General features: G+C 45.8%; 1 protein-coding gene and 2 long non-coding RNA genes across 4 annotated transcripts in view; 1 reads left to right on the top strand and 2 right to left on the bottom strand.

The window, feature by feature from the left end:
• LOC126950705 (uncharacterized) overlaps positions 1-10,848 on the bottom strand; it is a 13,520-nt gene extending 2,672 nt beyond the window's left edge. Inside the window, exons 1-3 of the long non-coding RNA XR_007724265.1 lie at positions 10,790-10,848; positions 9,604-9,833; positions 5,415-5,579 (exon numbers count right to left, since the gene is read on the bottom strand). This is a non-coding gene — a long non-coding RNA (uncharacterized LOC126950705). The remainder of the gene's footprint in view (positions 1-5,414; positions 5,580-9,603; positions 9,834-10,789) is intronic.
• Positions 10,849-27,275: 16,427 nt separating this feature from the next.
• On the top strand, positions 27,276-143,030 carry BACE2 (beta-secretase 2). Of its 2 annotated transcripts, XM_050784568.1 has the most exons (9): positions 27,276-28,030; positions 87,824-87,912; positions 99,124-99,340; positions 102,963-103,091; positions 104,525-104,659; positions 107,163-107,264; positions 111,582-111,731; positions 118,379-118,547; positions 135,856-143,030. In XM_050784568.1, exons 1-9 carry the CDS (start codon positions 27,719-27,721, stop codon positions 136,107-136,109), a joined length of 1,557 nt encoding a protein of 518 aa, XP_050640525.1. In that variant the 5' UTR covers positions 27,276-27,718; the 3' UTR covers positions 136,110-143,030. The 2 variants fall into 2 exon arrangements, with proteins under 2 accessions (XP_050640525.1, XP_050640526.1); XM_050784569.1 differs by lacking the exon at positions 111,582-111,731.
• LOC126950704 (uncharacterized) lies at positions 40,937-47,541 on the bottom strand. Its single transcript, XR_007724264.1, has 2 exons — positions 42,513-47,541; positions 40,937-42,455 (listed from the first exon to the last, which is right to left on the bottom strand). It is a non-coding gene; the product is annotated as an uncharacterized LOC126950704 (long non-coding RNA).
• Positions 143,031-143,826: the final 796 nt, after the last annotated feature.

Below are 143,826 nucleotides of genomic sequence, written 5' to 3'. Positions count from 1 at the left end.
GACAGTGCATTTCCTCTTGTTGATCTATGAGGGAGGGATGACACGCCCAATTTACAAACTGAGGTCCCAAGAAGCCAAGAAATTTTACTCAAAGTCCCACAGTTAGGCAGAATTGCTCTAAGCTTATTTGACTTCCAAGTCCTTGTTCTTCCTGCAAGAATGTACTCTCTCAGCTGGAGGTCCAGCATCAAGGTGTGGGCAGGGCTGGTCCCTCCTGAGGCTTGGAGGGAGCACCAGCTCCTGGCCCCCCCAGCTTCTGGTGGTTGCTGGCAATCTCTGGTGTCCGTTGTCTTGTAGAGGCATCCTTCTGGCTCTGCCATCATCTTCACACGGTTTTCTCCGTATGTGTGCATGTGTGTACGTCTGTGTCTATATCCAGATTTCTTCTTTTTCCTAAGGACACCAGTCATAATTGATTAGGGGCCTACTCTACTGAGCATGATCTCATCTTAATTAACTATATCTGCAATTACCCTATCCTTAAATCAGGTCACATATGGAGATTCTAGGAATTAGGACTTTAACATGGATTTGGGGGGACACGATTCAATCCGTAACGATTCTTTTGTGTGTGTGCGTGTGCGTGTGTGTGTGTGTGAGACAGAGTCTCACTCTAGGCTGGAGTGCAGTGGTGTGATCTCGGCTCACTGCAACCTCCGCCTCCTGGGTTCAAGCAATTCTCCTGCCTCAGCCTCCCTAGTAGCTGGGATTACCGGCATGTGCCACCATGCCCAGCTAATTTTGGTATTTTTAGTAGAGATGGGGTTTCACTATGTCGGCCAGGATGGTCTCCATCTCTAGACCTTGTAATCCACCCGCCTAAGCCTCCCAAAGTGCTGGGATTACAGGCGTGAGCCACTTCGCCCAGCCCACAACAATTCTTAATCAACAGGTAAGGCACGTGTAAGTGAGGCATGAGTCCCAACTTCGTTATCTCATTCGAGGAACGAAGGAGCTGGGCTGCTGCTTCTCTTCTTTCATATGTGTTGCAAAGCAAGAAGCTTCATTTCCAACTAAAGCAGGACTCCCACCATCTCTCCTGGCTGGGAATGGAGCATCCAGACTTTTGCTGCAGCTGATCTGAGAATAAAAGTGATACTCCTGGACTATGAACTCCACCCCTTTCCCAGGAGAAAGCAAAATGGTGTGTTGAGTGGAGTGTCAGGGGCTCTTCAAGCCTTCAGGGGAATTTGGCCATGCCTTTCTCTTTAGAAGCCCAATGTTGGAAACTGGTAGAAGGGGTGTTCCCTGGGGGAAAGGAGTGAGCACCTGAGCACCGCACTGGGCCGTAGCCCTGCGCCTCCCTCACTGTGCCTTGTAAACCTCTGCAGGCTCCTGGAGCACACAAGGTGCCATTGCCTCCAAGAGCACGTGCATGCCTTGGGGAAAGCACTTCTAAGCACCCATCACATAGAATACGGCCACCTGCCCCTGGAAGCTCAAAGGGCCTCACTGGGTTCCCTCAGGGGTAGAAGGTGATGCTCAACAGATAGCAGCACCTGCCTCCCAGGGCTCCCCCACACCCCCCAGTAGGAAGAGGGGTCATGAAAGTGGGCTCCCATGGATGGCCCCCCAAGTGCCAAGCCCTGGGTGCCATGCCTATGCGGGACAGTGTATTTCCTCTTGTTTATCTGTGAGGGAAGGATGACATGCCCAGTTTACAGAAGAGGAAACTGAGGTCCCAAGAAGCCAAGAAATTTTGCTCAAAGTCCGAAAGCCAGACAGGATTGCTCTAAGCCTTATTTGACTTCCAAGTCCTTGTTCTTCCTATAGCGCCAACCTACCATGTATCATATGATGCTGAATGCATTTCCTCCTCCAGAGGTTGATCAAAACTAAATCAGGAAATCAGTGGTGCCTACAGAAACCGGTGTTTACGATTCACATCTTTCAAGGCAAGAATGGGAAGCAAATGCTTCTGGGGGATCGTGATGACATGGAGGTGAATTCCTCCAGCAACTGTGATTGTGGAGTTACTGCATGGTGAGATAAGTAAGGGAGGGCATCTGAGTTAAAAATAAACATTAAAAAATGCTCCCGAACACAGTTTGGAGATTGAAGGCATACAGGAAACTGGGACGCTGATCAAGCCCCAGTGGGACAGACTATTCCGAAGGAAGTCCCGAGGAGAAGCATGACTCCACCTGCCCCCTTCTGCCGGAGGAGGAGAGGCACCCTGGCAGCTTCACTCGTCCAGGCTGGATGGAGACATAAATGTTTCCTGCACCAAAGCATTCAGAGCTAGGTTAGCAAAGTACAGACAAGAAGAAAGGACAGCAGTCACAAAACTGATCTTTCTAGCTCTTCCTTAGATCTCAAAGTGAGCTCAGTAGCAACTGGGGTAAAGTACGCACTCCTACTTCAGCAAGGACGAATCATAAGATGACCCCATCCCATCACCGAGTCCCCTCATTTTCCGCTTTTCTCTCACTGGCTCCCCAATCCCAAGTGTACCTCTGCTTCAACATCCACCCCTCCTCGCTTCTGCCTTTAGCTCCTACCTGAGTGGATCCTGTCGGGCCTGTGAACCCCTCAGCCACAGGTGCTGTTTCTCCAGGGCCCTTCATGGGTTCCTGGGCTTTCCAGGGCTCCTCATGCCCTAAGCCTACTGAGGACAAGCCTCCAGGAGCTAACTGCAGACAGTGCTCCAGGCACTCCGGGTAGACAAGGTATTGTGGTCTCTGTCCAGTACCACAGGTCATGAGGCTGAGACAGTTTCACCAAGTTCAAGGACAGGCACTGATGATTTGCTTCGGTTACCCTGTGAGATTTAAATGACAGGTTCATGTGGCTACTCTCATTTTTTCCCTTCCCCTTCCCCTTCCCCTTTCCTTTCCTTTCCTTTCCAAGACAGGGGTTTGCTCTGTCACCCAGGCTGGAGTGCAGCAGTGCCATCTTGACTCATTGAAGCCCCTATCTCCTAGGCTCAGGTGATCCTCCCACCACAGCCTCCCAAGTAGCTGGGATTATAGGTGTGTACCACCAAGCCTGGCTACTTTTTTGTATTTTTCATAGAGCCAGGGTCTCACTATGTTGTCCAGGCTGGTCTCGAACTCCTGAACTCAAGCAATCCACCCACCTCAGGCTCACAAATTGCTGAGATTACAGGCATGAGCCACAGCTGAGTTTTTTTGTTTTCTTTTCTTTCTTTTTTTTTTTTGAGTCTCACTGTGTTGCTCAGGCTGAGTGCATTGGTGTAATCATGGCTCACTGTAGCCTTGACCTCCGGGGCTCAGGTGACCCTCCTGCCTCAGCCTTCTGAGTAGATGGGATTACAGGCATGTGCCACCATGCCTGGCTTTATTATTATTATTATTATTTATATAGATCTTGAACTCCTGGACTCAAGCAAACTACCCACCTCAGCCTCCCAAAGTGCTGGTATTACAGGTGCGAACCACCGTGCCCAGCTCCCATCCTCATTTATTCTGCAAATATGAGAAATTGTCCAGGAAGCCCTCCCTGCCTACTCATGAGGTGAGGCCAGATTCTGCCACCTGCAAGACCCACTCAGCTCTGTGCACAGTGCCACACCAGGCACACTGGAGCTGCCCAAGACTGTTGTCAGCCTATCTGCTTCCATGGAAGCAACCGGAGAGAAGAGTGAGAAATGAAAGTCAAAAAGTTGTGTGGTGAGGTGGGGTGGGGGATCCTTTCCTGCAGGACATGAGAAAACTGGATGGTGAATGGCAGCGTTTGAGGAGGACCATATGTAGGCACTTGTCTTTTTGTATCTATGTCAAAAAAAAAACGTAATTTTAAGAAAGAAATTGAGGTGTATCATTTTAAAAGTCAGAAACTTTCATCAAACTCTACCTCTGCTATCTACCAGGTATTTGCAACTCTGAACAAATTATTTCACTTATATAAACCTTTATTTCCTCCACCCATAAACTTGAGATAATAAGTCTTGTTTCCCTCACCTCAAAAGATTGCTGGATGAGCCTATTATATTGGGAATTAAATGTAGGTTTGGTTTTTTCTGGTGAAGTATAAAGCACTATAAAAATGCAGGGTATTTATTCTTGCCCTATGGTAAAGAGAAAATTAGAGTAATTAGTGCTATTATACTCATATTCTACTCCTAGCTTTTGTGAAAGATTTAGTGTAGATTATATAAACTCTTAAAAAGCTTTATTGTATATTGATCAACAAAATGTCTGTTTAAAATATGTGATTCCTGAGAAAGTAATATGTTTATTAAAACCAAATAAATGCATCCATTTATAAATGTAAAATACATTTTTACATAAATGTATAAAAGCATCCAAAGTCTACCATTTTCAAGGGACTATTGCAAGGATCCAAGGGCATCGTGAGGCTGGAAGCCTCCTTGAACTCTGAAAAGCAATTCACGTATTAGCTGTGGCTGCTATTATGATTAGTGCAAGCTGCAGGCAGCAGCATGGCCAGCCCTGAGTCCACCAGAGGGAGATGAATCACACCACCAGAGGCTCAGGGGAGAGATAGGCTGTGAAGGGACAGCGGGACAATTGCCGTGAAAGGGAGGACGATGGCAGAGAAGGGAGCAGATGGGCATGGGGTTGGGGGAGCCACAGGGACAGACAGCATGGAGGGACCCCAGCAGAGAGTGGCAGAGTGGCACTCAGAGAGACCCTCGCTGCCCGTAGTGGATACCGTTTCCCTCCCTCAAAAGACAAGGAGCACCCGAGCAGGGAAGGCGAGCCCCCAGGAGCACCCAGCCAAGCACTAGTCGGGAACTGGAACTAGCTGCTGAGGCTCCCGCTCTAGGGGCACTGACAAGCCATGAGGCTGTACATCCTAGGTATTTACCCACCTCACTTCCTGGTCTTCAAGACTGCAGCTGCCAAAACCTTGTCATCGTGCTATGAGTGTTTTCAAGGGATTCAGCTCTACTAGTTTAATGCAAAGACAGTGTCACATTTATATCCTGGAACCCATCCAGATGCTCCGGAGGCCAGAACACCCCGCCAGGAGAGGATAATGAAGCAGGTGACACCTACGAGGGTTGCAGGCCCAGCTGACAACCCCCAACCCCCAGCCTGAGTTGGCAATTTTTGGACATATTCCTCAGCTTGGGGGCAGAAGAGGCCGCTAGGGGCCCCCTGAGGTGCTGTTGTCTTCTGAAAGCTCCCTCGTTCTGGTTGTGCTGAGCAGGGAGGTCAAAGCCTCTTACTCCAAAAAGTCAGCAGATCATTAGTCTAATTAGCATAATAAAGCTGGCATTTTCACATGGCTCTGAGCCCAGAGTTAAAGTAGCCTACAGTTGTGCAGGGTGTGGACTGCACAATCCAAGGGTTCTCATTCCCATGGACTTGCTAGACATGGTACCCCCCACGGGCTGTTTAGTGTCCAACTTATTTAACCCCGAGCAGGGTCTGGAAGTTAGGGACCTACAGGCTCTGGTGGTGTAGGGAGGAAAATGGGCACACCTGCTGGTGAAGACTGCGGGAGGTCAGTGTTTAGGGAGGAAAGAAAATCAACAGGAACCGTTGAATACGGGTTTATTCCACTTTGTTCTCCAGGATTTTCATTCCTTGGCCACTTGCTTCCGGGAATTTATTCCCTTGTCTGAAAACACCATATCTCCGTTGTTCCTTGAAAACAAAGAACAGAAACATAAGAGAAATCCTTTCATTACCTGGTACAGGGCTACCCATGGACACAACAAGGGGCTTGTAGGAGCAAACAATGGGGGATTCATAGACCCCACTGAAAGAAATGTGCACAAGCAGGCGAACCAACCCACATCTTTTTCTGTTTGTTTGTTTGTTTTGCTTTTGCAATATTCTAGCCAGGAAAAAAGCAAGTTTGATTCACAGGAGGAAAAAGCAGTTGGAGACTTAACTTATGCAAACTGATGTGATATTTGCACCAATATTCTAAAAAGGAGCCCCGTGCATGCTGACCCCTGCCCACACAAGAAAGGAGGCCTAGAAAAAGTGACCATTCGCCATGAAACGGGCAAGGAGAGTTTCTAAGATGATACCTGGTTACAAACCAGCCCAAGCTTCACCTCAATGTTCTTTTCAACTGTTTCCACCGTTCTGAAGGTGGATGGCAGACAAAACCCTGGCCAGTCTCTGCAGCCATGTAGACAAAAACTACAGGCTCAAGCAAAAGGGCTGGTGCTCAGTGAGAACTGCCCAACTCTCCCCAGCTCTCCCAAACCCCCTTTGTCCATTAAGCAATTGGGAAGTGGAGAAAAATATTTGCAGACACAATGTGGTCTGAGGTTGATACATTCTTATCTAGGGTAGATTCATCTTGGATAAACAGACACTGTTCATTTTCCTCAGACACAAGGCATTTCATGCAGCTTCAATGACAGAGCTGCTGCTGCTCCAAATGGGGGTACGTGGAGAGGGACATGCAGAACAGTCACGTCCCCCCTTCTGCAAGCTAACTGGTGCTGCTTCTCAGAAAGGTTACCATCCCTGGGAGACACTGCAGCGTCCCCTGTGAAAAGCAACCTCACTCTCCCAACATGACTCCAAATGCTCAAAGACCGTGTGGGTGGATCAGGGCAGCCCCTCCCTGCCGCTGCTGCAGAGCGGAACGAGCTTCTCCTTCATTCTAAGATTCAACAACTACTCATTGAGCATTTAACCAGTTTCTGCCAGTAGCCAGTTGTGCCTCAGTTTCCTCATCTGTAAGGGGTGACAGTTGTTAGATCTGCCTTGCATGATGTTGCAAAGATTCAATGAGCTGATACTGTAGCTGCTTAGAGGAAGCCCAGTCAACATGGGGCTGTCACGGAGATTCAGTGAGCTGATACTGTAGCTGCTTAGAGGAAGCCCCACTCAACATGGGGCTGTGGTGAAGATTCAATGAACTGATACTCTAACTGCTTAGAAGAAGCCAGGTAAAGGTGGGGCTGTCATAGAGATTCAATGAGCTGATACTGTAGCTGCTTAGAAGAAGCCTGGTCAACATGGGGCTGTCATGGAGATTCAATGAGCTGATACTGTAGCTGCTTAGAGGAAGTCTGGCTCAACATGGGGCGCATGCACTGTCAGCCTCTATGACCACCTGCGGCGTCCAAAGGCCCTTGTGCCACAAGGTCAGAGCATGGGATGTCATGGGACAGAATTCCAAGGATTAATCTCCATTGCCCTCCATATGCTTTCCTTCATGGCATCCCAGTGGCTCCTCTTAGGAGGAAATGAGAAGCAAAGGCTACAGGTGCTCACATCGAGTGTTCTTGGAAAAGCTGTCGGCCTGAGCGCCAGGGAGATAATTCCAGATGTGGGCACCACTGGGATTGGTTTTCTCCTCCCTCCTGGTGGAGATGGAGAGCAGAGGATGCAGGTGGGGTGGTGGGGTGAGGACCAGGAGGACAGGGAGTGTTTGAGAAAAACCTGCCAGGGTTGATGAGCCCTCCCTCAGTCAAGTAGTCTTGGGGAAACTGAGTCAGTGTCCAGGGGTTCTGCTTCTGGCTGACTTCACGGGACCACCAGCCAAAAGCAGCCAGCCATAGTCTGTGTCTCAGAAAATGTCCAATGGCACTGGACGGTCACCCGCCCTCTAGAGCACAGGTCGGGGCTGGGGAACTTGACGAGCAGACTGGGACAGCTGGCGACCAGTCATACGCCTCAGGGGTAGCAGCGTGACACAGCACCTGTCCTGGAGGTGCTTGGGGCAGGACCAAGTGAAAGCCTGCGGGAGCACAGTGGGGCTGGTGTGAGAGCAGATGCAATGCGGTTTATGGCTAACGAGCCATCAAGAGATACTGATGTGTATGGGTGTGCTGTATATGTGTCTGTATGTGATAGTATGTGATGTGTTTGTGTGATATGTAGTGTGTATTGTGTGTGTAGCATTGCATGTGCAATGTGTGTGCCATGTGTGGTGTGCAAAGTGTGTGCCATATGTGTGGTGTGTGTGATGTGTGTGTGGTGTGTGGCATGTGTGTCCTGTGTGCTGTTTGCATGTGTGATGTGTGGTATGTAGTGTTGCGTGGTGAGGGAGTATATATGATGTGTGTGTGGTGTGCGATGTGAGTGTGTGATGTGTGGTGTGTAGTGTGGTGTGGTGGAGTGTATATGGTGTGTGTGGTGTGCGATGTGTGTGTCTGGATGTGTGATGTGTGGTGTGTAGTGTTGTGTGGTGAGGGAGTGTACATGGTGTGTGTGATGTGCAATGTGTGTGTGTGTGTTTCTGGGTGTATGATGTGTGGTGTGTAGTGTGTGGTGAGGGAGTATATGTGTGTGTGGTGTGCGATGTGTGCGTCTGAGTGTGTGATGTATGGTGTTTAGTGTGGTGTGGTGAGGGAGTGTATATAATGTGTGTGTAGTGTGCGATGTGTATCTGAGTGTGTGATGTGTGGTGTGTAGTGTGGTGTGGTGAGGGAGTCTATACGATATGTGTGTGGTGTGCAATGTGTGTGTCTGGGTATGTGACGTGTGGTGTGTAGTGTGGTATGGTGGAGTGTATATGGTGTGTGTGGTGTGTGATGTATGTATCTGGGTGTGTGATGTGTGGTATGTAGTGTCGCGTGGTGAGGGAGTATATATGATGTGTGTGTGGTGTGCAATGTGTGTGTCTGAGTGTGTGATGTGTGGTGTGTAGTGTTGTGTGGTGAGGGAGTATACATGATGTGTGTGTGGTGTGCAATGTGTGTGTGTGTTTCTGGGTGTGTGATGTGTGGTATGTAGTGGTGTGTGGTGAGGGAGTATATGTGTGTGTGGTGTGCGATGTGTGTGTCTGAGAGTGTGATGTGTGGTGTTTAGTGTGGTGTGGTGAGGGAGTGTATATGATGTGTGTGGTGTGCGATGTGTGTGTCTGAGAGTGTGATGTGTGGTGTGTAGTGTTGTGTGGTAAGGGAGTGTATATGATGTGTGTGTCTGAGCGTATGATGTGTGCTGTGTGGTATGGTATGGTGAGGGAGTGTATATGATGTGTGTGTCTGGGTGTGTGATGTGTGGTGTTTAGTGTGGTGTGGTGAGGGAGTGTATATGATGTGTGTGTCTGGGTGTGTGATGTGTGGTGTTTAGTGTGGTATGGTGAGGGAGTGTATATGATGTGTGTGTCTGAGTGTGTGATGTGTGATGTATGGTGTTTAGTGTGGTATGGTGAGGGAGTGTATATGATGTGTGTGTCTGAGTGTGTGATGTGTGGTGTTTAGTGTGGTGTGGTGAGGGAGTGTATATGATGTGTGTGTGGTGTGCGATGTGTGTGTCTGAGTGTGTGATGTGTGGTGTGTGGTGTGGTATGGTGAGGGAGTGTATATGATGTGTGTGTGGTGTGTGATGTGTGTGTCTGAGTGTGTGATGTGTGGTGTGTGGTGTGTGGTGTGGTATGGTGAGGGAGTGTATATGATGTGTGTGTCTGGGTGTGTGATGTGTGGTGTGCGATGTGTGTGTCTGAGAGTGTGATGTGTGGTGTGTAGTGTTGTGTGGTGAGGGAGTGTATATGATGTGTGTGTGATGTGTGCTTGTGTGTGTGGAGGTTGAATGTGTCTGCGTGTGTGTGTGTGATGGGGGAGAATGGGGTCTCTGGGCCTGGGGTGGTCAGGGAAGCCCTCCTGTGTGCACCAGGACCTGGTGAGGCTTCTCCAGCAGGAGGAGAAATGGAACCTGATATGAGCAGCTGCTGGGAAAAAAGCCCAAGACGACTTACAATGCATCTGTGGAGCACAAGTCAGGGCCTGGAAGAATGGAGGATGCCATTGCATGAGTAACTGAGCCTGAGAGCCCGTTTCCTCATTTGTCGGGTGGTCACAATGAAGATAGCTTTGGGCTGTTGTGGGTTAGGAGAACCTGACTGCTGTAGCTGTCACATCTGCTACCCAGAAGAGCTCCGAAGAGTTGCTGTTGAAGCCCCTGATGATACTGTTCATCCATCGTACCCTGCAATATCATTATTTTAATATTGTAAGCTATGAATGCAGTAAAATATTTTATTCAAGTATTGAAATCATCTAAGCTTCCTATTCCCTAGAGATGCACGAATAACAGAGCTCTGATGCTTAAGTTTGTATAGGATTTTACATTTTGCAAAATACTCTCAAATACAAAATCATCTCATGTCAGTTACTTTCCCCTGCCACTGCCAGTTAGTCTCTGGCTAGTGATGTAACCCTTTTGTACCCCAGATTCTTTATCTGTTAAAATGAGGTTGATAGGAGGGTTAGATGACTTAGTAAAGGTAAGGCGTTGGCATTTGTGTACAGTAAGTGCTCAATAAATGTTAGTCAGCAACAATAAATGTTGCTCTCTCTGGGTAAGTTCTCTGCTTTGCCTGAGATGCTTGGTCCTGGGGTTCCAGAGTCAGTCATCCTCATTGATAGAAGACAGACGTGAAAGTGGGCCTGAGAACATGCAAAGGACATAAAAAGGAAGAAAGGGGAGAGAAAGGGAGGGAGAGAAGGAGAGAAAGAAGGGAAGAGAGAAGGGAGAGAGAGAGATTGAGATTGAAGGCTAGCGAGGCCATGTGCAGAAAAGATAGCCAAGATCACCAAACCAGGCATGGCCCCATATACATGCAATTTCCATTTTCCTTTTCTGTTTTCTTTTCTGGCAGAATGTACAAGCATATGGAAGTCAAGACCTAAGCCCAGCATCTTCCTGTGTTCTCTCTGGCTGGAGTGACGATTGAAGATCATTTAACCTGAATGTCCACATTGAGATCTGCTCATACTAACAGCACTTTCAGAATTGTGTATATTAATAACCCAATTTTTTATAGATATGGTAGCACAAAATACTAAATATGAAAAGTAGGTGTATTAGTCTGTTCTCATGCTGCTGTAAGGACATATCCGAGACTGAGTAATTTATAAAGGAAGGAGGCTTAATTGACTCACAGTTATGCAGGACTAGGGAGGCCTCAGGAAACTTAGAAGGGGAAGCAAACACTTCCTTCTTCACATGGCGCAGCAAGGAGAAGAATGGGTGCTCAGAGAAGGGGAAGTCCCTGATAAAACCATCAGCTCTCGTGAGAACTCACTCATGAGAGTGAGAACAGGATGGGGGAAACTGCCCCCATGATTCAGTTTTCTCTACCTGGTCCTTCCCATGACACGTGGGGATTATGGGAACTATAATTCCAGATGAGATTTGGGTGGGGACACAGCCAGACCATATCGGTCGTGGGGATTATGGGAACTATAATTCCAGATGAGATTTGGGTGGGGACACAGCCAGACCATATCAGTAGGCATAGGAAGAAATAAGTGGACTTAAAAGAATTATGCCTTAGAAAAACAAAATACCCCGTGAATCAACTGGGTTTACATGAACAAATAAAAGAGGAGCTACACAAAATCCTATGTATTTAGTGACAAAAAGACAATGAAAAAAATTGTATTTTCAGTCTTCTGTCCCACATCAGAAGTTTTAGTGCCTGTTCATTTGAAAATGACTTTTTAAAACCCATGAAGTTATTTTTAATGGGAGTCTTATTTATTAAAGATGCTTCTTGCTATCTGCAGATCCCAAACAAGATTCTTCGGTGTCCTCAGCTTGTTCGTCTCCCTTTCCTTGGTAGACTTTTCTCTTGGTCTGTACTTGAAGTGCCTCCTGCCAAGTAGGAAATGAAGAGTCAGTCCATGTGCCGGGCTCAGGCCCTGCCGTTTTAGTGGCTTAATGGATGGCTTGGCACAACTAGGGAGCAATGGTATCTCCCACCCCTGAGATGGACACTGTTGCACTCAGAGTGACCAGCAGGGTGTGGGTTGACCCTAGTAGCACATTAAGCTCAGTTCAGAGTGGCAGGAACTTCAGCCACCAGGAGAATGTGCAAGGGCCACCCAAACTGTAGGACAAGCTAGGAATCCAGTAAAGAAGAGGTCCCTGGCAGTCCCTTTGGAATCCCTGTGACTCCTTCTTTCATTCATTCCTTCATTCATTCAACAAATAGGTGTTGAGCAATTGTGACATGCCAACTTCTGTTTTGGGCATTCAAGATACATCAGTAAACAAAACAGGCAAAGATTGATTGCTGCCTTCATGGAGCTTATGTGCTGGGGAGGGAGGTATGCAGGGAGACAGGGCACAGTGAGATCGTGAACGTCCACAGCAAACACAGTGAGTCATCCATTTGTGTGGTTTGTTATAAAATGATTACAGCTGTGGAAGGAAGGAAGAAGGGAAAGAGGAAGAGAGGGAGGGAGAGAGAAATAGAGAGAAAGAAGGGATGAAGGAGGGAAGAAAGGAAAGAGAAAGAAAGGAAGGAAGGAAGGAAGGAAAAAAAGAAAGAAAGAAAGAGAGGAAGGAAGGAAGGAGAAAAGAAAAGGAAAGGAAAGAAAGAAAAGAGGGAGGGGGAAAGGAAGAGAAGAAAGGGAAAGAAAGGAAAGGAAAAAAGGAAGGCAGGCAGGCAAACAGGCAGGTAGAAAGAAGGAAGGGAAAAAGGAAAGAAGAAAATCAAAACTACAGGGGACAGTAAGAGTCAGGGAGTGCCTGGGCCAAGGTAGGGGGAAGGGGCCTGGCTGTGACTGGAAACGGGAAGTGCCCTCTGGGCAAGGACTTGAGGAAGTGTGAGAGTGTTCCTCCTGGAGCTGTCTAGCGTGTAAGCTTCCAGGTAGAAGCAACTGACTGCAAGGAGGCCTTAAGGGTAGAGGCATGTGAGCATTCCCCAGAGTCACAGTGAGGCTGGAGGCCTGAGGGGCTGGAGCAGAACAGGTTGCAGTGGGAGAGCAAGGGGGCTTGTGGACCACAGAGGGCCTCAAGGACCACTGTAAGATGCAGTCCCATGAGAACCATTGCAGGCTTTTAAACAAAGGAGCGACACTCTGTGCCATATTTTAACAAGATCACTGGAGCCGCTGGGCAGAGAACAGACCATGAGGACAAGGGCAGAGGCCAGAGAACTGCTGGAGGTTGCAGCAGGTGAGGGAGGATGGGAGCTGGGGCCAGGTGGCCATGGAAAGGTGAGGAACGGTTGGTCAGTTTCTGGTAAAGGTTGAAGGTAGATCCAGCATGACTCCTGATGGCTGGATGTGTGGTGTGAGAAAAAGAGTCAAGGGTGTCTCCAAACTGTGGTCTGAACAGCAAGAGGGACAGATGGGCTATGTGGCTGAGGTGAGGAGGATGGCAGGTAGGAATGAGAGGGGATGACAGAGCAGGAATTCCATGTGGATGCTGTAGAATCTGAGATGGATGTGAGGAAACCCAGTGGACTATCAAACAGGCAGAGGGTAAAGAGTGGTGGGCATTCAGGAGAGGTCCGAGCTGGAACTAACACAGATGAGATACTTTGAGTCATGATTGAAATGTGGGTGAGATCCCCAGAGATCCCCAGAGATCAACAATGACGGGGCGCAGGAGAGAACCAGGGACTGCACCCTGGCATCTCCAGCACTAACAGGTGGAGGAGAAGAGGAGGAACCCATGAAAGAACCTGAGAAGGAGGGATTCAGAGGAAAGAGAAAAACCAAGAGAAAGACATTGCAGAAATCAAGAGAATGGAGTTTTGAGTGGTCAGCACTGCATCAAATATTGCCAAGGGTTCAGGTCAGATGGGGACTAGGGTTTGAAGATTATTCCAAGTTTTATTCAAGAACTAACATAAAATATTCCATTCTGGAGTTTGCAGCCAACTTTTTTTTTTTTTTTTTTTTTTGAGACAGTCTTGCTCTGTCGCCCAGGCTGGAGTGCAGTGGTGCGATCTCGGCTCACTACAACCTCTGCCTCCTGGGTTCAAACGATTCTCCTGCCTCAGCCTCCCGAGTAGCTGGGACTAGAGGTGCGCGGCACCATGCCCAGCTAATTTTTGTGTTTATAGTAGAGACAGGGTTTCACCATGTTGGCCAGGATGGTCTCGATATCTTGACCTCGTGATGCGCCTGCCTCGGCCTCTCAAAGTGCTGGGACTATAGGTGTGAGCCACCGCGCCCATCCCAAAGTCCTTCCTTGGGTTATGGAAGCTTATTCCCATCTTGGTTTCCATCAAGTTCGATGTCCAATGTGGTGGCAGCTGAGACTTGAGGATATGACCTTATGTGTTTACCTCTGAGCTTTGCGTACAAAATACCCCAGCTGAAGGTCCCTCACAGAGTTTGGAAAATGAAGACACTATGACCATCACATTCCCAAGCAGAAGGAAAGGCAAGTTCATGAGTCAAATCACCACATTCATAAACAGAAAGCCACCAGGCTTCAAGAAGAAATAAGGCAGGGTTGTTCCCATTTCATGGGACATTGTTACTGTTCTACTGTTCATCTCTATAAAGTACAGATACATTCAAGTATTTTTTTCAACGCAAATAAAAGTTCTTTTCTTAAATGAAAATAATCTAAAAATAGCGATAAAGCATAAAAGAAACGTGCTGCCCTCAAATTCTTCCTGATGTTATACCATGGATCTGTTTCTCCAGGGCTGGAATCCAGTGTTTCCACCCAGCAGGGGCAAATTCCTTCACTTCCCTGGGTGTCGACGGTCTCACTTGTAGGTTGGGGATAACACCCACAGTCCTTAAGAATTTTGAGATTAAGTGGTTTGTGGCTGGTAAACAGTAATGAGGATAACAGTGATTACCTGGCTTTAAACAAACTTCCGCAGGAGGGAAGTTTCTACCAAGGTTCCTTCCCTTGTCAGAAAGCTCCAAAGGCTGAATGGTGGGCGTCCCAGCTCCCAATTCCCCACCCTGAAAAAACCCTGGCGTGCCCACCCCGACTCTCCCAAGTGACTCCAAAGAGAATGTTACCCACAGGAAAGCAACTGGCTCCCAGATCTGTAGAAGGAGACCTTTCGACCTTTTCTCATCATCACGCAAGGGATTGAGGCTCTTTGCAGGATATGGATGACTCAAGGGAACTAATAGGAACAGTGTCGTTGTGTGGTTCCAGTCCCATGTCTGCAGTTCAAAAACGAATGGCTGCAATCGCATTGTGTACACAGGCCTACATCCTCTTCTCTGCTCTGGGGAGAATAATAAAGGCTTGTCAAGTGCTTTCTTCTCTACCCTGGAATCAGCCTCCACCCACCTGAAAGGGAGGGAAGAGGAGGAGCCCTAACCTTCCAGAAGAAAAAGCAAACAAATTCCACCCTCCAAACCCAACCCAACCCAGCCCTGGGAAGACAGGTTCCATTTGTGTGGCTCAGCACAGAGGGACACCACCCCAGCCTCCTCCGGTTTAAGTTTATGTAAAAAGAGTTTAAAAATATGTCTGAACCTATATTACATCACCATCAGGAATAGTAATTAGCATTAATTAAAATAATACCTAGTGACTAGGGCTTAAAACGTGCCAGCTTTATATAAGGTGATTGACATGTATTCCCACTTAATTTCACAAGTATCTGATGAACTGGGCTCTATCTCCCATTTAACAGAGGAAGAAGCCAAGGTGTGAAGAGTGGATATGGCGTGCTGGGGAGCACACAGCTGGCGAATCCTGAGTGACAATGCAATCCTTGGGGTGACCTCCCTTCCCCCTCCCTGTTAAGCCCTCTCCCACTCCCCACCCCCCACCTCTACTTCATCACACACCAGCCCCACCCACACCCAGGACAGATTCTTTTTCTCTTTTCCTTCCCCTTTCCCCCTCTCATTCTTACCCTGCTTCTCCAACTCAAAGAGTTAGTTGACAGCCGGGCATGGTGGCTCTCACCTGTAATGACCTCCTTTGGGAGGTCAAGGTAGGTGTACTGCCTGAGCTCCGGAGTTCGAGACCAGCCTGGGAAACATGGTGAAACCCCGTCTCTACTAAAATACAAAAAATTAGCCAGGCTTGGCAGCGTGCACTTGTAATTCCAGCTACTCAGGAGGCTGAGGCAGGAGAATGGCTTGAACCTGAGAAGCGGAGGTTGCAGTAAGCCAAGATTGTGCCACTGCACTCCAGCCTGAGCAACAGACCGAGACTCCATCTCCAAAGAAAAAAGAAAAAAAAAAAGGTTAGTTGAAATAATCTGAAGTATTCATTCTCAGTTGTTTTGTGGTTTTGTCATTTTAGATCACATCTTATTTCAAGATTCCTTTCTTAATAATTGCATCAAGCTTTTTCATCATATTACCAACAATAACTTAGATTCAATTTTGTGTTGCAGTCATGTGCTGCATAATGGCGTTTTGGTTAACACAATCCCCCTGCATATACCACTGTGGTTCCATAAGTTTATACTGATGCTAAAAAATTATATCACCTAGTGATATTATAGCCATCATAATGTCATAGCTCAATGTGTTACTCATGTGTCTGTGGTGATGCCAGTCATATAAAGGTATAGCACACACAGGGCCGGGCACAGTGGCTCATGCCTGTAATCCCAGCAATCTGGGAGCACTCTAGGTAGGCAGATCACCTGAGGTCAGGAGTTTGAGACCAGCCTGGAAAACACGGTGAAACCCTGTCTCTACTAAAAAAAAAAAAATTATCTATCTATCTATCTATCTATCTATCTATCTATCTATCTATCTAGGCTGGGCATGGTGGCGGGCAACTGTAATTCCAGCTACTCAGGAGGCTGAGGCAGGAGAATTGCTTGAACCTGGGAGGCGGAGTTTGCAGTGAGCCGAGATCATGCCACTGCACTATAGCCTGGGCGACAAAGTGAAACTCCATCTTAAAGAAGAAAAAAATAAAATTAAGGCCGGGCGCGGTGGCTCAAGCCTGTAATCCCAGCACTTTGGGAGGCCGAGACGGGCGAATCAGGAGGTCAGGAGATCGAGACCATCCTGGTTAACACGGTGAAACCTCGTCTCTACTAAAAATACAAAAAACTAGCTGGGCGAGGTGGTGGGCGCCTGTAGTCCCAGCTACTCGGGAGACTGAGGCAGGAGAATGGCGTAAACCTGGGAGGCAGAGCTTGCAGTGAGCTGAGATCCGGCCACTGTACTCCAACCTAGGCGGCAGAGCGAGACTCCGTCTCAAAAAAAAATAAAAAATTAAATTAAATTAAATTAAATTATAGTACAATTATATATAGCACGTAATACTTGGTAATAATAATAAACAACCATTTTGCTGTTTTATGGATTTGCTATACTTCTAATCATTATTTTAGAGTGAGTGTACTCCTTCCAATTATAAAAAAAGTTAACTGTAAACAGCCTCGTGCAGGTCCTCCAGGAGGTATCCGGAAGCAGGCGTTGTTATCACAGGAGACGTTATTGCCCTGAAGACCTTCCAGTGGGACAAGATGTGTAGGTGGAAGACAGTGACACTGAGAATCCTGACCCATGTAGGCTTAGGCTAATGTGTGTATGTGTCTTAGTCTTTAACGAAACCATTTACAAAGTAAATAAACAAAATAAAAAATTTTAAAAATGGAAAAAACTTTATAGAATTAGGATGTAAAGAAAATATTTCTGTACAGCTGTATAATGTTTGTATTTTAAGTTATGATTATAAAAGTCAAAGTTAATAATAAAGTGTATAAAGTATAAGTTATAGTCAACTAAAATTATTATTGAAGAAAATTTTTAAATATATTTAGTGTAACCTAAGTGTGTAGTGCTTATAATGTCTACAGTAGTGGATGGTAAAGTCCTAGGCCTTCACATTCATACCACTTACTCACTCACCCGGAGCAATGTCCAGTCCTGCAAGCTCCATCCATAGTAAACAGGTGTCCCATTTTTTATGTTCTATATTGTATTTTTACTGTATCTTTTCTATGTTTAGATATGTTTAGATACAAAAGTATTTACCATTATTTTGCAATTGTCTACAGTATTCAGTACAATCACATGTTGTACAGATTTATAGCGTAGGAGCAACAGTCCATACCATATGGCCTAGGTGTGTGGTAGGCTATGCCATCTAGGTGTGTGTGAGTATATTCCATGTTGTTCACACAATGATGAAATCTCCTGATGACATATTTCTCAGAATGTATTCCATTATTAAGCAATGCCTGACTGTACTTGTTTTCTGGTCACGTTATCCACAATTGTTCAGATTCATTTGTTTCACTTATATGATTGTTTCTCAGATAGTTCACCTTCTTTTTCTTAAATTCCTCCTTCTGATTCATTTTGTCCATTGGATTGATGTATTTTGTGAGTAAAAACACAGTAATCGCACATGGAAGGTAAACCATACTGTTTCTGCTTCCTCCCACAAGACAGATAGTTGGGATGGATACAGAATTCTGGAGTGTGTCACTTTCCCTGGGATCTGTTGCTCTACTGTTTGCTACCATTTACTCTTCTAGAGAGTCTCATGCAGCCGAACACACATTTAAACAATTTCTCTTTATCTTTTGAATTCTTAAGTGTCTTTTAAAATAACTCCCCAAGCATTTGGCAAGCATTGTTGATCTGATGTCTTCAGTTCAAGGAAAACTTCTTGTTCCTTTGATCTTTGTTTTACCTGCACCATTTCTGTTCTCTTTTCTTGGACTCCTGTGCCATGGAAGGAAAAGTCTCCTGGATCTCTTTTGATTCCTTTCATCATTTCCATCGCTTTGCTTTTTTGTTCAGAGGCTGCGACAATGCCTTAAATTACACTGAGCCAATACTTCACATCAGATTTTAGCTTAGTCCCTTCTGCCGTTTACTGCTTCCACTCAGTTTTTCTTTTATTCTCAAAAATTATACTTTTATCTCCAGTGATTATTTTTTTAGCTCCTATTGCTCTTTTTTTTTTTTTTTTTTTTAAGTAAAATCTCTTATTTCCTTGATAGAATAGCTTCTAAAATTTCCCTGAGAGGGGGAAACAGTAGAATGATTTGTTAGATTCTCCAGGGCCCTCTCAGCTCAGTGGCCCTCCCTCAGCTGCGGATCCCATGTGCTGGGGTCTTTTTACCATCTACACATATTGATATGTGCCAGCTAAGGTGGATGAATTTGGGCAGCTAGTGTGGGCTCTCTCTGCCCGTAGTTTAGTGGGAGTCTCTGGGAGACAGCGAAGGGAATGGAATTGTGGGCAAGGGCAGCGGGCATACTCCCCTTTGGGTGTGGTGCAGAGGTAGGACGGAGGCGGGCGAGATAAAGGCTGAGCTCCAATGTGCCGGGTGGCAGCTGCCACTGTGAGCCAGCTAAGTGGCTGTGGAAGGTCATTCTGCAGGCCAAGGCTGGATAGTCACCTTCTGTGGGGGACACTCTGGCGGAATTATTGAGGTTCTCTAATTAATTCTCCCACAACTGCCCCAGGTCCACCTTTCCTGACCCCCAACTCCACTTCTGGCCTCTGCACTGGTGAGATCTTAGGGCTTTCTCTGAGAGGGCACTGGAAAGTCCAGAGAAGCACGTGCAAGACCCAGCATGACAGCATTTCATGGCTGCCTGGGGCCCCTTTCCCCCACCTTTTACATCACAGCATCAGCATCGTAACTGCAGCACTGCCCTCTTCTCTTGGGGTTCCTGCTATCTGCTAAGGGCACTGCCAGGCCAGATGCCCCGAAGCACTTGGTCTAATTAAATTGATCTAATTTAAACAGGACCAGCCAGGGGTTCCGAAACTCTGCTGAGCATAAGAATCTCCCGGGGAGCGTGTGAACATACAGACGCCCAGCTGCGCCCTGCAGTCTGACTTGCACTTTCTCTTGCCCTTTCTTCCTTACTTTCCCCCTTCCCTCCCTCCTTCACTGTTTTACCTTTTTCCTCTGATCAACTCATAAATCTGCACAAAGGCCAATCTCCAAATGGTCCCTGTGAAAACACACACTTCTGCAGGCTTGAGCTTCAATTGGTCTTCCTCCAGATTTTTACCACAGAAGGGGAGAGATGAAGACTTTTAGAAAATGACCAAATAAACACAACACATTCATGAAACACTTGTGTTGCCAAAGGAGTCAGTCTGCTGTGGCCAGCAGCCCACTTCAGATTTTGCCACTCCAGGATTCCTCGTTCCTGCTTGCATTGGCATTACTACCAATTAATCACGATGATCTGAAAGCCACTGCGAACTCCAGAAGGATGCTGCATGTTCTAAAGACAATTCCATTCTCTCACCTAGGCTTCACCACTGCACAATTCATCCATGTTACCCAAAACCACTGGTACTCCAAAAGTACGGGGGGATACTTTAATAGATATAGAAATATATATTATATATTATATATATAGAAATACATATTATATATAGAAATATGTATCATGTATTATATATATAAACACTTAAAGAACTATACACCTAAAAAGGTGAAATTTGCTTATGTAAACCATGTCTCAATAAACATAAAAGAAAGAAAAGGGGCCAGATGCGGTGGCTCACACCTGTGATCCCAGCACTCTGGGAGGCCGAGGACGGCGGATCACGAGGTCAGGAGATCGAGACCATCCTAGCTAACACGGTGAAACACCGTCTCTACTAAAAATACAAAAAAACTAGCCTGGCGCGGTGGCGGGTGTCTGTAGTCCCAGCTACTCAGGAGGCTGAGGCAGGAGAATGGCGTGAACCTGGAAGCAGAGGTTGCAGTGAGCTGAGAACACACCACTGCACTCCAGCCTGGGTGACAGAGCGAGACTCCGTCTCAAAAAAGAAAAAAAAAAAAAAAAAGAAAGGAAATGGAAAGTGTCCTTGGTATGCTGGGAAAGGTGGAATAGTCCAGTTACAGAGTGGGAAACAGAGGGCATTCAAACCAAACCCAAGACATAAGAAGGAAGGCAGGCAGTCGACATAGGCACCCCAAAAGTCACAGGCTTAAAACCCTAGATGACACTGTCAGGAAAGGAAAACCAGTGTTTGCTGCGTGACTGCTATGTACCAAGTGTTGCCCAGTTTCACCAATTCTAATGATACTAAGATACATGCCTCGACCAAAAGAACCATCCTTTCTTGTACTACTAAAAGCACGCTACCATTAAACCGTGATACTTTATTATTATTTAGGATTTTTGTCTTGTAGGTATGAAGAAGGCTGGGCCCTATTTAGACATTCTTATATAAACATTAAATATAGGTGAAATCAATTGTTAAATCATTCCTAACATTTTCCACACTCAGGTTAACTCTTCTGAATCACGTTCAGACTTGGAATCATCAATATCCATGTTTTTCCATGCAATATCATCTTCTTTGCTGTCAGGTGGTGGAGAATTTTGTAAGAGTAGTATATGAGTTTCCTATACACTGCAGTCACAAATTATCACAACCTTCGTGGCTTAAAACAAAGCAAACCTTGTCTTCTACTTCTCCAGGTCAGAGGTCTGCTACAGGCTTCACTGGGCTGTCAAGGGGTCACAAGATTGCTTTGCTTTCTGGAGTCTGCTTCCTTGCTGTTGCCAGTTTCTCAAGCGGCCTGTGTTCCCTGGCTCATGGCCCCTGCCGCTGCTACAAAGCCAGCAGTGTTGCGTCTCTCTGACCCACCATTCTTCCACAGTCATCGCACCCTCTGGGCACGGCTGGAAAGGTTCTCTTATTTTAAGGATGCACTTGATTAGCTTGGGCTAGCATCTGGATTAACCAAACGAACCTCCCCATCTCAAAGCCCTTCCTTGAATCACATCTTCAAAGTTATTTTTGCCATGTAAGGTAACTTATTTTTTGGTTCTGGGGATTAGGGCAAAGGCATCCTTGGGGGACACTGTCCTCCTCACTACAAGCAGTTTCCTGTGGTCTCCAGAACACCCCCAGCTCCGACACCTTCCCGCAAACGTTTATGCTGGGGCTCTCTTGCCATCACCAGAAGCTGTCAACAGGAAGGTGTTAGACACCTTCTCAAATGATCCGTAGTCATTTGGTAACTAAAATGTCAGGAGAGATGGCTTCCCATCATGGCACCAGGAATTACAACAATATGTCGACCCTCCCATGCCATGGCTGTGGCATGGAGAACATAAGACGCTACAGTGGCATCTGCGTCCTGGCTTTGGAGTGGTTAAACTAGGAACAAACAGAATTGAGAGACTGTAGAATATGATTTCATCCTCACAGGAAGCCTACTACAGTGAGTCAACTAAGCCCTACAGACACACAACTTCAGGAGGGGCCATTCATGTTGAATCTATGAGAATATGCCCCGGGAGATGGCCAGTAGACATGGAAATAAGGAAACCAGAGCTCAGGGGGCAGAAAATTGCCTGGAACATGCCAATGGTCTAAGCAGAATCAGAAGTTGACACCAGCTCTTGGGGCTCAGAGCTTTTGAGCCTTCCATGGGGTATCTCTCCACGCTCATGAAAACAGCAGGGCTGACAGTAAACAGACATTTGGAAACCTCTATGATTTTAGCCACCCACCTCTCTAGGTAGAACCTTGCTGATGTAATATCATAGTAATGGGCCTTATTTACCCAACTGATATGCTCCTGAAAGCATGCACAGCTTTCTGTAAATGCGACTCTATTTTAAATACATGAGGAAAGGTTCTTTAAAGTAAGTCCGAGGGGAATCCCTACTTCCCTCTGTTCCCAAATGTATCTAAGCAGTCATTTGAAGAAGGCAACATGGGTTAGGGAAAAAAAAATTAGGCTTCTGAAGCTGACTGGGTTCATCATTTCCTCACTGTGATTTTAGACAAGTCATCAACTCTGTGTCTCTGCGTCCTCCTGTGATGCAGGTGCATGATGTCTACCTGGGAGTGCTGGAGAATAAGAGTCCCAGGATATGGTGGGAGCTCAATGTTCCTGTCTGTCAATTTCCTTTTATAAGGAAAATTTTCATCCCTACCATCCCTGCCTCCCACTGCTTGAGGAGCAAAATGAGGCAGGATTTGTGATATTGCTCTGAAAATTGAACAGCACCAGCACCATGCAAACAGAAGAGATTATGATGCAGATGGCTGTGTGTTGAGTGCTCCCATCACATGAGAGTCCTATGATGCTTCTTCCCTGTGCTGCAAGGGCTTCATCTCCTAAGCACTAAATGCTAAACTCCCCCTCCCACGCCCATCGCCACTGTCCTCACGGATCCTTGCAGCAGCTTCCCAATCGGTCTCCCTGTCTCCAGCCTCACCACCCCCAACTCTCCTCCACCTAGAAGCTAGAGTGGTGTTCCCAAAAAGGAAACGTATTTACAGTCAGTCTGTCTCCTGCCAAATTGTAATTTCTGATGGAAGGGGCTTTCTGGGTGTTATTCGCCCATGTGAGCCCGCCTCTAGCATGGAGCTTGGCACAGGGAGGGTTCAGCATATGTCTGTTAAGTGCCTGGTTATGGATGAAGCCTGTAGGGTTCTACTGGCCTATTGCACTTTATGTGTCCTGCCTGTGCATGTGGCATTCTGGAGCCCTCTCCAGCTGGGGCAGACCATGAGCTCCAGAAAGTTCACATCAAAGGGGTGGCCCTGGCTCCATGATGAAGAGTACAGGCTCTGAAATCAGACCCAGGGCTCTGAATACCATTCCCACCTCTCACCAATCAACTATCAATTCTGTGCCTCAGTTCCTCATCTGTAAAATGAGAAGAATAATGCCTGCTAATAGAATCATTATTTGTATTAAATAGCTGTGAATACTGCCTGAAATCCTTGCCAACCCACATTATTTTGAAACAAGTCTCATTTCATCCATAAATATGGCAGCATGTGTCTCCACTAGATACGCTCTCATACATGCAATACCACTATCACACCTAAAATATTAACAATAATTCCATAATATCATCCAACCAGTGTTCAAATTTCTCTAGTTGTCTCATAAACAACTTTGTCATTTTGTTCAAATCAGGACTGAATAAGGTCCATCTATTGCAATAGACTAATAGGGGTACTGGGATTCTTTTGTTGTATAGCAGGCGTTGGCAGACTTTCACTGAAAAGGGTTAAATAGCAAGTATTTTAGGAATTGTGGGCCATTCTGTCTTTGTTGCTGTGACTGAAATGAATGGGTATGGCTGTGTTTCAATAAAACTTTATTTATAAAAATGGGCAGTTGGCCAGATTTGGCCCCAAGAAGGCAGATTGCTAACCTGTGATGTACAGGCTTGTTCAGATTCAGGTTTTTGTTTTGTTTTGTTTGGTGATAACATGTTGGTATCATTGTGGATTTCCATCAGAAGGTTTAGAATGTCAGGGTGTTTCTCTCTCCCTCTCTCTCTACTATTATCAGCCAAGTACATTCGGTGTTCAGAACCATTAACTCTTTAAGGGAAGCAAAATGGCAACATTCTAATTCCATTGTCCCTTCATTTATTTGCTGCAATACTTTTACAAAGAGAAACTTGCCTTCATCTACTATTTGCTTATACTGGGGTATAGTTTGTACAGGAAAGTCAAGATAATAAATGCTTGATCCCTTTCCTTTCTTTGCCAGCTTTTAAAAATAATGAGTTGGGCTTCTTAGCATTCTTCAAAGATAATCAATGTACTTTTAAAAAGAACATTATGAGCAAATAGATTTCAACATAATTGAAGTGTTTTGAGGCATTGCAGTTACTGCCTTTAATGATGTTTAAATTGTCTGTTTTGCCCCAGCTTATGACAGGACCTCAGAAGTCTTTGATAACATCCTTGCTTTCTGGTGTGATGAGATATTCTAGGGTTATATTACTCAGTTTATAAAATCAGCCTTCTCCAAAAAGCCCTGGTTCTCTCGGGAGGGAAGTGATATTTAGTAACCCTAATTTGATACTAAGGATACTCACTGTTTCCAGAACTTTTCAGTAGTTATATCAAAGAATCATTTTTTTAAAAGGGCCTCAGAAATACAGAATTCAGAATACTGAAATTTCTGAATCAATTCAGGACCACAGCTGGGGCCTCTATGGGTAAGGTAAGTACATGGGAGGTGAGATCCCCGATGAGCAAAGCTGTTTGCGTCCCTCGGCCCAGCCCGATCAAACTTCTGGATGCCATCAAAGAGATCTGCTTAACCTAAGAATCATTGTTCTTTAAAAGAAAAACAAGTTCATTAATCAGTGGGGAGCCTTGGGACCAGGATATAAAGTTAATCAACGACAAGGGACTCCCTTCTATTAAAAGGACTATGTGCAAACAGGCATGCCTGGAGGAAGCCAAGGACCACGATCAAGGAAAACAAACGCCTTATGATTCATCTAACAGGCTTGGTCACAATTGCAGGTGTAAAAGGAACTCAGAGTTGGCAGTGAGAGACAACAAACATCAGTGGAACATGGGACAGTGACTCTTTCTGGCTGACCGCCACACCTTCCTACCAGGAATCCTCTATTAGTCATTTGGGTTGGAAGGTGAGATCCTTCCTCACCCTCCACTGTCCAGAGTCATGTTTAATGGTGATGTTTGTTCTTTCCAAGGAGAGGGGGCCCATCTCATTGCAGGGCTTTTGTTTTCCTGCGTGGACCCAGGAAGGCTGTGGCTGAAAGCGAAGGTGCTGAGAGGCTGTAAGGAGAAGGGAAGGAGGTGGAGGCTCTGGTGGAGTGAGGAAGAGCAGGGCAGTATCCCATGTCCACTGATGTTGGGGGTGAGGTCAGGAGGGTGGGTCTCACCTTCTCCTTTCTCTGCCCTGCATGGGTCACCAACCAACACAATGGGAAGGGGATTCTTGGGGTAGTGCTTTAAGGTGGATACAGGTTGATATGGTTTAAAAATCAATGCTATTCAGTGAGAGGGCTGCCATTTATCATTTCAGTTCCAACACCTGCAAAGTAAAATTATTGTCTCCCAAATCTACCCAGCACCATAGGCTTGCATATGGATCAAGTGCTCTAAGACCATTCATGAAAACAGAGACAACCAAGGAGACAGTCACCCAATGCTGTCCCTTCAGCTTGCATTATTCTCTGACAAGACAGCTCTGCCATCCATTGAAGCCCGTGTGCTCCTCTGTCCCTGGATCTTCATGCATCCTTTTCCCCCACAAACCCCAACCATCCCTCTTAAAATGAAAAGCTCAGGAATACTCACCCTAGACTGAGTCAGGAGTTTCAAGTACAAACCTTAATTAGACTTGATTTTTAAAAAATTTCCCTTGTGGCTTTTAATCATTAGCGAGAGCAAATGTCTCTAGTATTAAACTTATATGTCACATGGCCTCTTTATCAATGGCCCTAATACATTTTATGTGCTTTTCAGAAAGATTATATTCTTCCCAGAGCTGTCTGAATGTCTTTTTGAACCCCTCAAGACTGGACACCAAGGAGTATAAATAATTTTTCTTTTTTTTTTTAAATCACACTCCCTCTACAACCTTGAATCTGAAACGTGAATATATGAATAGAATGGCTCTGGAATAACTATGCAGATTTATGGAGAATATCAATTTAAGTTACATCACGGGATCCAGTTATGCTTTTCTTCCTGGAGCTGGGGATTTGTTAAAGTTGAGATACAGTTTGGGGAAGTGTGATTTATGATTAAAGTCATCTGAAAATCAATACAGTTGAAGATCTCTGACATAAGGGTCCCTTGCAGAGCTAGACGTGATTCTAAAATTGGGAACACAGGAATAAAAATCAAATCTTAAGTAGAAGTAGATGAAAATTGCAGTGATTCGGAGAAGCTTGGCTTCTAACTCCCCACTGTTTGAAGATGGGCTTGTTTGTTTTTTAAAACAGCCAACATAATTCAGCTGGAGGAGGATTTTCTATTCCTTGTTTCTGTAGAAATCGATGGACTTTAACTTTTAAAATTGTCCCCCCTGCCTTTAGTATCTAAAATAAAATAACCCTCGTTTTTTGCGTTACTGAACGCATTTCTGCGTCTTGGTGTCTATGGCTAAACAAGTATTAATCAGACAGTTCGCGAAGAGCTGGCTGGGGATAGGAGGGGAGGTGGGGGAGAAGGGCAGGAATCACAGCAGGGTGGACTCGTGGCCCTGATTTGGGATCCTGACAGCAACTTACTAGATGGCCTGAGGGCCCGGTGCCAGGGGAGAGAGCGGGTTCCAGCAGCATCTGACCTGCGTTAGGGACAGGGGCGCGGCGGAGGGGGCGGAGGGGCGCGGCAGAGGGGGCGGGGGTTGGGGGGAGGTGTCTGGGAGGAAGCCCAGGTTCGCAGCCAGCTGCGGGCAACGGAGGGAGTAAGTGGAGGGGCAATGAGGCTGGGGCCAGCCGCCAGCAGCAGCCACGCCCCCCACCTCCCCCGATTTTTTAGGGAAAATTATCCAAAGCTCTCGCATCCTCCTCTGCCTCCTTCCACCCTCCACCCTCCCTGCCTCCACTCAGACCTCTTTAAAACCACTCGGGGGCCGCCGGGGGATGAGGCCGGGGAACTGGCAGGACTCGGGGCGGGGGTTCAGGGGCAGCGCACGGGAAACGCCTCGAAAGCAGCGAGACCAGGCGACTGAAATGAGGCGGAGGCGCTTGGCGAGGGGAGGCGCAGGCTCGGAAAGGCGCGCGAGGCCCCAGGCTCCTTCCAGATCCACAGCTCTCCTTGCTGACCCCCGAGTCACCCCCAGCACCCCCCGCAGCTGCAGGGCGAATAGACCCCCGCGGACCCTCACGCGCGCCGGGCCGGGGCGCTAGTTCAGGCCCTCGCTGCCCCTTTAAGGGTTCTCGAAACTTTCCCCCCTGGTATCAGATGAGCCTCGTCACATCCGTTGGCCGCGGCCGCTGGGGCGCTTTCCGAGGAAATTCGGGACTCGAGTTTCCCGGGGAAGAGGCGCGGCCGGAGTCCGGCGAGGGTGGGCAGGGCAGGCGCAGGTGGACCCCGGCGGCCCCCGAGCCCCGCTGTGACCTTGTCCGCGGGGGAGGGGCTGGGCCGCTGCGGGGCAGCCGCGGCCGCCAGAGGGGGCAGCGGAGAAGAACTTGCTCAACTTGGAGGCGCGGGCTGGGGCGGCTCCGCGCCTCCGCGCCCGCCTCCCCGGCCTCCGCCTTCTCCCCTCCCGCGAGCCTCCTCCCCTGGGCCCTCCTCCCGTCCTTCCCGCTGCCGCCGGTCCCGGTGCGCGCCCATCCCTGCCCACAGCCCCGCGCGTCCGCCGAGTCGCTGAGCCGCGGCTGCCGGACGGGACGGGACGGGCTGGGCTGGGCGCGCCCCCGGGCCCCGCTGTGGGCATGGGCGCGCTGGCCCGGGCGCTGCTGCTGCCTCTGCTGGCCCAGTGGCTCCTGCGCGCCGCCCCGGAGCTGGCCCCCGCGCCCTTCACGCTGCCCCTCCGGGTGGCCGCGGCCACGAACCGCGTAGTTGCGCCCACCCCGGGACCCGGGACCCCCGCCGAGCGCCGCGCCGACGGCCTGGCGCTCGCCCTGGAGCCTGCCCTGGAGTCCGCCGCGGGCGCCGCCAACTTCTTGGCCATGGTGGACAACCTGCAGGGGGACTCTGGCCGCGGCTACTACCTGGAGATGCTGATTGGGACCCCCCCGCAGAAGGTAGGGCCCCCCGGCTGCTGCCGCGGGCTTTTCGGGCTCGTTGGGGGGAGGGGGCCGTCCAGAGACGCCTCCACGCGGCTTAGCGTCGCCCCCAAAGCAGCAGCTGTCCCCGCACAGAAGAGCGGGGAACGCAGAGGGGTTCGGGTGGGCCGGGGAGCGGGGGCGCTCGCTCTTGAGTCGTGGAGGACGGCGGGCCCCCCGGGGCGCACGGAGGGGTGTGCGCGAGTGTTTCAGAACTTGTGAGCTCCCCCTCCGCGGGGCTGGGTGGGAGAGGAGACCTGGAACTTGCCGCCTCCAATAACGTGATTTCCTTCTTGCGGGCGACACCTACTTCCAGCGGGAGACGGAACGGTGGGCCTTGGGCGACGGGCTATTATGGGGAAAATCACCTCGTGTTCATACTCTCCCGTCCCCCGCCCCCCACCATGCTGTCTCATTGCTAAAGAGGCTCGTGGCTGGCTTCCAAAGGCGCAGTACCCTTTAAAAAGGATTTATGCATGAGCTCAGCTAAAAGCAAGCCGGTTCAGAAGTGGCTTGCTTGCTGCTCTGAGGAAGGAGCAGCGTCTCCCCTGCGCCCGCTTTCCTTTCTCCGAGTTGGTTTGTCAGCTGTGTCCTCGCTTATCCGGCGGCCCTGCCCCTCTGCACGGAGCGATGCACGCACACGCGGGTGTGCGGAGAGTGTGAAATGTAGTCCAGCTACCGGAAAAAAATATGGGCTGAGTGAGGTCCGGGGACCAAGTGGTATCCCGATTACAACAGCTTTCTTTTTCTCTTACTCTGATGTTCATTTACTAACACTTTTTGTAGCAAGAAACAAATGTTCCCAAGCACAGTAATCAAAAAAAGAAAAAGAAAAAAAAAGTCCCAATTGCTCTGCTCCCCTCCTACTTTCAAACTATCTAATCCAAGTGGGATTTGAAGTCCTTTGCTCAATTGAATGCACTATTTGAGGATACTTTATTTTTATTTTTAACATTGTCATTTGGGTTTTAATTCAGCTATGATTCCGCCATAAATAGAACATACTCATGACTTTTGTATAATTCTCATTAAATTATTCAAGACTTTAAGAGGAAAGACATGCCATGCTAATTCTTTTAAAAAAGGAAACTGCCGAATAACTTCTGTAGTTGTTTAATTAGTTTAGGGGGAAAAAAAAACCTTCAAAAGCGTATTCAAACTTTGATTCGAGTTGCCTTTCATCTAAGTCATGGGAAGCCACGTGAGTGATCTTTGCCATCTCCAGGAGTGGATGGTTAGAGCGAGGGAAAGGGAATCCTCATCAGCTGAGGGAGCTTAACTTGGCCCTTAAGATGTGGTCTTGGTGCAGCCAACACGTGGGAACACGTGCCTGGTGCTGAGAACCTTGTAAATATCATAAGCTATTGAGGAAGAACCTCTTCTGTGACCTACAGAGAATCTTTTGGAACAGGCCTTGAAAGACTCCCCATTTGAGATGTGTGCTTTGATGCAAGGGAATTCTCTCTACTAAAAGTAAATTTGGGTGGTCTGAGGGCTATAATAAAAGAAGGCCTGAAACCCTCCCTCCGGAGGAAAGGGGAAAGGAAGAAGCCTGAAGAACGACTAAAAAATACTTAACTTTGGCAATCAAAAAAATAAAAAAGCTTTTATAAATAATAGCTTGCCTGTTAATTAATTCAATGACCTTTACTTTAAAATGATGAGGTTTAATTAATTTAATTAACAGAAATGTATTGAGTACCTAGGCTCTTGTCTTCACTATAGCCCAGGCAGTAGTTGGTTCAAGATTACTTCTCACATTAGCATGTTTCCAGGGAGGGCTGCTTCTACAGAGACAGATTTAATTTTTACAAGTGATGGGGAATGAAATATCCTGTACCTCCCTCCTGGCTTGATTTAGCGATAAGCTGCTTTATAGCAAAATCTTTCCAAATGCCTACGGTAAACTCAGGCTTTACTGACTACTGCATTAGGATTCAGTGCCAGCCTGTGTTGCCTTGAAATGTCTCTGACCACCAGCAGGGTGTCAGCAGCCAGCTAGAGGGGACAGCAGTGAGGTGACTTCTGAACCTGGAGTGAGCTTTCCTGCTCTATTAATGGCCAGGAGTCATGCATTTATTCTCTGCTGATTCTCTGAAGCCTAAAATAAAAATTGCTTAGGTGGAGAGAAAAATGGAATTGTAAATTCAAGCAATAAATAACCAAGAATTTTTCAAGAATTAAGTAATAGTCATAGACAATGTCTGAAAGCTCGGTACGGGACAAGCCCTGCGCTATGCGCTGTAGGTGTGCTTTCCCCAGAATCCCCACCCACCACCCACCACCCCTTGGTGTTCTTATATGCATTTGGGGATGGGAAAACTGAAGCTTGGAGAGACTGAACAACTTTCCAGGGCAACAGGACAAGAAAGAGGGAGGGCCAAAAATGGAAGCCAGGGAACTGAACTTCAGAAGCCAAGTTCTGAACCACCAGGCAGATAATGACTTCCTTCCCTTCATGCCTCCTGATCTCTTTGGTTTTGGCCTCAAACTACCCTTTCCAGCCAGAAAGCCCTGAACTTACACCCCAAGGTGTTAGGAACTTAATGTGTGACTGCAACTGGACCCTCTGGAACTGCCTGCTGTTCCCCCATCTCCTCCTTCCTTCAGTACTGCTGAATGAGCAACAGAATGAAGGGCTGGATCCAGGTGTGCATGGGAGAGGCCTTGAGAGGAGAGGTTCAACAGGAACCAGAGCTCTCCAGCTTCCCCTCTTCTATGGGAAAGTCAACTGTTGGAAGTGTGCTTGTTCCCAGAAGGCTTTAATCAGTAACTGGAGGTCCATTGTTTGCCCAGTGACTCTGTGAGGAGTCACAGGCATGTGCCCAGAAGCCCGCGTGAGAGCTGCAAGGCAAGGCCCGGGTGCTGGCAGGAAAGGCCACGTTGGCATGGAGATGACTGCCAGGTTTGTGGCTGATCCCATTATGTGGGTTCTTCCGAACTGTAGAACTTTCGAACAGTTCTTTGAACCAGCATCTGCTTGAACCATGCAATTTGGTCTTATTAATAATAATAACACTATTCTAAAGTGATTATAATTACAGCAATTTCCATTATTAAAAAAGAGACTTTCATGCGAACACAATAACTCCAGCTGAAGACAGGAAAAGGTGTGCAGCCATATACCTTGTAGTAGCTTCAAAAAAAGCCTTTGGGATTTTTTTTTCTGAAAGATTTTCTGTCATCTCCACTAAGATGGGTAAAGCAGACAGCAAAACTATTCTCATACCTGAACACTTGAATGTAAAGGGCCACCTAATTATTTTGACGAATCTTATTTTAATCATGGTGCGCTCACTTGATTATCAGCCTCGTCGTACACAATTATTTGGAAGACTTGCATTGAAAATATGGATCGAGCATATGGCAATAAGAGTTTGTGTTCTTCAGAAGAAGCCATCTAGGCTCCCCAAATGAAGCTGACTGTAGTTGAGGCTGAAAACAAGAAGGTAATCCCAGCAAGAAGAACTCTGATGGTGCCACCTGAAATGGTAAACTATTAAAAACAATGAGAAAAAACAATTACTGAGGATGAAAGAATAAGAAAGTCAAAGCCAGTTTGCCACTAGCTCCTTCGAGTGAGAAGTGGCAGCTCCTGGGCTTTAGAGAAAGAATTCATCAAAGACTGTATTACAGAGGACTGGGAAAGGTGAGCCAAGAAATCAGCTTGAAACAATAAGGAGGGACAGGAGTCCGAGAAATAGTTTATAAGATCAAGAGCTGACCTTAATTTCTTGCTGATGGAGTGTTGGGCACTCAAAGGGCATGTGAAGCCCTTTGCGTGGCTCACCTCGTTTCATCCTTGCAACATCCTGGAAAATGTGCACAATAATGTGACTTAATTTTCAGACGGGGTAACCGAGGCTTGGAGAGGCAGAGTAATTTGTCCAGGGCCACACTAGTGAAGGCAAAGCAGGGCGGAGCTGTCAATCTGGGTCTGCCTAGCTCAAAGTCTTTGCACTTCACTGCGGTTCCTCCTTAGGTGCAGTGTTTTAGTTATAGTAACATTTAAGAAGAACCATTTTCATGCTTCTGGAGATAATGTGGTTTGACAAGAAGCATCTTGGCCTGATTACAGGTCCTGAACACTGTAGGGTCACACCTGTGACCATGGGCAAGTGTGTAACCTCCCTCAGCTTCCCTTTCCTCAACTGTGGATAATCTTCTAATTTCTGCATTAATATCCTGGTCTCAAAACTATAGAAACTTGTTCTCACAATTCTGCAGGCCAGAGTTCAAAAAGCAAGGTGTCAGCAGAAACACTGTCCCTCTGGCGGCTCTGGGGGAGGATCCTTCCTTCTCTCTTCTTAGTGTCTGATGGCTGCTGGCATTTTTAGGCCCTTGGCCGCATCACTCCAATCTCTCCCCTCCTTGTAAGTTTCTGTGTCCAGATTCCTCTCTTATAAGGAGACCGTCATTAGATTAGGGCCTGCCCTCCTCTAACCTGACCTCATCTTTACTTGATCACATCTGCATAGACCCACTTTCTGAGTAAGGTCAAGTTCACAGGTACCGGAGTTACGTCTTCAGCATATCTTTTGGGGAACATGATTTAATCCACAACAAGTTCATTCTAAGTTTTTCATTCTATGGATTTTTTTTTCTTTGATTCTGCCTCACCTTTTAATTGTTAATAATTTCAACTTGGGATTCAAGTGTAATTTTTATCACAGGAAATAAACAAATGATGACTTTCGTGCTGTATTAATATGAAGCCTGTGGCAAGAAAGTGCCCTGGGGCTTAGGGTGGGAGAAGGAAGAGGGGAGGGTGTCTGCTTCCCTTCTGTACTTCTGTATTATTTTTCCTGCTGGAGAGTAGTTGCTTAAAAATTTAAAACATCAGGCCGGGCACGGTGGCTCATGCCTGTAATCCCAGCACTTTGGAAGGCTGAGGCGGGCGGATCACCTGAGGTCAGGAGTTTGAGACCAGCCTGGTCAACATGGTGAAACCCCGTCTCTACTAAAAATATGAAAATTAGCCGAGTGTGGTGACTTATGCCTGTAGTCCCATCCACTTGGGAGGCTGAGGCAGGAGAATTGCTTGAACCCGGGAGGCAGAGGTTGCAGTGAGCTGAGATCATGTCAGTGCACACCAGCCTGGGTGTCAGAACAAGATACATCTCGAAAAAAAGAGTTTAAAATGTCCCATGTCATGTTGCACTAATTCTAGAATTGCTGAAATTAATGTATAATATGAGAGAAATCTAATGTGTGCAAGATTAGATCAATGATATTTAAATACCTATTAGTAATAAACACTTACGTTGCTGGATGTAGAAAGCTTGAGTATTTTGTGTTTTAACGACGTTGTAAGGCAACCCCCTTATCAATCAGGATATATTTAATATGAAATAGGCGCTTCCCCCCATACTTCCCGTCATACTTATCCCTGATCTCCTTGTGTGATCTCCTTGTTGTAGGTAAGTTGGCTCCACCTCCTCTTGGCTGCCCATTTTTCCCTTTTCCTCCTGGAATGATCCCAAAAGGATAAAGCTAGCTGTTGTGATGAGCGGCTTTTTTTTGTTGTTGTTGTTGAGACCGAGTCTCGCTCTGCCGCCAGGCTGGAGTGCAGTGGCGCGATCTCAGCTCACTACAACCTCCGCCTCCTGGGTTCAAGCGATTCTCCTGCCTCAGCCTCCTAAGTAGCTGGGACTACAGGTGCATACCACCACACCCTGCTAATTTTTGTGCTTTTAGTAGAGATGGGGTTTCACCATGTTGGCCAGAATGGTCTTGATCTCTTGACCTCGTGATCCGCCCACCTTGCCTCCCAAAGTTCTGGGATTACAGGCCTGAGCCACCACGCCCGGCCAAGTGGCTATTCTTTGGTGGTGGTGGTACGTAGCTGCATCGCTCCCAGGGGTGGAGGAGGAGGAATTTAAAGGTGGGGTTTTTCTCCTTCTCCTGGTATCTGACAACATGCCTTGGGATTTATGTAACATCTCATTCATAGACTAGAGTAGGTCAAGCCTTTGGTCCCTGAATTCAGGGTCTGCCTATGCTGGAGCAGAGGTGGGGGGTTAGTGGGCTACTGACTCTTGCCCCACCCCCCCACTGGGTATAGCAGGAATGGGGTGGTGGTCCTGCCTGCTGGTGAGCGAGGCCCCTCTCTGGGTGACCTGAGGCTTCTATGACTGACTGTGGGCCTCTGCCTGTCCTTGGGTCCCTTGCTGTGTGTCACGGATCCCTCCTCCAGGTCACCCTGTTTGCCCGGCCTTGGTGAGACACTGGGGCTCATTGTATGTTAAGGTAACAGATACTACCTGGACAACAGGGCATACCTGTGAGGCAGGTGGGCAGCCTGGCATCCCTTCTATAACTTCCCTGGGTGTAAACATGTTTCTGATGGAACCTGAGGAAGAGAGTGTCACCTCTTCTGGGTGACTTTCCTGGCCTGGCTCCCCTTCATCCTCTCTTGGCCTAGGTGTACTATTTTGATATTTGACTATTGCTGCTCAATAAAAAAGTGGTCACTTTTTTGCTCTTAGAATTCTCAAAAGAAGAAAGAATACTCTGGGAGTGTTGACATTAACCCCATAAGGGAAGTGAAATGAGTGGGTTTGTTTTGTGCTAATGCTTGCTGTCCAGCACAGGTCCCGGGTGGGATGTTTTCAGATTTTTATTATATGGCAATTACATACCTGCACTTAGAAATACACAGCCTCAGTGCTGCCATTGCATGAAGACAAAGAGACTGTCTAAAGAGTAATGTGGCGATGCCGGAGGCAGCTCCATCATTCCAGGGAACCATAAAGGGAAGTGGGAATGCATACTCCATCCGTTTCACACTAGGCTGAAAGTGGCAGGGGGAGAATTTACACCTGTCCTGCTAAGGGCAGCGTCATTTTCCCACTGCAGAGTCCCAGCTTCTCCAAAGCCAGTGCTTGGGAAGTGACCTCGTTGGCAGCAGGCAGGAGACTGGTGCAGTGTGCCAGCTGTGCAAACCCCCGCCAGCAGCCAAAGACAATAACTTCTAAAGCAGCCCCTCAGGATTTCGCGCCATGGGGGTGGTGAGGGGTAGTAGGAGGTGGAAAGCATTGAATCAGAAAGTTTTCCAGGTACCAGCAATGCCAGGGTTAGTATGGTCTGGCTTACTTTTCAGGTGAGCACCTGTAGCTGGCAGGAAAGCGGCTTCTTGGTGGAGGTGGGCATGGATTCCAGAAGCCCTGGAGAGGCATCCAGAGCCCTTCCCATTACATTGTGCTGCTTCCTGGGGAAATTCCTAAGCTTTTTTCGAATGAGAAAAGCCACTGGCAAGTAGACAGAATTGTGTGGTTTGTGCAGTGATTGGAGAGCTAGGTGCTTTGGGTACTAGTCCCAGATCTGCTACTTGCCAAATGTTGGGTATTGGAGAGAAGTCATTTGACCTGTCTAAGCCTGTTTCCTCATCTGTAAATCAGGGAATTGGAACAAGTGACCTGAGATTCCTTCTAGAAGCTCTAACGGTCAATGGTATCATCTATTTCATTTGAGAGAATCTCCATAGCTCTAATTTTTTGCCCCTAGACCAATCTGCTTCAGCTTTGTGTCGGTGCATCACCTGGGGTTCTGTTAAAATGCAGAATTTGATTCAGTGGCTGGGAGCAGAGCTGAGGGTGGCCCTGCCAGCTCACAGGTCACACTTGGAGTCGTTGCTTCTTTCCCCAAACCAGCTGCCTATGGTTCCTGGAAAGACCAGGAATGCCTTGCAGAAGAGCCTAGAAATACAGATTCCCATATGCAGTCCAGACTTACTGGGTGAGACTCTCTGCACTAGGACCTGAGAATCTGCATTTTATTGTATCCCTTGAGTCTCTAAGCAGCCAGGCTGGCCCCAGCCATTGGACTCTATTTGGAGCCCACTGCAGAGGCCAGGTTCTCTGCTCAGCGGTTTCCTGTGCAGAAAGGCTGTGTTCTTTCATCTTCCTAAATACTGTTCCTAGGTTGTTTCCTTCTCTTTGCCCATCTAGAAAATCTCCATGTCAAACAGATTGTGTTCCAAAAGCTGCTTGTGTTGGGCAAGTGGAAAACATCAGTTTTCTCTAGGGATCTCATTCTGAGGTGGTACTGCTCAAAATCTTGGTGCTGAACGTGTGTTTTTGAGATTTCCAGTCTATCACAGGGCTGCAAGGTGCAAATATCAAGAAAAATAAATTATGAGAAAGACAAAGTGAAAAAGACATACAAAATACAAGTGTCATTCTTTTTATTCTTAGTTTGGACAGATATCCCATTCTCCTACACTGGTCCCAGTTTCTGAAGCTTCCTGTAATGATCAGTGGTTACCTTGCTGCCCACGTAACTGCAAACCCTTCTGTACAAAGTGTGCTTGCTCCAAGGCAGTGCAAAGTAGAAGTTGTTACAAATGGTTCCCGTAACAAATTTGTTTGGCGGCCTTTTCCCTTGAATGAGACAGTGGTTATTTTTGCTAAAGCAGAAAGGAAATGTGATACTATTGGGCTGTGTTTTGCTCTCTGGAGTAATCCTGCTTGGGGAAAATGGAGGCTTGTTCCAGAATGCAGAAATCCCATTAAATTAGGCAGTCTTGGGCTGGAGGACATCTGCCTGCATCCCCAGTGCCTCACAGCTCATATCTGTAAAGGCCACTTAGGTGGGACACCATCAAGACATTGAAAATCGGCAGAAAGAAGGCAGGAAGGGGAGGAGAGGATCGAACCTGTCAAAATAGATATTCGGAAAATCTGTGTTCTAAAATAAGGCAGCCCTTCCCTCACAGCACACTTATTCCTAATTTCAACAGGACTCTGAGCCTTGCCCCACAGCGTCGCAGCCTACAGCAAATTAGAAACTAGGGTGTGGGGGGCGATGTTATTCCACCAGTAACACCCTTGGGACACAAGGTGTTTGCCCTCCTACCTCTCTATCGCCTTCCCAATAAAGGGTCAAGATAAAACAGTGTGCATTTATAGTGTTGAGAGAGTTAAGTGAGCTGAGATGTATTAGAACCTTAGCCTTGCACAGCGTCAGCCGCATGGTAAGTGTTCCATAAATCTTCGTTTAGAAAAAGTGGCAAATTCCCGGCTGCTAGTAAACAAAGGAGGGAAGACAGACAAAACGGAACAGCAACAACAACAGAAACCCCGAGAACTAGATGCCTAACAATCTGAGTCTGTGTCTTGAAGGAATGTGCATCCTGTCCTCTGATTGCAAAGCCAGGCCTTCTGTGGCCCCACGACGCTGCCTCCTAGCCCTCCTAAGGGGGGTGGGAGTGGAGCTTTACCCCATGGTGGCAAACACCTGGCTCCATGGATCTCAAAGCGGGGTGATGGTGCCCCCCCCACCCGGGGGACATCTGGCATCCTCTGGAGACATTTTGAGTTCTCACAACTTAGAGGGTGCTACTGGCATCCTGTGGGTGGAGACTGGAAGTGCTGTTCAGCATTCTTTGCTGCACAGGGCAGCGCCCACAAGAAATAACAATCTGGTCCAAAATGGCAACCATGCCAAGACTGAGAAATCCTGGTTACTCGACACAGCAGGTCGACTGGCCTGGGAGTCACTGCCCAGAGAGGCAAAGGGGGAATGTCCAGTGGAAACAGCTGCCCTGAGCACACAGGGCACGCTGACACCTGCTGATTCCCCCCATCCTTAAGGTCCTGTCTTGTTTCTAACACCACGTGGATCTTCTTGCCAGATGCATTAAAGTGTGAGAAGAGTTAAAAATCACTTATAACTGGAGCGACTAGGGATTAAAGAGGAGAAAAAATTTGAACCCGACTCAAAGGATGAGCATGTTTTTCTTTCTTTCTTCAGCACATTGGCTGGGTGTGGTGGCTTCATGCCTGTAATCCCAGCACTTTGGAAGGCCAAGGTGGGAGGATTGCTTGAGGACAGGGGTTCAAGATCAGCCTAGGCAACACAGCAAGTCCCCATTTATACAATTCTTTTCTTTTTTAATTAGCCAGGCTTTGTGGTGCATGCCTGTAGTCCCAGCTACTCAGGAGGCTGAGGCAGGAGGATCACTGGAGCTCAGGAGTTCAAGGCTGCAATGAATTATGATTGTGCCACTGCACTCCAGCCTGTGCAACAGAGCAAGACCTTGCCTCAAAACATATTTATTAAGCACCTACTACATGTCAGGGCCTTGGTCTAAGCCCTGGTATGCAACAGTCAGCTAGACAAAGATAGTCTTGGCTTTTACAGAACCTCTCTTCTTGTAAGGAAGATAGATTGTTAAAGAAGTAAACAGACTTTTAGAGGAGTGCTGTGAGACAGTGCAATGTGGGAAGGGGTATGGGTAAAAGAATCCTGCTTTATAAGGGGGGTTGGGGACGAACTCTCTGAGGAGGTGCAGTTTGAACTGAGATTGGCATGAGGAGAAGGATTGAGCCTTGAGAAGTTAGGGAAAGCGTGTTCCAGCCTGCAGCCAGGCAGGTGACTTGAGGGTGTCCAGGGTGAGGGAGGGTGTCAGAGGGAGTGAGGGAGTCCAGGGTGAGGGAGGGTGTCAGAAGGAGTGAGGGAGTCCAGGGCGAGGGAGGGTGTCGGAGGGAGTGAGGGAGTCCAGGGTGAGGGAGGGTGTCGGAGGGAGTGAGGGAGTCCAGGGTGAGGGAGGGTGTCAGAGGGAGTGAGGGTGTCCAGGGTGAGTGAGGGTATCAGGGTGAGGACTGAAGGTGTCAGGGTGAGTGATGGTGTCAGGGTGAGGAGTAAGGGTGTCCAGGGTGAGGAGTGAGGGTGTCAGGGTGAGGAGTGAGGGTGTCCAGGGTCAGGGTGTCAGGGGGAGTGAGGGTGTCAGGGTGAGGAGTGAGAGTGTCCAGGGTGAGGAGTGAGGGTGTTGGGGGAGTGAGGGTGTCCAGAGTCAGGGTGTCAGGGGGAGTGAGGGTGTCAGGGTGAGGAGTGAGGGTGTCAGGGGTAGTGAAGGTGTCAGGGTGAGGAGGGAGGGTGTCAGGAGGAGTAAGGGTGTCAGGAGGAGTAAGGGTGTCAGGGTGAGGAGTGAGGATGTCCAGAGTGAGGAGTGAGGGTGTCAGGGGTGTGAGGGTGTCAGGGTGAGGGGGGAGGGTGTCGGGGGGAGTGAGGGTGTTCACAGTGAGGAGTGAGGGTGTCAGGGTGAGGAGTGAGGGTGTCAGGGTGAGTGAGGGTGTTGGGGGAGTGAAGGTGTCAGGGTGAGGAGTTAGGGTATTAGGGGGAGTGAGATTGTCAGGGGGAGTGAGGGTGTCAGTGGGAGCAGTGAGGGTGTCAGGGTGAGGAGTGAGGGTGTCAGTGGGAGCAGTGAGGGTGTAGGGGAGTGAAGGTGTCGGTGGGGTGTGAGGGTGTCGGGGAGTGAGGGTGTCTGGGGAAGTGAGGGTGTTGGGGTGAGGAGTGAGGGTGTCAGGGTGAGTGAGGGTGTTAGGGGGAGTGAAGGTGTCAGAGTGAGGTGTGAGAGTGTCAGGTGGAGTGAGGGTGTCAGGGTGACGAGTGAGGGTATTAGGGGGAATGAGATTTTCGGGGAGTGAGAGTGGGGAAGTGAGGGTGTCAGGGGGAGTAGTGAGGGTGTCAGTGGGAGAAGTGAGGGTGTCGGGGAGTGAAGGTGTCAGGGTGAGGTGTGAGGGTGTCAGGGTGAGGAGGGAGGGTGTTGGGGGAGTGAGGGTGTCAGGGTGAGGAGGGAGGGTGTTGGGGGAGTGAGGGTATCGGGGGAAGTGAGAGTGTCAGGGTGAGGAGTGAGGGTGTCAGGGGGATTGAGGGTGTCAGGATGAGGAGTGAGGGTGTCCGGGGGAGTGAGAGTGTCAGGGTGAGGAGTGAGGGTGTCAGGGGGAGTGAGGGTGTCGGGGAGTGAGAGTGTCAGGGTGAGGAGTGAAGGTGTCAGGGGGAGTGAGGGTGTCAGGGTAAGGAGTGAGGGTGTCAGGGGGAGTGAGGGTGTCGGGGAGTGAGTGTCAGGGTGAGGAGTGAAGGTGTCCGGGGGAGTGAGGGTATCAGGGTGAGGAGTGAGGGTGTCGGGGGAGTGAGGGTGTCGGGGGAGTGAGGGTGTCGGGGGAGTGAGGGTGTCAGGATGAGGATGAGGGTGTCGGCGGAGTGAGGGTGTCAGGGAGTGAGGGTGTCAGGGGGAGTGAGGGTGTCAGGGTGAGGTGTGAGGGTGTCAGGGGAGTGAGGGTATCAGGGTGAGGAGTGAGGGTGTCCGGGGGATTGAGGGTGTCAGGGGGAGTGAGGGTATCAGGGTGAGGAGTGAGGGTGTCGGGGAGTGAGAGTGTCAGGGTGAGGAGTGAAGGTGTCCGGGGGAGTGAGGGTATCAGGGTGAGGAGTGAGGGTATCGGGGGAGTGAGGGTGTCCCGGGGAGTGAGGGTGTCGGGGGAGTGAGGGTGTCAGGATGAGGATGAGGGTGTCGGGGGAGTGAGGGTGTCAGGGAGTGAGGGTGTCGGGGAGTGAGGGTGTCAGGGTGAGGTGTGAGGGTGTCAGGATGAGGTGTGAGGGTGTCAGGGGAGTGAGGGTATCAGGGTGAGGAGTGAGGGTGTCTGGGGGATTGAGGGTGTCGGGGGGAGTGAGGGTGTCAGGGTGAGGTGTGAGGGTGTCAGGGGAGTGAGGGTATCAGGGTGAGGAGTGAGGGTGTCCGGGGGATTGAGGGTGTCGGGGGGAGTGAGAGTGTCAGAGTGAGGAGTGAGGGTGTCGGGGAGTGAGGGTGTCAGGGTGAGGAGTGAAGGTGTCCCGGGGAGTGAGGGTGTCGGGGAGTGAGGGTGTCGGGGAGTGAGAGTGTCAGGGGGGAGTGAGGGTGTCAGGGTGAGGAGCGAGGGTGTCGGGGTGAGGAGTGAGGGTGTCGGGGATTGAGGGTGTCAGGGTGAGGAGTGAGGGTGTCACAGGGAGTGAGGGTGTCAGGATGAGGAGTGAGGGTGTCAGGGGGATTGAGGGTGTCAGGGCGAGTGCACATGTGTGGTGGGGAAGTGTTTGTAGTGCTTCAGGCGCAGCTCTTCTTTCATCTAGTTTAAAATTGTGCTCTGAGTTTAGATTTTAGTAGAACAAAGGCCTTACAAAGAATGTGAAAACATTATGCTACCTGCTTACAGGCAATTAAAAAGGAGAATCAAGCTGACAGTGCCCGGTGTGTGGTGGGTTGGAGAAGGCCCCAGAGACTATTGTGTTATTCAACAGTGTCCTGGGCTGGTTTCTCTGGAAATGGCCCTGAGGCATGGATGTAAGTGTGGCTAGCTTACTGGGAGATGATCCCAGTGATGCAAGACAGGCGAGCCCTAAGATTCAGGCATAGCCCAGGAGGGTTCTTGGCTTTGCCTAGAAAAGAACTCAAGGGCAAGCCAGTGGTGTTAGCAACTTTTATTGAAGTGGCCAGTCGCGCACAGCAGCAACAGAGGTGCTGCTCCTTGCAGAGCAGGGCTGCGCCATAGGCTGTGTGCCCAGAGTAGCAGCTCAGAGGCAGTTCTGCAGTCCTGTTTGTACCCACTTTTAATTATATGCAAATTAAGGGGCAGTTAATGCAGACATTTCCAGGGCCAGGGTGGTAACTTCTGGGTTGTCGGGTCGTTGCCATGGAAAGGGGCGGTAACTTCTGGGTGTTGCCAGAGCCACGGTGAACTGACTTGGCACAGGTGGGTGTGTCCTGTGGAAACTGGCATCTGCCCTGGACCTGTTTTAGCTAATGCTCAGTTTGGTCTGAGTGCCTGAGCCCCGCTTCCAGAGTTGAGTCCCACCTCCTACCTCATTCCCCCTTCAGAGATTAGATACTCCTCCTTAATCTTAAGGGGGTTGCCGAAGGGCGGAGATCTGTTTTCTGTAACTACTTCCTGCTGAGTTTATGGACGTAGGCCCTGCCTAGCAGTGGAGGAGTAAAAATCTCTGGATACCTGAACTAAGGGGCCCAGAGGCAGGACGATTTCATTCTCCGTGTCAGTGGACAGGATGGGCTGGAAGTCTTGTGCCAGCATTGTCTCTGGAACTGTGGTAATCTAGAATATACAAACTTTACTAAGAGGTTAAAGAAGCAAGGACCAAAAAATTGTAACAAGACAGTTGTCAAAGGTCCTAGAAGAGGCGAAAAATAGGTGAGACTTGGGAAGGCACTTTTGATGGTTGACCAGATATAGTTGGGGTCAGTGCCCTGATTATTTCTGTGTAACTAGCTAGCTTGCTTATAGAGCTTTTGAATGTTAACCTCAACCTGTCCAGAGTAAACATATGTGCAGCAGGTTTTATTAATAACTGCACAAGACTCTACCTTGTTCATCTAGTAAATTATCCAATGCTAGTCTGTTATCGACAACTACATTTGCCAGGTCTAAGGAACTCTTGAATTCTCTTTAATGCCTGACCTCCGTTGGTGGCTAAGGGTTCTAGGATTTGAGCCAAGTTCTTTAGCGTTAACTCATGGTAGGCAAAGCCACCCCAGGGTGCTGCTAGTCCTATTGGCGCCCTGATTCCTGCCAGAATTAATTGTATTGCTCACTTATTTCTGGTATTCTTGGGTCCCAGGGGTTACAGATTGTGACCCCTGGAGGGGCAAGAGTGGCTAACATTCATTCATGTCAGTTCCAAGTTTTTTAGATACAAGGGAAAGCTATTCCTTAAAGAAGAAGTGACTCCTTAGGGAGTTGGAGTGGTTATAGGGCGTGACTTCTTCCCATTCATGGTCACAAACAAAAATGAGCCCAGCTGGGGCACCAACAGAAGCCCTGCCGAGTGTGATGTTTACGCTTCGTTGCCAGGTTGAGTCTATAGAGATATTTTCCGCCTGTTCTCGTGGTGGTGGTTGAACAATCTTTGTTTTCTAGAAGAGGGTAATACTATCACCTTCCCAGATCAGGCAGTTGTTTTTCCTTTGTGTGTTCCTACCCAGGGGAAGGTACCATATATGGTCTTTTCACTTACAAATGGCATCTCATTTACCTCCCTGTGGTCTTGGAAACTTGGCAACTGGAGTTGGATCAGAGCACCGCAGAGACGCTTCCACTTTTGTGTCATTAATGCAAGAGTGGATGCAGAAGTTAGAGTTATGAGTGCACTGGAGATATACCGAACTTCCCGGATTCAGATAATAGTGGTCAGGGCAGGGAAACAGCAGAGTTCAGGTGGGATCCACTAAGTGGGGGAGAGTTCCACTTCACAAGTAGGGGTTTGGGTATTTTGGGATTGCTATGGTTAATTAGGAAGTCTGGGGACATGGTCCTGAGATTTTCCAGGTAGGTCAGAAGATGAAACTCTCTATCCTGGGGGTGTTGATGACAAATCTAGCAACTGTAAAGATGATTCTATGATACTACAATTTTTGAAATATTTACTGTAGAATTGTGTCCACCCTCCCCCTCCACATACACACTGGCTTAAGTTAATTAGAAGAGCAAACAGAATTAACAGTGGCATCATGGTATCTGATTGGGTCTTAGAGTGGCCTCTATATCCAACAAGCCCACAGGAGATGTTTCCCAGCAGGAGGTGGCTGGTTAAAGCCATAGAAAAGAAGTACTACAGTCCGGAAGAAGTGCAAGATTAACGCTCCTATTCCCATCTACAGCATTACATTACCTCTTCTGGCTGAGTGTTGATTATTTTAAATAGGTAGCAGAGGTCTTCCAAAGCTTTACTGATATTGGTTGTGGTTGCAGTGTCCTTCCTTTGTGCCTGTGACTCATAAGAAACAGGTTTAATCCTGGATCTGTGTGCCCAAGTAGGTGTCCCCTGAAGTTTAACAGCAGTGGGGGTACTTAACAATACCTGATAAGGGCCCTTCCATTTTGGTTGTAATTGATTCTTGGGGGATCCTTGTCTTTACCTTGTCTTTAAGGTTTTAGCAAGACTAATCTCCTGGTTGAACAGGAGAGCTATCTTTTCCTTTGTGGGGAAGGACAGTATTTTATTTTTATATTGGAGGACCTTTTGAACCTGTCCTAAATTCTAAAGGGGAGGTGGAATGTTCATATAGGTAATTACTACAAGCCAAGACCACAGCAGCTCAACACATAAAATCCATAGACAAATCAGTTTTACAACCCCATTTCCTAGCTTCTAGTTCTTGGCTTCCATACTGCTCAAAAAGACTTCAAGGGCCAGTGAGTGCCCGCCCACCTCCACATTCATCCACACTGTGCAGATGACTTACACAGACCATCTACAACGTGGTTGAATTTCCTAACATGTTCTATACTACCTCTTTCTTAAATAACCCGTTATTTTACTCTAGGATAGGAATTTACAAGATTTCTCCACATATAAAATTACTCTTTCTTTATGTCCTTCCTTGCAAAACAAACAAAAAATACATTTTCTATTCATAATGTTCTTTACATCTCTCTTTTCTACTCACTGGTTCACTTGTGTTTTGAACCTCCCATTTAATAACTTCTGGATTAGACAAAAAAATTTTTCTCGATAAAGAATACATTTCTTCAGCACATTTTATTTAAACCTAGGAAGGAAGAAATTGTGAACTTCGCACTAGACATTGTCATTCTATAGATGAGAACCATTCTACCTTTTTGATTTTAAACCACACATTAAGCATATCCCATTTATGTGTATTTAATTATTTCACTTTTAACTGTTTTATGTAGATCACCGAGAAGCAAGATACCATGCAAAGCTAGTCACCATTTAAAGCCATTTTAACCATTTTGAAGCCTATGAACATCAGTGACTTACCTAGGTAAAAATCCTAAAGTTAAATTTTAGAAGATACAAGATTCTCTTCAAACTAATAAGCTTTCACTAGTCTTATTTGTTGAATGAGAGTTCTTTTATCTAGAAGCCAATTTGATAGCACGCTAAACACAACACATATCACAATACATGTACATATACCCAGAAACGTATTAAATAAAACAACCTATACAAGACAACTGGGTTCGAGTTGTTTACAGAACTGGGACCCATCTACCTGGCCAAATTTTGTTTGTCCTGATAGGTATGGAAAACAGGAAGAGGCAGGACAGGGAATCCCATAGCATCAACTGAAAAGGGGAGGGAGCAAATTGCATTGCTCAAAAGGAGATTCTGGAGTTCCCAAGCCACTGGAGCACACACCCAGCAGTGGAAGTACCAAGGAAAAATGTTCAGGCAGCTGCTTATCTGCCACTATGGAAAGCTGTCCTCTGGGACAGTAAACAGCTCACTGGGGCTAGTAGAAGAAGGTTAGCTCTAGTATTGATGGAAGCTTTTTGTTGTTATTGTTCTCCCTCACCAGAGCAGTTAGGACATTCTCATTGCCAGGGGCCCTTTTGCTTATAGTATGCACAGTGAGTCTGGCCTAGGGTTCGCCAAGTCAGGGGCTCTTGTCCAGGCATCCCAGATGCCAATTTTGTAACATTTTCTCAAGATGAGTAACCCTGAGGGGGAAGGGGGCTTAACAATTGTACTTGTTGGCTATTTCTTTTTACTCCCATTTTGCCCTGTCCGTATTGTTGTAAACTTTAAAGGCTATATTTAAGCATTGTCTCGTAGGACTTGAAGGTCCTATTGTTGCTTTTTGTAGATTCCTCCTAATGTCAGGAGAAGATTAAATGATAAAATGTGTACCCAGGAGAGCTTGCCCTTTTGGAGTGTCTGGGTCTGCATTAGTATATTTCCTGAGTGCTTCAACGAAATGACCCTGAAACTGAGCAGGATTTTCATCTTTTCCCTGAGTTATTTCTTTCACCTTGTCATAATTGACTGGCTTAACCACACACTTTTTCCTCTCCTTTTTTTTTCCCACACAGCACAGCAAGCGGATGACAATATTTGTAAGTCATGGCAATTTAAAGAACATGGTCAACGTAACAAACTCTTGTATAAGCTTTTCTGGATTATCTGAAAACTGGCCAATTCTTTCCTTTTATAACGTCCAATTAGACACAGAAAATGGCATATGTACTCTTTGAGCGTTCCCTCATTTCCATCAGCTACTTCCCACAGCGGACACAGGCTTGACTTTAGGGGCTGATATGGGGCCGCACTCCTGGTGTACTGGTTGGGCTCATTTTCTTGGGCAGCGGACGGTATAGGCTAGGGCTAGTTGGATAAGGGGGAAAGGTGCCTGTTGATATTGGGGTGCAATCTTTCATAGAATTGGTGAGAACCCCCACTCAGGAATGGGGGACTGAAGAGACTCTGGGGAGGCTTGTAAACTTTCTATGGGGAGCAGCGAGCTGGGGCTCCCTCATGCATGGCATTCTAATGCCTGGGAGTAATGTGATCCAGTATAGAGCCATGAAAGTCTGTACATAAGGGATTTCTTCCCCTTTTCCTTCTCTTTTACAAAATAAGGCTAATCTTAAAATATCATTATAATATATAGAACCATGTTTAGGCCAGATATATTCGTCATCTAACTTGTATTTAACCCAAATGGTGTTGCAATACGAAATGAGTTTCTTTTTCTTTAAGCCAAATTTGAATTTGCTCCAATAGCTTAAAAGACACCCTAGTGGCGAGTCCCTTGGGATGCTCCTTGTCGTCCCCATGCCTAGTAAGGATCTCTACAGAGGGTTTTAAGTAGCCTAAGTTTAGCAAAAGCCTAGTTACTTTTCCCTCTTAAATTCCCGTGTTCTTTAAAGGTGTAAATATAGATAGCAAGGTGTTATGAAAATGGATTATGAGCTGCAAATGGGCAGTCGAATGTTGAGCCTCAATTCCATAGAGATCCAGAGTTGGGTGGAGAGAGGGGCTAAACAAATGGAGGAAGGGAAAGGGGTAAACAGCGTTGCCCAAGGGGAGACCTGAGAGGCTCTGACTTGCTGGAGAACCTATCCAGTAGTGGAGACACTGAAAAAACTATTGGACTGGCCACTTGTCTACCACTGTAGGTGGCTGACTGCCAGGCCAGGAGCCTGGGAGCTCCCAATTCCTTTGACCAAGAGCAGCTTAAGCAAGGGAGTTATAAGACAGTACACAGGAAGGAGCCTGCAACTGGCTATTAGGAAAATAATACTCCTAACTTCAGGGTGGAAAAAGACAAGATCAGTATTGGCCTAGTGAAAGGGGTATAACCCACAATCCTAGAGGAAATGTCAGTGCTAAAAATCCCAGAGCATCTGGAGGGTGGCCTATAACACCGATGCTGAGAACCCAAAATGCCTGTGTTTCAGCCAACGAGGATGCCCTCACCAAAGCAGCAGTGCACAGCAGTGCCAAAAACCCTGGGGCACCCAGGGGGCGGCCAACCTGGTGAACCCAAGACGAGGTTACAAAACATAGAACAACGTGACTCTGGTATCCCAGAGTCAACACAACAGGGGACCTCTCACAACCAAGTTTCCTGCCTTAAATGATTGCCCAAATACAGTTAACAGAAAGTCAAAAGCAAACATAAGACTCCAAACAAGACATACATATTAGGACTGAAAATGAAAGCGAAGTGGAGCAATAAAATGGAGTCAGAGGAGAAAGAACCAGGTAAAGGGGTGGCAAGGATGTGCTTCAAGGTACCTAAACTGTGGGGAACTGACCACTTAGCCAAAGGCTTTTATTTCCTAGCTTACCTGATATTATTGGTGGAGGTTGCAAAGGGGACACCCACCCATCCAACAGAAGACAAAATGGCGCCAACTGGTCTTCCACGTGGGACCCAGGTTCAGGTCTCTCCAGGTTCCCCAGCTTGGGGGTGCTCAGCTTCTGTGTAGGGGGCTGGCACAGGGACCAGTAACCCACCAAGCCTGCTGGTTGGAGCGGTGGGTCCCACACGAGGCAGCTGCACTATGGACACGTGGCTGTCCACTCAGTTTCACCATCTGCCAGGGAAAGATGATGGCTGTGAGAAGAGGCACTGGTTAGGGTTATAGCTCGGTAGTGTTGGCAGCTCTTTGTTGTTACTGCCTCAGTGTTACGGCTCTTACATCCTCAATCACAGACTGTTTCACCTTCTCTTGCTGTCTTGCCAACGGCTGTCTCTTGTCTCTCACCAATTGCTGCCTCTCTGTCTCCACTGTCTCGCCTCTCTGCCAATTGCCACCGTCTCTGCTGTCCTTGTCCCTTTGCTGGTTGCCAGATGATGCAGGACAGACAAGCCCCAAAATTGGGGCTCAGGCTGGGAGGGTTCTTGGATTTGCCCAAAAATTCAAGGGTGAGCTGGTGGTGTTAGGCAGCAGCTTTCCTGGAGGCAGCTGTGTACAGCAGCGCCAGAGATGCTGCTCCTTGCAGATCAGGGCTGCTCCATAGGCTGTGTGCCTTGAGTAGCAGCTCAGAGGCAGTTCTGCAGTCATATTTATACCTACCTTTAACTATATGCAAATCAATGGGTGGTTTATGCAGATACTTCTAGGATGAGGGTGGTAACTTTAGGACCATTCGGTCATTGCCATGGAAAGGTCTGGGTGTTGTCATGGAAACGGTAAACTGACATGGCATGCTGGTGGGTGTGTCCTATGGAAAACTGCATCTGCCCTGACCTGTTTTAGCTAGTTCTCAGTTTGGTCCTATGTCCAAGCCCTGCCTCTGGAATCAAGTCCCACCTCTTGCCTCACCAGGAGTTGCAGGTAAGAGTGTGTCATGGAGGAGGTTATAAATGTGGGCCACTGAGGCCCACTGCCCCCTGAGGAACTCTGAGAGGTGACATCAGATAGACTCAGCTGTGCTGACTAGGGGGCAAGGCAGGTGGGCCTTATCACCCCCTCCTGCCAACCATGGGCAGAGGGCAGCTCCCAGGGGGTCTACTCTTCAGGATTTCTGGCTCAATAGCTGGCCAAAGAAATCATTTGCAGAGAGTCATAGGTGCTTGCATTTAGAGGCTATAGAGTCAAGTGCCCAGGAAGGGTGTGGCCAGCAGTTTGCTGCAGCTACTGTGTGCCTAGAACAGCCACTGTATGCTACAACCATGACTGGCACACGTTAGGATGATATTTGAGGAATGAAAGATTGAATATGTTCTACCACTGTATTTGAGAGCATTATTTTGCCCCTGGCATCACAAAACAGAGTTTTAAAACTGTTCTTTAAAATCCTAACCTGCTAACAGGCTCTAGAATCTTAACTCATGAAAGCGTCTGTGAGTTTGGAGTGTGTCTGTCATTGCTGTGTAGTACTTTGAACTTTTACTGGAAGGTGAAGATGTGATGTGTGTAGATACTGAGCAAGAGAAAATGGGTGGGGGGGCAAAGGGTGATTGTGTCTGAGGTTATAAACAACCACAAAACCACCTTTGAGAATTGAGTGCTCCGAATGTAAGAGCTTGCAAACCCTTTAGAATGGTTGGGCTTTGTATCCTTGACTGTCAGCACAGCAAAGTTGCAAGCAAATGTTAAATTCCTGACCCGCTACCACTTAGATGTAATCCATCAGAAAGTTTACCAAAGTATAGCTCCCACAGCTTTTGTATACATAAGAATTTACTATGTAATAGTTCGGTTATATTCTGTATAACATCAGTTCTTAAGTACACACACATTTTAAAAGTATGTAATATTGTTATTATCCTTCCATTAGTCAATAGATGTACATTTTGGCTTAACCCTGTAGTCCAGGGGCAACTTCTATGATCCCTTCTTCTTGCTCTTTGCACCCAAATAGGAGAGAAGGCAGTGCCATTCAGGAAGGTCGGGCTGCAGGCACCTGTGGGCCGTATTGATAGAGGGCGGAATCACTCTGTGCCCAGCAGAACCCATGTCTTCCCCTCCATGTCTGAGCTGGTGCTTCACTTGGGGCCTGCTCATCTCTGTCTCCGTGGACATATGCCTCATTGCCTGGGTTTATGAACCATGAGGCTAAGTAAAGAATTGAAAACTCTCAATATTTGTGTTCAGGCCTAGGGAAAGGCAGGGTGTTCCATGGTTGGCAGGCCTATGCAAACCACCCCAGAGTCCAAGGAAGCCGAGTGGCCGAGGAAGAGGCCAAATCCAGTTTCTCAGAGAGAAATATTTAATAGGGACTTATGAATGGGAGCCATGCCTGTGTCTCAAGTGGTGGCGAGACGAGATGGTGGATTCCCACCCATCACCCCCCAGACCCAGGGCTTACATACTGTAAGGAAGGAATGTCTAGGGCAGTCATAGGAAAAGGCAAGAATCCTATGTGAATCTGCCTAAGGGCAGGATTGTCTGAGCTAAGGGCAGGATTTACCAATAAGTAGTTTCTCTTACATAAGGAACAATAGATAACAGAAACCTTAGAAGCCTTCCAGGAACTGGGGTCAATCAGAAGTCAACACGGTGGTGGGCATCCAAGGATGGAGTTGCTTTAGCCTCTACACAGGGGCCTGTTCAACCTCAACCTCAACCTTAAGCCTCATGCTCCAAGCCAGCATCAACAGGGTTCTTCCTGGGGCCATTGGGTTTTAGCACAGCCAATGCCACACTGGTTACTTGGTTCCTTAGCCCTGTAATTGTCTCAGAGGCCTGCCCAGAGGACTGATTGGAGGCCAGCAGTCTTGCTCCTGTGGCCAAACAGCATCTTCTTGTGTCCCTTAAGAGTTTTGAAGGTATTTTTACATTATCTTCTACCTGGATGCTGTTGATAAGTCTGATGCAATTGTAATTCCTGATTCTCTGTATATGAACTGTTTTCTTTCCCTCCGGAAACATGTGAAATATTCTCTATGTGGTATTTGGAAATTTCTTGTTGATTTGTCTTAGTCTGGGTCTTTAAAAAAAAAAATGCTGGGTACTTGGTGAATCTTTTCAGTCTAGAAACTCATAACGTTCACTTCTGAGAAGTTGTCTAGTAATTGCCTATTCTCTCTTATTGGACCTCCCATTGTTCAGATGCTGCACCTTCTAGTCTGGTCTCTCTGGTTCCCTTGTCAGTCTTTTTGGTTCTCCTCTCCATTTTCATTTCTGCCACCCATATTTTAGTTGTCAGGATCACTTTCTTTTTCTCTGAATGCTTCTCTTTTTGTTGTTGTTGTTGTTTGTTTTCACCTTATTCTTGTTTCAAAGTTGTACATCTTCTCATATTTCTCTGAGAAAATTATGATTTTGCTTAACATTTGCTTTCTGCTTCCTGCTTTTTATCCGTCTCCTCCAAGTTCCTTTTTTCGGTGTGTTTGTCATGGTCTTTGTGTCTCATGCTAGAGACTTTCCTCAACTATCATGATTATTGGCTGTCTCTTTGTATTTAAAAGAGAAGCATTAAAATTTGATTGGAAGTTAAGGACTGTATGGAGAACAAGGTATAGAAAATATTTTCATTGTTTTATTAGTCAGGGTTCTCTAAAGGAACAGAACTAATAGGAGATAAAGACAGAGATAGAGATATAGACATAGATATAGATAAAGGGGAGTTTTTTAAGGATTAACTTACACAATCACAAGGTCCCACAATAGGCTGTCTGCAAACTTGAGGAGCAAGGAGAGCCAGTCTGTGTCTCAAAACTGAAGAATTTGGAGTCCAATGTTCAAGGGCAGGAAGTGTCCAGCATGGGAGAAAGACGTAGGCTGGGAGGCTAGGCCAGTCTCTCCTTTTCACGTTTTTCTTCTGCTTTATATTCCCTGGCAGCTGATTAGATGGTGCCCTCCAGATTAAGGGTGGGTCTGCCTTCCCCAGCCCACTGCCTCAAATGTTAATCTCTTTTGAGAACACCCTGACAGACACACCCAGGATCAATACTTTGTATCCTTCAATCCAGTCAAGTTGACACTCAGTATTAACCATCACAAGTCCGCCCTTGTCAACTTGAACCCATGCACATCTCCTGAGATCATACATAATCTTCAAATAAAGACAATAATGAGGTCATAATTATGCCTAACATAATACAGCTATTCTTTGTACAACCTGAAACACACCAGTCCCCAACCCAAATACTATTACATAAAGTTAACAATACTTAAATGCTGATTTGAAGTCTATAAATCTTATGTCACATGCTAAAGGAAAAAGGAAATAAAATGAAGATATTTTCTTAGTACAAGTATAAACATGCACAAACATGTTTTTAACAAAACAAGGAAAAAATACTCATGACAATTACAGCCCTTGTTTCTGCAGCTGGTCACGTGGTTGTAGCCGGTATTGATGACTGCCTTCTTCTACTACCCATTCTGTATTCCCTTTGCCTTCAGGAAACACCTCAGCAGGTCGTGGTTTTTTTCCTGGTGGAATGACCCAAACCTTCATTCCTGAAGGATCTGGGCCATTTGTAGTCCTGCCTGGATTGGGCTGTTGTAGTTTCCCATTGGCCTTAATCACAGGGCATGGTAATACTAAGAGATGCCCTAATGGATCTCCTGTATTCCATGCATACTCTTCCTTACCTCCATTGTGGAGCAGTAGACTGATTTCATCTTGACAGTCCATGTCAGTCACCCCAGCCAACACTGTAAGTCCCTTCTTAGCTTGTTGACTTCAAGGTAGGAGGAGCCCAAAGTGTCCGGATGGGAATCTGAACTTCCAGTTTAATGGGATCGTTGTTGTGTCTCCTGGTGGCAGTGTTCCTCCCTCTGGAACTAAGACCTCTAGGCCAGCAGAACGTAATGTTGTGGGAACAGGAAGCAAAAGTTTTGCTACTTAATCACTAGGGGTGATGGTGAGTGGTGCCACTTCCACTTCCACACCTTGATTCCTGGACCCGTGAATCCTGGCTACGGGAGAAACAGGACCATATATTAGACGCTGATTCAGAGCATACACGGCCTTCTGGAGAACTTTGTCCCAGCCATGCAAAGTATTGTCACCTAGTTGGCATTGTAATCGTTACTTCAAAAGGCCATTCCAACATTCTGTCAATCCAGCTGCTTCAGGATGATGGGGAGAACATGGTAAGACCAGTGAATTCCACAAGCATGAGCTCACTGCCACACTTCTTTAGCCATAAAATGAGTGCCTTGGTCAGAGGCAATGCTGTGTGGAATACCATGATGGTGCATAAGGTATTCCATGAACCCACAGATGGTAGTCTTGGCAGAACCATTGCGTGCAGGATAGGCAAACCCATATCCGGAGTAAGTGTCTATTCCAGTGGGAACAAACCTCTGCCCTTTCCATGATGGAAGGGATCCAATATAATCAACCTGCCTCCAGGTAGCTGGCTGATCATCCCTAGAAATGGTCCCATATCAAGGACTCAGTGTTGGTCTCTGTTGCTGGCAAACTGGGCACTCAGCAGTGGCCGTAGCCAGGTCAGCCTTGGTGAGTAGAAGTCCATGTTGCTGAGCCCATGTGTAACCTCCATCCCTGCCACCATGGCCACTTTGTTCATGGGCCCATTAGGCAATGACAGGGGTGGCTGGGGAAAGAGGCTGAGTGGTGTCCACAGAATGGGTCATCCTGTTCACTTGATCATTAAAATTCTTCTCTGCTGAGGTCACCCGTTGGTGAGCACTCACATGGGATACAAATATCTTCACAATTTTTGACCACTCAGAGAGGTCCTTCCACATCCCTCTTCCCCAAATTTCTTTGTCACCAATTTTCCAATCATGCTTCTTCCAAGTCCCTGATGATCCAGCCAAACCATTGGCTACGGCCCATGAATCAGTATATAATTGCACATCTGGCCATTTCTCCTTCCATGCAAAGTGCACACCAGGTGCACTGCTTGAAGTTCTGCCCACTGGGAAGATTTCCCTTCACCGCTGTCCTTCATGGATGCTCTAGAAAGGGGCTGTAGTGCTGCAGCTGTCCATTTTCGGGTGGTGCCTGCATATCATGCAGAACCATCTGTGAACCAAGCCCTAGTCTTCTCTTCCTCTGTCAACAGATCATAGGGAACTCCCCGTGAGGCCATCAGTACAGGCTGAGGGAGAGAAGGCAGGGTGGCAGGAGTGGAGACCATGGGCATTTGAACCACTTCCTCATGTAATGTACTTGTGCCTTCAGGATCTGCTCGAGCCCGATCGCCTATTTACCACTTCCATTTGATGATGGAGTGCTGCTGTGCATGACCCACTTTATAGCTAGATGGGTCAGAAAGCACCCAGTTCATGATAGGCAGTTCAGGTCACATGGTGACTTGATGTCCCATAGTCAGACATTCAGTTTCCACCAAAGCCCAGTAACAGGCCAAGAGCTGTGTCTCAAAAGGAGAGTAGTTATCTGCAGAAGATGACAGGGCCTTGCTCCAATATTCTAGAGGCCTCCACTGTTATTCACCTATGGAGGCCTGCCAAAGGCTCCAGTCAGCATCCCTATCTGCCCCTGACACCTGAAGCACCATTGGATCTGCTGAGTCATATGGCCCAAGTGGCAGAGCAGCTTGCACGGCAGCCTGGACCTGTTGCAGATCCTTCTCCTGTTCTGGATCCCACTCAAAACTGGCAGTTTTTCAGGTCACTTGATAAATGGGCTGGAGCAATACACCCAAATGAGGAATGTGTTGCCTTCAAAATCCAAATAGGCCCACTAGGCATTGTACCTCTTTCTTGGTTGTAGGAGGGACCAAATGCAGCAACTTATCCTTCACCGTAGAAGGACTATCTTGACAAGCCCCATATCACTGGATCCCTAGAAATTATGCTGAGGTAGAAGGTTTATCTCCCATCCTCTGGTACATAAATGTCTCACCAACAAGTCCAATGTGTTTGCTACTTCCTGATCACTGGATCCAATCAGCACCATGTCATCAACGTAATGGACCAGTGTGATATCTCATGGAAACGAAAAGAGATCAAGGTCTCTCCGAATAAGATTATGACACAAAGCTGGAGAGTTGATATACCCCTGAGGTAGGACAGTAAAGATGTATTGCTGGCCTTGCCAGCAGAAGGCAAATTGCTTCTGCTGGGCCTTAAGGACAGGAATGAAGAGAAAGGCATTTGCCAGGTCAATGGCTGCCTACCAGGTACCAGGAGATGTGTTAATTTGCCCAAGCAATGAAACCATATCTAGTACAGCAGCTACAATTGGAGTCACCACTTGGTTAAGCTTACAGTAATCCACTGTCATTCTCCAAGATCCATCTGTCTTCTGCACAGGCCAAATGGGAGAGTTGAATGGGGATGTGGTGGGAATTACCACCCCTGTATCCTTCAGGTCCTTGATGGTGGCACTAATCTCTGCAGCCCCTCCAGGGATGTGACATGGTTTTTGATTTACTATTTTTCTAGGTAGAGGCAGCTCTAATGGCTTCCATTTGGCCTTTCTCACCATAATAGCCCTCACCCTACCAGTCAGGGAGCCAGTGTGGGGGTTCTGCCTGCTGCTAAGTATATCTGTGCCAGTTCTGCATTCTGGCACTGGGAAAATGACCACAGGATGAGTCCGGGGACCCACCAGACCGCTGTAAGTTGGACCTGAGCTAAAACTCCATTAATTCCTGACTTCCATAAACCCCTACTTTACTGGAGGACCACAGTGACATTTTGGGTCCCCTGGAATTAACGTCAGCTCAGAGCCAGTGTCTAGTCCCTGAAATGTCTGATCATCTTCCTTTCCCCAGGGCACAGTTACTCTGATAAAAGGCCGGAGGTCTCCTTGGGGAAGGATGGGAGAAAGATTCACTGCATAAATTGTCGGTAATGTAGTGGGATCCTTCCTCAAGGGGACCCGACCTCCCCTTCATTCAAAGGGTTCTGGGTCTGTAAACTGGCTCAAGTCTGGAAATTGATTGAAGGGCCATGATTCTCTGTTTTTATAATTCAAATTAGTCTTTTGTCCATTTGACCTAGAAGTTTTCTGCTTGTATAAATTAAGTAGGAATGCAGTCGGCTTCCTATCAATTTCACTTCTAGGAACACCATGATTAATTAACCAATGCCAGAGCTCTACACGAGTCAGATTATTCTGATTGCAGCTTTGCCTCTGCTGTCCATTGTGGTAGCTATGCCCACCTGACCTTATCATATCTAGTTTTTGAAACATGGCAAGGAAAACGATTCCATGTAACCTGACCATATCAGCTGGATGACTGAATAAAACACCTTCTCAGCTCGCTTTCCTCTGGCCTGAAGCTTTTCGCTGTAGCTGCTTTTGCAACAAAGGACACAGCTGCAGACAGTGAATCCTAAATGGAAGTTTCCTGGGGGACTCTAGGGAAAGCTTATATTTTCCTGATAAAACTGTCAAGTGTGGCCAAGATAATACTTCCCCCGTTTTCTGACTTTAATGAAAATACAAGGCCCTTAACAGAGATAGCTGACTTCTGACTTTGGGAGAGAGGTCAGGGAACAGCAGTGATGCCGATGCTGATGTTTTTGAGATATTGGTCTGATATCACTAGAGGCTTCCTTTACATATTTGAGCCATCCTAAATCTGTAATTTTCTCTTTACTTGTAGCCAAAAATATATTCCAAATGTTTCACCCTCATACTTTTTGAGAAAAAAAAAATAGTTTAATAATAATAAAGTAGCTTAAGGCAATTTCCCATTCTTTTCCTATCTTTAAAGGCAGCAAAGCATGGCAGGACACATCTGAAACTCTGTTTACTGTTGTCTTTGGTGATGTTATTGGCAGGCAGGGCACTTATTTCCAACAGGGAATAAGTGGACCCAGTTAAAGGGATCTCGACTCTGGTCATCAGGAATGGGTCAAGCCCTTCACCATGAGAAGAGCACCAAAGGGAGTTAATATGGGGTTGACCAGAGGTAGGCAGAGGAAGGCCTGTGGGCCAGATCTGGCCAGCTGCCTGTTTTTATAAATAAAGTTTTATTGGAACACAACCATGCTGGTTTGTTTCATATTTCCTGAGGCTGCTTTCACACTGCAATGGCAGAGGTGAGTGGTTGACACAGATACTGTCTCATCAAAGCCTACAGTATTTACTGTCTGGCCCTATACAGAAAAAGCTTGCTGATGTCTGGGTTAGACTGTCAGGTGGTAGAGACTAAGGAGGGAGTGATAAGTCCCCGGCTGGCTACCTGAGGTTTTATCTGTATCAGGAAGCTGCAGGTGGGCTATGTCCAGGCAGTGGCTCAGAAGAACGCTTGAAGTACCCAGAAGGGGAAGGGTTGGCACGTGGACACCAGCCATGCCCAGAGTGAACCGGCTGTGCAGTCAAATACAAAACTTCCCGTCCCTTACACCTCCATTCTCTATTTCAATTTTAGTGAAGTCAGCCACTCCTAGAGTGAACCAACTGTGCAGTCAAATACAAAACTTCCTGCCCCTCACACCTCCATTCTCCATGTTTCAATCCTGGTGAAGTCAGAGGCACAGTCATGAGCAAGGTGGGGAAACAGCAGTAAATCCAACCACAACACCTCTCTTCCCTGACTATAGACCGCCAAGCCTAAATCAGGCCCGTCACGTTGGATGCCAGATGGAAGCTTTGATATGAGATAGGACTGGACTCAAGATGCCTAAAATCAAATGTATGACCACAAAGCTATTTGGAAAATGTAGACTTTGTCCAATATTCCATTCAAGGGTGGAGAAGTATAACTTACATGGCTTGTTAGAAAGCAGTTGTATGGCAAGAGAGGGTTCTATTAAAATGTTATTCCATTATATAATTTCTATGGAGAGGAATTTGGAAATGGCTAGCAAAATTACATACTTTTATCCTTTGACTCAGAAATCCACTTCTGGGCTGGGCGCACTGGCTCATGCCTGTAATCCCAGTACTTTGGGTGGCCTAGGCGGGCGGATCACTTGAGGTCAGGAGTTTGAGACCAGCCTGGCCAACATGGTGAAACCCTGTCTCTACTAAAAAACAAAAACAACAAACAAAAAAATACAAAAATTAACCAGGCATGGTGGTAGACGCCGGTAGTCCCAGCTGCTTGGGAGGCTGAGTCATGAGAATCACTTGAACCTGGGAGGCGAGGTTGCAGTGAGCCCAGATTGTACCACTGCGCTCCAGCCTCCAACCTGGGTGACTGAGTGAGACTCTGTCTCAAAAAAAAAAAAAAAAAAAAAGAAAAAATCCACTTCTGAAAGTCTATACAAACATTCCACTGGGGAAAAATATGAAAAGCAATTCACAAGGCTGTTCACCATGGCACAACTGCCATAGCACATGATTAGAAATAACCCACATGTGCTTTGAAAGGGGACTCGTTGATTAAACTATGGTAAATCTACACCATCGAACATGATATAAATGATTGAGAATATCTTTAAATACTGTAAGTGAGAAAAGCAAGGTAGAGAAAAGAGGACGGATGTCTACCACTGTTCACCTAAGAAGGTGGCATATGGCACGTGGACGTATCTCTCCCAGGAAACTGCAAAACACAAAGGTCCCCAAAGTTAGAGGATGCAGGAAGAAATTAGAATGTCTGAATTTGTTTTGCCTAAAGCAATAAATAATTTGGCTTTAGTAAGTTGTGATAAACACAGGTAACCTCGTTTGGTCCACCCTCCAAGTGTCCTGGTCTTCACTGATGGTGACACACTGTGGAGGTCTGGGGCCTAGGGATCGCTGATTCTGCAGCTCAGTGAGCACAGCTGGTGCTCCCTCAATGTTCTTTTGCTCGCACCCTGCTGGTGGCTTCAGTTTCCAGGATTTGATTGGCATCAGTCTGGTTTGTCTTTTATATTATTTTATGAGACAGAGTCTCACTCTGTCACCCAGGCTGAGTGCCATGGTACAGTCACTGCTCACTGCAGCCTCAGCCTCTCAGACCCAAGCCATCCTCCCACCTCAGCCTCCCGAGTAGCTGGGACCACAGGTGCACACCACCATGCCCAGCTCATTTTTAATTTTTTGTAGTGATGGGGTCTCACTGTGTTGCCCAAGCTGGGCTCAAACTCCAGAGCTCAAGTGATCCTTCCAGCTTTGCCTCCCAAAGTGTTGTGATTACAGGCGTGAGATACCATGCCCAGCCAGTTACGTTTTTTGTTTTTTGTTTTTTTTTTTTTTAAAGAAAATAGAAACATGGTCTCTAAAGATTAGTTACATGTTTTTCTCAGTAAGTCACAGTTCCAGATTTGCTGACATTTATGGTGATAGCAAGTGGCTGGCAGTGGTATGGTACTTAGTAGATATTGAAAAAAATAAACACAGAGCAGGTCCCTTTAAGATGATATTTTAATGCTAAGTGAGAAGCGTAGAATCTCCTGTTATGGAGAAGTCTGTTGAGGATGATATCTGTAAATGTTTACATCATTATTTGATTTCTACTACCAAATGGATTTAAGTTTGCTACCTATAAAAACACCTTGTGGCCAGGCGCGGTGGCTCAAGCCTGTAATCCCAGCACTTTGGGAGGCCGTGGCGGGTGGATCATGAGGTCAGGAGATTGAGACCATCCTGGCTAACACAGTAAAATCCTGACACTACTACAAATACAAAAAACTAGCTGGGCGTGGTGACATGTGCCTGTAGTCCCAGCTACTTGGGAGGCTGAGGCAGGAGAATCGCTTAAACCCAGGAGGCAGAGGTTGCAGTGAGCCGAGATTACGCCACTGCACTCCAGCCTGGGTGAGACTCTGTCTCAAAAAAAAAAAAAAAAAAATTAAAAAATAACCACTTTTGAACCCTTAACTTGAAAACAGAATTTTCTATCTATGTAAAAATCTTGCTTGTGTTAAAAAAAAAAAAAAAAAAAAAAAAAAAGATAAGCAGTACTTTCCGGTTAGTTTGCTAGTGTTACTGATTGACATTAGGAAAGTTTGAAAGTTGACTATTCCTAATTTCCATTTTACAGATGAGGAAACTGAAGCACAGATCAGCTATATGGCTGAGGTAACCCCATTCATGAGGGCAGAGCCAGGATTTGAAAGCAGGTTGGCTGATCTCCCACTGTGTGCCTGAACCAGTGTACTAAGCTGCCTCTTGTGTGTTTTATAAATTTCAAAATGTATGTGATGTACAAAGGGAGGATATGCATAAGGGGTAGATATATACACACACAGAAGTTAAATACTCAGAAATATTTATTTTTATTTTTGAGACAGAGTCTCACTCTGTGGCCCAGGCTGGAGTGCAGTGGTGCAATCTCGGCTCACTGCAGCCTCTGCCTCCTGGGTTCAAGCAATTCTCATGCCTCAGCCTCCCGAGTAGCTGGGAATACAGGCATGTGTCACCACACCCGGCTGATTTTTGTATTGTTAGTAGAGGCAGGGTTTTGTCATGTTGGCCAAGATGGTCTCTAGCTCCCGGCCTGAAGTGATCCGCCCACCTTGGCCTCCCAAAGTGCTGAGATTACAGGCGTGAGCCACTGTGCCCAGCCCCCAAAATATATCTTTTTTGATGGGCTGGTTTATCCCCAAATTCTCAAAGTCACTTGTCACTGAGAATTCTGAAGCCTTGCAGGGAATGATGGGGCCAGTCTGATTCAAGAGAAATGGCCTGTTTCTGAGTTGAGTCACAGTGTATCTGGGTACTCAGGCTAGATCCTAGAACATCACAGATGCTCAGGAAGGAGGCATTCACCTGTCTGTTCCTGACAGGGCTTTCTGGCTGCCTGCTTCAATAAGCTCCTCTACCAAAGCAGTTCCAGATAGAATTGAACAATCTTTTTAAAGCATAAATATCAGCTTCCAACAGGGATCTCCATGCAATCTCTACTCTGCAGGTGGTGTATTTGACTCCTGTTTCCAGCTAGCTGGTGTGAACACACCCACTCGAGTTTTAGCACCGCCGCCTTTGTTTTGTTTTGTTTTGTTTTGTTTTGTTTGTTTTTAGTTTTAATGAGTACTGCTAGCAAAAACAGATGCCTTCTGGAGGTTCAACCAAATAACCATCATCCTTCTAGGCAACTTGGGTGATTTGTTGGTGGCTCTCTGTGTGCTCTCTATCTATCTATCTATCTATCTATCTATCTATCTATCTATCTATCTATCTATCTATGATACTTTAAGTTCTAGGGTACATGTGCACAACGTGCAGGTTTGTTACATATGTATACATGTGCCATGTTGGTGTGCTGCACCCATTAACTCGTCATTAAATTAGATATATCTCCTAATGCTATCCGTCACCCCAGCCCCCGACCCCACAACAGGCCTCGGTATGTGATGTTCCCCACCCTATGCTCAAGTGTTCTCATTGTTCAACTTCCACCTACGAGAACATGCCATGTTTGGTTTTCTGTCCTTGCGATAGTTTGCTCAGAATGATGGTTCACCACCTTCTTTTTCAACAGGAACCCTCTCAGAGGTCAAGGTGCTGCCCAGCATCTTCTCCTCTTTCCTTCTTGTGGTGCCGGGAGGAGCTGGCTGCCGGAATCCCTTCCTCATCTTCCTCCACCTGTGCCTTCCTACCCTCCCTCCCTGCCTCCTTCTGGAGGGGGCTCCAGGGAGGAGGGGAAGGCTAGCAAGGAGGAAGAACTGAGCTCTGCTGGCAGCTACTCAGGGGTCTGCAAGGTGCTGAGGATGCCGCTGGGGGTGGCAATGGGGTTCTGCCCAGCACCTGGACTGGAAGTGTCTTGTCTGGGTGCCCCAGTGAAAGTGGCACCACCCAATGTCCTCCCCCTGTGGTTGCCCAAGGAGTAGGGCATTTTCCTGGGGCAGCTTCCTTCTGTCCTGTGCCAGGGAGGCCAGCTTCCAAGAGTGGTTCAGGCTTCCTTTTCTTTTGGCTTCTAATTCAGCTCAGAAGGGCAAGAGAAAAGCCAGTACATGGATCCCACTCACCTTTCCTACTTGTTCTAGCCAGGCTTTGATTCCCTCCTCACCTCCAGCCTCTGAAAGCGGGGCCTCTCCAAGCCCTGCTTTCACTGGCAGACAAAGTGGTGTGCGCCCTACCCCCTCGGGCCAGGGGCAGGGATGGCTGCCATTGTTGCGGGTCTCTTATGCCCTGCTAACACCTCCACGAATAGCCCTTCCATCAAAACCTCTTCTGGGGAGCACTGGAGTAGAATTCTCTTTCTGGTTGGACTCTAATAAATACAGCTGGTGATCATTATTTCAGAATGAAACTTTGTTTAGTTTATGAGTCTGTCCAGATATTTTGATCATTTAAATACAGATTTTAGTTGACCTCGGTTTGTAGAGAATGGACTGGGCTGTAGAAACTTAGAAGTCAAGCGAATGTGGACTCCGCTATCTTCATTGCTATCTTCTATTACTATGGATGTTGGATTAGGTGCACCCATGAGGTCCTGGATTGAAACCCCATGTTCTGCAGGTCTCAGGGCCTCTTCCCTGCGCTGTGCTAGCCCGGCCCCCTGTGATGGACTGAATTGTGTCCCTCAAATTTATATGTTGAAGTCCAAACCTCCACTATTTCAAAATATGACTGTTTTTGTAGCTGGGGCCTTACAAGAGGTCACGAAGTTAGAATGTGGCCATGAGAGTGGGCCCTGATCCTGTCTGACAAGTGTCCTCATATAGGACATGCAGAGACACACCAGGGATGTGCACAGAGGGACCGCCATGTGAAGCAGCAGCAAGAGGAGCAAGAGGACGGTCATCTGCAAGCCAAGGGGGAGGCCACCTGCCCACACCTTGATCTGAGACTTCTGTCCTCCAGAACCATGAGAAGATATGTGTCTGTTGTTTAAGCTGCCCAGTCTGTGGTGCTTTGTTCTGGCAGCCTGCGCTGACTCACAAACCCACTTCTATCCTAGGCCCCTACTGGGTTCAGGCATGCACAGCCAGGCCAGCTCAGCCACTGTCCGCATTCACAGCCTCCTGCAGCTTCCACTGCTCAGGTATCCTGGTCCCAGCCTTCTTAGTTGGGCATTGCTCACCAGACCATTTTATGTGGGCAGGAATGAGGAGACAAGGAGGGCGTTCAGGGACACAGTTGCCTCTCTGCTGTCATACCCTACCTGCCTTATCCTCTGGACCATGCACAATGTTTATCATAGGAAGTTTTTTGTTCTTTGGGAAATGCATATTAATATAACAGATACATACTTAGTATCCACAGTGTCCCAGCAGCCCTACAGCTCTGATCATAGTAGAGGTGGTTTTAAGAGAAATGCATTAAATAGAGTTGAGTTTGTTTTTCACAAATCAAGACACATCCACTTGGGGCCAAGTTGTGACATTCAGGTGAACCTGAAAGTTATGGCTTCTTTTATAGCCAGTTATCCAAGGGCTGAGACCATCGAACTGCCTGCCTTCTGAGCACTCGAAGCAAAAAGGATTGGAATGTTTGATACAAAACCCAGCACTTAAAACCTATGAGGCTTTCAGCTGTGACTCTTACTGTCTCGCCTCCGTCTGGGAAGTTCATTGATCTTCAAAACCTGGCAGGCTCCTCGGGGGAGAGAAAATTTAAGATGGAGCAGTCAACTCAAATCCCTCTTCGGTCCAAGAGCCGAGAGGTGCAATGTGCAGCTAGTTAGGAACATACGAACATCCTCCCAAGGAGCTGCAAGACCCTTTTGTGTGTAAATCTAAATTCAGGAAATTATGTGGTGAAATGGGTTTTTTCAAAGTTTGCACTTAGGCCCTTTTCCAAAGAAAATCTGTGTTGACAGTGGAGGGAGAAAATGTTTGACGTTAATTGATGAGGGTTTTAAGCAGTAATCAGTATTTCCCAAACTAGCAAACCCAGCATGTTTTAGGGTCATTGTCAATGATAAAAATTAAAATTTGGTTGTTGCAAAACTTTGGTTGAATGCTAGCCACTGGAGGCCTGGTGTTAGATGAACAGAGCATATTGGGATGCTAAAAAATATTAAGTGCATATCCCATCTTTGTCTGATATTGGTTTTTATATAATTTCTGCTTTAGGACATTGTGAAATCATGTAAGACAGTTTTCAGTATAAATTATTTTCAAAAGTCTTTGTGCTAAATGATCAGGCATGACCGTAGTGAGTTGTTTGTTATTTGTTATGGTTAATGCTTAGTTGCCATGTGCAGAAATTGATGGTTAGATGTTTGATTAGGGGATTGTTGAAGGTGGTGTGAGGGCTGGATATTGACTCTAGATGAGTTTTTGAGATGCTACCATGATGAGGAAGGAGCAGGAAATCATATCACACGACCAATGCTTGGAGGATTTCAAGGGGGTGTACAGCCCACCCACCTCCACCGCAGAAGAGGGATGCCATGGGTCCTAGGCAGGAAACACTCTACACTCAGCAAGCTGCCAGCCAGGTAGAAGAGGGCGTTATTGCAGAGGACAGGCTGGGGTCTGCTGGCAAGCAGTAGGGGATGGGAAATAGCCAACTGGAAGTTTCCTGGGGACAGGCACCAAGTCCCTTTCACTAGCTGTTTATTTCAGGATAGGCCATCGCTCCTGGCCCTGGTCAGGTCCTCAACAAATACTGTGCAATTAAACTGAGAAAGGGAGAATGTGGTGAAAAATATGCCCTAAAACTCTAACAAGCGGCCAGGTGCGATGGCTCACGCCTAGTAATCCCAGCACGCTGGGAGGCCGAGGCAGGTGGATCACAAAGTCAGGAGATTGAGACCATCTTGGCTAACACAGTGAAACCCTATCTCTATAAAAATACAAAAAATTAGCCGGGCGTGGTGGCGGGCACCTGTAGTCCCAGCTACTTGGGAAGCTGAGGCAGGAGAATGGCGTGAACCCAGGAGGCAGAGCTTGCAGTAAGCCAAAATCATGCCACCGCACTCCAGCCTGGGCGACAGAGCGAGACTCCGACTCAAAAAAAAAAATTGTAACAAGCTAGGTCCTAAGGTAATGCACTTCCCATCACTGAGAAACCCAGCAGAAACTCTGTCACTTCTGTGTGCTGATAGACAGCAGTGCAGTCACTGGGAGATGGGACCAATTGGTGCTCCCCAGACCTGGCTGGTCAGCAGTTACCTGGGGACCTGGTTAAACATATAGATTCCAGGCAGCATTCTCTGGGCTGGAGATGTATATATATTTTTAAGTGTCTGAGGTGATTCCAGTGATCAGCCAGGACAAAATGATGACCCTGAAGATTTTCATGTTTCTTAATAAAATCTAGTGCAGTGACTGAGTTTGGTTATTGTTTTGGTGGAGAAGTTACTGTAATCCGCATATGACTGCAAGCATTTGACAAATCGGTATTTCATGGACACGTGATACTTGCCTGGTCCTGTTCTAGGCACCAAGCATCCAGTAGGTGCAACAGTCACCAAAAATCCTGCCTTCTTGGAGCTTACTCTTTCATGAAAGGGACAGGCAGGACAACATGTTGTAGGCAGGGTGATAGAGACTATGAAAGGAGGGGGATAGATGCTATGAAGAACATTACCACACTGGCAAAGGAGTGTCAGCGGTAGGGAAGTGTCACAAATTCATAATTATCATGGCCAGGGAAAGCATCTCCAGTGAGGGAGCTCTGGAGCAGAGACCTGAAAAAAGAGGGGTGGGAGAGCAAGGTGCATGGAGAAGGGTGTCCAGGCAGAAGGAAGAGCCAGCACGACGGCCCTGAGGAGGAGCTGTGCTCCTGTGCTGGAGGAACCCAAGGCAGCCTGTGGGGTGGAGCATGGAAGGTGAGCTGTGGGGAGGAAGGCTGGAGGAAGGAAGGGGAGTGCTGTTGATGAGAGTTGCCTGGCTGCGAGGGTGAATGAGGAGTGTGGTTTTGGAAACGCCAAATGGAGATGCCGTTCCTAACACCCATGGGCAGAGCACCTGCAGCAGCTGATCGTGCCGCTGGGCCCAGAGACACCTGGATTTGAGAGTGTGCTACGCAGAGGTGGCATTCATAGCCCTGATGGTACACATGCTCCCATGGACTGAGCCTAGGGAGAGGAGGTGAGGTCTCAGCACAGGCTCCGGGACACCCCAAAACTTAGAGGTGGGGGAGGTGAGGAAGAGTCAGTAAAGGGCCCCAAAGAGGAGGAGTCTGGTGAGGCAGGATACCGGGAGACCGACACGGGGCAGGGAAGAAAAGAGTTTTGTATTTTTATAGAGACAGGGTTTCACCGTGTTAGTCAAGATGGTCTCAATCTCCTGACCCTGTGATCCGCCCACCTCAGCAGGTCAGCTGTGGCTGGAGAGGACATTGCTACAGAGAGAAGAGCTGTTTTTTTTGCAGGGGGCGGGGGGGTGGTGGCCCCAAGGGAGAAAGGGAGGAGAGGATCTGGAGCCTGTGAGCTCATTCAGCTCTTTCAAGGGGATTTCCTGTGGAGGAGAACAGAGAGAGAGGGCTGTGGTTGGAGGACAATGTGGGGTGAAGAGTTTGCATTTTCTTTTTCTTTTTTTGAAATGGAGTCTCGCTCTGTCGCCCAGGCTGGAGTACAGTTGGATGATCTTGGACTGCAGCCTCTGCCTCCCAGGTTTGAGCAATTCTCTTGCCTCAGCCTCCCGAGTAGCTGGAATTATAGGCGCCTGCCACTATGCCTGGCTAACTTTTGAATTTTTTTTTTTTTTTTTTTTTTTTTTTGTAGAGAGGGGCTTTCAATATGTTGGCCAGGCTGGCCTTGAACTCCTGACCTCAGGTGATCTGGCCACCTCGGTCTCCCAAAATGCAGGGATTACAGGCATGAGCTACTGCGCCCGGCCAAGAGTTTGCATTTTCTTTCTCAAGATGGGAGATATAATGTCCCATGTGTAATAAGGGGGAGTGATCCTGGGAGATGGGGGAAAAACAGATGATGCAGAAGAGAGGGGCATGCTGTCCTGAGTGGGCACTGAGTGGGGTGGTCCTGTGCCCATGGAGAGGGGCTGGAGCTAGGACCATGGATAGTACCTGTCTCCACTGCTGCTCCAGCAAACATATTTCACACTCACATTCAAGGGCTCTCACACGTATGTTGAAGACTTTGCCAAGGTTAATATGTTGCAGTTTTTTCTCCAAGTCTTCTTCATTTTTCCTGTCTCTAGAATGTTCTGAAAGATTTCTTTATGACTTTTCTGTACCATAATTAAAGAAAACATCTGTATTTTGCTGGCAATAGAAGCCAAGGAGGGATGCATCTGTCATTTCTCTTCTGGGTTAGCATTCTTTCAAAATATCTGGTCACCATAAAAATGTAGAGGTCAGTCAATAGAGATTTAATGCTTTCTTGTGAGAAATTCCCTTGGAAGGCTTTAAGAAAGTCTTTTTAGAAGAGAATGATATCTTTGATCACCATATGCCTATTAAAATACTTTTTTTTTTTCTTGTGGGTTTAACATGGAAAAAAACATCAAAGCCTTATATGAGCCACATACAAATAGCCTGTTTCTTAAATGGCTGGCCTGAAATTAGCAAAGGGTAGCAAATTGAACACAATAGATTTTCTATGTTGCACATTCCAAGTTTGGGCTGATCAGATCCCATGCAAAAAGATTAATGTAAAACAAAGATGAAATTTTAGATTCTAAGAAGATTTCATTGTAAAGCTAGGGCATAGCATTCCACGTTCAGGTGAGTACTAGGATTTGTAGATTATCAGTCATTGTCATTAGCATACTCACATATAATTGTCATTGTTTCTAAGAAGTGTTTGCACCTTTTCAACACTTAGAAATTAAATCACATTTTCTGCTTTCAAAGCCCTTTAATCAATATTTTATAATGTATTTTCATAGATGAGATAAATTTGAGTTACCCCAATTATAAGATGGTTACTCCTTGCAATTATTCTAGATATGAAGATTCATTCTTCTAAAATGTGGTAGAATTGCAAGGCCATTCAGCAGGTCAGTTTTAAATACAATATGGTTATTATTCCATTATCTTTGCGTGTGATTGAAAATAACAGATTTTGCGATTGACAAAATTCATTTCCCCATTAGAAAATTTACCTTCCTACTTCTGTTGTGTCTTATATAGTATACTTATGCTGTTGCCTTGAAAAATATTATAATAAATAGAAGGGCTAATTTTTAAGCGTGTTGAGTGGCTGAGGAGAAATGAAATTTTGTGGGAATGAAATTCATGTGGGAAATCTCACATGAATTGTCTGTAGTTGCTTGTACTTCATCCCTCACCAGTCCAAAAGCCAATTCCACAGGAATTGAAAACTGTTACGAAAGAGAAGGCTGGTCTTCCATCTTAACATCGGGTCATGAATTCAATGGGGAATGCTGTATATTCTTCATCTCTATGACCCAGGCACATAGTAGCTGCTCACTTAATATTTATTCGAAATAAATATTTATTGAAAAAATGAATCTCCCCCAAAGAACTGAAAGCAGGGTCTTGAAGAGATATTCGCACACCTGTGTTCATAGCGGCATCATTCACAATAGCAAAAGGTGGAAACAACACAAGTGTCCGTGGACAGATGAACGGATAAACAAAATTCTGGTCTATACATATGTTTTAGTTTGGGCTGCCCTAACAAAGTACCCTAGACTGAGTGGCTTATAAATAATGTAAATGTATTTCTCTTAGTTCTGGAGACTGGAAACCCAAGATCCATGTGCCAGCATGGTCAGGGTCCAACGAGGGCCGCCTTCTGGGCTGCAGACTGCCTGCTTTTCATTGCATCTTCAGATGGCAGAAAGAGGGTGAGAGAGCTCCTCCATCCTTTTTATAAGGGCACTAATCCCATCCATGAGGTTCCATCCTCATGACCTAATCACCTCCCAAAGGCCACACTTCCTAATAGCACTACCTTGGGGATTAGGATTGCAATAAAAGGCAGGGGACACAAACAACCAGTTCCTAACAACATACAATGAAATATTATTCAGCCTTAAAAAGGAAGACAGTTCTGGCACATGCTATAACATGGATGAACCTTGAAGACCTTATGCTACGCGATACAAGACTGTTACAAAAGGACAAGCACTGGATGATTCCATTTATGTGAGGTCCCTGGAGAAGGCTGATTCATGGAGACAGAAACATTAAGGGTGGTGTCTGCAGGAATGGGGAGTGAGGAGTCGTTTAATGGGTAACGGTTTCAGTTTTGTAAAATGAAGTGAGTTCCTCACGTGGGTGATGATGATGGTTACACAACAATGTGAATGTACTTAATGCCATTGAACTTCACCTTTAAAAAGGGCTGAGATGGTCAATTTTAAGTTATGTGTATTTACCACATGTTAGAAAAAAATGAATGTTAATATCTAGAATAATTGCAAGGAGTAACCATCTTATAATTGCAGTAACTTGAAAGTCTTGCCTGATGCTGCAGCAGGTGTATATGCCTTAACTCTTTCTTTTTTTACATTTATTTGAAATTGTGACAAAATTTGAATGTTGGCAACCAGGGTAAAGTTAATGATGTTCCTTTTCTGTAAGTTCAGGTTTGAAGTGGCTCTTCAATTGCTGTCATCAACTCTTGAGCAAAAGAGAACATTTAGTGAAACTCCAGAAACATCTTGAGAACTAAGACATTACACCTTTGATAAGAATTTGATTACACTCCTTTAGAAAATGTGCAGAAAGAGCTAATTTTTAGGTAAAATGACATGTCCTAAAATTTTCGGAAATGCGTAATGGGTTCTTGGGGGTTCTTTGGGGGTGGCTTTAGTTGTCACTTGGGAACGGAAAAAGCTAACTAACCCTGTTAATAGAAATGTTATTCTACTTATCCCCCTCCCCAGCTATCATCAAAGTATGAAGGTCAAAGCTCTTTGTCCTTTTTAATAGTTTGTTTTCTTAAAAGTGGTTGAGTGTGAATTTTCTCTTGCATGGGGAAAGGATCATTGTTTTTATTGGCATCAGTGAATGCGCTCACACATGACTGTTTAAATATGTCTTCATTCCTTAGTCAGTGGGATTGCATCCTGCTGGAAGACAGATTGTGTAACCTCAGAGGCTTCCAGGGAAACTCCAGTCCCAGAGAGAGAGTGGGACAGTGGCATCCTCTATAGAGAAAGCACCCCTTGTTCTCTCTCTGCCTCCTCAACCCCGCCCCACTGATCTCCCTCCTGGTGCACACTGTATTCAGAAGGGCCGTTGGAGCAGAAGAAAACATCCAGCTCACCTGTCACTGAATATCCCCTGTTGCAAAGGAACACAGGCTCTCTGGCCTCCAGCCCACATCTGCGGAAGCTTGGTTGGAGTGAGGCTGCTTACGGCTGCTCCCCTTTCAGTCCACGTTTGGTTTCTGCATCCAAGAGGCAGAGCGAGAATCAGACCCTGGACAGTGGTGATCCCTGAAGGCAACCGAGTCATATGCAGTCTCTTGGCAAGCAGCCAGTACTCTCAGCTGGGACACCCTGTCTTCAGGCATGCTGCTCTGTGGCCCCGATTACAGTGGTGACATTGCCTGATTCTGGCCTTGGTTCTGCCTATCACTGGCCAGGCAGCCATGGACCAAGCTCATACCACTAGAGCCTTAGGAAGGGAGAGGGATGCAGGTAAAAGTCATTTCCCATCCACAGCCACCTAAGGAGGAACAGAGCCTTAGGACATTAAGTGGAACAAACCAAGTCACCACCCACATGTAACAATGTGACCAAGAGTGAGAAAACCCGCAGACACACCTCTAAGGGTGGCGGCCAACAGGATTAACTTCTCTTTCTCTTCCAAGTGACTGCTCTCCGCACACCTTGGACTCCACCAGAAGGGGATGTGGGCAGTGCACGCGGGACCTCACGGTGTCTTCTGCAGGGGCGAAAACAGTATTTAAAGCCCCTGTGACTGGGTGTGCCTGTGCCTTCTGGGGGTGGGAGAGGGCGTGAAATCCTATCAGCAGGGAAGTCCATCCTCATTGCTCCCCTCCACTCACCCGAGCCGGGCTGGGAAGAGAGGAGAGAGGACTTCAGAGGTGCCCAGGCTATTCCCAGGGTGAGGTCTATATGGTCCCCGTTTGTTCGGAGATGATAAGGCGTTCACCCGAGGGAGGAGCTGCCACTACCTCTGCGGGTTTCAGTGCCTCTCCCGTGTCCAGAAGGCTTCTGATTCTGATGCAGTGGGAGATGGGGGCAGGACGGCAGGAGTACAGGGTGAGGGTTTGCGGGCTCAGGGGCTGCTAAGGATGGGGGTGTTTTGTTTTAATTCCTGCCACTCCGCTCTGCCCTCTGCTCTCCATCTCTGCCTGGGTCACCCATCACTGAAAGATGTGAGTTGTACACCAAGGTGGCAACCAGAGGGAGAAAAACAACCCCTAGGGGTAGGGAAGGCAGGAGCTCAGTGGAGGCAGCACCTGGATCAGGAGAGCTGGGCAGCCAGGGGCAAAGCAACCACCTGCCAGGGCGGGATTAAAAAGCAGGCATCCTCACGACAGCCTAGGAGGCCCTTGGATTGGAGCATTCTCAACTGGAACGTTGCCTCTTGCAGCCACGTACAGGTGGTGCTGACACTCAGGCTGCTCCCAAACATTCTATCGTGCGGTTACGTCCACCCTGGGTCGCAGCCCATGTGCACCATGGAAGGACTGCTTAACACACCGCTGGGTCCCGGAGATTGTGCAGGCCACTGCTGGTCTGTGTCCAGACTAGCAGCAATGCAGAGATAAGGAATGCCAGTCTGGCAGATAATTTGATGCCTGCCTTGTTCTGCAGAGTGATGTATTTGAGAAACAGCCCTGTAACGAGAGAAAGCCGCACTACCCCTCTTTAAGTTCAAACACCACTGTGCCAGGCACTTTTCTAGAGGCAGGACAAGGTGCGAGGCTCAGAGCAACACTCTTTATTAGCCCAGTGTACAGACAAGGGGACTGAGGCTCAGAGAGGGTGGCAAACCTCAGATTCTGCCGCCAAGAAGAGGTTAAGCTGGGGTTAGAATCAGTCCAGCACACCCGGAAGTCACTATTCTTTCCTGTGTGGAGAAGACGCAGGTGTATCCTGGGACCATGGCTAGGAAATGAACGTGAAACTCGCATCCTGTGAATGTTATGAAAGGACGTAGTTCCCAATATCTTTAAGGGCGTTGACTGTGGGTTTGGGATGAAACCTCTCCCCTCTGTAGAAATATGTCCTTTACACTCGTCATAAGGGATGTGTGCTATTTGGAAAATTTCAAAAGTCAGGGAGGTCCCCCTCCCAGCTAACCACCTCATCACCCCAGGAACGAGGTTTCAGCTGCAGAGGTAGTGACAGCTCCCAGGTCCAGAAGAATTAGGAATTGGGGACCTGGATTTGAGTGATCTCTTAGGTTCTTTTTTGTTGTTGATTTTTTTTAGACGGAGTCTTGTTCTGTCGCCCAGGCTGGAGTGTAGTGGTACCATATCGGCTCACTGCAAGCTCCGCCTCCCAGGTTCACGCCACTCTCCTGCCTCAGCCTCTGGAGTATCTGGGACTACAGGCGCCCGCCACCACGCCTGGCTAATGTTTTGTATTTTTAGTGGAGACGGGGTTTCACCGTGTTAGCCAGGATGGTCTCGATCTCCTGACCTCGTGATCCGCCCACCTCGGCCTCCCAAAGTTTTGGGATTACAGGCATGAGCCACGGCTCCCGGCCTTCTCTTAGGTTCTTAAAACGGGCTTCCTACACCCTAAATACTGCTCCCTCAACTTCAACCTCCACAGTTGGTATCAACCTGCTGTCAACTAAAAGTAAACTCCTAAGCCCCCCACCAACTGAACAGACCTTCTTTTTGCCAAGGAGACCCCCCGCAAAAAACCCTTACAAACTTAGTTTTCAGCCATGATGGGACAGGAGATCAGATACACCGTGTTACACTTTCTCCCTTTTATGGTTTAGGCACAACAACTGACCAGTACTAATGTTAAAATAGAGAATAGAACAGACTGTGGCAACAAGATACCAACTTATAAGCAGCACCTCAGGCCACGCCAGGCAAGGGTTGAGCTGCGTACTCTACACTTGGAGAACGGATTCTGTTCTCATGCCACAGCGTCTTCTCTTTCTCCAGCAGCTAAACACACACCAGCCCCGAGATAAGCAAGATTCAAATGACTGCAGCTCATCCACCCACAGAGGCTGACTGACCCCGTTCCACAGCCATGGCCACAGCTCTGATTGGGCAGGAGACTGACTTCAGGAACCTCCTCCAGATAAGAGACCCCTGACTGTGGACTGGCTCTTGCTGGTTTGCAGAGGCTGCTCACTTCAGTGCCTTCCAGTCCCGAAAAGACATTTTTGACACTTAGGGCCTAATTGTGATACATTTAAATGTTAAGACTCCACCCCAGAATGAACACAGGAGGCATGTAACATGGATGTTCAATATGCATGCATCAGGACCACCTTCATGAATATTCATAGTTCCTCCTGCAACCTGCTGCATATGTATATTTAGCCAACCTATTCAGCATAGAGCTCCTTCCCCAACCCCTCCTCCTTCAAAGTGTCTATCTCTGGTCTTGCACAAAGGCACGCTTCCCAGACTGGAGGATGGCTGCCTTGCACCTTTATAAGAAGGTATTCTTTTCACCTTCCCAAATGTATAAATATTGTGTTGAGATTTTTTTTAAGTGAACACTGCTAAATGCTAAGCATTTGGTGGAAAACCACCACATTCCAGAATCAGGCAGCCAAGCCCATCCCCCCCACTCCCCTCCTCCCCGCCTGCCACCATCCACTTGGCAGTTGTGGTTTTCTCAAGAGTATCCACGTGTCTCTCAACATGTGTCTTTCTAGTAGGAGCCTGTGCAGCAATAGTGAAATGGCTCACACTCTCACACGTGCACACACAGCCGGAATAAATTGTATAATCAAGCTCCTCTTAGCTAAGTTCTGTAACATCTGTTTGTGTTAAGTGGTGCTCTTTGAAAATGATTTCCCCCTCCCTCCTTCATAAAAACAACCTTAATTTTAGATTGTGGAGAAATGGCGCATGGCAATTATTTTTGCTTTCTTCAACAAGATGTGTTTAAGTAAATGAGATTCATTTCTAGAACTGAAGCACTGAAAGAGCCTGATTAACAGAATCAGTGCCTACAATCATATGTAATAACTGTGGGCAAACAGCCCCGCGTGGCTGGGCTGCAGAGGCCACTGCTGCTGTGGGTTCGGCTTGCCGGCAGACTTCAGCAGATGGGCTGCTAATATAATTAGGAATCGTTGTGTTAAATGAGCCATTATTCAAATTATCTGCTAATTTTCCTATCTGTTAACCTGCTGAAAAAGAGAGAGTAATATCTGAGAAATCTCAGGCTGCTAATCACTAACTAGATGAATCACCCAGTTTTTCCCTTTAATGCAACATTTTACCTTATTGCAACAATTAGCAAATGGCTTTCTGTAGGGTTATTGCCCGATGCATCAACCGGAGATTAAGAAGGGACAGTGGGAGACGTCCACAGTCTGTTTAGGTTTCATCCAGGCGGCAGATTGGTGACTAGACCATGGCTTCTAGCCCAGGAGGCTCTTTGGCTTTCTCGACCACTGTTTTCTTGTTTATTTCATAGTCTCTGAGTTGAAGGATATTTGGCCTTTAGAAAGCTTCTCTTAGTCCATTTGGACTGCTATAACAAAATAACTTAGACTTGGTGGCTTATTGATGGCAGACATTTATTTCTTACAGTTTTGGAAGCTGGAAGTCCAAGACCCAGACACTGGCAGATTCAGGTCTAGTGAGGGCTTCGTGCTTCATAGAAACAGTGCCTTCTCTCTGTCTCCTTACATGGCAAAAGGGATGAGAGTGCACTCTCAGGTACTTCTGTAAGGGCACTAATCCTCTCTCTTAGGGCCCCACCCTCATGATCTAATTGCCTCCCAAAGGCCTTGCCTCCTAATATCAGTACATTGGGAATAAGGGTTCATCATACAAAGTTAGGGGTCAGGGCACAGACATTCAGACCACAGCAGAGCATAAGGTGAGGACTGTGTGAGTAAACTTCTCTCACTCTCCCTACCCTGAGACACTGGTAGGGGGCAGGGAAGTGAGGTAGGAAGGGAGAAGGAGGTCAGTACAGGGTGCACTCAGAGTGGGCTATTGCAGTGCACATCTGGGACTCAACCCCACCAAGGGCTTCTGGGGGATGGCACAGAGACTACTCCAAATTGTTTGCCTGGGGAGTAGGGGAGCAAGGGTTTGGACCCACCAGCTGTTTATTTTTGGTCGAGGACTGCTCCCAGGGGCATTCACTCTCTGGCACATCAGACCTAACTTGGACACTAGATAATCTCACTCCTGAGGTTACAAAAGCTGAAGTTAGTGCCCAAGGAATACGGGTAAGCCACCAGCAATCTCTGCTGTCTTCTTGCTTCTAGCTTTGCTTATACTTGGACATTTAAGAGACAAGTTTGTGGTTATTTATATAGCAGCTGGGAAGTTGACTAAGTTTAGCCTGCCCTAGCCACGTCTAGAAAATCTAAATTAATTCTTTGCACACATGATTTAGGAGTTTGGCCTGTTGAACTTTCTCCAGCTACTTCCAACTTCTTGGCAGATTTGTTGACCTAATTGGCTTTCTCTCTGCTCCCAGGTAGGGCTCATGGACGTGCATCCGCATCTTGAGGAACAAGTGATTAGTGAACTCCTATTAGTTGTAGGCACTGTGGGGACCCTCAAAAAGAGACTAAGAAGAAGACCTTTGTTCTTAAGGAATTTACAAGCTCATTGAGAGGAAAGATAGGCAACTGGGAAGAAATTAGAGAACAATAAAAGTCACGAGACAACCCTGGACACCAAAAATCAGGGCATGAGCTGTCTGAGAGGAGTAAATCAGAGCTGCAGCTGGGAGGCCTTCTGGGGAATGCAGGACTTAGCCTGGATCTCAAAGGTAACCGCCTGTGTACGGTTTATCATTTACTCTCAGCCAACGGGCAGAAAGGGTGACAGGTGGCTTCTACTTGCATCAAAACAAAATAAGGAATAGAAAACCTCACAAATCATGCCATTTTAAAAAATGAGTAAGCTGGCCGGGCGCAATGGTTCACACCTGTAATCGCAGCATTTTGGGAGGCTGAGGTGGGCAGATCATGAGGTCAGGAGTTAGAGAGCAGCCTGACCAACATGGTGAAACCCCGTCTCTACTAAAATACAAAAAAACTAGCCAGGCATAGTGGTGGGTGCCTGTAGTCCCAACTACTCGGGAGGCTGAGGCAGGAGAATGGCATGAACCTGGGAGGTGGAGGTTGCAGTGAGCTGAGATCGCGCTACTGCACTCCAGCCTGTAGACAGAGTGAGACTCCGTCTCGAAAAAAGAAAAGTAAGCTTTGTCCGGGCAGGGCCTGGCATGGGGAGAAAGTTTTGACTGTTTCCAAGAACAGTTCTAAAGGATTCTTCAGGAAGAATCCTTTAGAATCAAATTGCTCCAGAATCAGCCATTTTCCTTGTCCAGAGGTTTTAGTGCCACAGGATGCTGTGGACTGTGTGTCCCTGGTCACTAGGAGCTAAACTCAGTTTACTCAGTTTTCCCACCTTGCTGGCTAAAACTGCACGTGGAACTGGCGCTAGTGTTTATTTGCTCACTCGCCGTGAGCCAGCACTGTGAGAAGCATGTGTCACAGCATTTACTTCTCACAAGCACCCCACGAGAATGGTCATCGCCCCCTTTCCTAGAGGAGGGTGCAGAGACGCCTGGGGAGAGGAACCCACCCAGGCACCGGCACATGAGTGGTGGAGGGAGATTGGACTCCAAGCCCTGCGTGCATTCAGTCGTTCTGCTCAGTGAAGTGTGGACAGAATTTGTTTGACGGGAGGGTAGAATTGTTCTCAAAGGGCTTGTGACATAGCAGGAAGATGTTTGTTCACATTCAGGACATGTCTAGTTCCCACCCCCTGTGACGTGTGCGTAATGGTCATCCCTGTTTTATCATTATTTTGTAAAATCTGATTATGCAGTTTTGGGTGGGGTTGCTGGAACTGGGGCATATTGTCAAGGAAGTCTATGCCAAAGACGAACAGTTTCCATTGTGGGGGCATAGAATTTTCACACATCTTCTGGAATAGATCATCTAAACTCTTTTACTCTCAGATTTTCTGTATAATTGGTAGGTGCTCAAGAGATTTGTTTTAGAAATGAACAAGCCACCTTCCTTTTGCCTGGAATGTGTGTTTCTCCCACTTGCTCTTCACCGCATGAATGTCTCTCTAACCTTGACTTTCATTTATTCATTCAACAACTGTTTAGTGAGCACCTACTATGCTCCCAGGCACTGTCTGAGGTACTGGTGACAAAGAGATGAGCCATTTAAGGGCAGGTCCTGGTGGACAGGCCATTCTCCCTGCTGAACTCTGCACTCCGCAGGGGCCAGGACACAGGCACCATCATCTTTGCTACTCTCACCCCCTGCCCCGGGTTCAGTACATCGAGAACCCGCATCTGCCCTGCAAAGGCCCTTGAGGCCGCTGATGTTGGTGGCGGGGTTGGGGTAGTTAAAAGCCTACTGTCAGCTCTCATGGAGGGCACACTGTGCTGGGGGCTTTATCTGGAGAAGACAGACTCCTGTGTGACAGTGATGTGCCCAGCACAGGGGCACAGAAGCCTTGGGAACACCATGTAAAGTTAGAGGAAGAGGAATGGGGAGGGCAGAGATCAGAAGGAAGGACTGAGGGGGCAAACCAGGACGGTGCATTTCCAAAGCTTCACTGAGGGACTGGTCACTTGCGGCCAGCACTGCCTGCAGGCTGGACAGGTCAGGGGAGAGCTCGGAGGTGACCGTGGGCCTGGAGCATGGAGGTCATTGGTGAGCTTGGCCGACCGTGGAGAGCTGAGGCAGAAGCTCCATCTCTGCAGGTGGAGGAGAGAAAGGGAGAGAGGAATTGAGATGGGAAGTGGCCCACTGCTGGATGCTTGACTGTGAAGGGAGAAGGAACAGTAGCTGGACGGAGTGTGTTTTGGGTTTTGCCATTTTTAAGAAGGCGAGAAGAAATTAGCTACTCAGTTCCTGCAGTTCCACCTCCTTAGGTCTCTGGCAGCTTGGAACACAGACGGTTTTTAAGGGCAGGTCCTGGTGGACAGGCCGTTCTCCCTACTGGACTCTGTACTCCGCAGGGGCCAGGACACAGGCACCATCATCTTTGCTGCTCTCACCCCCCGCCCCAGGCTCAGCACAGCAAGGACCTGCATCTGCCCTGCAAAGGCCCTCGAGGCCGCTGATGTTGGCGGCAGGGTTGGAGTAGTTAAAAGCCAATAATTATCAGGGTAGAAGACTCCAGCTTCTGCTGGAAAACAGGTTTTTCTTAGTTGTGATTGTGTTCTGGAAAAACGGAATGTGAGTTCTATGGGAGGCTCCCTCGTATCAGGAAGGAAGCAGGGAACGGGGTGGGGACGTCAGGATCTCCCTGGGCCATTTCACATCTCCAAGGCATTCCTGTTTTCCTCAGTGGTAAAGCGGGGATCTGTCTATCGTATGAGCTTTTGAGTCTTTTTAAGTTATGCTTTGTTTGGAAGTTCAGAACATTCCCTGAATTTGAGAATATATATTTTCAATGACCTTTTATGTAGCTGGAGGGACACGGCCCAGGGCTAGGCTGGTGTGTGTGTGTGAACACATGCATACGTGCACATGAGGTTGAACCCGAAGAGGCAGGAAATAATTTTGGAAATTCCTAGAATAAAGGAAGGGGCAGATTAAATTGCTGGCATGTGGCGTGAGGTGAGGAACCTGGAAGGAACCCACAGCCTGAGTGTTTGAATTTTCCATTGTTTCAGAGTGCCTCGTGTGAAATTTATAGAGCAGGTGGCATTACTGTTTTTTATCTCTGTGGTTGAGGCTACTTGCAAAAGTGGGTAATGGTCTTGGCTAGAATTCAACACGAGAAAGATCCATTTCCAGTGTCACCACGTAGAAAATGGTGTTGGCTTCTGTGGGCCGCTCAGACACATGATGTGATACACAGTCCAGAGCGTTTACTGTCCCCTGGAGACTCATCGCTTGCCTGACTTTGTGGCTGCCTTGTTTATTTGGGGTCATTTCTATCAGATCATATACTCTAGGAACTACCATAGTGGTGACCAGCTTTGCCGAGCCATGACTCTGAGTTGAACCTTCTTGAAAACCAGCTTTTGCTGGAACTGCCACGAAAGATATGGTTGTGCTGAATGCCTGGGCAATGAGAAGAAATCACCTGTGTGAAAGAATGCAGTCTGCACGTTGGTCTGACTTTCTCTGCATTTGTGTTCCCTGCCTCTGCAGAGGGGAGTGACATCCCTGAGAGGCAGGACCAGGTCTGGGCATGTGAGAAAGAGCTCCGGTCACGAGACGATGCAGAGGTTGCGGAGGAACTTCAGGTGGAGGGAAGCAGGGTGAAATGTCTCCCCCTGTCACTAGGGCTGCTGTGTGGAGGGCACGTCTTGTTCCTGTCTTGGCTCTGTCTAGTTATGCTGTCACAGTCAGCATGGATGTACATTGCCAGCCTGGCTGGCCGGGTGTTGGGTCTCCTGGGCTGCTGAGTGCAGAGTTACCAGCGAGACCCAGAAACAGTTATGAAACGGCTTCCACGATGGACAGTGGGCACAGGGAGGAAGGCTGATCTTGTTCAGAAATCTGTAGCTGTTCTTTTTTTTTTTTTTCTTTGAGATGGAGTCTCGCTCTGTCGCCCAGGCTGCAGTGCAGTGGCATGATCTCAGCTCACTGCAAGCTCTGCCTCTCAAGCAATTCTCCTGCCTCAGCCTCCTGAGTAGCTGGGATTACAGGCGCGTGCCACCACACCAGGCTAATTTTTGTATTTTTAGTAGAGACGGGGTTTCACCATGTTGGTCAGGCTGGTCTCAAACTCTGATCTCGTGATCTGCCCGCCTTGACCTCCCAAAGTGCTGGGATTACAGGTGTGAGCCACTGCGCCCAGCCCAATCTATAGCTGTTCTTATCTGTGACTTTTAATGGCCAAGAAAACGTATTTCCTACTGTTGTACAATTAGTTATTTTTTTAGGGCGATTGATGTTTCTTGCCTAACATCCACACTGTCCTCTTCTCAAGGCCTAATATTCTCTGCTTTGCCTTGTAAAGGAATTATTTTTTGTGTTTTTTTCTGTCTCTCCTTTACCTCTTTACCCCTCTCCTTTCCCTGTTTACCCCCTTTTAGCCAAGCAACTTCAAAGTTCATCTCACCTCCAGCAAACATTTAAATCCCCAACACGGAGACAGTGGTGAAGACTCAGGGCCATGTGCCTTCCCTATGGCAGCTCATGGCAGCTTTGGCGAGGTATCTGCTGGTTGAGCCTTGGTGCTTTCCAGCCTGGGTGCTGGACACGTCGTACTTTGGAGCCCCCTCCCAGTGATAGTTTAGGTCCCGGGCCTTGCTCTTTTCACATCAGCCATAGAAGTGGCTTTTGCTCTTGTGATAATCCTAAGCTAGCTGCAAAGAAGATGTCACAGAGCCAGCTCTGCAGGCAGCGAGGAGGCCTGGAGGCTGGCATGCCTTGAAGATGGACAGAGCAAGTAGAGACCCGGCCAGCAGCAAGTGAGCAGGAAGCCTGGGGACATGCCTCCGTGACACAGCCTGAGGGCTGCCAGCCCCTACCAGAAACTGGGAGAGACAAGAAGGGCCCTCCCCTGGAGCTTCTGTGGGAAGTGCAGCCCTACCCACACCTGGATTTTGGACTTCTGGCCTCCACAACTGCAAGAAAATAAATGTATATTATCTCATGCCAACCAGTTCGTGGCTGTTTGTTAAGGCAGCCGTAGGAAATTAATGTAAAAGTGAGTCCCATTTTGCAGGAAACTTGAATCAGACCAACCAACGTTAAGATGTGTCAGTAAAACTATAGAATGATGGTTCTAATATGAACAATAAAACTATAGAACTTTGTGACTATGGAAAGAATTCTTCAGTATCCAAGGAGAAAACGTCACGTGAATGAGGAAAAATAAGACATGCTTTAGTTTTCTCCACAAATACTCACTTTTGAAAGACACTAGAGAAAAAATATATGTGTGTGTGTGTGTGTGTGTGTGTATAAAGTGTTAAGGAAAAAAAAATGTGACCCAAATGCATAAAACCCAGGCAGATCATTCTTCAAGTATAAAGGCCATGGAGAGGTGCTCACATGCGTGAAAGCCCTTGGGGAAGATGGTGTCCAACTTTGGATGGGGCCCATGGGAGGCTGAACAAAACCTAGCCATTGGAGAGCTGGGTGAAGTCAGGGACAGGAGGACTGGTAGGAAGGAGAGAACCTCTTGCCTTATAGAATGACTAAGCAACTGTGGGAAATATGGGTATCAAAAACAAATCTTGAAAATATATAAACAACAGTGTAACCTATGGAGAGGTTCGTGGGACTGAGATTCCTGGTGACACAGGTACATTCACCAACTCATCTTCCTTCATGGAAGGAAATTCTGACAGACAATAGATAAAAAATATTGGCAGGTAGGTAAAAAAGAAAGATGGTCATGCATTATGTAAAATTACAGAAAAGCATATCATGAAAGTAAAAATAATGTTATAATCCAGCACTTCTTCCCATTGCTCCCTCTCCTAGAGCACCCCGTGTCCTTTCCAAACCTCTTGATTTTTTTTGAGATGGAGTCTTGCTCTCTTGCTAGGCTCGAGTACAGTGGTGCCATCTCGGCTCACTGCAACCTCCACCTCCCAGCTTCAAGCGACTCTCCCGCCTCAGCCTCCCAAGTAGCTGGGATTACAGATGCGCACTACCACGCCTGGCTAATTTTTGTATTTTCGGTAGAGATGAGGTTTCACTGTGTTAGCCAGGTTGGTCTCTATCTCCTGACCTCATGATCTGCCCGCCTCGGCCTCCGAAAGTGCTGGGATTATAGTCCTGAGCCACCGCGCCTGGTCACATCTTGTTTTTTTTAGAAGTGTGCGGAGTGGGGATCCCACAAATACCATTCTAAGTTGCTAAATCAAGAGAAGAGGTTAAGAGATATCACATAAAGTTATAAAGAAAATGACTGAAATAATTTAAAAATAGACGTAAAGCTTGCAGATCACCAGAACAATTACTAAATACCAGAAATCTGTATAGTAAAGATGAAAAGAATAAAAGAAGAAACATTATAGCAGACAGTGTCACATAGGAAGAGATAGGATGAGGAAAAAGGTATATAACTGGATGCAAAATGATAAATTCATCTCTTAAAATAATTCAGTTTGGGGGAATGTTTAAAAGATGGTGCAGGGATTCTGACATGCCTGCCCCCTTTGAGAGTCAGGTTGTGGTGAGTTACTGATAGCTTTGTGGTTAGTATTTAAGAGCAGAAAGAGAGAGAACCCCGCCCTTCAGGAATATCCGGTTCAACCAGACTGACCTAGAGACGGATCTCCTTCACTTACTTTGACCTGTTACCGACAATTTGATACATACAAGAATTACTCAGCCTCCAACAATTTATCTCCTGTAAAATCCATGTAAATGCAGATTTGTTTGGCGTCCTCTAAGTGGAAAAATCGCACACTTCCCTCTGCTCTGACACCGCAGTGATCAACACAGAAGAATTCCGGGACCAAGTGTGTGGGGATTTCTCCACACACAAACAATTGATCAGTTCTGCAACAGACACCAGCTGCGTGTCCTCTAATTTAGCTCAGTTCCTACACTGTCTGCCTGGGGATGGCGTCGGACCCCAGAGTGAGGGCCCAGTCCCCCAAGACTGCCCCCAACTTCCATGCTAGTCGCGAGCTCCGGGTCATTGTCTGTGCTTCTGATCGATCGGCTACAAATGGAAGATTTCCAGGACCCTATCCTTGGTTTGATTAATTTGCTAGATTTGCTCACAGAACTCAGGAAAACACGTACACCGGTTTATTATAAAGGGCATTACAGAAGAGAGAGATGAAGAGATGTGTAGGGTGAGGTGTAGGGGGACGGTTTCAGAACTTCCGTGCCATCCCTGTACACGCCACCCTCCAGGAACCTCAGCTGTCTGGAAATTTAATGAACTGTGTTCTTTTGGGGTTTTGTGGAAGCTTCATTATGTAGACATGATTGATTAAGCCATTGGCCATTGGTGATCAGCTTAACCTTCAGCTCCTTCCCACTCCTGAAGGTTGGGGGCGGGGCTGAAAGTCCCAGTCCTCTAATCCTGCCTTGCTCTTTCCGGTGACCAGCCCCCATCCCGAAGCTACCTAGGGGCTGCCAGCCATCAGTCAACTCACAGCATACAAAAACACATCACTTTGGAGATCCCAGAGATTTTAGGAGTTGTATGCCAGGAAATGGGGATGGAATCAAATACGTATTTCACAATCTTTCATGCCCTTTTGTATGTTTATGAGAAATTAGGATTAAATCTAATCCAAATTGTGGCTTTGAAACTTGGGGGTGTTGAGCATCTAATATTCGGATGGAGAACCAGATAATAAATTATATAGAATAATATATATGTAAATATATTTTTGTATATGTGAGATTACATTCTATCTGAAATCTACCAAAACACCTCTGTAAAGGAGCAAGATCTTACATGTTTTCTAGGATCTGTGTATTTGTAAATAGAAATTGAGAATAGAGCATTCGTTTACTAAAACTAAGATGTTTAAAGTGACGTTTATAATCTCATTAGTTAGAGTGCCTTTGCTGGCTGGGTGTGGTGGCTCACGCCTGTAATCCCAGCATTTTGGGAGGCCAAGGTGGGTGGATCACTTGAGGTCAGGAGTTCAAGACCAGCCTGGGCAACATAGTGAGACTCCCTCTCAAAAAAAAAAGTATATTAAAAAAAAAAAAAAAAGCAGAGTGCCTTTGCCATTGTTTTAGATTCACTTCAAACCTTCATCCCCCAAATCTTTTTCTCTACCATTCCTACAAAGTTTTTGTGAACATGATCTTCATTGTTCGGGAGGGAATTCTCTAAAGTCACAAAGTAGATTTTCATTTGAGAAAACAGGGACGTCACCACAAGTTATAGCACTGCCCCTGGCAGATGCCCAGGATCGTCGTTCATTTCTCTCCACTATTTCCACGGCCTCCTGCAGGGGAAGGGGCATGATACTTAGTAGATTAGGGAAGTAGGAGCCTGACTTTGTTTTTGCCAACAGCTCGAAAACTGTGTGTGTGGAACCTACACACGGCTGGCGTGTGTGCACAGACTGCATTATCCTTGCTTGTTTATTTTTTTGGAATCTGTTATCTTTGTACCAAGGGCAAAATGAGTGTCTTTGATTTCACCTTTGAGAATAATTTCGTTGTTGATTCCACAAATGTGTGAGTGTCTTCTGTGTGCCTGGCCCTGTTGGAGGCATGCATGGCAGACAGAGCAGCAAACAGCAAAAATCCCTGTCAGAGGGAGGCAGCAGGAGCTGCCGGGACCCTGTGAATGGTATGATTGCTCATGGGGCCCAGGCGGTGGCTGAGTTGGTTACAAGCATGCGCTCGGAGTCTGACTCTGGGTTCCAGCCTCAGCTCTGCCACTTGCCCTTGTAGAGTTGGGGAGGTCAGCCTCTCTGCACCTCAGTGTTTCCATCTGTGACATGGAGTGATGACCGTGCTGCCCTTGGAGTGCTGTTATGAGGTTGAAAGAAACTAATGGATATAGGAAGTGCTGACAGCATTACCCAGCCCACTGCAGGCCGTGTTCAGTGTCTGCCATCACTGTTATGTGAGAGGCGTGGTGTTATGCCGGGGAAAGGGAATGGGAATGCACAGATCGGCAGGAGACTAGGAACAGCAGTTCTCCCAAAGGGCCGGCCAGGGTCAACTTCGCGGAGAAGGTGGTGTTGAAGGAAGCCTGGAAGGGAGCAATGGGCTGTGCCACGTGAACCTGGCTATCCTGGGGAGCAGCCCCCACCCCAGCAGGGTGGCCAGGGGGAAGGCCCTCCCTTTGGGGCACGTCTGGGGCATTCATGGAGTGGCCTGGTGGTCAGCGTGTCTTGGAGGAATGAGGTCAGGGTGTGGCGAGTGACTCGGCAGACCATGTGAGGACTTTGCCTGTTGCTCTGGGTGACATGAGAGCCGAGGGAGGTGGAGGGCTGGCTCCCTCTGACGTAACTGTAATAGGACTGTGGTGGCTGCTGGTTGGAAGTAGGCCTAGGAAGGAAGCAGGGACACCAACGAGGACAAGGAGGGGATGACAGTGGTGTGGACCCCCAGTCTCCTTGGAGGAGGTGAGGGGTGGGCAGGTGTGGGCCAGAACCTGAAGGCAGAGTCCTCAGGAACTCCTGGTGGCTGGATGTGGGGCGTGAGGGGAAGGAAGCCCTAGGGATCACCTCTGGCGTGGCCTGGCCAGACCTGATGGAGCTGCCGTCGACCAGGATGGCCAAGTCCATCAGAAGAGCAGGGGTAGGGGCAGCCGGAGCTCAGTTCGGTCTATGCCAGGCCTGAGATGATGTCCCATCTCAAGATGTTTCCTGGACCTGCTGTAACTAAGTACACAAACTGAGAGCTTAAAAACAACACAAATGGGCCAGGTGCAGTGGCTCGTGCCTGTAATCCCAGCGCTTTGGGAGGCCACGACGAGAGGATCACTTGAGCCCAGGAGTTCAAGACTAGCCTGGGCAACATAGTGAGACCCCTTCTACAAAAAATAAAAATAAATTAGCCAGGCATGGTGGTACACGCCTGTGGTCCCAGCTACTTTGGAGGCTGAGGTGAGAGGATCCCTTGAACCCGGGAGTTTGAGGCTGTAGTGAGTCATGGTTGTGCCACTGTACTCCAGCCTGGGCGACAGAGTGAGACACTGTCTGAAAAAAAAAAAAAAAAAAAAAGACCCAGGATTGTATTATTTCACAGTTCTAGAGGCAAGAAATCTGAAATCAAGGTGTTGGTGGGGCCATGCATCCTCTGAAACTCCAGGTGGAGCCATCCGTTCCTCTTCCAGCCCCTGGCCATGGTCCTCAGTCCTTGGTGTTCTTGTGTCACTCCCATCCCTATCTCTGCTGTCACTTGGCACCCCCCTGTGTGTCTGCTTTCCGTGCATTTTCCTCTGCCCAGAAGGACGCCTGTGATACTGGATTAGAGCTCACCCCCGTGGTCCTCACCTTCACTTGATTACCTCTGTGAAGACCTTTTTTCCAAATAAAGGCACATTCACAGGTGCAGGGATTAGGACTTCAGCATCTCTTTTTGGAAAACACATCTCAACCCATAAAAGATGACTATTAGCCAGCCAGGGGGAGGTGTTGAATAGGTAGAACCCAGAGCGCATGCGCAGGCCTGGGCTGAGATGTAAGCCTGGGGATCGTCGACACGCGGGTGGCATTTGAAGCCTCGAGACTCAGTGGGAACACCAAGGGTGTGAGTGGATGGATCCCAGAAGTGATTCCTGAGCTGAGCCCTGGGAAAGTTCACAGGTCGGGGAGATGAGAAGCACCCAACAGTGAAACTAATGTGAGGAGTCAGGGAAGGAGGAAGTCAGAAAAGTGTGGGGCCCAGGATCCAGAGTGAAGAATGTTTCCGGGAAGAGGGAGCGAGACTGAATCAGATCCTGCCGACAGGTCATCTCAGAGGCAAACGCTGGACCCAGCTAAACTGAGGTCCTTGGCAAAATTATTCTATAATTGTTGCTAAGATAATCCTAGGCAAAAACTTGCCTATTTTGCCTTTTCTTTTCTTTTTTTTTTTGAGATAGAGTATCATTCTGTCACCCAGGCTGGAATGAGGTGGTGCGATCTAGGCTCACTGCAAGCTCCGCCTCCTGGGTTCAAGCAATTCTCCTGCCTCAGCCTCCCGAGTAGCTGGGACTACAGGCATGTGCCACCACGTTTGGCTAATTTTTTGTATTTTGAATAGAGATGGGGTTTCACTATTTAGCCAGGATGGTCTCGGTCTCCTGACCTCGTGATCCGCCCGCCTCGGCCTCCCATAGTGCTGAGATTACAGGCGAGCCACTGCACCTGGCCTATTTTGATTTCTTTAGTCCATAGCTTTTTAAACTTGTTTTTCAACCTTTTGGGCTATATCTATGTGGCCTGTGTTTATTTCTAAAAGGTGTGTTCATTCTGTTATCTGGACTTGGGATAGATGCTGGGCATAAAATGATGAGTAACATACACACCTGCCCTGAGACATGGTTCACTGGGGAAGATGAGTGAGGCAACGGGATACAGGGCAACAGCCCAATAGCATTGGTCCCTAGGGGACTGCAGATTAAAACCACGGTGAGGTACCATTCCACACCCATTAGTATGGTTCACATTGAAAAGACCAACACCACCAAATTTGGGGGCGGATACAGAGTAAATACACCAAATGGCCCATGGATCCATCGCTCATGGGAATATAACCTGGTAGACCCACATTGCAGACCTGTTCAGCAGTTTTCTTTAAAACATTAAAAATGTGTCTAGTCAGCCGGGCGCGGTGGCTCATGCCTGTAATCCCTGCACTTTGGGAGGTCGAGGCAGGCAGATCACGAGGTCAGGAGATCGAGACCATCTTGGCTAACACGGTGAAACTCCGTCTCTACTAAAAATACAAAAAACTAGCCGGGCGTGGTGGCGGGCGCCTGTAGTCCCAGCTACTCAGGAGACTGAGGCAGGAGAATGGCGTGAACCTGGGAGGCGGAGCTTGCAGTGAGCCGAGATGGTGCTACTGTACTCCAGCCTGGGCGACAGAGTGAGACTCTGTCTCAAAAAAAAAAAAAAAAAAAGTATCTAGTCTATGATCCAAAAAGTTTCACTCCTAGGTATTTACCCAAGAGAAATGAAAATATATGTCTGCAGAAAGACCTATACAGTGTGTCCATAGCTGTCTTATTCATAGTAGCCTCAAACTGGACACAACTCAAGGGCACATCAAAAGCAGAGGCAAATTATCGTGTGTCCCTGCACAGTGAAGAGAAACAAAGGGCTGATGCAACATGAGGATGTCTCAGAGACAAGCTGCACTTAAGAAACCATGCTAAAAAACAAACACACAGAAACCCGCATCATGACATTTATAGAATGTTCAAGAACTGATGAAACCAGTCCACGGTCACAAAAGCCAGAAAGTGGTTGCTTCTGGGGACCAGAAGGGAAAGGGGCATAAAGGGACCTTTTGAGGTGAATAGAAATTTCTGCATCTTGGTTTGGGACACATGCCAGAACTCACCAGGCGAACATTTAAGATCTTGCATTTTTATTATACACAAACTATATCTCAACCTAAAAAACGATGCTTGTGACAGGTGTTCCCAGGTTCCGTGCAGGGAGGTGAGGGGCCACCACCTGCCATGAGGAGGCTGGGAGGCATCCTGGGGAGGGGAGGCCATGTTGGATCGGGGTTTCCAGGCGAGATTTGGAATAGCAAGGGGAGGGTGAGCCCAGTGGAGGGCTAAACCTGGCCAAAAGCCCGGAGATAAGAAAGAGCTCAGCCTTGGTTTCAAGCACCAACAGCCTAAAAAGGAAACCCAGTTATTTAACAGAATCCATTCTCTTTGAAGGCTCAGTGTGTATCTGAGACAAGACCATTTTCCCCTCTCCAGTGCAAGCTTCTTCATGGACTTTGTTCAGATTTCAATTTTATAATAGCTTTTTGTATTCCCCTCATCAGTATACTTTTTTTTGTTCCAACTGATGAATTATTCTTGGTACTTAGTTTTAAAAAAATTATTCAAGAGTATTGCCTTATTAAAATAACTTGATGCTTTCTTTTTTTCTTTCTCTCCTTGAAACATAAAAGCTACAGATTCTCGTTGACACTGGAAGCAGTAACTTTGCCGTGGCGGGAGCCCCGCACTCCTACATAGACACGTACTTTGACACAGAGAGGTAAGCGCTGGCCCCTTGGCTGGTGTGCTGGGCTGGGGTACTGCATGATCCACATGCTTCAAAATGCAGCGGAGCATAACAGCCAGAAAGCTGTTTCATTTTAAGGGGGATACTGATACGGATGTGTATGTACATGTGCGTGTACATACATGTGGACATGTGTATGCATATGTGCATGTTCATTCCATCCTCAAATTCACAGCAGGGGTCTCCTGATAGCCTTCACGCATTTACGTGAGATTCGTTTTCTAAAAATCCAAGTCAAACACAACTCCTGTAGTTATCCAAGTCACAGGGAGCTTGTGGCCCTTTGGTGGTTATTGCAGCAGCTTTAGTTCTGTAGTGGAGGTGGGCTGGAGCAGGGGACAGGTCTTGGGGGTCTGTGAGGCCACTCTGGCCAAGGGTGTGGGGTCGCTTCCTCGGCTGAAGGGATACACGGAAACCCCCCTTCACATAGTTCAGTAGGGGTTAAGGTGTGGTTCCTGGAAGCCGTTTCTGTGGGTTGGTTTGCAACACTCATTTGGAAGAGTGAGTTTTGTGAGCACAAAGTATTAAGGGCCAAGACTGAGGCTGCACATGAACAATTATGGGGTGGAGTTGAGAAAAAAAAGTGGAGCCAGATGGAGGTCTCTGGAATAGAACAAGTTCTGTCCATGCAGACTTCAGAGCAGCCCTGGGTGGGGTTTGGGGAGGCCCCCAGTGGCCTGTGGCAGCCTTCAGCTCTGCAGGAGCCCATGGGGTCTAGAGTCACCGCCCTCTGAACTGGAAGCTGCTCAAATGCTGTGCATGTTTTGATGTCACAACTATTTTTACGATCTTGAAATTTAAACTCAACAGACAGAACAGGTAAGCTGACGTGCTGGTTCGTTTTTTAGGGTCATGAATCATCGAGGGTCTCGGTAACTGTCATATTGGGTTTCCCTACTGTAAATTCTTTTCCTGACTTCCCTTTCTCACTTTCCTTATCCTTAGTGCTTTGTTCCAGGGAATAAAGGCCAGCTCTAGTTGGGGACAAAAGGAGGGGGAAGAATAGCTGAAGTCTTCTGAAAATGCCAGGCAATTTAATAAAGCGAGATGATTTGCCGTGTATGAAAGAAAGCATAGAGGAAACCCTGTATATCTATTCTACCTACGCCACATCCTGGGCTCCACTTTGGTGCCATAAATGACGGGGCCTCCTACCCGTATGGCTACAGCTGCATGCTGGGGAGAGGGCTATGGTGGCCAGTGCTCTGTGAGGCTTCAGAAAAATGTGGCTGGCCCCTCCCTCAAGGAACTGATAGCTTGGTTTATGGCTTCATGTGTTGGTAAGCTTCCTTCATTGATATTCCCGGATATAACACCTGCCTGTGATCAGTATGTGCCCAGCTGTTGCTATAACCACAAACGTGTGTAGAAGTAGTGGTGGTGTTTCTCTCTGTGTGTGCAGCAGAGGCTTGGTTTACGATGGCTTGTGCTGCCCCTTCCCACTCAGATCTGTGATTCATCCAAGTCCTCAGTCCCCAAACAGCCCTCACCTCCAACTGTTCATTCTGGACTACTTCATCATGGAACAGGACTTGGAGTTGGTCCAAACCTCTCATTTTGATTTCTGCAGCACAGGAGGTCGGGGAGACAGGGGACTTGCCCAAATTCAATCATTGAGACCAGCAGTCCCCAAACCTTCAGCCAACACCCGCTTTTTATAACAAGTGCTTTGTCATTCCCTGAAGTGACTGCAAAAGTCATATGACTTATCTACACACACAGCTCAAAGTGCCCTGACGTAATGTGGGGGGAATACAAGGGAAGTAATGTATAACCAGGTAATCAGAACCTCAATGCATGAACACCCTGGCTCCGTGGTGCTAGGAGATCATGCAATAGGTGGATGCTGGAGGTGAGTTAACATCACTGTGGACATGTACACCCAGTGTAGACTGATCAAGGCAGGCTGACTTAGACTCACCCACCCCAAGCTGCTCAGTTTGCTGTCTTAGTCTGTTGCGCTACTATAAAAGAATACCCAAGGCTGGGTAATTTACAAAGAACAAAGGTTTATTTGCCTCATGGTTCTGCAGGCTGTACAGGAAGCATGGCATCAGGATCTCATGCTGCTTCTAGTCATGGTGGAAAGCGAAGCAGAGCCAGTGTGCAGAGATCACATGGGAGAGAGGAAGCAAGGGTAGGGGAAGGACGTGCCAGGCTTTTTTTTTAACAATCAATCAGCCCTCCCTGGAACTAACAGAGTGAGACCTCAGTCATTATTATGGGCAAGGCACAAAGCCATTCTTGAGAGATCTGACCTCAGTACCTAAACACTTTCCACCAGGCCCCACTTCCTATACTGGGGATCAAATTTCAACATGAGAATTGGAGGGGACAGATATCCAAACTCTATCAGTTGCTGATATGATTTTCCAAAATGGAAAATAATCTTAGGAAAGTTCCAAGTAAAACGAACAGAAAGAGAATCAGCTTCCCTGGATTTCCATAGTAGCGAATATGCAATATATACTAAACCTATGTAGAAAAGGTTTTGTGCACATATGAATGGGAGGTGCATTCTGTGCTCAGATGATCCAGCAGATTTCACCCATGCAGATGCCCAGAGCAACTTTGGAAAGTGGTGTGGGATGGGAACAATGCTTCATTTTGCATGACCATCCTTCACATTCCAGGATAAACAGCATGCTTATCAAATACACCCGTAGAGTTTCCAAAACTTACCCTAGGGGACAGGACCTTCCTCTCTGAGAACCACTTATCTGAATGGTCCCTGATGGTCCCAGCCCTGTATTGTTTCCACTGCAGGGCTCTAGTCTGTGTGGCATGTTTTCCACATTTCCCCCTGACTGGGGCTCAGCACATAGGGGCAGAACCAACACACGTGGAGCTTGCATTTTCTCATTTAGCAGTTCTTTTCCCCTTAGGATAGGTTTTTCTCTCATCATCTGTAGATGCAAGATACAGTAGAAAACAGTAAAGCACAGTAAAGTCAAGGTTAGGGTGATATGGATAATTACTTTCCAGATTTAAAGGGAACCATGCAAGTCAAGCCCTATGGATGGCTACTTTTTTCATGGCAGGTAAATAGCAGTTCTGTGGCAGCTGCTCATAGCCAGAGTCCATCAAGGTCAAAGTATGCTCCTCAATCCACACATCCTTTCGCTATGCAGATGCAATTGTTGAAACCTTCAAGGGTAAATAATACTCCACATCATGAAGACTATGTGCAATATTTCGTCAACCGTAGACAGCCCAGCATCTTTCTCGGCTCCCTTCAACTGTGTTCAGTGTTTGGTTGAGCTGTGGTTCTCTTTCAGGCTACCATGGGACACATCTGTCTTACTTACCTGCTAGCCCTGTTTGGTGTATTCAGGTGGATTTTGTACCCATCACCAGGTTTGCATTCAAATGGCAGATGGTTCCTGTTTTTCATCCTTTGGGCGTCTGTAGTCCGTATGCGTTTGATGAATATGAAAACTCCTGGGATCATCCAGAACTCCTTTGATGACTAAGCCTTCCCTCCTGCTAATCTCACAAGATAATTCAGGATTCCTTGCCACCATTCTGACCACTCAAGGTCCTGATCTGTTTCTCCTTTTGTGGGTAAATAAAAAGAGAAATAACAGAACATACCAGTGTCTAGGGAAAGCCCCTCAATGGTCGGTTTCACCCCATTGCCACTTCCACCATTCAAATTCATTTATTTATTTATTTTTTTTGAGACGGAGTCTTGCTCTGTCGCCCAGGCTGGGGTGCAGTGGCCGGATCTCAGCTCACTGCAAGCTCCACCTCCCGGGTTTACGCCATTCTCCTGCCTCAGCCTCCTGAGTAGCTGGGACTACGGGCGCCCGCCACCTCGCCCGGCTAGTTTTTTGTATTTTTTTTAGTAGAGATGGGGTTTCACCGTGTTAGCCAGGATGGTCTCGATCTCCTGACCTCGTGATCCACCCGTCTCGGCCTCCCAAAGTGCTGGGATTACAGGCTTGAGCCACCGCGCCCGGCCCCACCATTCAAATTCAGCGTACCTTCCTTATTCGCGAGTACTGCAGAGACTGACTGATTACGTATAACACATCGCTCACCTTTTGGGTCTCTACCCTGGTACCGCCTTTCTTTTCAAGAGACCATTCTTCAACAGAACTGTAAGGTTTCTTCTTGGCTGAATCAGAGATGATGCATCTCACTTCTGAGTTTGAGGTGAGTTCTATTTCTTCAACTACATCCCTGCTACCATGCTTGCTTCGCAAGTTAAATACTTTCTTAGATTGATATTAACCTTGTTTCCTTTTATCTGCTTTTTACATGTTTTATTATGGTTGATATGCTTTATGATTGAAAGACATGAATATTTTCTTTCAATGTCAGTTATGTATAATTAATTTGTCTAATGTTTTCATCTAACTTTAGAGTTGGCCTAAGTTATACTTTCAACCATTGTATTTGATGGGAGCCAAGAGACCGTCCTTTTGCCTTCTCAATTTTTGACAAAGGTTTCTTTTCTGAGCTGCAGCTCTCTGCCCTGTGATGTGTCTGTATTTGCTTGTGCTTCTGATCTCTCTTAGTTATAATAAGGTTCTGGTTGGGTTTATCCGCCTCTGATTCACGTCCTGTCTTTGGATATTCAGGTCTAATGCTTCCTGAAACATGTTACAGTAATTGGAGTTTTGGCGTGGGGTTCTTTGACAAGATCTCTTTGATTTATGGAATGAGATGTCAGGCTACCATTAGTCATTTGTGAGCTCGTCTTTATCAGAATCCATCTTTTCATGGTGGTGAATGTTCCAGTGAGTTACTATAGAGCAAAAAAGAAGAAAAGAAAAGATCATGCATTTTTTAAATGTACATCTTTTTTAGCCAATAAAATCTCACCTCCAGCTAGCTGGCTTGAAGAGTGATCCAGTATACTCATCCCTTGACCCTCCATGAATCTATTCAGGAAATTAAGTATATTTCCATTAAAATGTCTCCTTACTTCTGTACTATATCCGGGGTGAAGCTCACAGAGCAAGAGACCAATGTATTTTCCTCAACTAATGCTTGTAAGTGGAATTAGGGACTTCTTTTAGAAGGCTAAACTGGATACAGATCAAATGGCTTTCCATTGAATGAGGACAGATATTTTTACCTGATTATTGAGATCATTTCTCAAGCGTGTCCATCATTTGCCTGATAGAAGGGCACTTGCCATTTTGGAGCCTGTGAGCATTTAACATTATTGAGGATGTTGATGAAACACCAGGCTGAGCAGGCTGAGCTGACCCTGAACCTCAGGGTCTCATGCATTCAGGTCTGGTGACTTCCAGAATCACAGAAGATTAAGAGGGGCATCTGGTAACCTGGGCCAGGACAGTAAGCCCACTGGTAGATTTCTGACCCTGAGAGCCCCAGGGAGGTCCTGAGCAGAGTTCTTTAGGAGACTCAGCATTTCCTGGGTCAAGTGGCTTAGGAGAACCAGAACTGACCCAAGGATTGAACTCTAGAATTCTCCACATCCACCTTCTCTTTTCGTGTTCTCTGCAAACAACAGCAGGTTTCTTTTGAAATAGTAAAATGTTCTGCAGCTCTTTTCCCCTCAGTTCAGTTGATTTCACTTTTTAATCCTGCATTCCCTGAGCACTCTTATCAGAGGTAGAACATCTTCTGAGTTTGGTTCAAAGTGTTTATTTTACTGTGAGCGGGCTTTTTCCTGGCCTCCCACATCCCTGATTGATTGCTGTTTCTGAGCACCCGGAATGGACATTGCCAAGGAGAAGCCCATCCAGGTTTCTTGCTCCATGCATTTAATTATTGTGCAGAGCAATTGAGAGCCAAAGTATTTTAGTCCCAAGAGGTGGGGTGCTAGAAAATGAAGATGAAGACGTATTTTTTATTTAAAGTGCTGGAAACTCTATGCTACTAATAACCCCTAGAGTCACTTATGATTCTTCTGTGGGGTTTTACTCAGAGGTTTAGTTCAAGGAACCCAGAGAATATGAATATGAACCGAGAATTACCTTTTTTTTTTTTTAACATTATCTTGGACTGTGCTTTCTACAAGGCTAGACACAAGTCACATGTGGCTATTTTAATGAATGTTAAATAAAATAGAAGTTAAGTCTTTCAGTTGCACTATAATCACATTTCAAGTGTTCATTAGTCACAAGCGGCCAGCTTATTGGGCAGCGTAGACAGAATATTTCTGTCGTCACAGGAGTTTCTGTTGGACAGAGCTAGTGCAGGGCAGAGAGGAACTCTTGCCTTTTAGACACCGGTTGCACAAGAGCTTGAAGCGTCACCACCTCTCCTTGACCTCCTTAGCCAAGTCACCCCACACACATTGGCTCCTTTCCATGGGGTGTTTGGACTTTAGAATGAGGCAGCATTAGATTCAGTAAGAGTAGCTCTATAGGAGCTTTTTCCAGAAACAAACAAACAAACAGAAAATCCTGATGATTTGCTTTGGGTGCAAATCTCACGTTGAAATATGATTCTCAGTGTTGGACCTGGGGCCTCAGGGGAGGCGTTTGGGTCAAGGGGGCAGATGCCTCATGAATGACTTGTTGCCCTCATCAAGGCAATGAGTGAGTTCTCGCTCCTTTAGTTCACATGAGAGCTGGTTGTTTAAAGGAGCCGCGCACCTCCTCCTCTCTCTCTTGCCCCAGCTCTCACCATGTGATGTACTGTGTCTGCCTTTGCCCTCTACCTTGAGTGGAAGCTTCCTGAGGCCTCACCAGAAGCAGATGCCAGCACCATGCTTTGTGCACAGCCTGCAGAACCATAAGCTAAAATCATACCTCTTTTCTTTATGAATTATTCAGCCTTAAGTGTTCCTTTATAGCAATGCAAACATGGCCTAACAGACTTGAATTTTCTAATAATAACTCATAGACTGAAGAAAGGTAGCAAATGATTAGATAATTATAATAATAGCAGCTATTTTGTGGCATATCTCCTGTGTTCCAAGCTTTTGTTCTACATGCTTTACAGTATTAACTCTTTTAATCTGTGTAATTAACTTCATGAGGGATGGTATTATATTATCGCCATTTTTTAGTTGAGGAAACTGAGGCATAAAGAGAGTAAATAACTTGGCCCTGGGTCACACAGCTAATAAAGTATTGAACTCATATTTGAACCCAGGCAGTATAACTCCAGCTGCCTCTTGTCTCTCTGGAAATGACACCAAAATATCCAGAGTACTCCCTCTAAGGGGACCAGCAGCCTGGGCAGGAAACCAGAGAAGATACACTAAATAGATATGCCGGCTGGTTCAGGTTCTTACTAACACTACAAATTCTATGGAGTTTTCTATAGCCTGGACAGAGTAAAACTAAATTTTTCAAAAGGAAGTCATAGCACTTTAAACTGTTTAGGAAAGATACAATTACTCTACCAGGGCCAGGCCAGGTGCCTCACACCTGTAATCCCAGCACTGTGGGAGGCTGAAGCAGGTGGATCACCTGAGTTCAGGAGTTTGAGACCAGCCTGACCAACATGGTGAAACCTTATATCTACTAAAAATACAAAAATTAGTTGGGCATAGTGGCATGTGCCTGTAATCCCAGCTATTAGGGAGGCTGGGGCAGGAGAATTGCTTGAATCCAGGGGGCGGAGGTTGCAGTGAGCCAAGATGGCACCATTGCACTCCAGCCTGGGTGACATAGTGAGACTCCATCTCAACAACAACAACAACAACAACAAACAGTTATTCTACCATGCCGGGAGGTATGGTTTGGCTGTGACCCCACTCAAATCTCATCTTGAATTGTAGCTCCCATAATTATCATGTATTGTGGGAAGGACCCCGTGGGAGATAATTGAATCAAGGGGGTGGTCTTTGCCCATACGCTGTCTCATGGTAGTGAATAAGTCTCACAAGATCTGATGGTTTGATAAGGGGAAACCCCTTTCAGTTGGCTTTCATTTCTCTCTTCCCTTCGCCATGTAAGACGTGCCTTTCACCTTCTACCATGATTGTGAGGACTCCCCAGCCACATAGAATTGTGAGCCCATTTAACTTCTTTTCCTTTATAAATTACCCACCCAGTCTTGGGTATGCGTTTATCAGCAGTGTAAAAACGGACTAATACACCAGGGGTTGGCAAAGGCTAGCCCATGAGCCAAATATGACCTGCTGCCTGTTTTAGGAAATAAAGTTTTATCAGAACACAGCCATGCAAGTTTACTTACACATTGTGGCCGCTTCCACATTACGTTTGAGAGCTGGGTAGTTATCACAGAGATCCTATGGCCTACAAACCTAAAACATCTATTATTTGTTTCTTTATGGAAAAAAATTGCCAACCTCTGTACTAGATCGTATTCTCCAAGCATTTCAAGATAGTCTTAGTGTATTTCTGAACTTGAGGAATGAACCCAAATTGTCAAAATGGACTGAATAATTTAGTATTTTTATTGCTATTCAACATAAACGTGTGCATCCCCTCATGTGGCAGGCACATCTGAATTTATATTGGCACTAAAGCTTGGCATTCCACCAATCTTCAGATACCCTTTTTCAAAGACCTGACTGCACGTTACCTGGGTAATTTCTGATGGATCCCTTAGTGCTCTAAGGTCCCTTTGTGGTCACTTTTCTGTTTCTGTGCCTACCCATTGTTGGGAGATTTGTGCACAGAAAACATTCACTGAATGCCTCTTCTACTTTATGATCATGGTGGAGTGAACCAAGACAGTAGGCAAATGTTAAAATCCAACCATCTTTAGATTCTGTACCCCATTTTGAAGTTACAATCAGCTGTTTCCCCAAAATCTGTTTGCTAGACCTTCGTAAAATCACATTTTTCCTGATTATAAAACTTATATATGCAAAAAATGTGGAGGTACCTAACCACAAGAATAGGAGTCCACCCACCCCCAATCCTGCCACCTCAGCTAGCCACTGTTAATATTTGAGTGTAATAAATAGTTTTGAAGGAGATTCTGTCCCTTTGACGTATTTTTCTTTTAACTTTTTCTCTACATCATTTAAAATTTCTTAGAAAAAGAAACATTTTTTTCTTTGGCACATAATAGTGCATCATATGGATATGCTGTAATTTACTGAACTGTTTCCTTGTTACTGAGCATTTGGATGGTTTCCAGCTGTTTGCTGTTATGCATAAAACATCACGACCATCTTGGCACATGAACCTCTGTCTGCTTCCTGGGTGTCTCCTTAGGGTCAGAGTCTCAGAAGTGCAGTTACTGAATTAAAGATAGTTAATATTTTTAACACTTATTAGATATACCAAGAATGAATTAATGAATTAAAGGCCAGATATGGTGGCTCATGCCTGGAATCCCAGCACTTTGGGAGGCTAAGGCAGGAGGATTGCTTGAGCCCAGGAGTTTGAGACCAACTTGGGCAACATAATGAGACCTCGTCTCTGCAAAAAAAGAAAGAAAAATATTAGCCGGGCTTGTTGGTGTGCACCTCTAGTGCCAGTTACTCAGTAGGCAGAGGCGGGAGGATCTCCTGAGTCCAGGAGTTCAAGGCTGCAGTGAGCCATGATTGTGCTATGGCACTCCAGCCTGGATGACAGAGCAAGACCTTATCTTTAAAAGAAATAATAAATGAATGAATGAATGAATGAATGAATGAATGAATGAATGATCATGTCATCTCCGAACTTCTTTACTGACCTTAAGCAAGACTGCGCTAGTTCATGTAATCCCACGACAAAGACTTATTAACATGTGTTAATGTTCGCAGACTGATTATTAAAACAGAGTGAAATCAAGCCTGCAGGTGAGCAGGATCGCTTCAGGGTGATTTGATATTTAGCTTAGGATGGTGATCATTTTCTTAGGAGGAGCGTGGTTTGAGTTCACAGACATTTGCCTAGAGATGTTTCTCAGGTTCCGTCCTATATTCCAGCAGTTTTCAAACTCAAATGGGCGTAGGAATGACCTTGCAGGGTGGGACACCCCAGGGCCTCGACACCTGCTGTCCTATCTCCACAATGCGCTGCCCCCAGAGAGCCCCAGGTCTCACTGTCTTCATTCAGGTCTCATGCAAACATGGCCGAATCCAAGAGTTCTCTCCGACTGCTGGGTCACTTGAGGTCCCCTTGCCTGCTTTGTTCCCCGGGTGGCTCTCATTCCCCGTAACCACCATTCCCGCATGCATTGTCTCCCCTCACTGCAGCCTAAACTGAGCAGGCAGGACTTTTCTCTGATCTTGTGAGTGTTGTTCTGCGTCAGTAGCTCTCACCCCCAGGGCCACGTGAGTGTCAGGCTCAGGGTCATGTCACAGTGATTCATGTTCTGGCATGCCATTAGCGTCACTGCCCATATTTTGGTGTGAGTATAATCAGCTTTGGGACATTGGGGGAGAACCTTGAGAAGGACCTGTGACATGAAAGATGTGGGTTTCAGCAGGTAGGACTTGGTCATTATTTGTCACATGAGTTGTATGTGTGAACATGAACCCCAGCCGCTGCTGGCGCAGGCTGGTGGAGCCTCCCTCCAGGGTGCCAGCACCTACCCATGTCACAGAGCAGCAGTGCAGCAGCCCTGCAAAGCCGGAGGGCCAGGCAGGTGCCCAGATTGGGTTGTGTCCTTCAAAGGCTACAGTGGCCAAGCAAAGCACCTGACTTATAGGGTTTAACTTGGGTATAGGGAAAAATTAAACTCAAAAGCCACATGTTTATACCAGTGCGACCCTTCCACATAACATGGACAACACTGCTACCAAATATTAGCGATTATGTTTTTGGGGGAAGCTGTCGCTTTGTGAACGTTGATGCTGTTCATGATGAAGAATGGCTTACAGGCTTACAGTAGACTTTCTGTGTTTAGGATAGCTGTCTTGGACATGGCAACCTTATCTTTGTGGCTCGGGAACATGGATACATAAGAGAATACAATGGGCTTAGCCAGGCGTAGTGGCTCACGCCTGTAATCTAGCACTTGGGGAGGCCAAGGCAGGCAGATCACAAGGTCAAGAGATCGAGACCATCCTGGCCAACAGGGTGAAACCCCGTCTCTACTAAAATTACAAAAATTAGCTGGGCATGGTGATATGTGCCTGTATTCCCAGCTACTCAGGAGGCTGAGGCAGGAGAATCGCTTGAACCCGGGAGGCGGAGGTTGCAGTGAGCAGAGATCGCACCACTGCACTTCAGCCTGGAGGACACAGCAAGACTCCATCTCAAAAATAAATAAATAAATAAATAAATAAATAAATAAAATAATAATAAAATAAAATGAATACAATAGGCTTTTCTTTTCTTTCTCCAGGTCTAGCACATACCGCTCCAAGGGCTTTGACGTCACTGTGAAGTACACACAAGGAAGCTGGACGGGCTTCGTTGGGGAAGACCTTGTCACCATCCCCAAAGGCTTCAATAGTTCTTTTCTTGTCAACATTGCCACTATTTTTGAATCAGAGAATTTCTTTTTGCCTGGGATTAAATGGAATGGAATACTTGGCCTAGCTTATGCCACACTTGCCAAGGTAAGGCTAATCCATGGATTTAAGGAAATCAAATAATAGGATGAGATTCTGAAAATCTAATAAGGGCTGACACACGAGTCTTGAGCTATCCTTGGAGACAGTGAGAACCATGTGGTGGAAACAGACCAGTATTCACACCATTATATTTCCAAGCATTTTTTAAATTGAAGGTAAACAGCATGATTCTTGGAACCTTCCTGTAAGACAGACTAATAGCATTAACTTTTTGTTTTATTTCGTTTTATAGTTTAAAATGTTAACAGAATTTGAATCATGTAGATCGTGATGTGTGTTTAGGAGGTTTTACTAAGGTAGGATTAAAAGAAAACACATTTATTAAATTCATACGTTTGCGTGAAGCAGGAGCCTGCGGGCAGCCCTGGAACGCAGGCAGGGGATGGTGCCCTCAGCCAGACTGGGATGTGGCCTGTTTTCCTGGCTCTGCAGGGGACACCTCCAAGGAGACTCCCAACACCCAGCAGGGAATATGGGCAGCCTGAAGGCATGCCCTGGGGATAGCCAGCCCTTCCCAGTGGTGGGGAGCCCCGGAGGAATTGTGGAGCCCTGCTCTCGCCATCACCAGAGCCTCCCCAAATGGGGAAAGACAGAATTGGACGTTCCCCAAATATTTGTACTTGGGGCCTACCCAAAGGAAATAATGTCTGTATGCAGGAGGAGGGAGGCAGGCCGGGGAATTTCCACCTGGAGGCATTGCCGAAGGCAGGCGGGAGTAGACACCGGGGGTGTTTGCTGGGCTCCTGGAGTCCACACGGGTTTGCATGCATCGAGAACCGCAGAAGGAGACCAGCTCTCCTGGCCCCGTAACTGGGCACCACGGCCTGGCCTCACCTTGCTTAGCATTAGGCTTGGAACCAGAGCTACATGTGGAAGGAAACAGAAGTGACTGCTAGAGCAACACGCCCCCACTGTCCCGGGAGGATAATCTTCCCATAGTTCCAGCTCAAGTTTATGAGCAGATGGGGATGGGGTGGTGAGAGCAAGAGGAATTTTATAACCCTTGGCCCCCACAAGGAGACAGAATCACAATTACTGAGAGCCTATTAGGCCCTAGGCTGAGAAGATCCAAGATAAGATGTGGGTCACTCAGTGCTCATGACTCCCCTGTGAGGCATACTTTGTAAGGTCATATTCTCCCCGTTTTATTTTTTTCTTTTTCTTTTTACTTTTTTTATTTTTTTGAGAGAGAGTCTCACTCTATTTCCCAGGCTGGAGTGCAGCAGTGTAATCTCAGCTCACTGCAACCTCTGGCTCCCGGGTTCAAGTGATTCTTGCACCTCAGCCTCCCAAGTAGCTGGGACCGCAGGCACACGCCACCATGCCTGGCTAACGCCTTTTGTATTTTTGGTAGAGACGAGGTTTCACTATGTTGGCCAGGCTGGTCTCAAACTCCTGGGCTCAAGTGATCCATTCACGTCAGCCTCTCAAGGTGTTGGGATTATGGCATGAGCCACCGCGCCTGGCCTTATTCTCCTCATTTTCAAGATGTGGGGATTGAGGGTCAGTGAGCTGTTGCCCCTTTGAAGTCAGAACATGGAGCTTCTCACTGTCTGCAGAGCCAGGGCTGGCTCATGAACCCTTTTGTCCTCTGTACCATAGGGAATTGCGGATGGATGGAAACTTGCATTCCTAAACACATTTTCAAAATGTTTTATCTGTATGTGACTGTTTGGAAATGAAAGATGTGTATGACTGGTTTTATGTGAATTGTTCCGAAGATGATAGAGGAAACCTAAATTGCCTGGAATTAATAATATGTAAAGCTTCAGTGAGAACAGACCCCTTCGGGGTTTGCTCAGACCTCCCGACTCACTGTGAGACATTTTATCTTTTCATTTGTGAAATTCCAAGATTACTGACAATTGGCTTCCCATTTCCAGGGTTTGAGGAGAAACAATAGGACTCATAGGAAGCAGAGTGTGGCTGGGAACAGGGCCTGCAGGGTGCGCTGGGCGGACTGCCCCAGGCGTCTCTGAGGCAGGTGCGCTGAGCACTCTGCAGTGCTCAGGTTGTGAGGTGGCCCCTGGTCCATTCCAGGGGCTTCCTGTCAAGGCTGTATCAGGAACACCTACGGGGCTTCTAAAACTGCAGCTTCCTGGGCCCCACTGAATCAGGTTCTCTCAGGGTTAGTTGTGGGCACCTGGATGCTTTTAAGTTCCTAGGGGAATCCCAAGGCACAGCCCTAGTGAAGGACTTGACACAATGATTGCAGCTCCTTCACTGTGTGCCAGGTGCAGTTCTAAGTGCTTTATAAGTATTGGCCCATTTAAGCCCCAGAGCGGCTCCAGGTAGCTGCCCTTATCCCCGTTTCACAGGGAAGGAAGCAAAGGAACAAGTCACTTGGCTGGCAAGTGGCAGAGCCGGTCTCCCCTTCGTGTTTGCTTTGCTTTACTGCCTCTCGAGAAGGTAGGTAGAACACCAGCTGGGGGCACCCCCAGGCCCACCCTGTTATCCCAAGAGGTGATTTTGTCTCACTGGTTGACCCAAACACCCACAAGTGTTCTGACAGAGATTGCATGTGGAAATTGTGCTGGATTCTGCCTCGGAATTCTGCAGAAGCTGAGATGAAACAAGTAGGAGGTCAAACACAAATGGATTAAACCAATGGGAAGATCTGTGTCTGTTCCATGGTGGAGTCCCCCTCTCACTCCCTCTGGAATCACAGTTTTAATTTTCACAGATAGTAAATAATCATTCCTGTGAATGACCATAGGCACCCAGGGGATGCCTATAGCATCTGCGCTACTATAGTTAATTACGTTTTCATCAAAAACTAACAACTCAGGGTCACCAACTCCAGTGTCTCCCAGTTGTCAAAGCCAAAATCTAAACTCGGGTCTATCACTGACTTCCTCCATGACCGCCAGCAGCCCTGGCACACCCACACCTCACAGCTGTTTGCAGACCTCCCCACTTCCCTTTGAGTCTCTCTGGAGAAATGAGGGCATCCTCTGTATGTCTTGCTGGATGTGAGGGAGACACAGAGCACATGAGGGCTTCTGAAATCTGGCCTCAGGGAATAAGAAGCCTTTTATGCTTCTGGAGTATAGATTTATGCCTTTCCTGCTTCTTTCCCGCCAGAGTTCATCTGGCAGAGCTAAGCCTCTCCCCAGGCTCTGGGGTCCGGGAGATACTGTGCTCCCTGGTCAACCACCTCTCATTTGCATGGTGGACAGCTGCGGCTGACAGGCGAACAAAAATGTCTGCAGCCATGGCAGCTCCTAGAGAAACTCTTCTCTCCTTACTCTCAAATGCCTAAGATTAGGATCCACCACCTGCCACGGTAACCCAGTTCCACGGCTTCTCACACCCCCTCACAAGGCAGTCATGATGATAGATGTGCCTGCGTCGAATGGCTTCCAGAAATACGATCTTATTTGTACAACAGAGCCGTACCCAAAGGAAAAATACCAACCAGTGGGAAGCTCTGTTGGGGCTTTCTGAATTCCTAGACCCGATCACAAGCTGGTGTATTGTTGAACCATGAAAAACACCAGGAATAAACACCAGGAATGTTGTCTGTGGTGCGTGGCATCTACATTGGGTGACCCATGTCTACACTGTGAGTCCTAAGCAGGTGTCCCTCTCTGTCGCCCTCCCGCAGCCATCAAGTTCCCTGGAGACCTTCTTTGACTCCCTGGTGACACAAGCAAACATCCCCAACGTTTTCTCCATGCAGATGTGTGGAGCCGGGTTGCCCGTTGCTGGATCTGGGACCAACGGAGGTAGTCTTGTGGGTATCTTTCAGTCTTAAAGGGGCGAAAAATCACAGATGGATGGGCTCTTTTTTCTGTTTTATTAAACACCTGAGCAGAAATATTAGGCATGTAGGTGTGCGTCGGTACTGTAAAACTTTCATCATCCTTGTTGTCGATCTTTTTAAAAATGGCTAAAATTAGACAATCCTTTATGTCATCCTGCCATCTGGAAGGATGATTCTCATTGCTTCTCCAGATTCCTTTAAAACTTTTCTTTACCATCCTTGGAAGGGCACTGCTTTCTGTGGGTGGGGGAGGGGCAAGTGAGGAGCGGTGGGGGGTGTGGTGAGTGGACCTGACTTTGGGTAGGGGGGCAAAGGAGAGTTCATAAATTTGGCAGGGAAACAGGGACCCTCGTAGATCCTTTCTCTCTCTCTCTCAACACATACACAGGCACACGCGTACCACAGCACAAGTGTTTGCTACTGAAACAGAACCAAGGCCGTCAGCACTACGGAGGTGCTGGAGCCTGAGCTTTCCTCCAGTGCCCTGCACCCAGACGTCAAAAGTAGTAGGAGACAGGAAGAATGCACTAGAAGGGGGTGCTGCCAGTCCCATTGCTGTCTGACTATGAGGGGCAGGCTCTGCGTCCCTGGTCCTCAGCTACTTTCATTTGCTACCATTTCCAGGCAGAGGATAGCATAGGATTTATGAGGAAATGTTTTATGATTTTGCAAAATGAAGCTTTGATCAGGGAAGCGCTTGTTCTTCTGTTGTCTGACCTGCAAGAAACTAAATAATTGTCAGTCAGTGTGGTTAACTGTCTTATTGCATTTCTTTGAAGGAAAAATCTCAATATTGTAAAGCTAAACTTGTATATACTTTCTTTGGATAAAAGAAACCCCCAAAGCATCTTGATTAGACGAGGGCCTAATACCATCTGACTTTTGCAGACATGGACCCATAACATTTCATGTTTATTTTATTTTATTTTATTTATTTATTTTATTATTATTACTGTTTTTGAGATGGAGTCTCGCTGTAGTGCCTAGGCTGGAGTGCAGTGGCGCGATCTCAGCTCACTGCAAGCTCCGCCTCCTGGTTCAAGCGATTCTCCTGCCTCAGCCTCCTGAGTAGCTGGGACTACAGGTGCCTGCTACCACGCCCAGCTAATTTTTGTAATTTTAGTAGAGACGGGGTTTCACCATGCCAGCCAGGCTGTTCTCGAACTCCTGACTTCATGATCTGCCCGCCTCAGCCTCCCAAAGTGCTGGGATTACAGGCATGAGCCACCGCGTCCAGCTCCTTGTTTATTTTTTAAGCATTGATACTTGTTTCATGACATCATCACAAAGTAGAAGCCCTCATTGCAGTCAAGTTTCTCTTTACAAGTGCATGCTTCTCTGTGTAACCTGTTGATATGTCTGTGTATTTTTTCTCTTATACCTGTAAATATTTTCTGTCCCAGGTCCTGGGTGGAATTGAACCAAGTTTGTATAAAGGAGACATCTGGTATACCCCTATTAAGGAGGAGTGGTACTACCAGATAGAAATTCTGAAACTGGAAATTGGAGGCCAAAGCCTTAATCTGGACTGCAGAGAGGTATTCATGCTATGGTCTCTGTTGTGTCTTTCTGTGTGTGCCTGGGTCACTTAAATATGCCAGCTGGAACCCGTAGATGCCAATAGAAGGTACATTACCTTGTAAGATAAAGGCTAATTACATGAAAAGATGCAGGGCCTTACTGTACAGTAAGTTGAAATCAATTAATTGTCCTCCCTCCCCACCACAAATATTGCATCCTCCCAATCACTTAGCTTCATAGGACAAAATTAGCATTAAATGGTGAGTGAAGAGGACTATCTGAGCTATACCTTCCACCATACATTCATCTTGGACTGATGGTCCCTAAGCTCAGTTTAAGAGGTTGAAATAAGCAGATTTTTCGTCAGTGTAGGACAGGGAAGGACGAAAAATAAGCAAAATGAAACAAAAAATGATCATCAGCTTTTTATCCTCCATTCACAGCTAGCCTGGCCCCCGGAGTACCCAATTCTCCCTAAAAAACAGTCATGCTGTAAAGATGTGTGTGGCTCGGTAGTGCTAAAGTGGCCACATGCAGAGCTCTGACACCAAACCTCTTAGGATCCATGTTCATGCCCTCTCACTGCGTTTTGGCTTGTTCGTAACACATTATGACGTTATGATTATGACTTACGAGAGCCTCAGTCTTCTATAGCACTTTTAGAATGCTTTATAAAAAACCATGGGCATTTCATTACATTCTAACCTGTTAGCACTTCTGTTCATATTACCCGTCACATGCCAACATCGATTCTCATATATGCAGGTACCTCTTGTCACGCACGTCCGTGTGAAGAGACCACCAAACAGGCTTTGTGTGAGCAACAAGGCTTTTATTTCACCTGGGTGCAGGCGGGCTGAGTCCGAAAAGAGAGTCAGTGAAGGGAGATAGGGGTGGGGCCATTTTATAAGATTTGGGTAGGTAGTGGAAAATTACTATCAAAGGGGGTTTTTCTCTGGCTGGCCTGGGTGGTGGTCACAAGGTGCTCAGTGGGGGAGCTGTTGAGCCAGGATGTGCCAGGAGAAGGAATTTCACGAGGTAACGTCATCAGTTAAGGCAGGAACAGGCCATTTTCACTTCTTTTGTGGTGGAATGTCATCAGTTAAGGCAGGAACTGCCATTTTTACTTCTTTTGTGATTCTTCACTTGCTTCGGGCCATCTGGACATATACGTGCAGGTCACAGGGGATACGATGGCAATGGCGTAGCTTGGGCTCAGAGGCCTGACACCTCTGAGAAACTAAAGATTATAAAAATGATTGTCCCTTCCATTGCAAATCTGTGTTTATTGACAAGAGGCACTTATTTGTCAGCTAAGAACCTAGTGGTAGAATCAAATGTCCGAATGTAAAACAAAAGACAAAACCTGTGTGTGTGTGTGTGTCTGTGTGTGTGTCTGTGTGTGTGTGTATGTGTGTGTGTGTCTCTGTGTGTGTGTGTGTATGTGTATTAGAGAGGAAAAGCCTATATTTGGAGATGCGATTCTTAGATTCTAGGTTCTTTCCTGCCCACCCCATATGCACCCACCCCCCTAAAGAACAAACAACAAAACCCAGGACATCTTAGTGCAACATTTCAGTTTGCTACAGGACTTTTAAATATTCACTTTACTTACCTATTAAAAACATGAAAATGTTATGAATAAGCTAAGCTATATTTTAAATTGTTTGTTTTTACACTGAAAATAATTTAATATTTGTGAAGAATACTAATACATTGTTATATTTCATTTTCTTAAAATTCTGAACCCCTCCTCCCTTATTTCCTTTTGACCCGAGTGGTGTATTGGTTGTGTGACTCATGGATTTGCCTTAAGGCAGGAGGATCAAGTTGCCCAGGACTCATTCCATCCCTGGGTAGACTTGCCCACGCAGCTGTGCCTGTAGAGGTTGGGGTGGCTCATCTGGTGTTGGCCACTGGCCTCCATTCTCTTCCCTCTGCCACATGAAGAATGTTGCAGGTGGGGACAGGGCTGGCAGTGCCTATGTGTGTCTCAGTCTATGATACAGTGTGGCTCTGGGCTCTGGTTGTTACCAATGCAAATATGGGATGTCTGTTGAAAAATTGTCCCCCCTTCTTCTCTTCATTAGTGAGGTCATAGAGAGTTGATTTGTGTACTGTTTATACAAGTGGCTTTTAATATATTTCAGCCTCAAAAGACAAATAGGTCTTCCCTCTGCCCTGGGGCAGGAGTGGGGGTCCTCAGTGAAGGAAGTTGGGCAGCTCTGAGTAAGGAAAGAGCTCCCCAAAAGCCATCCCAAGGAGGGCTATTGATTTGCTAATTTGGGCCACATCCCCTCCCTTTCCTGGGCCCATTTCCTTGTCTCCGAAGTGAGCATGTTGGGCTGGAAGACACCTGGTTCCCCAGTTCTGAGAATATGAATGAACTACAGTCCTTGACGAGTGGCGTGGCTGCCTGGATTTGTGTGTAACAGACAGACGGTGATGGTGGCTGGAGCCACGCGGGGCGGGGAGCGCCACCGTCACTCATGCACCTTCCCCTTTCTCTCCTGGTTCAAGTATAACGCGGACAAGGCCATCGTGGACAGTGGTACCACGCTGCTGCGCCTGCCCCAGAAGGTGTTCGATGCAGTGGTGGAAGCTGTGGCCCGCGCATCTCTGGTGAGTCCTCGGGACACTCACGGGTCCCCGAGTCGCTGAGTTACAATCACCTGCTGAGCAGCACTGCGTGTTCTGAGTGTCTCTGAACTATTGCACCATGCGTTTCAAATTTTCATATTGTGTATTTGCATACTTTATATGTAATCGTATAGGTGTAATATGTAAATATATTTTATATGTGTTTAAAATCTTTATATTTTGAAGGGTTTTGTTTCAACTATTACTTGTTAATTTCACAATCCGCTTCTTTGATGTTAGCAAATAATACCTTCGTGAACCTCAGAGGACTTGGATCTGAATGTGCAGTGCCCTCTAGTATTTCAAATAATAGTTCTGTTGGTATAGTATTTTTTTAATCTGTGAAAACAATACTTGGTAATATAACTGTTACATTTATAGCCTTTAAAACAAAACATATAAACCAAAAATTTTACTCCTTTTTGGCCTTCATCCCCGCACTGGTTATCTTAACTTCTGTTTGTGTAGAAGAATATCGTTTTTTCATGGAAGACAAAGATCAATCAGCCAATCTAATCATTAGTTTATGGCCATGCTCTGAAATACAATTAAAATTACTATTGTGGACAACATGCCTTTTGGGACCTGGCTGATGGTATTCCTGGTGTGACCCCAACTTTCCAGTCAGTTCAGGGCAATAAACATTGGATACAGCACAGCTTTGGGGATGAAATAGAATTAAATTTAGTCTAGTTTTTGCCACTTCTAGCTGGATGTCTGGGGAGGGGTTTTGTGCCCTCTGAGAGCCTCCGTATTCTCAACTGAGGGGTGGTTGTGAGGTTTGGGTCAAATGCTTGGTGTTGAGTAGACACTTGGAGCTTCCATTTAACATGCAACCACAGCTCTGCTGCTATTTGTTTAGATGAGAGATTAATGTGACTTTTGGCTTCCTGAGTGTTCTCATAGCATCTGTCCACTCAGGGCCTTCCTTGTGAGATCATCAGAAAGTGTTTCCTGCACAAACACTGCGGCCCTGGCGTGGGGCTGATTGTCCTGCTACTCTGCTGTGATGACTGAGTTCAAAGAGTGGCCGATAGGAGCACGTATGGTGGTTGCCTTGTTACAGCTCATAGCAGAAACATGACAAGCAGGAGAGGGCTTTGGGTTGTCCTGAACCCAGACTTCAAACACCTGTGACTGCTTCGGGAAGAGCGGCTCGCTGATGAAACGACACAGGGGGAATAAGCAGGAAAGGACATGGGCCCTTTTTGAAGCAGCAGGTCTCAGGGCGACCAGCCGCCTGGCACAGCTGCAGCTGAAGCCACGGCAGAGTCTCCATCTTTCCCACTATCTGCTGAATCAGCGAAAGTGGCAGGTAACATTTTTAGTGCCTTAACTTTAGAACGCTTGCTGAAAATCAGACCCTACTTAAAATAAGGAGTGATACCCTCATTTCTTTAAAATAGTAAAAATGCCCTCAGCAGGATTAACGTGAGTACCTTCCAACTTCATATCCTGAATGGAAAAGTCTGACCACCATCCCAAGGACGTGTTTGAAGCGCAGTGTGAAAATCCAGCAAGCCTATGCCGTGAGAGGCGGGGTGGCGGGGCTGCGGGGCGCTCACACTCCCAAGCTCATTGTGGCATGTGCTGAGCCGAAAACCACGAGGTAGAAGGAAGGAGACAACATTTGTTTGCCTTGTCTAAAATTATCCTCTGATTTCATTCGGTCCCTGCGTCAGGAGGGAGAAACATGGGAAGGTTGTTTGTCTTGGGCAGGGAAAGCATAACAAGGGTGCATTGTGTGTCTGTCTTACTGTCTCTGGACCAAAGTTGTGTTTATTTTTCTTATCTACCAGGTCCGGGTAAGCCAACCCTCTTGGCTTGAGTTTCCTTCTGGTTAAGGGGAGGGCTGGCTTCAGAGAGTGAAAGACAATAGAAGTGTGGAGCTCTGTCTCCTGGCATGGATTGTTCAGATGGGATTCTAGAAATTAAGGGTTTGGAGTTCTGTATTTAGAAATGAACCTGGAGCGGGGAGTATTGTGCAAGGTGCAGCCCATGCAGAGGCATGGAGACCTGGGTTTGTTCGGACCCTGCTGCAGTGCCCACGTGGCTCAGGCCCAGTGCTTCTCCAAGGAGGAAATCCAGACGCAAAATAATACCCACTTTAAGATGACTTCTGACTTTAAAACTGTGTGATCTGAGGGTCGAAACTGGCCCCCAAGGACACGTGGCTTCACCCCCGGGGAGGCTGCCAGACTTTTGGTTAAGGACAATGGCTCTGGGGACAGTAAGTCCCACATCCAAATCTGAGGTGAGCTACCCAGGCTAGTTACTGGGCCCCTTGGAGCCTCATTGTCCACCTGCTGTTGGAGCTGGCCATGGCACTGTCATCTGAGCTCTGTGCCCCATGCCCTGCTGCAGACCTGGCCACCGAAGCTCTTCGCCGAATCCAGCAAAATGACCATCCCACCTCTCATGAGCGTGTCTGAGAAGGGGCTCTCCCTGTGACGTGCATCTTTAGTAGACTCCGCTTTTTTACAAAGCAAAGATACATTAATGCCAGCATTAGAAATTACACAGATCATTCACAAATGGTCTGAGTGGAGAACGTGGGATGGAGGAGCCAACCACAGGGAGCTTTCTCCCCACCTGCATGCCCTGGTGAGGAGGGCAGGTGTCTGCAGTGCGCATGGTTACGTAGCACGTGCCACCCCCGATATTCAGTGTGTGGGCATCAGCAGATGCATCCAGGGGCACCCGTGTGTTTTTTCAGTTCTGGTCTTGGCGATGTTCTGTCCCATTTTCCCATCTTCTGTTCTAACTATCCCTTTGGCTTCTAGAAGACCCTTCTCCCTCCTCCTTGGACTCGCCCTGTCCCTGTGCCCCTCCTCGTGGAGCCTCTTTTTCTGGCCTGAGACCCCTGTTCTTGCTGTACATCCTCCTATGTGATCCCATCCTTAGCCTCATCAATACCTCCTGCTCACCTGTCAGTGCCTCTGGAAGGTGTGTCTAGCCCAGGCCCATCCCCTGGAGCTCAGGGAACTCAGGACTCATGAGCCTCACATGTACACTTGGACACATGAACCACATCAATGTGCCACAGAGCTCAGCCCTCTGCAGATGAAATGCGTATTCCTTCACAGTGGCGCCCCTGGTTCCCTCCCCTCCTCACCTTCCATTCCTGTCTGTCTGCAGCAGCAGCCGTGTCCAGCAGGCGGGTTCCACGGCAGCATCTTCTGCAGCACCCCTACCTCACACCTCCCAGCACCTGCTTGGCCCTCCAGTCCAGCTCTCGCCTTTCTTCCTTCCAGCCATGGCCTCCTCCTGCTCTGCCCCACACGGGACCCTGCCCTGGATGTGCTACAATAGGCACGTCAGACACAGTCCTTCCTCAGCAGCCGGCAGGCCCAGGGCGGACTGCTCAGGATCCTGCCTGTGAAGTCACGCAGGTGTCGTTAACTTGCCAACTCAGCAACTAGTGGATATGGGCAGATGCTACCTTCCTTCCAGTTCCCTGGTGAGAGGCGCAGGTGGATGTCCTGTGTTGCCGGCCACCTTTTTGTCCTTGGGTGCCATTTATTTTTTTTCCCCCAAATATTTCCCAGGTCTCTTCTGTGTGCAAGGTGTTAGGGCTGCAGCAGGGGCGGGCCGCAGATCTCTGTCCTGAGAAGACTTGGATTCTAGTGCAGGAGACCGAAGTGTATCACGCCAATCAGTGTAAATTGTTAACTGCCACAAGGAGAAAGGCCAGGAAGGAGAGGGGCATGGTGGTGTTCTCGTGTTACAAGAGGAAGCCAGGGAAGGCTTCCTGGATGAAGCGGTATCTGACCTGAGATCTGGAGGAGGAGAAAAATGTCCCAAAAGAGCAGAGAGCCCACACTAGGCTCTGCACCAGGAGGCAACTTGCTGGGCTTATGGAATTCAGAGGGCAAGTGATAAGCAGAAAGGCCTTGGGGGCCACAATTAGGATTTCTGTCTTCTAAAGGGCCTCTGCCCTCTGCTATGTGACCTTGGGCAAGTTACTTCACCTCTAGTGCTTTGGTTGCCTCATCTGTAAAGTTTCGAGGATAATGCTATCACACTGGTTGAGAATTGAAGTAATTATTGCTGCAAAGGGCTTATAAGGGTGCCTAATACTAGCACTAGTAGGTACTTTGTGTGTCTTGACAATTTTAATCATTATTATTTTGTCATCACCGTCACTCTTCCAGGAGACTAATGTCCCTGCTGTTCTGTCCAAATTAAACATTGTTTATCCCTGTGGGCATCTGGCGAGGTGGCTAGGAGAGCCTGGAGCTGTTTCCTGTTGACGTGCCAGACTAGTCATGGTTTCTCATGTGATCTTGTTTTGTCTAGATTCCAGAATTCTCTGATGGCTTCTGGACTGGGTCCCAGCTGGCGTGCTGGACGAATTCGGAAACACCTTGGTCTTACTTCCCTAAAATCTCCATCTACCTAAGAGACGAGAACTCCAGCAGGTCATTCCGTATCACAATCCTGCCTCAGGTACAAACTTGGATTTGTGCTTCGCTCTTTTTATTACGCAAAAGTGAAAGCACTCCATGCATGACACGTGTATTAGATGTCACACCTGTATTAGATCTCTGTCACCACAATGATGCTACAAAAGACAGCCACACATTACTGTCCCTGAGTCCAGGCAGGGCGGTGTCCCTTGGCTGGGCTCACTCACGTGTCTCTGCTCAGCTGGTGGTTGGCTGGGCCCTGATTGGCCTCTGCCCAGGCTGGTGTAGGATGGTCTCACTCACATATCTGGTGGTGAGGTGGATGGAGGAACGGAGTCATGCGTTTCTCTCCATCTAGCGCCTGAGTCACATGTGGTAACAGGGACCTGGGAGACAGAAAAGAACCACACAGGGGCTCCTGAAGTATCAGCCAAGACTGACCATCGTCTCTTCCATGGTGCTACCCAAACAAGCCCAAGGCCAGCCCAGATTCCGAGGATGGGGGAAGAGACGCCCCTCACACTGGGAGGAGCCACGGAGCCACATTGCCAAGGGTGTGGCTACAAGGAAAAGGGAAGACCTGGAGACATTTTCATCACACCTACCACATCACCCTTATATATTTTTCCTGTTTACGTATAAAGAATAAAACTAGGCTGGGTATGGTGGCTCATGCCTGTAATCCCAGCACTTTGGGAGGCCGAGGCAGGCAAATCACCTGAGGTCAGGAGTTTGAGACCAGCCTGGCCAACACGGCAAAACTCCGTCTCTACTAAAAATACAAAAATTAGCCGGGCATGATGGTGCATGCCTGTAATCCCAGCTACTCGGGAGGCTGAGGCAGGAGAATCGCTTGAACCTGGGAGGCGGAGGTTTCAGTGAGCCAAGATCACACCACTGCACTCCAGCCTGGTGACAGAGTGAGACTCCATCTTAAAAACAACAACAAACAAAAACTTTACATTTAAAAATAAAATTGTTATAGAACTGTTTCCAGTGTAGCCAAGAGAATCCAAATATCATGGTAATTTGATACCCAAACCTTTAGTTTAAAAAACATGTGAGCTCTAAATCTTTTATGCTCTTTCTTTTGATCATCAATTTCATATTTTCATTCTTTCTGGAAGAGTGACAGTGATGACAAAATAATAATGATTAAAAAAAAAAAAGGGCCGGGCGCAGTGGCTCAAGCCTGTAATCCCAGCACTTTGGGAGGCTGAGACGGGCAGATCATGAGGTCAGGAAATTGAGACCATCCTGGCTAACACAGTGAAACCCCATCTCTACTAAAAAGTACAAAAAACTAGCAGGGCGAGGTGGCGGGCGCCTGTAGTCCCAGCTACTCAGGAGGCTGAGGCAGGAGAATGGCGTAAACCCAGGAGGCGGAGCTTGCAGTGAGCTGAGATCACACCACTGCACTCCAGCCTGGGCGACAGAGCGAGACTCCATCTCAAAAAAAAAAGAAAAAAAAACTGGAATGTCCAAGATGAAGACGTCATTTTTTTCCTACACTCCCAGTACCCACTGACTCCCTGTTTATCCTACACGTCTAATGAAATGGACCACGTCTGTCTTCCTCAGTTCCATTTCTCACCTCTTCCTCCTCCCCTCCGTTACTGAGCCCTCACGCGTGTGGCTCTCACCAGCACCTCTGTAACCTACAGAGTACTGCTGTGCTCCCAAGCCCCGACCCTCTCTTCTTTTTGAAACTGTCATCAGATTAATCTTCCTAGACCACCACTTTCACCCGAGTCTCCCCTGCTATGAGTAAGCAGTGCGTCCCCACAATTTAAATGCTCAGGGCTCGCTCCTGGCATCGCTGTCCATGGCCTCCCACCAGACCCCTCCTAGTTCCCCAGTGTTTTTGCTGTACCCCGACCCTCTGCCGGGTGGCCACTGACCCTCAAGGCCTCTCTCCTAAGCTCTGTTCCACCAACCCCCCTGCCTGAAATGCCCTCCTTTCCGTACTCCACCCGTATATCCAGATTCTTCCCATCCTTTAAGACTCAACTCAAACAACCCAGCTTTTGTTGAAACTATGCCGAGCAGAATAACCCATTTGTGAGGTTGCACCTCCCACTCAGCACGCATATTTTCTGGTCTGCTCATCTGGCGTGGAATCTTATCTTTAGGGTACGTTTTATGCCGTTGCCTTTTTCATTTGACTTCTCTTTTCTTAACTTCTATTTCGTTTTCAATTAATTATAAATTCCTTGAAGATGAGAACTGTGGGGTGTAAAAGATCGTCCTTCCTTCCCCAACTCCACCAGGCAGTGGAGGGAAAGTGCATCAGAACTGTTTGTGGAATGGACACATCAATGTGTCTTTGTTGCAATTTGATGACTTTGAGATAAAGGGAGTTGGACTGCAGGGACAAGGAAGGAGGCGTAATTTCAGGAGAAAAAAAGTAAATGATACTACTGCCTTTTCCCATTTTCATCTTTACATTGTAGGGATGTGCTTTCCAGAAAAGAGAGATCTTGGGGAAAGGATTGAAAGCTTCAGGAGAAATTCAGGCCAACAGGAGACACCACGCTCTCAGGAGAGGCTTGAGTTACACGCTCAGCACTGCCCTTCCCTCACGCCGTAACTTTGAGCAAAGCATTTAGCCCTGCCTGTGTCTCTTTAACTATAAAGGAGAAACAATAATACCTACCAAAGACATTTTCAGAAGAATGCAGTATCCTTGGGTGAATGGCACTGCACTAAGTGATGCTACAATGCTATGTTTTCAGCATCTTTAATATCATGTGCTCTTGGCCCGGCGCCATGGCTCACGCCTGTAATCCCAGCACGTTGGGAGGCCGAGGAGGGTGAATCACAAGGTCAGGAGTTTGAGACTAGCCTGGGAAACACGGTGAAACCCCATCTCTACTAAAAATACAAAAAATTAATTGGGCTTGGTGATGTGGACTCAGCTACCTGGGAGGCTGAGGCAGGAGAATCGCTTGAACCTGGGAGGCAGAGGTTGCAGTGAGCTGAGATCGTGCCACTGCACTCCAGCCTGGATGACAGCATGAGACTCCATCTCAAAAAAAAAAAAAAAATCATGTTATCTTGATGATTACATTTTGGCTGGTACAGCGACAAAATGTGGACATTATTTCATCAGTGTGGTGTGTAATAATGTCAAAACCCAGCTTGAGGACCCAGGTGTGTGCTGCTAAATAAATATCAGGCACCAAGTACTCATAAGAAGCAGGAGGAGAAGGCAGGCATTTGGGGGAAACCTCTCAGTCCAGGCGGGTCACAGCTGGGAAGGGTTGCTTGACTTCCTCAATAGCTTTTAGGACCCAGCACTGGGCAAGCTCAGGAGCAGAATGAGAGAGGTTTGGGAGCATTTCATCTCATTTGCACATCTCTGCCTAAGAATTCATTATTGCTTTCACTTATAATGGTAGATATTTTTTGGTTGACTTCGACATGTTCCCATTTTTTATTTTTAAAAATCCACTTTGCCTGCTGTTTTCCTGATTTTCTTACTCAGCATCATGTTCCACTTGCTTTCCATTCGCTTTCTGGGAGGGGACTCCCATAGGAAGCTGGGAAAGATCACCTGGTGAGACCCCACATGCTCCACGTTTCCCAGCAGAAAGGCTCTGCCCAGCAGCCTTTCTAACACCAAGGGAAACCGACAGCGTTCTTGTCCTCAGAGGTTTAGGATGGGGCCTTACCTGGGACCTCTCAAACACGAGCCCTGATAAGTGGGCAAACGATTGCCCCTGCAGAAAAGAGTCAAGTCCAAAGCAATTACTTTAAACTTTGTCCATACTCAACACTATTTTCCAACAGCCCATGGGCTGAATCCTATGTGGCCTGTTAAAAAACAGCAGCCGCCAGCCCACAGGGGAGCTCTGAGGTTTCTTCATAGCTTGTGCTTTGTCCCTACTTGACCTGCTCTTCAGAGTGGTCACATGGCAGCCCCTCCCTGCTGGTCTCTTCTCAGTCTTTTCTGCTCCCTCCAAAATCACCCCTCGCAGTCCCTCAAACCCTCTACAGCCAGAAGGCCCAGGACTCTTGTGTATTAGTGTGTCTGCCTTTTTCCTCCAAGTCTTTCTTCCTACCTCTGCCCTTTAAGGCTAATCATTACTCACAGGAAGGTTCATTTGCTTACTCATTTTGCACTCTTGCTTTTCTCCAAACAAGTGGCATTTTGTCGTACTCAGCTGCTATACTCTCTAATTGCCTGCATTTGAATTATTTGCTATTCAAAAGCCAAGAAATTGTTACTGCTGATAGGATACTGATTTGCTCACTGATTGTGTTAAAGTTTGACCCATTTCCCCATATACTCTTGGCTCCAGGGATATCAGTGGCCGACTCGACTACATTTAACACTGCACAGCACCTGTGGGAACTGGCCCTCCTGAACGGCAGAACTTGTGACCCACAGATGCTGTCTTCTCTCTGGTGTTGATTACTCCTTCCTCTTTTCACTGAGGAAATCGTCCTGCCTCCGTCAGGCTGCCTACTTTTAAAACTCTCTGCCCGAGGGGTGCATGATGGGCTCTGGGCCAGCTAGGAGAGATTGCAGTGGATCCCGAAGGACGAGGACAGTGAGGACTTGGCCTGAGTCGGGCGAGGGAGTGATTAGATTCCGCTTCAGTTTCACGGGAAGGCTCACAGGAGTCTAGTTACAGTCTCCAGGTAGGGTAAGAGAGAAAAGGACTGGCCCAGCACTTTAGGGCCTGAGTAACTGGATGAATCATGAATTTACTGAGACAGAGAACTGTGGGAGAGGTCTGATTTGGGGGGAACAGCCAGTGTTCAGGTTACACAGGAGATGCCGATTGAGAGGTGGACAGGCAGGCAGACACAAGCGTGTGGCAATGGTGGCCCAGGTCTGGGCTGGAGAGGAGTAGTTGGGAGTCTCAGGCTAGATCACGGGGTGACCTAGGGCCATGGGGTAGGGCCAGATGGGTCACCTAAGGAGGGAAGATTGAGAGGAGGCCAGAACCTGAGAGTGCTCTGATGCTTGCAGGGGAGGAAGGTGAGGGAAATCCAATACAGGTGCCTGAGAAGGAGCAGCCAGGGAGTTAGGGAGAAGAAGAATGTGGCCCCTTAGAGTATAAGTGAAGAAAGTTTCCACACAGAGGAAGTGATTAGCGGTCAGCAGTACCCATAAAGGGGTCTATGGCGGCACTTCCGACACTGTGGTTAGTGCCTGGTGGGACTGTGTGTCCTTCACCACCATAGTGCTGGTGCAGAGGGCAGCATCTGAGCCATGTGAAGTCCTCAGCGGATAACCTCTGGGCAGATAGCCAGATGGCCAGATGGACATGAGGACTAAACTCTGACTTTTTTTTTAATTCTCTTGCCCAATTTCCTACCTAAGGGGCCTGGGGAGTTCACCCTACAAACCATAAAGTCTTGCCAGAGGGGTTTTATTTAACCTTGTATAACATGGCCTGCTTTCTAGCCTGGCTCTGGTATGACATCACATAACGAATAAGGAAAGAAAGAAAAATATTTTAACCCCAAATAGATTTCCGTTTCATATTTTGAAATTGCCCTGCAGAGTTGTCTCTTGTGAGAAAAATCTACGTTCTACAGAGATTCCCCTTTTCCCTTTTTTTATTCTTTCCAGATCCAGAAGATAATCAACTAAGAGTCAGGCAACCTTTATTTTTTTTAATACATAAATACTTTAAGTTCCGGGGTACATATGCAGAATGTGCACGTTTGTTACATAGGTATACATGTGGCATGGTGGTTTGTTGTACCCATCAACCCGCCACCTACATTAGGTATTTCTCCTAATGTTATCCCTCCCCTAGTCCCCCACCCCCTAACAGGCCCCAGTGTGTGATGTTCCCACCATATGTCCAAGTGTTCTCATTGTTCAACTCCCACTTGTGAGTGAGAACATGTGGTGTTTGGTTTTCTGTTCCTGTGTTAGTTTGCTGAGAACGATGGTTTTCAGCTTCATCCATGTCCCTGCAAAGGACATGAACTCATCCTTTTTTATGGCTGCATAGTATTCCATGGGGTATATGAAGGCACCCTTTTAAATTCTGTAAGACACATTGCACAACCTCTTCTCTTCACAGCCTATTAGCTAAAAGCTTCCTCTGCACAATAAAACTTTGGTCTCCACAATCCTTTCTCTTAGTCCAAACATTTCCTTTCTATTGATCCTAGGTTAGATAAACTTAACCAATTATCAACCAGAAAATTTTTAAATTTACCTCTAACCTGGAAGCTCCACTTTGACTTGTCCTGCCTTTCTGAACCAAACCAATGTACATCTTAAAAGTGTTTGATGTCTCATGTGTCTCAAAATTGTATAAAACCAACCACCTTGGGCACATGTTTTCAGGACCTGCTGAGGCTGTCTCATGGGGGGCCATGGTCATCCACACTTGGCTCAGAACAAATCCCTTCAAAATATTTTACAGAGTTTGACTATTTTTGTCAGCAGACAGACAGACGTCTTCTGGGCGTGTGCACCTGTGTGGAACTCCAGGGGATGCATACGGGTCACCTGCTTTGTCACTGATCAATAATATTGATCACCATGCTTTTGATCTTCTCTCCTCCTGGATGGCAGGAATGAGATCATCTTTCTTTCCCCGTGACTTCCCCCAGCACCTGGGAGGGTCCTGAGCATGAGTGTGACCTCAGCAGTTTTGTGATGTTGCCTGATTTGTGCTTTTTCTTGTTTGCTCTCTCCTCTCCGACAAACAGCTTTACATTCAGCCCATGATGGGGGCCGGCCTGAATTATGAATGTTACCGATTCGGCATTTCCCCTTCCACAAATGCGCTGGTGATCGGTGCCACGGTGATGGAGGGCTTCTACGTCATCTTCGACAGAGCCCGGAAGAGGGTGGGCTTCGCAGCGAGCCCCTGTGCAGGTGAGCGATTCTAGCAGTGAACAGGGATCCCCAACAAGATCCTTTATGTAAATGTCCTGACTTGGAAGCAGTTCTTGATGGCAAATCAATTACCATTGAATTGTTTCACTCATTCCTATCACCAGTGATCAAAATCTTCTCAATAAAATGGATCATGGGATTGCTGAGAGAATTAGGTGACATCATCCATGTGAAACTTCAGTGCTTGGCACAGGGGAAATGCTTACTGAGTGTGAGTCCTGATAGTCACTAGGAGTAAAAATACGCCATGGAGCTTTGGAGTTGAATTGCAATTTTTCGACAGTTAAAGCAAAATGAGTAAGGAAGAAATTTCACATATAAGCTGTGTACATTAATTTGTCCTTAAAGCTGTCCTTATTTTGAAATAGGAAATGAACACCTATCACTGCGATTTCTTGAAATCCTAACATAATGAGACCAAGGAGCCCCTGTTTGTCGTGGGATTCCTTTGAAAGATGTGTGAGGGCGGCCCGCAGCATGACTCTGCAGTCTAGCTGGAGGGTTGGCAGGTCTTCAGAGAAACCAGGAGAGCACGAGAAAGTCAAGAGGATAGATAAACCCCATAAGCTTGAAAATGTCTTCAGATTTCACAGTTTGCTTGAAACGGAGTGCTCACACCGCACACAGCTTAATGGGAGGATTAGGTATTTCTGACTGACAGTCCAAGCCTGCGAGGCAGAGGCAAATCACAGAAGTGGGCATGAGATTGAATTGCTGGAGACAAGTGGAGGAAGAGCCTGAATCAGAAAAGTGGCCAGGAGAATTGCAGCCTTTCAAAATAAGATGTCAAGGGACTGGAAATAAATAAATAAATAAATAAATTGGTACATTGGATTTGAAGTCAGGAGCAGAATGGAATTCCAAAGTTGTGCTGGTGATATGTGAAAGGAGAGAAAAATTAAGTGTGAGGTCAAACAAGAATCAATGACAAGGAGGTAGAATAGAAGAAAACTTGGGAATCGATACAGAAATACAAGATTACCATGTGGTTGAGGGAAAGGGGGTTTTGTAGGAATTTGATGGATATGAGATACTGTTGGAGGACAGGTGAGAGTGCTGGGCCATCCTGGGAGCCTCAACTCAGACCTTCACTCTGATCTCAATCCAGGTGTAGAGCTGCCGGGATGAGGTGCACAGGCCAAATGCCAAGTGATCACAGCTGAATTATTCTGGTCAGGAGAGATTTCAGTTACTATTTTTTAATACCTAAAACATGGTCTTAAAACAGGACTCCTGGTAAATAAAGCAGATAAGGGATGCTTCATTAACTGGCTTTAGCAGAGTGGCGTTTCAGAAAAGTAAAGTAACAATTGAGAGAATAGAAATATTAAAAGGAAAGATTGCACATGGACTATTAGGCCAATTCATATTCTGTATAAATAAAATCATCCCAACCAGTGTATGTATATGACACATCGTGACATGTCTTCATAAATATCCACGCCGATGTATCTCACTTTGCATTTGTGAGCAGACTTGGAACCCTTCCCATTGTCATGTTTTTTATCTTTGCTATGAGTAAATGTTTACGTTTTGCGTGTGCAGTAACTCTTTCAGCCTGTTCAGTTATCATTGAGTGAGACCTTTCTCTGTGGCAGCAAGTGGGACTGAAATATCACTGAATTTCCTAACTGTGACTATTCTACTTCTTTTTAACCAAGGGAATCTAAGAACTTAAGCAATTTTGCCCACAATTTCTGTTCTCTCGTTAAATATCATTAAAGTAAAGGCTACTATGGCAACAGCTGTTAGAGTGTCCACTTAATACTGCAGAGTCTAATAACCATTTGTTTACTAAGTGAATTACTGTTGGAAAGGGTGTAATATTAGGAGTCTCTAGGCAGGGCAACTTTTTTCCCTGAATTTCACTGTGAGTTATTTGCTAGATGCTCTCATATACACTTTTTCTTCCTTTTAAAAAAATGTATTTGACGTTTTGGTACTTAAATGTTAGATTCTACCAGCCGTGGGAAAATATGCTTATATATGTCTCCTCTTCCATGTGGATTGTTTAGCCATTAAAGTAATTACTTTCCTCAGGGCTGCAATTAAAGGCCCCGGACCGTGCTCGACAGAACCCTAATAAATGGAATAGCTATACTGCCTTTCTTTTTTTAAGTGTTTATTTTTCATTATGGAATGTCTAAGTAACAAAAAAACCTTAAGTTACAGAAAATCATATACTATGTGCATTTATGGAATATCTAGATTTAATATTTTGTCATATTTTCTTTAAAATTTGTCTTAGACATAAAAAACCAAGTATAGCTAAAGTCTCAGCCCACCCCCTTCCCCAGCATTACTCATTATCCTGAGATTAGTGTATATTCTTATCTGAATTACTATATACTTATAATTTTACTAGATGGGCATGAACACCTTGTATTAATTAGCTGTTGCTATGTAACAACTTAGCCCCAATGTCACAACTCTCTATCACATTCTGCAGTTTCTTTCTTTTCTTTTCTTTTCTTTTTTTTTTTTTTTTTTTTTTTTTGAGACAGGGTCTTGCTCTGTCACTCAGGCTAGAGTATAGTGCAATGGCATGATCAGGGCTCACTTTAGCCTCAACCTCCCTGGTTCAGGTGATCCTCTGACCTTAACCTCCTGAGTAGCTGGGACTACAGGTGTGCACCACTGCCCCAGATAATTTTTTGTGTTTTCTGTAGAGGGGGTTTTGCCATGTTGACCAGGCTGGTCTCCAACTCCCAGGCTCAAGTGATCGACTGCCCTGCCATGGCCTCCCAAAGTGCTAGGTTTACAAGCATGTGCCACCACACCCAGCCTGGCTTTGTTTTTTGTTTTGTTTTTAAAAGACAGGGTCTCATTCTGTTACCAGGCTGGAGTGCAGTGGCATGATCTTGGCTCAGTGCAACCTTCTCCCAGGCTCAAGCAATCCTCCCACCTCAGCCTCCCAAGTACCTGGGACTACAGGCATGTGTAGTCCAGGCACCATGCCCAGAACATTTTTGGTATTTTCTGTAGAGACGGGGTTTTGGCATGTTCCCCAGGCTGGTCTTGAACCCTTGGGCTCAAGCGATCCTCCCACCTTGGCGTCTCAAAGTACTGGGATTACAGGCGTCAGCCACCATGCCTGGCCATCTTGTGGAGTTTCTGAGGGCCAGGAATTGATGAGGGGCTTAGCTAGGTGTCTCTGGCCCACCACTGCTTATGAGGCTGCAGCTGTCTGAAGTCCATTGTAGGAGCTATTTCCAAGCTTGCTGTCGTGGTGGCAGGAGCCACGCTTCCCTCACCATTTGTACCTCACCCCAGGACTGCCTGATGTCCTCTGGTCAACCCTGAGCAAGTGATCCAAGAGAGCATGACAGAGCACCCAGGATAGAAACCCCAGGTTTTCATCACCTAATCTTGGAAGCAGCATGTTCTCACTTCTACCCTACTCTGTTGGTCACACAGAATGACCCTGATATGATGTGGGAGGGGACGACGCAGGTAAATGCAAGGAGGCAGGGGTCATTCGCAGTCATCTTGGAAACGTCCTACCATATACTTATCACAAAGCCTAGGTTGGTTGATTTGTTTGTTTGGTTTGGTTTTTTTTATAATTTATAGGAATGCTGTGGTAGTGTGTATTCTTTGTCAACTTGACTTTTGTTTGACATTATATTTTATAGATTTTCCATGCTGATATGACTTCTAGGTTATTTGTTTTGACTGCATAGTATCTCAGTTTATGGATGTACCCAGATTACCCATTTTTATCTTAATTAACATTTGGATTATTTATGTATTGGCAATTATAAACAGTACTGCAGTGAACATCTTTGTGTAGGTGAATGAGATCATCTAGATACAGAATTTCTAAATGATTTAATATGTAATTCTTCAGTGTTATTGGCTGCGGTCAAATTTTTCTTTAAAGTAGCTGGAACATCAGCATTATATGAGAATTTCCATTCCTTAAAAGCATTACTGTATTTGTTTTGTCTTTGTGTTTTGCTAATCCATGTATGTGCAATAGTGTCACATTTTAGTTGATTATTTTCAAGATCACACAACTTTGGATATGTTTTGGGATGTTTGAGCTTCTTTGAGGGTGAATTTTTCTAATAGAGTGCACACATTTTTCTGCCCATATATTTTACTGATAGACGTGAGTTCCTTATATTTCTGAGATATTAATTTTTCTGAGTTATACTAACTAGTCTCCCTGACTTTTCTTTTTACTTTGTTTTGGTGCCTTTTATTTATGTGTCTTTAATTTAGTGAAATCAAATTTACCAGTATTTCTCTCATGAATTATGCCATGTGCCTTATTTAAGAAATACTTCCTTAATCCAACAAAATAGGGATTTTTTTCTTCTAAATATATTGCATACTTTTTTCTTATTTTCTTCCAAAATGTGAATTAGGAAATTAATTTTTATAAGGACATTCCATTTTCTCAGCATCCTTATTGAATATATAATGTTTTCCCCTCTGATTTTTCCAATTTTTTATGAAAAAAATTATATACAGAAAAGACTAAAAACAATATCATGCTGTTCTGCGTACCAACCATCTAGATTTAGTAACTTTTAACATTTTGCCATATATCAGTATGTGTGCATAGGTGAGTATGTAGCTTTTGCTGACCCATTTGCAAATAAGTTGCAGATATCATGACTTTCATCCCTAAATATGTCATTATGCATCTTAAAAATAAAGACATCTTCCTATATAACCACAATACCATAATCACACCTAAAAAATTAATAGTATTTGCTAAATATCATGACTGTGTTGGCCACATGCAGATTTCCCCAGGCATCCCCAAAATGTTTTCATTAGCTGTTTTGCTTTTTATTTTGTTTCGGAAGGCCAGTTCTCTTATGGAATGTATCATATTCAGTTTTATCTGTTTCCTAATGATACACTGCATTGATTTTACTTCATATTTCCTTGAACTTAAGTCTAGAGTCTTAATTAGACTTCAGTTAAATGTTTTTTGCAAGGTATCTAATGAATTTTAATAGCATCTTTGTCATGTACCAAGTCCCCATTTATGCCTGAGCCTACTTCTGAGCATTCTGCTCCATTCCACTGGTCAAGTTGTCTATCCCTGGGCTAAGCTATATAGTTTTATTATTATTTTTTTAGTTATAGGACAATATCTGGCAGGGACTTGACCCTTCTTATTCTTCTTTGGAGTTCTCTTGGCTACTTTTGCCGTTTTATTCAGCTTGTCGAGACCCCTGAAAAACGCTGTTGGGATTTCTATTAGAACTGCATTGAACTTATAGAATTAACTTGAGAGGAAACAAATCTTTACCATATCAAGTTTCCCCTATGAATGTACCCTATCTTTTCATTTGTTTAGGTCTTCTTTTATGTCCTACTGCAGTGTTTTGTAATTTTGTCCAGAAAGATTCACACATAGGCTTATTCCTATGTACCTCTTAGTTCTTACCACAAGTGAGATTATTTTACATTGCATTTTCTTGTGGGCTGTTGGGAATATGGGTATGCAGTTTTTATGTATTAATCTTATATCCAGCCACATTGCTAAGTTCTCCTTTTTAGAAATGGTTTTTAGAGTCATTAGGATTTTCTATTAAAACAGCCACATGATCTGCAAATAATATATTTTAAATCACTTGTAATCTTCATATCTTTTATTTATATTCTTTGTGATGCCCTCTGAGACAATATTGAATTCAAATGGTGATAATGGACATTTTTGTCTTTTTTCTTAATTTAAAGGAAATATTTCTCATTTTGTACCATGGAGCATTATGCATAGGATAGGTTTGTGGAATTTCCTTCTCAATCCTAAATTTAGGGATTCCCAGTTTCTGAAAAGTATTCAGTATGAATAGAAAAGCTTTTTGACCATTTCCACATTAAACATATGCCTACTGTATAATCAACATTCAACATTAAGCATATGCCTACTCTATAATCCAGCAGTTGTCACTCTTAGGTGTACGCAAAGGAGAAATGAATGTGTAAGTGTACTGAGACGTAACTAGACAGTTCACAACAGCTTTACACATAAAATAACTAAAGTAATGCAAACTTTAGTAGTTACATAAATACATAAAACCATCACTTTTATCAAAATAGAAACATCCCAAAAGTCAACCAAAGGAAAACAGGTAAACAATTGTTGACTTGCCATTCAGTGGAACACCGCACAGCAATTTTCTTTCTGCTGAAGAATGTGCTTTTGGACGTCTTTTATTAAAAACTATGAAAGGTAAATTTTATTTTGCCTCAATTCTGCATCACAATTTAGCTACACATGGAATTCTAGATTGCCCATGTTCCCTTAGTGTTTTGAAGATTCAGTTTCATTGTCCTCTGGCCATGATGATTGCTGAAGAAAAGACCCTAGTTGGTCTTAATTGTTGTACCTTTAAGGGTAATCTGTTGCTTCTCCTTAGTTACTGGTAAGACTGCTTTTGTTTTAAATTTCTAGTGTTCTGAATAGTGTTCTGAAGTTTCACCATGATGTGTCTAGGTATAGCATGTTTTCCCATCGTGCTATACCCTTTACCTTCTCTGAATCTGACAACTCATGTCTTTTGTCATCAATCTTAGAGAATTCGCAGCTGTTACCTCTTCCACTATTGCTTCATGCACATTCTTTCTAGTCTCTTCTTCTGGATCTATCATATCAAGTAATGAGATTTCTCATTATTTATTTCAGGTCACTTGACCCTTCATTTATGTTTTCCTTTCTATCTTTGCTGCATTCTGTGTAATTTCTTCAGATACATTTTATATTGGCCTAATTCTCTGTTCAGCTATGTTCAATCTACTATTTAACCTATTCAGTGAGATTTTTTAATACTTTTTATTATTTTTATTATTTTTGGATTCTTTAATTGTCTTTGGTTTTGGGGGTCTTTTTTTTCTTTTCAGTTTTTCATTTCAATGACTATATTTTTCATTTCTAGAAATTACATCTCATACTTTTCCAAATATACCATAGCCGGGCACAGTGGCTCATACCTGTAATCCCAGAACTTTAGGAGGCCGAGGCAGGAGGATCACTTGAGTCCGGAAGTTCAAGACCAGCCTGGGCAACTGTGTTAGTTCATTCCCACGCTGCTATAAAGACATACCTGGGACTGGGTAATTGATTAAGAAAAGAGGTTTAACCAGCTCATGGTTCTGCAGGCTGTGCAGACTTCTGCTTCTTGGGAGGCCTCAAGAAACTTACAATTGTGGCAGAAGAAGAAAGGGAAGCAGGCACAGTCTTCACATGGCCAGAGCAGGGGGTGGAGAGAGAGAGAGAGAGAGAGAAGGGGATGGTACACAACCATATCTTGAGAGAACTCTATCATGAGACAATACTGGGGGGTGGTGTTAAACCATTAGAAACCACCCCCATGATCCAGTCACCTCCCACCAGGCCCTACCTCCAACACCTGGGATCCCAATTCAACATGAGATTTGGATGGGGACACAGAGCCAAACCATATCAACAACAAAGTAAGACCCTGTGTACAAAAAATCAAAAGGTTAGCCAAGCATGGTGGAGCATACCTATGGTTCCAGCTACACAAGAGGCTGAGGCAGGAAGATCACTTGAGCTCAGGAGGTCAAGGCTGCAGAGAGCCATGATCACGCCACTGCACTCCAGCCTGGGAGACAGGCTGACTCTAAATAAACAAATAAACAAATATGCCAGTTAACTTTTCTATAGTGTTTTGTAACAGTTTTATTGTGGCTTGGATTTCCTTTATCTTCGTTTCAGTTTTTATTTAATTTAAAAGGCTAGGTAATATTCAGAAGGTACAATATAGTACATAGTCCGTCTCCCTCAGAGGTAATCATACCTCATAGTCTATTATATGGGTGTGCCTAATTTATTTAACCAGTTCATTATTGATAGGCATTTAGGTTAAGTCCTTTGTTGTTACAAATAATACTGCAGTGAACACCATTTATACATATCATTCGCATATATGGAAGTATACATCTAGGTTAAATTAGAATTGCAGAGTTAAAGGCTATAAATATTTATAATTTTAATGAATATCACTTTGTTACCTTCCGTAGAGCTTCTACTCGTTGGTACCTGGCCATACCTTCTCTTGTAATGTAGATGATGACCTGTTTCTCCAGTCAGCCCACCAACCTGGTGTTACCAAACTTGGAAATTTTGGTCATCTGACAGATGAAAAATGATCTCAGTGTAGTTTTAATTTGTGTCACTTTCTATGAGTGAGATTGAGTTTCTTTTCAATGACTAAGGTCATTATTTGTCCTTTTCTATGAACTACCCACTCATATCTTTGCCTATTGTTTTCTGTTGGATTCTTTTTTTGTATTAATTTGTAGGAACTCTTTATGTAATGGAGTAATTAACGATATGCTTGGAGGAAAAATAACCTATAATTTCTGTCTCAATTGTAAATTTTTAAAACTTTGCTTATGACATGTTTTAGTGTAAAAAATGTTTACTTTGTATATTTAAATAGTTTGCTATTTTGCTTTAAGGGTCTTGGGACTACTGTTCCCTTTTAAATGGTTTTCTTCACTAAAAGTGCTCTGTGACTTATTCAAGTGCTTTTATGTTTGATTTAACTTGGCATAGAATGTGTGGATTAAACTTCTTTCCTCTAGGATGACTACTCCATTGTTATAACATTTATCAAATAATTTATCTCTTTTTTTTTTTTTACTTTAAATCCTAAAATTACTGCATACCAAATTCTAGTAAATATTTGGGAGATGTATATCTATTTCTGGATTTTCTGTACTCTTCCATTGGTATATCTTACAGTATTAGTTCCTTTATTCTTTTTCAGAACTTTCCAACTCTTCTTTCTTAATTTTTCTTTTCTTTTATGAACTTTTGAACCATCCTGTTTAGTAAAAAAAAAAAAAAAAAAAAATGTATTTTAATGGGTTTTTAGTCACTTTAAACATAGCTGTGGTATAATCTTGTGTACATTGTTCTATTTTTCCATCACTGATGGGGAGTTCATCTTGTTTTTGTGTCTGCTGGCTGCTCTCTCATAGGGGCTTTTTTCTCATTTGCTTTGCAATTTTTTGTTGTAAGCTTCTATTTAGAGGGAGCACACTTTTTCTTCCAAGAGAGTTCAGTGTGCCTTGGGCTGTGAAGTGTTGCTGTAAAGCAATTTTGCATTTGTTTCTGTTGAGTTTCCTCAGACCATGAGAACCTTAGGATTTGTATACCAGGTTTGCGAATTTAGATGCCAGCCATGTTTGAGGTGGAGGTTTAGGGGCTCCATTTCTCATGGGAGAGTTTCTTGCCCTCCTCCCCCAACCTCTTAGCCCGTGAGCTGAGCCAGGTTTCCTTGTTGGTAGAATTTCCCAGCTCCTTTACCAATGGGCAAGGCTTGCACAGGCATCTTGACCCCAGTGCCCACCTCCTTGGTGCCCAGGGTCAAGTCTCTCACCCCTCCTATTCATGGGAACCCCAGCCCTAGGGCCCATTTCTGGTTGAGGAATGTCTCTTACTTTTGGGCTCAGCTATAGAGTTAAAAAGTTATATTTTATCCTCATTTCTCTGTATTGCAACCGGAAGAGGTTCTACCTTCACAACAGCCACTGTTTGAGGACCCCAAATCTTTGGGAGCTGCCCTTCTCTCGCAGTGTTTTTTTTTTTTTTTTTTTTTTTTTTTTTTAAATCTTGGTTTTCATGGTCATTTGTGGTTGTCAGATGACACTTAACCTAAGGGTTGGGATTGGGGGAGCAGTGAGTGGGAGCTGCTTGATTAGAATCTCTTGAGGAGCTTTTTCAAAATACATCTAGTCGACATCCTCAGGCCTTTTCCAGCCAGGGCATAGCAGGTTGGTGGTGGGTGGGAAGGTGATAGGTAGTTTGGAAAAAGTTCCCCAGATGCTTCTCTTATGCTGCCCCTGCCTCTCCTCAGCCCACTCCCACCCCTGCTGAGAATCATTACTGCAGTCAGATTGGCTGGAGGTCAGGGTGTGTTATGGCTCTGGCCATCATCTCATATCTGACACAGATACTAGGGACTGGAGCACTTTCAACCGCCTCTGTGTTGCTGGGCCAAGTGTCCTACGGCTACGAAAATAATAGAGTGTTAAAATTGACAACTCTCTGTTATTTTAATGTATCCAAAGCTTATGAAATACCACCCATCTCTTTTTATAGATTGAGACATTTAGCACCCAAGAGCTGTATAGATCTCAGCTTGTACAACTTCAGGCACATGATGGATTATGGCAGCCATTTCACTGTGAATTTTTCTTGCTGCAGGTTGAAAGTGGATCATCTGGTACATGCTCATGTTTAAAAATAGGAAAGCTAGCTGTTAAGAGCAGAGTTTCAGAGACACTCCTCTGCCATCTACTTAGACTACAATCAACAGATACCAAAGCCAGGGGTCCTCAAAGGTATAGATCAGGCAGCTGTGTTTCCTCATTTTACAGAAGAGAACACTGAGGGCCCCAGATATAGCTTTCACGTGGTTGCAGGAAAAAAAAAAAAAAATCTGGCTCTGAGTCCAGAACCTCTGTCCTGAAACTCCAGAATGTTCTTCTAAGTAAACCATGCCACTCAGAAAGCATCTCAGTACCAGATAATCAGTGTGGCGGGACAGTTCTCATTATTTTGTATGCTATAGGGAAAAAGACCTGACCATTTTAATTTTTATCCTTGGTAAAATTATAGATCTTCCACCGGCACTCATTATCAACCAGATCCTGACCTTTGAGAGAAAATACACAATTAAAATTGTAACCCGAGACATTGATGAAAAAATTAAAAATAACAATTTCAGTAACAGCGGACATTTATGTAGCACTGATCTTAGCCCAGGACTGTACTAAGTGCTTAACATCTATTAACTTAATTGTTCTTACAAGACTGACTTGTAGGGGCTGTTATTACCTTCATTTTATAGATGACAAAACGGGGGCAAATAAGTTGAGTAACTTGTCCCAGATCACACAGCTTGTATGTGGGAGCTAGGACTGGAACCCCAGAGCCTGGCCGCAGGGTCATGCTCTCACCCAGTGCATGCAATGGCCTCTCATAAATCAATCCAGTGTAAAACGTTAGAATCTGCTTTAAAACCATAGAATTATATAAGGAATCAATGTACAGACCATGCAGTGAATGGCATTCCTGGAAAAAGCCCCCAGAAGGAATTTTAATTCAGCTTTCCTTTAATTCTGAGCAGCTAGCTAGCAAATATGCGAATACAGTTGTTCCCAGATAATGCCTTATGTCTGACCATCTTAAACGGGTGCTGTTTTTCAAAAACTTAAAAACAAAATCCATGACTTCTAATTATAAAAGTGATACATGTCTACTTGGGAGGCTGAGGTGGTGGGAGGATGGCTTGAGCTCAGGAGTTTGAGGCTGCAGTGTGCTACTATCATGCCTATAAATAGCCACTGCATTCCAGCCTGGGCAACACAGCCAGGCCCTATCTCAAAAAAATAAAGAGTAATACACGTGCATTGAAGAAAATTAATTTTATTGGGGGTTTTTGAATTTTTATTATACACACCACACACAGCACATATGAAAAAATGGGTATGAACTCAGGCATTCGACTGGAAGAACAGTACTAAAGTAATCAATGTCCATGTAGTCAGCGTGACTGAGGTTGGTTTGGTTTTTCTCCTCTTCTCTTCTCCTTTTTTTTTGAGACGGAGCTTTGCTCTTGTTGCTCAGGCTGAATTGCAGTGGCGCAATCTCAGTTTACCGCAATCTCTGCCTCCCAGGTTCAAGCGATTCTCCTGCCTCAGCCTCCTGAGTAGCTAGGATTACAGGCATGTGTCACCACGCCTGGCTAATTTTGTATTTTTAGTAGAGATGGGGTTTCTCCATAGGCTGATCTTGAACTCCTGACCTCAGGTGATCTACCTGCCTCGGCCTCCCAAAGTGCTGGGATTACAGGCATGAGCCACCGTGCCCGGCCTTGGTATTTTTTTTTCTAATCTCAATGAGATTATATCAGATATGTTATTCTTTGACATGCTTTGATTATCTTATTCTTTTGACTTTTTAAAACAGCTTTGTTGGGATATAATTGGTGTAAAATAAACAGTTTATGTTGAAAGGATACAGTTTGATAAGTGTGACATATGTGCTTACCTTTGAAACCATCACCACAAACAAGGTAGTGATCATACGCATTGAGCTGTTTTCCCTGCCTCCCAGGTCCTACGGACCCCGTGCCATTCCCAAGAAACCACTGACCTGCCTTCTGTCACTGTAGACTAGTTCGCATTTGTTAGATTTTATATAAATGAAATCATACAGTATGTATTCCATTTTGTCTGACTGCTTTCACACAATAAAATTATTTTTAGGTTCATCTAGAATGTTTCATGTTCACTAGTTCATTTTTATTGCAGGTCAATTAGGCATTACAATTTCTTTATCCCCATACACCTGTTGATAAACTTTTGGATTGTTGCCAAGTTTTGGGTTTTTTTGGCAATCATAAATAAAGCTGCTATCAACAGTAGCATGCAAGTCCTTGGACATATATATTGCTTATTTCTCCTGGATAAACACCTAGGAATGGAATGGTTGAGTTATATAACACGTGTGTTTCACTTCTTAAAAAGCTGCCAAACTCATTTTCAAAGTTGGCTGTATTATGTCACATCTCTGCCAGCAGCGTATGAAAGTTCCTGTTGTTAAACATCCTCACCAACATTTGGTATGGCCAGTATTTTCATTTTAATAGGTATTAATACTTAGTGGTCTCATTGTGGTTTTAATTTGCATTTCCCTAATGACTAATGATCCTGAACATCTTTTTTGCCATTCATGCATCTTTTTAAATGAAGTGTCTTTTCAAATGTTCTTGCCCATTTTTGTATAGGGTTGTTTGTTTTCTCATTGAGTCCTCAGAGTTATTTATATATTAAGAATACAAGTCTGGGCCAGATGCGGTGGTTCACGCCTGTAATCTCAGCACTTTGGGAGGCTGAGGCAGGCGGATCACAAGGTCGAGATCAAGACCACGGTGAAACCCCATCTCTACTAAAAATACAAAAAATTAGCCGGGTGTGGTGGCGGGCGCCTGTAGTCCCAGCTACTTGGGAGGCTGAGGCAGGACAATGGCGTGAACCCAGGAGTCAGAGCTTACAGTGAGCCGAGATCGCGCCACTGCACTCCAGCCTGGGCAACAGAGCGAGACTCCGTCTCAAAAAAAAAAAAAAAAAAAAATACAAATCCTTTATCAGAAATTTGGCTTGCAAATATTTTGCCAAGTCTTTTTAGTCTGTTAATATTTTCTATTAAAGAGAAGTTCTTACTTAATTTTGATAAAATCCATTTTTTTCCTTTTACAAATTGTGCTTTTGGGTATTATAGCTAAGAAATTTTTCACCTAACCCCAGGACACAAAGATTTCCTCCTGTGTTTCTTTCTAGAAGTTTTGTACTTTTAGAAATGTTATTAAATATATATATATATATAAAAATAGAGATGGGGTCTCGCTCTGTCACCAGACTGGAGTACAGAAGTGGGAGCACAGTTCACTGCAGCCCCCATCTCCTGGCCTCAAGTGATCCTCCTACCACAGTCGCCTAAAGTGCTGGGATTACAGGCATGAGCCACCACCACACAGGGCCACAAAAGTGTTATTTTGTTCCAAATAATTAGGGATTTTTCCAGAAGCTTTCTGTTACTGACTTCTAATTTAACCTCAGTGCGGGCAGGGAATCGAGTTTTTATGAATTGAATCTTTTGAAATTTATTGAAACTTGTTTCATCATCCAGAATATAGTCTGTCACAGTAAATATTTCTTGTGCTCTTGAAAACAATGTATATTCTTCTACTATTATGGGTGGATTATTTTGTAAGAGTTAGATCAAGTTAGTTGATAGTGTTGTTTAGGTATTCTATATCGTTACTTATTTTCTGTCTACTTGCTGTATTATTGAGAAAGGGATTGTGGAATCTCTGACTGTATTTGTGGATTTGTCTATTTCTCTCTTCCTTTTCATCAATCTTGTTTTATGTATTTTGAAACACTGTTATTAGGTACAAAAACATTAGGATTTGTATGTCCTATTTATGAAGGGAACAGTTTATCATTATGAAACTACTATATTTATCTCTGGTAATTTTTTTATCTGTATCTATTCTTCTAATAATATAGCCACTCTGGATTTCTTTTGATAAGCATTAATATGATAGTTTTTTTTCCATCTGTTTAGTTTTAACATTTTGGATCTTTCCATTAAAAGCGAGTTTCCTGTACGGAGAATATACTTGAATCTTGCTTTTTATCTAATTTAGCAGTCTCTGTTTTTTAGTTGTGGTGTTCAAGCCAGAGATCAACAAACAACTGTCTATAGGCTGAATCCAGCATGTAGCTCGTTTCTGTATGACTTGTGAGGTAAGAATAGTTTTTAAATTTTTAAAGGGTTGAAAAAAATCAAAAAGAAGCTAACCTAAAAAGCTTAACATATTTACTGTCTGACCCTTTATGGAAAAAGTTTGCCAAATGCTGATTTAGACTATTTATATTTAATGTATGATTGATATGTCTGTGTTTAACCAGTAACACAAGAAAGAAAACTATTTTTCTTTTTGTCTCATTTGTTCCATTTTTTCTCTTTTTTCCTTTTTTGCTGCCTTCTTTTGGATTATTTTCTATTTCTTTATATCTCCTTGGCTAGTTTATTGGCTATAACTCTATATTGTGAAATTTTAGTGGTTGCTTTAGGATATGTAATGTAAATTTTTTAACTGACCACAGTCTACCACTTCATATAGTCTAAGAGCCTTACAACAATAGACTTCCATTTCTGCCCTTCGGTCCTTTGTGCTATTGTCATACATTTACCTATGCCTATATGATAAGCCACCCAGCACATTGTTATAATTTTTGCTTTAATTAGTTAATTATCTTTTTAAATATTTGAAATTAAAGGTAAAGATTTTGTAACTACTATATAGTTCCCATTTCTGATGTTCATCATTCTTTTGTGTAGATTCAAGTTTCCTTCTGATGTCCTTTTTCTTCTGCTTGAAGAACTTTCTTCAGTGAAAATCTGTGATGAGTTCTCTCAGCTTGTATATGACTGAAAACATTTTTATTTCTTCTTCATTTTTCAGATAGTTTTGCTGGGTATGGAGTTCTAGGTTGGCAGGGCTTTTCCTACCCCCAGTATTTTAAATATGTTACTCTGTTGTCTTCTAGTTTGCATTGCTTCCAACATGAAATCATCTATAATCCTTATTTTTATTCATTTGTACATCATATTTCTTTTTTCTCTCTCCTTGCTTTTAAGAAATTTTCTCTTTATCACTGGTTTTCAGCAGTTCACTATTATAATCTATGTCATGTTTCTTGTGTTTGGGGTCCTTTGGGCTTCTTGGATCTGTGGGTTTATAGTTTCATCAAATTTCAAAAATTTTTGGTTTGTTTTTTCAAATTTTTTTGCCTCACAATCCCTTCTTCCTTTTGAGTACTCTGATTATATGAGTTAGCAGCTTGATGTTGTCCACAGTTTACTGATGTGCTCTCTCTTTTTTTTAAGTTTTTTTTCCTCTGTGCTACATTTTGGATGGTTTCTATTGTTATGGTTTTTTATTTAATTCATTAGTCTTGTTTTTCTGCAGTGTATAATCTGCTCTTACAACCATCCAGTATAGTTTTCATCTCACATATTACAATTTTTGTCTCTAAAAACTTGATTTAGATCTTTAATATCTTCTTTGTCTCTATTTAACATGTTTAACATTTTCTTTGGCATCCTGAGTAGAATACAGTTATAACAAATATCTTGATATCCTGCCTGTTCATTCTATCATCTATGCCATTTCTTACTAAGTTCCAATTGATTGATTTTGCTCCCTATTATGAACTGTGTTTTCCTGCTTCTTTGCATAATTAGTGCTCTAGAATAAATGTTTATGTCCTGCCAAAATTCTTATGTTGAAACCTAATCTCCAAGGTGATGATATTTGGCGTTGGGGCCTTTGGAAGGTGATTAGGTCATGAAGGCAGAGCTTTGCTTTGTAAATGGAATTACTACCCCTTATTAAAGACAGTCCAAGAGAGCTCCCTTGTCTCTTCCACCATGGAAAGACACAGCAAGAAGATCATTATCTACAAACCAGGAAATGGGAGTGTAGATTGACTGCAGGGTGCATCCCTCTGTTCTCAGGTGTTGGCAGGCTCTTGTTCATTGCTTTTCTTTTTCAGTGCACTTAGAAAAGCCATATTATGACAGAATCCACATTAGCAAGAAAATGCCGTCACTTTGCAAAGTAATCAAGCCTGTTTTTTCTCTGATTTTAAAACCATTCTTTTCAGGTCATCATCCCATTGTTATTTTGACTTTTTCTTTCCTCAATCAAAAAGGGTATTATTTGGCAGCTCTGAAGATCTTGAGGCTTTAGTTATAGAAAAATTAAATGCTTAGCAGTGTTATTTTCTGGTGCCAAAATATTCATTTCTGTGATTAAATGTAGGTAAAATGGGTAAAGAGGCGTATTTCTTTTCCATATTGCAAGTAAAGCTTAAGATCCCATATTCCTGAAAGGGGCAGAGAAGCCTAGTGTAGGGAAAGGAAGTCTACTGATAATCCACAAACCGACTTTAAGAAATCATCTCAACTTTCTTCTTGGTTTGAAGTTATTCAAGAGTCTCTGGCAGAAGTCACTGGGTGAATTTTAACTGTTTCTCTTTGTCACCACTGATGTCATGAATTAGGTGTTGCGTTCTCTTGCTGCTCCTGGCTGGCGATGAGACCCAGGATAAGAGTGGGGCAGGGAGGGTTTCTCGAGCCAGCCTGACCCAGGGAAGTCTCACAGCCCACTAAGGCTATGAGTCAGGCTGATATGAAGTCCCTATCTGTTGTAGAATCCATGGTAGAGAGTGAACTCAGGTTGACTCCACCAGGGAAAATTCCCCATGACACAGGCAGGTCCAACTGAGCTTTCTGCGGTGGACTCTCCTACTCTTTCTCCTCTCTTTTCATCTGCACTGAGGAAGCACAACCCAAGCTGCTGCCACGACCAGGCGCTGACCTGCACTCTCACCTGCATAGCACGGCAGCCTCACCGGCCTTCCATGAAGCACAGGGTGCTCCCATATGTGCCCTGCTGCAGTTCCCCTCTACACCTAGGCTCAGTACCCACACACCTGGAAACATGCCGTCGTTCCAGTGTGCAAGGACTGGACCCCCGAAGGCGCGCTGAGCCGTGACCCCCTCAGTGCTTCCTGAGCTGTCTAAGCCTCTGGGACCTCAGTGCAATTTTGACTCTGGTTTAATCAAACAGGGGGTTCTGTCTGAGTCCAGTGTGAGAGGTGGACTGCTCGTTTCACAGCTGTGGATTTTCCCTTTCTGTCTCCCCAGAAATTGCAGGTGCTGCAGTGTCTGAAATTTCCGGGCCTTTCTCAACAGAGGACATAGCCAGTAACTGTGTCCCCGCTCAGTCTTTGAGCGAACCCATTTTGTGGATCGTGTCCTATGCGCTCATGAGCGTCTGTGGAGCCATCCTCCTTGTCTTAATTGTCCTGCTGCTGCTGCCGTTCCGGTGTCAGCGTCGCCCCCGTGACCCTGAGGTCGTCAATGATGAGTCCTCTCTGGTCAGACATCGCTGGAAATGAAGAGCCAGGCCTGACCTCAAGCAACCATGAACTCAGCGATTAAGAAAATCACATTTCAAGGGCAGCAGTCTGGATCGACAGCGGCACTTCCTCCCGTGCCTGCCCGTCTTCAATCTCTGTTCTGCTCCCAGATGCCTTTCAGATTCACTGTCTTTTGATTCTTGATTTTCAAGCTTTCAAATCTTCCCTACATCCAAGAAAAATAATTAAAAAAAAAAAAAACTTCATTCTAAACCAAAACAGAGTGGATTGGGCTGCAGGCTCTATGGGGTTGGTTATACCAAACTGTCTACATGTGCCACCAACACAAAACCAAGCCTTGGCTAGTTGTCTTCTCTCTTCAATCTCTGGAAAAATAAGTGCATATAGTTGATAACCCCTCTTAGCTTACAGGAAGCTTTTTGTATTAATCACCTTTGAGGGTATTTTGCGCCAGACCTCAACCTGGGTCAAAGTGGTACAAGAAGGTTTGCAGTATGATGGCAGGAGAAGCAGCCTGGGGCCTGGGGATATAACCATGCTGTACCCTTCAGATCTGGAAACAGAGCCACAGGCCCCTCTTCTGGGTTTGTGCTCTGAATGGGAGCCAGAATTCACTAGGAGGTCATCAACCAATGGTCCTCACCAGCCTCTTCTGAAGATGGAAGGCCTTTTGCCCATTGAGGTAGAGGGGAAGGAAATCTCCTCTTTTGTACCCAATACCTGTGTTGTATTGTTGGTGCGAAAGTGAAAACACTACCTCTTTTGAGACTTTGCCCAGGGTCCTGTGCCTGGGTGGGGATGCAGGCAGCCTTGACCACGGCTGTTTCCCTCACCCAAAAGAATTATCATCCCAACAGCCAAGACCCGACAGGTGCTGAACTGTGCATCGATCAGGAAGAGTTCTGTCACCAAGCTGGCCACTATCACATATGCTTACTCTTGCTTAAAATTAATAAATCATGTTTTGATGAGAAAAAACTATTCTATTTCACTAGCTTAGTTGTCTCTTTTTCCAAATCTTCTCTGGAAGTAGGTTGGCTATTACCCTGTTGGGAAACAGGGAAATGGCCTGATGCCCATATTTCTGACCAGCTGTCGGGGAAGGAAGATGCAAGATGTGCAGAAGACACGAGGGAACGTCTACTTATCCCCGTGCTTCGAAGCCGTGTGTTTCCCTTTGCAGAACTGGGTAGGCTCAAGCATACCCATCCAATCAGCTTAAATCATTTAGCAGTTGACCTCTGTGCTTCTTCCTTTGGGGGTGTTGAATCTTTGGTAACAGGTGTGCAGTGGTACCTTATTTGGGGGCAGTCCCTACTTTCCGTCACTTATTGAGGCCTTTGCCAAAGAAAAGTGGAAGCTGTTTCCTCGACCTAGCCTTATATGACCTGATGTCATTAGGAGAAGAGTTAAAAGACAGTATCCCCTCTCTCCTGATTGTGTGCCAAGTTCAGTGTTCCCTTTGCATTTCTTTTGGGGTGGGTTGGCTGTATTACAGAATTCCACCAAAAGTGCTAAGTATCCCCTCCTGCAGAAGTGTCGGTTGTATTCACAGTAGGCTACGTGTGGATGTTTCAGCCATCTGCTCTGCTCCCTGGGTCCCCGGGTCACCACCATACTGAGAAATATATGACTCTGCCAAAGAGACGTGGAGACCACGTCGGCTTGTCATGGTGTCCTGGAAGACTCTCCAGCAGCCAGAAGAAACTTCTGTGCTGTTCTCACTAGAGAAGATTTGAGTTGCAGCTTGGAAGGAATATGACGGCATGGAATGGGAGGAGGGGGCTCTTGTACCAGGGCCCGTTGTCACGTCTGCTCTCAGCTTGTTGAGAACTCATAATCTCAGAATGCATTTCACAGGGAGAGATGTCTGGAAGTCCAATTCTCATCCCATTGGCTTTTTCTGTGGTTGCTGTTTTGTGGGCCACTTTGCACAGGAGTGAAGCCAACACCCCGAGATTGTGCCTTCCCTTTGCTGTGAAAAATTCAAACCCTTGAAATAAAAGGAGGGAATCGCAGGTATGCCCTGATTAGTTTTCCTGCTTATTTCTTCATGCAGACATCTTCTGTTTTGTTGTACTGTGTTAGGTTTCAGAGGCGGGGAGCTTCCTACTGCAGCAGATGAACAGGCATAGTTCTCAGAATACAGGAAAGCAACAAGTCAGGTTTCCAGGTGGAGGAGGTGAATGAAGTTTGCCGTCATGCTGTGCATTTCAGGTCAAATTTCTTTATCTTTTCATATCGCATGTCATTGGATGTGACATTTTGATGAAAATACTGAAATTACAAAAGCATAACTTTAGCAACAAGAATGAGATAGACAATTGAATGTGGGACATTTTTCTGGCATGCCTTGCTGCTGAGAATCGGACTTCCAGTCAAAACCCTGTTAGTGACACCCACCTCCTCCGGTTATGCAAATTGATGCTTAGCTTGGCAAGCCTTCAAGGAGGTTTGCTTGGAACAGGAAAAAGGAATTAGCAACCCTTTGAGGGTGTCATTTTTACCTTGTAATACACTGTGGAAAATTCTGGAAGACAGTCCTTGCCTGAAAAGGTGCAACTTAGCATTAGGTTGTTACCAGAAACCTTGTCAAGTCTGATGGGAAATGGATACTTCTATATAGACAATATTATTTTAAGATGCTGCTTTATTTTCTTGATAACTTCTTTGGAAGTCTGAAATGAAATCCTGCCTTCAGTAACTGAAACCATTTATTAAAAATAGCAAGAAACGAGATGGGAACCAATTCTATTTTTATTCTTGGGAATTTAAAAGAGCCACAAGTGATTGGTGTCAGCTCTCCCAGCATATACTGTACACTACTTTGTATTTCTCCTGAACCAAAACCAAGTACCTAGCACTCAGGAAACAGATGCCCTGTGTGTGACCGTGGGGAATGTTTTTCTACAACAGGTTCCACTTCTGAACACTTGGAAGGACCTTACCCGATTCATGGTGAAATACAGGTTTAGGTTGGAGATAAATTTGGGGTCAGTTACTGTTCAAAATTGTGAAAGTAGTCCCCAGGAAGACAGGATTAATGACTCCACAGTGCTTTGGATAATAGATTTTGAAAAGCAATTGTGAATTGGGGATTCCATCATTTTATTTAAGATGTGAAGAGGGATTTAATTATTTAATATGCCGGGTGCAAACTTGTTAAATTCCTCTTTCCCTGTCCCTGCTTGGTGGAGCTGCCACGTGTGGTTCAGTTCTAAGTTCTGGCCTAATGCCACTCGATATCATTGGGAATAAATCGCTGTCCAACAGTCTGTTCCACAAACAACAGTAATTGAGTTTTACAGACTTTATTCTGATTAGTGGAAATCAAATAATTGAATGGAATCCCCACATGTTTTCTCTTGCACAAACTTATTAGACTTGATTAGAAAACTGTTTGGAGGAAAAGCTTGCCACTAAGTTTTTGTTGTTGTTGTTGTTTTGAAAAACAACCCAACACCATAAAGTGTAAAATTAGGGGTTTTTGCCAAGAAAGCTATTAGATTTTCTGAAAGACAAGAAAACTCCACGCCATAGAAGTTATTGTGTATATCTCTAGGGAGTTTTAAGAATTTCACATTTGAACTTTACAGCAGTTTACCAATTAAACAGCAAGCTGGAAAAATACATTTTGAGAGGGGTAGAAAGAATAAGAATATAATTAAAAGTATGCTAACAAAATAAGCAGAACATACTTTTTTAGAAAATGCAGTTTAGGCCGAGCACAGTAGCTCACGCCTGTAATCCCAGCACTTTGGGAGGCCTAGGCAGGTGGATCACCTGAGGTCAGGAGTTTGAGACCAGCCTGGACAACATGGTGAAACCCTATGTCTACTAAAAATACAAAAAATTAGCCAACTGTGGTGGTGCGTGTCTGTAATCCCAGCTACTCAGGAGGCTGAGGCAGGAGAATTGCTTGAACCAGGGGGGCGGAGGTTGTAGTGAGCCAAGATTGTGCTACTGCACCTCAGCCTGGGCAACAGAGCGCAACTCCGTCTCAAAAGAAAGAAAATGCAGTTTCATTCCAGCCATCCTCAGATTTCCCTTCCCATTAAAGTGGCTGAATTCACTGGAGATGTGATTTATTTTGCAGATCCACCAATTCCAAACCTCAGGAATATTCAAGCGGGAGTCATGTGTCAGTGACAGCTTTGACAGAGGGAGAGACTGGCCGGGTGACCCGGGTGTTGCCCACATGGAGCAAGGACTGGTTCATTCAACAGTTGGAGAGTACAGGATGGCTGGGACCTGGGAAGTTCCAGAATCTGAAAAGAGGGCGGGGCAAGAAGGAGCCAGAAGAGAGGTCCCACCCCTCAGTGGGCAGTGGGGCACAGAGGTCCGCACCAGCCAACAACCTCCCAGGATGCCGTGGGCGCCTCATTTCACCCCACGTTTTTGGCACAGTCTGCTTTTTAGGTAATTTCTAAAGGAACTTCTCAGGATTGATTATTTGTCAGAGGAACAATTAGGCCAAGAGAAACTTGCTTGGCAGCCATACGTAAAACACATCTGTCCTAATAAAACTAGAGATGCCTCAAGGCCCAAGCAGGACACAGGCAGGTTCAAGGTCATACACCAGGAAGTTCATAGGGGAGGGTCAAGCGACTGAGGCCAAAGGGGGCTGGTAAAGTGCTCTTTGAGGTCTGAGCATCTGGAAGGCCTCTAGCAACAGTTACCCTGATTGTGTCATTGAGAGGCACAGCAACTGGGCCCTCACCGTTTCCGCCAGCTCTGCTGAGGCAGCTCAGCCCGTGCATTCCAAACATCCGACAGCTTCTTTCTCCAGAATGTCTTCTGTCGGAGACTTCCAGAAAAGGAGCTCCCTCCTGTCTCACTGCTGTTAGCATGGGAGCCCTGCTCCCCGGGCTCCACGTCCCCGGAAGGTCCAAGTTGTCCCGCAGCACACCCAGCCCCATTCAGGGTCAGTGCAGGAGGGACCAGGGAATCTGCATTTCAGTAAGCTCCCCAGGTGAGGCTGGAGAGCAGAAACCATGGCTCTCAGTTGTGAGCAGACTCCCTGGGCTGTTGGTGTCACCCTAGGGGTGGGTGAAGGCTGTTAGCCACATCTGTGGAATGTGGAAATGAGAACAAAGCCCCACTGCTTAGTGCTGCCAGCAAAACCTCAAGTTGCATCAGTGGCTGAAATCTATCATAGGTGTTGAGGATATGTAACTCCCACCAATAAATACAGTATTTTCTTCCCTGCCCCTGAGCTTCCTCTGGGTTTCTTATCATCAGCTATTACACACAGACTTCCAGTGCTTCTAAATTGTACTGTGTAACTTTTATATCATACTTGTGTGCTGAAAAAGCACACAGTAGGTAGTGGCTGGGCCAAGAGACATCACAAAGCTTCCTGATAAATTCGAATCCAGCCACAGCAAGAGCAACGTGCGGGTACCTGGTCCCTGATGCTTGGGTGCACTGTTGAGCCTCGGGTACTTCTTGGACACTATTGTGAGAGCAGCCATCCTGGTGTCTCTGCCAGCATCTTGGGAAAGGATGTGATGGTAAAATATCTGTCTCTCCTCTGGGAATCAGGGCAGCCCCAAGAAGTGGGCAGTTCCCTTTACAGATGGATAATTATTTGTGTAAGACCAACCAGATAAAGTCCAGACTGTATAGAACACACGTGTGCCTCACACATAGCCATCTGAGTATTTTGCCAATCTAGATTTATAATTATAAATGATAGATTTGTGATATAGATTTCAGTGAGCTGGGCACGGCTGTCACTTCAGTGGTATTAAGAAAAGACTGGAAAACTTGAGCGTCCTTGGCAACCTAGCCTTCGACATTGATGTTTTTACATAGGATTTTCTTCATTTGGGTTGGAATAAAAATGCATTTTTATTCACAAGGCATGGACAGATAAGAACATCATAAGGAGGGAAGTGTCTCCAAAAGTCAGGACTTATGTTTTTCTGTTGAGTGCTATATGTGGAGGTCATTGCAAATTCCCTGATAGAAGTATGGTTTCGCTTGCTACATTGTACCTATTGAAGTAAAATTTTACACAAGCCTCGCATTTCTAAGGTTAGTGTTCCTGAATGAAATGTTAAGAAAACATTAAAAGGTTATATCTTTTTAAGATGGAGGAAAAAAGTGAAAAAAGCTAATTAATCTATAATGAAAATTGCACAAAATAACAAAATAACATTTCTTAACAAAGTACAATTTTGTGTTCTTTGTTGCTAGTGGTATAAGACGAGATTTTTTCCCTCATTTTTCTAATTGTAGATGTAATCTCTCACATTTATATCAGTGAGGATTGAAATTCCGTGTAGCAGTTACTCAGCACATATGAGAGGGCAGCGAATGAATGAGATTTGTCATGTGCTAATAAAAGCTGAATTTTTATAATCTAAAATGATGTATTTTCTACTATTGCTGTTAATTTGCATTGTTAAAAACTCTTAAAGTTTGACATGTTATGTTCAGTCACTGAAAGCGACCACTCATTTTTTCTTAAAGTTGATGACTTTTCTGCTCTGCTAGAGGTAGTATTTTGCTTCTGGCAGAAGAGCTGCAAACTGTGTATCCTCAAACAGATGCAAAAAGTAGTGCTTTGCAAAATGTTTGTTTTGTGTTTATCTCAGATTAACATCCTTTAATACATGTTTCTTAAGTGTAACTTGTATTTCTGAAAATGCTTAAAATTATTTTATATTTCCCTTTGGGAATTTTGCTCTATTTCCAGCACGCTGATGTGATTTAAAGATGTAAGAAGACCAAGAGTTGGAGTAAAGGGATATTCATTCCATGTTAAAAGTGGCTTCATAGCTACTGACAAATGTCTGAACTATTGTTGTGCCCTTCAAAACTGGAGTTTTCTAAAATAATCTTATTTTTGTACTTGTATATCCCAATTTAAGATATATGCCATTGAAAGGGAAATAAAACATTTTTGTTTATTTGAATAAATAATACTCCCAACCTATTGCTTTTGGAATTTTTTGTAAATACTTCTCTTGGATCACACTTCTGAAATCACCATAGGTGTCATATCTGGTGGTCCATTACCTCCACTTTTTCATTGTGGGTTCCTGGGAAATGTCAAGGATAAGATGGAATGGAAGGGAGTGTTCAGGCTCAATCATTAAGATGCAAAACATGCTGAAGGTGGGGAAGGTAAAGTGCTTTAGAATCTGGAAACCCTACAGGTGGAGAGAAAATGCCTGTAGAGAAGAAACCCAGTAAGCACATTTCAGCGGTCTTAAGGATGGGACAGATGGTTCAGCTCGGTCCTGGGGACTGAGGGTGACCAGGTTGGCAATGCCTGTGCGGTCATTCCCATGATCACCCTGCAGGGAGATGGCATTCTCCCATTTCACAGACGAGAAACCATCTCTGAGTCATCTGCCCAGGAAAACAGCGAAAAAGTGGAGAGGAACCCGACTGTGTTCCCCTCCAACAGCCCAGCTCTTTCTCTGCACTACACTCTTTTGTCCCTCTGCCATCCTGAACCACACTCTCAGAGCCTAATGCATCACTTGTGCCAGAAGAATCCAGTTTAGTGGTCAGTCTCTAGAGAGGGGTGTGCAGCAATCTGGGCACAGCAGAAGTACTTAGTGAATGAAATGAAGATCATCCGTGAGCCATGATCTAGCTGCTACGCCAATCCTTTAAATATACACTCCTTTCAATGACTAGACACTTTTCGTCTGACAATATCCAAATGAGGAGGAAAAAAAAACCAATCTCCAAGCATTAGGAGGTAAAGTGATAGTTA

The sequence above is a fragment of the Macaca thibetana genome, chromosome 3 (genome assembly GCF_024542745.1).
Source record: "Macaca thibetana thibetana isolate TM-01 chromosome 3, ASM2454274v1, whole genome shotgun sequence".
Lineage (NCBI taxonomy): Eukaryota > Metazoa > Chordata > Mammalia > Primates > Cercopithecidae > Macaca > Macaca thibetana.
Note: the sequence above shows the minus strand (reverse complement) of the source record. Positions and strands in the feature narration are given on the sequence as shown.

Excerpts from the sequence above, each read along its gene's own strand:
- BACE2 (XM_050784568.1), top strand. The coding sequence starts at position 27,719 with ATGGGCGCGCTGGCCCGGGCGCTGCTGCTGCCTCTGCTGGCCCAGTGG. Across the intron at positions 104,660-107,162 it reads TTAATCTGGACTGCAGAGAG|TATAACGCGGACAAGGCCAT; the intron begins GTATTCATGCTA and ends TCCTGGTTCAAG. Across the intron at positions 111,732-118,378 it reads GTATCACAATCCTGCCTCAG|CTTTACATTCAGCCCATGAT; the intron begins GTACAAACTTGG and ends TCCGACAAACAG.